The following is a 114,318-nucleotide window of genomic DNA, read 5'->3' as shown; positions in this document are numbered from 1 at the left end:
ATATTTTGTGTAGATATCTTAAGTACAGTAGCTATGAAGTTTTGTTGTTATTGTATATATTATTTTGTTTTACAATAAAAACATAAATACAAAAAAAAAATTAGGGCAATCATCCCCTGACAACTACTTCAAGGAAAATATGATCCCCATATTTTTACCGCCGGGAACTGTTACCCCCGGAAATTTACCCTCCAGACAATAACCCCGGGAATTACCCTTAGTACGGAGTCTTTGAAATGCCATCGACGTGACGAAATGGCGAGATACTTTATCTTGCCATGTATAATTAATAAGCTTATTATTTCGACATGGCGATATATTCTATCTTGTCAAGTCGGTATGTCGACGTGGCGAGATATGAAGTGTACAAGTCCTGGTGAGAATTCCGATATATCGCCATGTTGACATATAACTTGTTAGAATTCGACTTGGCAAGATAAAATATATCACCATGCATGTTGACGTATAACTTTTTATATGTGGACTTGGCAGGATAACGCATCTCGCCTTGCGGACATAATAAGCTTATTTAGTCGACATGGCAAGATAAAGCATCTCGCCATGTCGTCAAGTCAATGGCATTTGAAAGGCTCCGTACAAGGGGTAATTGGCGTCTAGAGGGTAAATTTCCGGGGGGGGGGGGTAACAGTCCCCTACGATAAAAATATATGGGGATAATATTTTCCTTGAAGTAGTTGTCAGGGGGCGATTGTCCTTTGGGTCATCGTTATAGAACCCCATGGACTCGTATCATTGACCTTTTGACCTCTTGATGACATTGGATCTCAGTATTACCCTGATCATAATTTTACACACATCGCGGACTATCGGACCCGCGGTCTATCGGACCCGCGGTCTATCGGACCCGCGGACTATCGGACCCGCGGTCTATCGGACCCGCGGACTATCGGACCCGCTGTCTATCGGACGCGCGGTCTATCGGGCTGTAACCCTTTATTCAGTGCAATGCTCAAATAATATGTCACCCAATCCCTCTAAGTGTTTTACCTTACACATTACTTTTATGAAAAACCCATCACTCCTGAGGTTCTTGCCATTAATAACTCTGCCTTAATATGTAATGTAGAAAGTATCAAAATTCTCAGAGTTATTATACAATCTGATTTGAAATGGAATTTACATGTCAATGACTTGGTCAAAAGCGGGGTCAAAAGGTGCAATAAAAATTGTGTAGGCCTATGTTAAGGAAACTGAAAAAGTTCAATTTGCCTTTGAAGAATTTAGTGACAATATATATGGGTTATATACGACCAATTTTAGAATATTGTGCTCCAGTTTTCCATAGCAGTCTTACAGCAAAATAAAATAATACTATTGAAATAATACAACGGAGTACTATGTAAAATTATCTTAGGACATAATTACATCAAATACACAAATGCATGTCAGGTATGTAATTTACCAAGGAGAGAATACTGACACTGAGTAAAAATAAATTGCAAAATCACTTTCAACCCATCCTTTGTGTAAGACATGGCTACCTCAGAAAAAACATCTCTTCGTCGTACAAATAACTATCAACAATTTCCAATTAGAACAACAAGATTTAAAAACAGTCCATTGCCTTTTTTGGTTGACATACTCAACAAAAGATGAGTGTGTCGACTAGGATAGGCAATGCAAAATGGTCATCCCCACCCCACCATACAATTATTTTTGTCATTTAAATAAGTGTCAGTCTCCTCTCCTTCAAGTCTGCCATTATCATTGATTGCCTTTTATGCTTATTTAAATTGTATTAACTTTTGAATGTAAAGCCTTTTTAAATGTAATTTACTATGGTTTTTACTATGTGCCAACACCAACTTGTAAACATGATTTTTCCAGCTCTTGCTGTTTTTTCATGTATGATTATTAACATGTTTGATTATCAATAAAGACCATTTTTTAATTGAAAATTGAAATTGAATTGAAATAATTGTCTGCTCACGCTTCACGATCCCATTATAAATGATACCCAATTAACTATATCCTATTCATGATTTACAAAATATGAATAGTGTCCCGCTTTTAGGTCTAAAATCTCAATTTTCTTCCTCTCGCATCAATTCTTTAGTTACATGCCTATGAGCCTATCCCATTTATTAATACAAAAAGTGATCAGAATGACAGTTTTTTTTAGGTCGGAATGTATAAAAAAAAATGCTCGCGCTTCGCGCTCGCATTAACCATCTAGTTACATACGAATCTTGTTCAGGATCACAGATAACATTGCCCAGAATATTAAATTTTAAGGACAAAATACATGAAAGTAAAAAAAAAAATGTTAGCGCTTCGCGCTCGCACTTTTATAAGGCTTATGAGATTATTTCATTTACATGTTGTTTTATAAGAATAAAACTAAGAAGCGACTGATCAGGGAAAATATAGGTGAAGATAATTTCGGGCTCCGTCCCCTATTGGCGAAAGTCGGATCCGCCCTTGTGACACATACACACACACCGGAAAAAATTGTGCCCCCCTAAAAAGGCAAGGACCCCCAGTGCCCACCCCCAGGAAAAATCCTAGCTACGCCACTGGCGAGAGAGAGATTGCAATAGAGAGAGGGGAAGAGAGAAATCGAAACTTCAGAAAGCGGGGAGATTGGGATGGAGACCATTCATCTATAATATTATATGTACAAGAGTGTGCTCGTGTCCATTTAGTCTAGGAGATAGGGGGCTTTATTCAGAATTTTTGGTGGGGAAGGTTTGACACGCTTATCCGGGGTAAAATTGTGCGCTGATTTAAAAAATGTCACACATTTCATTGATTTCCACAAAGAAGCTTTCAAACTTTCCCCATTTAACATCCTCACCATGTTCGATATAACCTTAATTAGCATACACAATGAGCAGGGCTGGCCGGGGGTCAAGGTGGTCAAAATGACCAAGGTAGTCTTCTTTGGAGGTGCTCAATTTTAAGGATTCATTCACCAGTGTTAGTGTCACAGCACACCCTTGTTACGATTCTGGTAACATTCGAAGTATTTTTGAATAAATTTAGCTGAATTTATTGACCATTTTAAGGGCCATAAGTGGCCAAAATGACCTTAAGCTGTTAAATGGGGTCATTAAGACTGACATATTTGGAATTAGCATCGCATTTTACATAAGATGGATTTTTGAATGCATTTCCATTTTATATGGGAAGAAGATAAAACACACTAAAGACCTCAAATTCCTGTCTATGTGCAGTTTATTACATGTATATGCAAAACTGCGTAAATGGTCTGTTATGTCTAAAAAACGCCAAATGACCCTCTTAGGTCAAAACTGATGGAATAAATTGCATGAAGTCTAAATACTTTTGAAATGTTCAATTTAAAGGATTAATACACCAATGTTAGGTGTCACAGTATGGCCTTGTATCGATTCTGGTAACATTCAAAGTATTTTTGGATAAATTGAACTGATGGCATTGGTCATTTTAAGGGCCATAAGTGGCCAAAATGATCTTGAGCTGTTAAATAGAGTCATTAAGACTGATATATTTGGAATCAGCATAAAATTCTACCCAAGAAAGACATTTGAATGTATTCTTATTTTATAAGGGAAGAAGATAAAACATGCTGAATACCTCAATTTCCTGCCTATTTGAACAGTTAATAATGCAAACTGCGCGAATGGTCAGTTATGTCTAAAATACCCAAAATGACCCTCATAGGTCAAAACTGACGAAATAAATTACATGAGGTTGATGTTTATGATCCAGCGCACATTTTGAAAATATGTGGATTTCTAAAAACATCCAGTCGTAGCTCTATTTGTAAAACATTTCGGACAAAAAAATCATGAAAATTGTAATTTTTGGCAAAATCATGGCCAAAATGACCACTGCTATTGTGATTTGGCAAATGAAACTACTTTATCTGGAATCTGGGTGCATTTTTACTTAAGATAGACCCTTTTAATTGGATGTGGCTACAAAAGCAGTCTGTTAAGGGACCATTTTCCAAAGATTTAGATTTATTTATTTCCGTTCAACAATTTTTCAAAATACAATCAGTAACAATGCATATTCAATATAATAGATATTGTAGGCAAAGCAATGACATTTCGTAACAAATGTTGAATATAAATTAATCAAAACTACAATTTGTTGCAGTAATTTTATCAATGAAAAGAAACAAGAAATGAACGGAGGGACTTGCCAAGAAAAGCAAAAACTTGTAAAGAAGGCAAGCCCCTAAACTTAATTTCAATGCTAATTATAAACAAACTACATGTATATATACAACTATATACAAAAATCGAGACGGACGCAGAAGACAAACTTAAAACAAGTTATCCACAAAATGTAAAAATAAAACGAATAAGCGACAAAAAATAAGAGAAAGTAGTTCAAATAATAATAATTACAGTGGTAACACACACGCAAAAATTACTTATAAAATTATAACAGGGAGGGTAAAGTGGCAAAGAAAAGAAAGGGGGAAATAAGAGAGGTGCAAATAAAAAGTGCAAATGAAGAGAGGAAACATGGCAGGTGCACAGGTCGTAATGTATTGTATCATATTGTAGTGTTATTTATTATAAGTAATGTTTGACAAATGTATTGGTAGTTAAAGATTAAGTTATTATGTAGTTTTAGGTTATGTGTTAGCTTGACTTGTTGGTGTGGAGTATTGACAAATGAGCATTTTTTTAAGTTTGCGTTTGAAAATATTAAGGTTTGTAGATTCTTTAAAGTCGTTGGGCAGTGAATTCCAACACACAGGTCCAAAAAAGATAAAAGAGTTTTTCGCTAATATAGTACGGGTAGGGGGTAGGTGATAACAGTTACGTTGTCTCGTTGGGTAATCGTGTATAGAGGAGTTTTTACAGAACATATTTGAAAAAATTGTTGGGAGATCATCATTGTTTAGTTTATACATAAATTGGGCGAGTTGGAAAATATATAAATCGCTCACTTTAAGAATATTATTTTGGAAGAATAGTATGTCTGTGTGTGATCTGAATTGGGTTTGAAAAATTATTCTAAGAGCCTTCTTCTGCAGCAACAGTATTCTTTGTAATTGTGTTTGGGTCGCACAACCCCATGCCAAAATGCCATAATTAATGTATGGTAATATTAATGTATGATACAGTGTAATAAAGTGTGAGATGGGAGAAAATATTTTAGTTTGTTGATAATTCCGATGTTTCTTGAATAGAGTGGTCAAAATGGTCATTTTTGGTCAAATTGGCCAAAATGGCGTGAGTACGGTCAGTAAGAGTGACATTTTTGGAATCAGCGCACAATTTTACCCCGGATAAGCTTGTCAAACCTTCCCCACCAAAAATTCTGAATAAAGCCCCCTATCTCCTAGACTAAATCCATATCTCCATGCGCCTGCGCACTTCATATTTTTAGCTCAATTATGAATAATTCATGATCATAGCGTTTCCATGTACGGAAAAAATATTCGCGGCCGGCCCGGCCCGCTGATCTGACGTGACGCAATTAGCGCCTGGCCGGCCGGGGCGGGGCCCGTGGATATTAGAACGATCGAAGAGGACATCGGTGTGTGTTTTCGAAGCACATTCAGGTAAATTCTGACAATTTTTCCCCATGGTTTTACCATGTTTACTCTTCGAATTAACTGTTCTCCCAGAACTTATGGATTTCTTGTTTAATAATTTGATATGGAAGGTCGTGTAACGTTATTGTTAATTCTGTTCATCTCATCTCAATTTATAGATTAAGGATTAAAATTGCAAGCAGTGCTGTTATGTTATTAATGCTAAACTTCGCGACTATAGGCCTAGTACTGTAAGGGTTTACAGACATACACAGTATTGTTTGCACTAGAAGCTTTCAATACTGAGGACTGCTTGATACATGTAATGGAGGGGAGTGCGACTTAGCAAAAGCTATGGTCTTGGTTATGAGTTATCTGTAGAATAAAGCCTTTTTTAATGTTATTGTGTGACTCTAAAAGTAAAGGCAGTGTATACAGCCACACGCGTGTGTCTTTACCATCCAGCCACACGCGTGTGGTTATATCCAGAACACCTATCTGTGGATACCGCCACACGCCGCAAGTAATAACAGTAAAACACGTATGTAGGTCTGACCGTCTATATCACGATCAAAATAACCTCATTTCTTCATTAAATTCTTACATTCTAAACCCCTTTGATATCCTTAGATCATTTCATTCTCACCGTCTTCTCTCCTTGCTTTTCTTGTCTTGTTACAAACGGTCGTCTGTTTAACAGCAAATTCTCTTTTTCTACTTGTGTCGATTCTGGCTTCCTTCGCAGTACGGTGGCAGACCCATACAGGGTTAGCGCAGCGCAGTAGACATACACAGTTTGGGTTACGTTTACGTTTGGTACGAATAATTTTCATACCAAGCGTTAAGCATGCACGAATCCCGAGTTTCGTACGTACGCACGTACACGCACATAGCCTAGAGTCAGTAGAGAATCGACACAAGTAGAAAAAGTGTGGAAATTTGCTATTTAACAGGCGGCCTTTTGTAACAAGACAAGAAAAGCAAGGAAAGAAGACGGTGAGAATGAAATTGAAACGATTTAAAGAAATCAGAGTGGTTTAGAATGTAAGAATTTAATGAAGAAATGAGGTTATTTTGATCGTGATATAGACGGTCAGACCTACATACGCGTTTTACTGTTATTACTGGCGGCGTGTGGCGGTATCCACAGATAGGTGTTCTGGATATAACCACACGCGTGTGGCTGGATGGTAAAGACACACGCGTGTGGCTGTATACACTGCCAAAAGTAAAACTATCCAGTATCCTGTCTGAAGTCTGGTTCTTGTTCAGGTATTCTACCCCTTTCATTTGGCGTTGTCAGCAGGATTGGATGTTACTGGACAAGGAAGATTTTTATGGATTGTTTGGGCCCGACGCTCTAAGCAATAATTATACATTGTCCCACATGCGCTTATCTGTGTTGGGGATCTTCGGTGTAAACATTTTTCAGCGTAGAATTCAAGATTTCACAAAGTTCAGTTATTGTAACTGTACCAGATCTAGATCCTCGGTGATATACTGACAATTAAGCCTTGTTTTACAGACTTTCTCATGAAATCAGTGTTTACTGCAACTACTGGAATTTCTCTTTAAATTGTAATTAATGAAATAATTCACCAATTTTTTAATGTAATGTAGTTAGAACAACATAGAATCCAATCAATTTTGATAGCAACTGAAAACTCACAGAGTTTGAGCAATATGTTTTCTCAATTACGCATGTCCATTTTGCGTCGCTCCGTAATCATGATTATGAATATTCATATCTCATTAATTCAGTGGATCAAAATAATGAATTTTGTTATTTTGAAAAGTGGGTTGCATCAACTACTGTCAGGTACCATTTCTTTGCAAATAATTATTCAAATATGGGTGATATCTTTGTTTGAATGCAAAAAAGTTGTTTCTGAATGTCACTCCGTAACCATGGAACTGCCCCAATAAGGACCCACTTGACTGAATCATATAGTATTAAACAAAGCTCATTCCACATGTTCAGGGAGGAATTAATTGTTGTATCACTTGACAAGGAGGAGAAAATTAGAATATTTCATATTTCATATGAAACACAAAAGAAATACCGGTAGTGAGTAGATGACGTCATAGTCTCCTCATTTGCATACCAGCCAGGATGTGCGTATAACTGTTTTGTGAAATTAAGCAAAACTTTAAAATGTCATAACTTTCTTATTTTACATCCGATTTTGATGAAATTTTCAGTGTTATGCTTGTTGGATTTTTCTCTTTTTATTCAAATCAACTTTTTGTTGGGGTGGACTTGTCCTTGGTGGGGTAAGAAAGCCTAAATGTTGAATTTTAAAATTTCATTAAGAAAAAATTGATATGCATATTTATGCTAATTTGGGGCACCTAGTATGTATAATTGGTAAAATGGGTGTTACGTATAGGACAATTATAAAAAACTCATAAAAAATATAAAAAAGCTTGTGAGATTTAATTATAGGTGGGACATGGACCCCCTAACATCTTATATACGTGTATGGGGAAAAAGTGGTGTCATCTAATTATATATATGCAAATAAGGTCTTCTCCAAGGACGGAATGTCCCATACGTAACATTTTTAGGATGTTTTTGTCTCACCTGCATAGCAGAGTGAGACTATAGGTGCCGCTTTTCCGGTGGTGGCGGCGGCGGCGTCAACATCAAATCTTAACCTGAGGTTAAGTTTTTGAAATGACATCATAACTTAGAAAGTATATGGACCTAGTTCATGAAACTTGGCCATAAGGTTAATCAAGTATCACTGAACATCCTGCATGAGTTTCATGTCACATGACCAAGGTCAAAGGTCATTTAGGGTCAATGAACTTTGGCAGAATTGGGGGTATCTGTTGAATTCCCATCATAACTTTGAAAGTTTATGGATCTGATTCATGAAACTTAGATATAATAGTAATCAAGCATCACTGAACATTTTGTGCAAGTTTCAGGTCTCATGATTAAGGTAAAAGGTCATTTAGGGTCAATGAACTTTGGCCAAATCGGGGGTATCTGTTGAATTACCATCATAACTTTGAAAGTTTATTGGTCTAGTTCGTTAAACTTGGACATTAGAGTAATCAATTATCACTGAACATCCTGTGCACATTTCAGGTCAAATGACCAAGGTCAAAGGTCAATGAACTTTGGCCGAATTAGGTGTATTTGTTGAATTACCATCATAACTTTGAAAGTTTATGGATCTGATTCATGAAACTTGTACATTTATAAGAGTAATCAAGTACCACTGAACATCCTGTGCGAGTTTCAGGTCACATGATCAAGGTCAAAGGTCATGTAAGGTCAATGAACTTTGGCCATGTTGGGGTTTTTTGTTGAATAACCATCATATCTCTGTAAGTTTATTGGTCTAGTTCATAAAAAGTGGACATAAGAGTAACCATGTATCACTGAACATCTTGTGCGAGTTAGAGTAGTTTTCAAAGTCAGCACTGCTGCTATATTGAACTGCGCAATGCAGGTGAGAGGGCCAGAGGCATTCCACTTGTTTAAGTTATTTTTCACAATACTATACTTGTATTTTTGCATCTCTGGGAAGTTCTCTATTAAGTTTGAAAAATATAGTTTACTTTTTAGTTAAAAGTTAATTAAAAAGTTGTTACGTACATGTATGGGACATTTACACACAATGTCAATGGGGAGATTTGTGTACAAAGTGAATGGAGAAAAACAAATTTCCAGAGTTCTCTAAACACCTTTTCTTTAGTTTTAAAGCCTGATTTGTCACAAATTCTGATTAATGAAAACTATCGAAGCAGAAATATTGTGAAAATTGAACAATTTTTAAAATATAAAAAAACACTAGAATACATAAGAATTAATGAAACCATGAAAAAACAAGAAAAAATTGTTGTAATGGCTACATGTAATTTCCTTTTCAGTCTTATGAAATATGTCTCAATAGAACATTTTAAAGGAAAAAAAAACTTTTTGTTATTTCCATATTTTAAATTATTTCAATTTTTGAAGTTATGGGGAAAATTGTGTACGTTCTCTATGGAGACAAAATGTCCCATACGTAACATGTCATTAATTTGTTTAATTAGAGTGTTTTGGTTTGTGACATGTAGATATACTAGAGTATATTGCGACTTCTATCACACTTAGTTACAAGTTGTCAAATCAGGCCTACACGTTTATAATTTCATGGAGCTCAATAAATCGCTCTCTTTATTTTTTTTGAGTACATGTAATTGAGCTCCTCAGAATCGCTCTCCGTGAGGAGCTCAAATCAATTCATTACAATACATGTATGATAAATTGTAGATTTTTCTTAACATTGTATATATGCAATAGCTGTGTTAGCTATTAATTAATCTGTGGTGAAACTAGGCCTGGGTCACGTCAATACGTTTACAAGAAGTCGTACGCACTCCTGCTAAAAAAAAATAAATTAAATAAAATGAAAAAAATGAAGAAAAAAAATGGAAAAAAAATTGCTAAAATTTCACATTTTACATCTTTAAATCCATGAAATGGCCTTCTTTTTTCCATAATTCCTTGAAATTACTTTTATATAGTTGAAAACAATCAGAAAAATGAAGAATATTCACCTCTTCCCCGACTCTGATTTGAACTTACGTCGGTAAATATTGTAGTCCCACATGTAGACTTCCATGGTGTTGCCATGAAAATCTACATATGGGACTACATGGGACTGCAATATTTACCAAGTTTGAATTAAAATCTGAGTCGGGAAAGAGATGAATATTCTTCATTTTTCTGATAGTTTTCAACTAAATCAAAGTAATTTCAAGGAATTATGGAAAAAAGAAGGCCATTTCATGGATTTAAAGATGTAAAATTTGAAATTTTTTCAATTTTTTTTTTAGGAGCGCGATTTTTTGCTCTCCTTTTTTTTTTTAGGAGCGCAGTAGGAGCGCCGGCACAATCGCGCTCCTCAAAAATGAAGGCCTGCAAATGATATACTTTCAGAGAATTCTCAACTTGAAAAAAATGTTTTAAAAATTGTCTCTCTTCTGTGTCCCATATGTAACAGCACATCCTTTCTCTCTAAAAGGTCAAGGTCATATGTCACCACTTTTTGCATGATTATTCTTCTCCTAGATGTCTACATGTACCATCATGAGGGTATTCAATCTAATCAAAGTCATTTAACAATATTTTTCAGGTCATTAAAGCCTATGAAATGTCCCATACGTAACACGTGCAAATTCTTGTACTTGCCTGTCTTTAATGTAAAGTCAATGGAATACAAAACCGATTTTTGTGACCATTTTGTGACCATTTTGAACCCCTTAAGTCTTCAACAGGCTTTAACTTCTTTGTTTTTGAGCCCTTTGAAGTAATTTAGGTATCAATGGAAAGGTGAATGAAAGCTCAATTGATGTGTAATCATGTCACTTTGTAATTTTTCTTCTTAATATATATGTAAAATAATTTCTTCTATTGAATTTTGATTAATTATGCAAATTGCCCAAAATAACAATTACTCGCATCTTTTTTGGCAAATGAAGGTGATCGTGATAGATAATTTATATAATTTAGTTGGCATCAAAACAGCACCATGTAGATAATTTCCTCAATGAATTTGTTTAAAGTATTGTTTTTGTCTCACGTGCATAGCAGAGTGAGACTATAGGCGCCGCTTTTCCGACGGCGGCGTCAACATCAAATCTTAACCTAAGGTTAAGTTTTTGAAATGACATCATAACTTAGAAAGTATATGGACCTAGTTCATGAAACATGGCCATAAGGTTAATCAAGTATTACTGAACATCCTATTAGAGTTGCATGTCACATGACAAAGGTCAAAGGTCATTTAGGGTCAATGAACTTAGACCATGTTGGGGGAATCAACATCAAAATCTTAACCTGAGGTTAAGTTTTGAAAAGTCATCATAACTAAGAAAATATATGGACCTAGTTCATTAAACTTGGACATAAGGTTAATCAAGTATCACCAAACATCCTGCACAAGTTTCACGTCACATGACCAAGGTCAAAGGTCATTTAGGGTCAATGAACTTTGGCCGATTGGGGGGTATTTGTTGAATTACCATCATAACTTTGAAAGTATGTTGGTCTAGTTCATAAAACTTGGACATAAGAGTAATCAAGTATCACTGAACATCCTGTGCGCATTTTAGGTCACATGACCAAGGTCAAAAGTCAATGAACTTTGGCCATAATGGGGGTATCTGTTGAATTACCATCATAACTTTGCAATTTCATTGTTCTGACTTTTGAAACTTGGACATAAGAGTAATCAAGTATCACTGAATATCCTGTGTGAGTTTCAGGTCACATGATCAAGGTCAAAGGTCATGTGAGGTCAATGAACTTTGGCCACATTAGGGGTATTTGTTGAATTCCCATCCTATTTCTGTAAGTGTATTGGTCTAGTTCATAAAACGTGGAAATAAGAGTAACCAAGTATCACTGAACATCTTGTGCGAGTTATAGTAGTTTTCAAAGTCAGCACTGCTGCTATGGTGAATCGCGTGATGCAGGTGAGACGGCCAGAGGCATTCCACTTGTTGTATAAATTTGAATGTATTTCTTTGTTTTTCTGAAATAAATTACAAGCTCTTTTTATACGCCCGTCTCGATGAGATGTATTATGGTATCACGCTCAGTGTCCTTCCGTCTGTCTGTCCGTCCGTCCTTCTGTCTGTTAACTTTTCTTTGTAAACGCGATAACTTCAGTTTGTCTTAACCTAGGCTCACATAATTTGATGTGTATGATACTAGCATAGATCCCAGGAAGCCTTTTGATTTTGGGGTCAAAAAGTCAAAGGTCAAGATCACAGTGACATATTTTAATCTTTCCATTATGCAGTACTTGTAAATGCAATAACTTAAATTTAACGTAACCTAGGCTCCTATAATTTGGTGTGTATGATACTAGCATGGATCCCAGGAAGCCTATAGATTTTGAGGTCAAAAGGTCAAAGGTCAAGGTCACAGTGACATATTTTCATCTTACCATTCTGCAGTACTTGTAAATGCGATAACTTCAGTTTAACTTAATCTAGGCTCCTATAATTGAATGTGTATGATACTAGCATGGATCCTAAGAAGCCTAGATATTTTGAGGTCAAAAGTTTCCGACGGCGGCGGTGTCAGCACCAAATCTTAACCGAAGGTTAAGTTTTTTAGACGACAGCATAACTTAGAAAGTATATGGACCTAGATGTTGTTTTAAGGTTTGCATGGTGGCATGTACAATTGCTGATGTGGTTTACGGTACACCATGTGGAGTGTTGTAGAAACAGTGGATAGAAGAAGAGAAGAAATGGGCGAGAAAGTGGAGATTTGAGAGTAGAGTATTCTTTAAAGTAGTCCTGAAAAGGACTGTAAACCAGAAGGAATGTTGAGTGAGAACAGCTTGAGTAGTCGAGCTACATGTAGTAGATGCTGGCTTGCGTCGGCGAGTAGAGATGATGAGTAGTAGAGAGACTCGACGTTTCGGACAGGTTGACTGTTCGTCTTCAGGAGTGAGTGTTAGCTCGGCGTGCATGCGGATGTGGGGGAAAGCGCTAGGCCGGCAGTCACGGCGGGCTGACGTCCTAGGTGGCGCTCTGTGCGTGGGTCGGCGGGAAATGAGTGGGCGTGGTATGCGGACGTGGTGAGTAGACGGCGGGGTGAGTTACGGCGGCGTGTGTGCGTCGGCGGCATGGTAGGTACATCAGTGGTGGCGTACTGTGCGTGTTGGTTGGCGGACTCGTCGGGTAGGCTTCGGCGGGAGTGAGTTGGTGGCTTGGTGTACAGATGAAGTGTTGGGTCGTCGGCGGAGGTTGTAGCGAGGTGGCGGTGTGTGCATCGGCGAAGTCGCTGGTTAAGTTGGTGATGCAATCAGACTGCTGTGTTGGGTAGGAGGGCTTGGTGGGGTTACGGTGGACGGCGGGTTGCTTGGGATTGGTTGGAAGTTGGGTGGTGACGTAGGATTGAGTGCCAGATGCTGTTGATGTGAAGGCCAGGGTCTTGAGGCACGGTGTTGTGTTGATGTATCTCAATGGCTTCCCTGACCCTTCTGGTATTCCAGTGCCGGTATTCCAGAGCCACCTAATCACCAATATGTTTCTACAACACTCCACATGGTGGACCGTAAACCACATCAGCAATTATATGGACCTAGTTCATGAAACTTGGCCATAAGGTTAATCAAGTATCACTGAACATCCTGCATGAGTTTCACGTCACATGACCAAGGTCAAAGGTCATTAGGGTCAATGAACTTTGGCCGAATTGAGGGTATTTGTTGAATTACCATCATATCTCGGAAATTTTATGGATCTGATTCATAAAACTTGGACATAAGAGTAATTAGGTATCACTGAACTTTCTGTGTGAGTTTCAGGTCACATGATCAAGGTCAAAGGTCATGTGAGGTCAATGAACTTTGGCCACGTTGGGGGGTAGTGGTTGAATTGCCATCATACATACCTCTGTAAGTGTATTGGTCTAGTTCATAAAACGTGGAAATAAGAGTAACCAAGTATCACTGAACATCTTGTGCGAGTCATAGTAGTTTTCAAAGTCAGCACTGCTGCTATATTGAATCGCGTGATGCAGGTGAGACCGCCAGAGGCATTCCACTTGTCTTGCTTGACCAATAGCTCCATGTTCCACGTTACAGGTGAGCGTATTACATGTATGTGCTTGCCTTAGCGACACTCTTGTCTTAATTATAGCTTAATAAATAAGTCACTGAAGATGGTATTTTAGTACAAGTCCCTTTATGTATATATGGAAATACCCATATGTGAGATTTTAATCTCATCTGAATGTCTTAAGTGTTTCGTTGGGAGCTTATGTTGCAGGAACAAATGTCATAGAATCAAGGTCCTTTTATATTGTATCCTAACTTTGGCTACAAAGTTTCTTTACATGTACTTCTAAAGACAGAATTGTTAACTATGTCACTATGTTGAGTTGAATCTGTGATTTCAGATATTAAATGGGAAGTTCATTGTAAAAATTGCACAAAAATGATAAACAATATTGGTGCAGCTTTGAGGAAAATTAATTAAAGATGAAGAAAGTTATGATACTGTAATTCTAAATCTTGGATTTTTGACTTCATAAACGGGCAGCCACCCCATATTTTATGTAATATTTGTCAAGTAAACGCTCACGCTCACATATCACTCCCATCTTGCACCGGCTCCCTATCAAAAACCGGATTATCTTTAAGATTTTGTTACTTGCCTTTCATAATATTTCTTGGATCTGCACCACAATACAGTCTTTCATTTACATGTACCAATCACTACAGACCAGACAGATCTTTGCGCACATCCACCTCTGGCTTCCTTGTCATTCCAAAAGTTTCAAAAACTTGGGGGGGGGAGATCATTTGCTTTTGCATGCCCCACTTTGCGGAATAGCCTTCCTGAAGACATAAAAAAATGTACCTCTGTCGAAACTTTCAAAAATCTTCTAAAAACTTTATTTAACTCTTAGCTCTTTATGCGCCTTGAGCACTCTACAGAGTGGATTTGGTGCTCTACAAGTATCATTATTATTATTATTATTATTATTAAAGTGCTAAAATTTCCATTTTTCAATGGTTCGTGATGTTTTCTTTTTAGGGATGGGTAAGAAATGATTTGTCTATTGATATATTGAAGGTACTTTAAAACATTGTCAAATTTCAGAGAAAATAATATTTCATTGATTTATAACATACAATTTGTTGGAAAATTTCTTGCATACAGTATGACATCAAATTATAATAACTTTTTTATTTGTTGATGGAATTTTTAAAATTAACTTTTTGTCAGGGTGAACTTTCCCTTTAACAATGTATAACGATCACTTCCTTTCTTTCTTATCTATAGCAATCAAGCCCTTGGTGTTTCAATCTACTCAGGAGTTGCCAATTTGCATAGCAAACAACCATGGGGTGTGCTTGCCTTGGATCACCTACAGATGTGAGTCACATGTATACTCATCAATCATACTCAACAGCCAACTTTCCAAGTGGAAAATATGAGAATTTAAAGGACAAGTCCACCCCAACAAAAAAGTTGCTTTGAAGAAAAAGAGAAAAATCCAACAAGCATAACACTGAAAATTATATCAAAATTGGATGTAAAATTTAAAGGTCAAAGGTCATTTTGAGGTCATTGTTAAAGTTTACGTGCAAGACTCATATGACATATATATTGTAATACTGCAAGAGTAAGTCACTTTTCACCCAAATTGGGTTGTAGAGGTACTGAAGAGACCTGCATGTTATGCTGCAGTCTGAGGTCAAGGTCACATAGTAAGGTCAGTGGTCATTTTGAGGTCAATAATAAGATTACGTGCAAGACTATCTTATGGCAAATAACTCTGCAACCTTAAATCACTTTAAAACCAAATGTGGGTTGTAGATGTACATGTACTTTTGAGACCTGCATGTCATGGTGCAGTCGGAGGTCCCATGGTAAGGTCAAAAGTCATTTTGATGTCAAATGTTAAGGTTTACATGCAAGACTCTCTTATGACACCTAACTCCGCAACCTCAAGTCACTTTTCACCAAAACTTGGATTGTCTATGTAGTTTTGAGACCTGCATGTCATGCTTCAGTCGGAGGTCACATGATAAGGTCAAAGGTCATTTTCAGGTCTACGTTAAAGTTTACCCACAAGACTCTCTTATGACTCATAACTCTTCAACCGGAAGTCACTTTTAAACCAAACATGGGTTGTAGAGGTTCTCAGAAAACCTGCATGTTATGTTGCAGTCAGAGGTCACATGGTATGGTCAAAGGCCATTTTCAGGTCAAAGTAAAAGTTTACGTGCAAGACTCTCTTATGACTCATAACTCCACAACCGTAAGCACTTTTAAAGCAAACTTGGGTTGTAAAGGTACTTAAGAGGCCTGAATATTATAGTGCACTCAGAGGTCACATGGTAAGGTTAAAGGTCATTTTCAGGTCAATGTTAAAGGTTACCCATAAGACTCTCTTATGAATTATAATCTCTGCAACTGTAGGTCACTTTTAAACCAAACTTGGTTTGTAGATGTACTTAGCAGACATGCATATTATGCTGCAGTTGGGGGTCACATGTTGAGGTCAAAGGTCATTTTGAGGTCAACATTAAAGTTTGTGTGCAAGACTCTTTTATGACAAATGTTCCATCCCAGTTCTTTCACATTGAACTTTTGATAAAATTCTGTTGTGTGCCATCGCAAATCACAATATTTCTGGCTTTTTTTCACAAGTAAGCAAGACATCGCTTTATGTCTTTTCTTAGTGTTTAGTCATGAAGGCAATGCAATGTTTCCTTTATGAGGTTGATCAAGTGTGTATGATTGTTTTCAAAGTTGATTTTCATTACATTTTTGTTCTCATGATGGAAGTTTATTGTGGGCACCCACAACTGAATTCCAGGCACTCAAAATTATAAGATCTGGGTCCATGGAGGGACCCCCTTTAGAAAGCTAATGACAAGCCCTGCATATAGAGTAATATGCACATTAATCTTACTTGATATATTTGTGTTGTTATTATGTAAAGGAGCCGGATTCAGGGCGTCTGAACCCGAAGAAGGAGAGACACTGCACAGACATTCTATGTACGCTCCTCTTCATTTGTTTCTGGATTGGCATGGTATGTTTTAGAGTATTTTTCATCTTGTGTTCCAAGAATAGAAGAGGGAAAATATAATAACATAACAAATTCTAAAGTGGAACTTAACAATATACATGTACACGGTGACAGCCCATGAGACTGCCTTTTTCCCTTCATTGGGTGCCTTGGTCTGGTGGTTTAAGGCGCCTTGTTGCAGCAGCGTAACAGGTGCCTGTTATCAGAGGGGGCAGAGAGAAATATTTCCCAGTAATTTCGTCAAGAATTAGTAGCATAACTAGGATTTCAGTTGAGGAAGCAGTAGTGAGCATGGGAAGATCGTTCCGGGTGAGGGGGGAGAGAAGTGCGGAAGGTCCGATTTTCCTCTGAATTGCTCCTTTTCTGCTTTCGCTCATCTTAAGCTAAATGAAAGTAGTTGCAGTAAAACACTGATTTCGTGAGAAAGTCTGTAAAACCAAGGTTAAGTATTACTATATCATCGTGGATCTAGATTTGGTATAGTTACATAAACTGAACTTTGTGAAATCATAAAATCTAAGCTGAAAAACGATCACACTGAAGATCGCCAACACAGATAGGCACACGTGGGACAGTATACTATTATTGCTGGAATAAAGACCCGACGGAAGTGACCGAATCTGCTCTTATTTTGCTTATTTCTCAGCAATTACACAATTTCTTTCAGAATCCTTTGGCACATATTTTTTATTCATACAAACAGACACTTAGGTGGTCATTATATTAAATTCTGTAAAAAGTCATTTTGAGATCGTTACCACAACTGGCATTTATCTTTAATACATCCTCTGCCTGTTATAAGAGGGTGGGGGGAAGAGCAAAAAATTCCCGGTAACTAAGTCCAAGGTCAGTGGCTTTGCTAGGATTCCTTTTTAGAGGGCGGTAGAGAGCACACGAAGTGTGCGAAACACTTAATAATGAGCATGCGAAAGGCGCTCCACATTATAAGGGGAGTTTTCCCCCTCCCGTTGGAAGCTCCAACGTTTTCTTTAAATCGTTCCTTGCCTGCTCCTGCTATTCTTACGTTATCTGCCTTTTAATGGAGAGGGGAGGGGGGGAGAGAGAGAAAAATTTTGAATTGTGGAAGCTCCAATGTTTCTTGTCTGCATCCGCTCTTACGTTTTCTGCCTGATATGGGGAGGGGCACAGCAAAAAATTTCCCGTTAACTATTAAGTCTAAATTAGTGGCGAACCTAGGATTTAATTCATGGGGGGTGGTACTCAGCACGCGAAGCATGTGAAAAACTTACTGAGTGCGCAAAATGCGTTCCGAGGGAGGGAGAAGCTGTGATGATCCCTTGAACTATTCCTTGTCTGCTCTTGCTTGTCTTACATTCTCCTATTTTTTTTATTTTCTCGCTCACGTTTCCCCCTTGCTACGAGGGTGTAATCAGTTAATAAATATAATTTTTCATTTATTTATTTTTCATTTATTTTTTTATTCATTCATTCATTCAACTATCCATTGATAGATTCCTTTTTTAATATATTTTGGCTCTACCCCCCCCAAAAAAAACGGGCAGAGGACGTATTAAGATGAGCTCCCACTACCTGCACCTAGTGCTGTAGCTCGGTTCCTTCAACTCGGTCCGAACCCGGCTTGTAAATCTTATCAGAATCATAGCTCGACCCGGAGAGGCCCGGTAACCCGGTCCGGCTAAAATTGATTTATGTCCATGCAAACGTACAAAGTTTTGACCTACTTGACTCTTATCTGTGACCGACATCACCTTCTGACCTTGTTCTCAAAACACCATACAAACCCCCAAAATATTTAATTCACTGTTTATATCATCCAGTAGTAATGTAGAGAGGGGATGGAGACGATACAAGGCCAACTCGCAATTCCTCACATGCTTATCACCAGTGCAGCGGTCAACAGCACAGTCTGTGCACCGCTAGTGATTTACCATGAAACATGTGCTTTGAGATAATTTTTTTTTGTGTGTGTGTGTTTGTTAAATCAAGAGGCAGATTACAAACCACATTGTTTATTATGTTATCATTCTGGTGACCCAATTTTCAAACAGGCTCTCACAGAGATTGTTTCTGTCTATCATAGGGCAGATTTTTTTCGGAGGGGTGGAGGTGGCAGAAAGAGTTAATTTCTGAGAGTATTTCATTCTTCATATTTGCTTTGAAGCAATAGAATATTTTACTCAAACTATTTTTTGTGTATGATTTATTTTTATCTGTCTTATTCTAGCCTTCAGCTACCGGTATTAATATTTTTAATAAAAAAATGAATTAAAATACATTTTTATTTCATATTATACTTTGACAATTGGTCCAATATCATCCATTTAGTCATCTCTCACGTTTTTTGTTTTTGTTTTTTGCTCTTGTACACATACCCCCCCTTCTCTCTCTCTCTCCCGGTAACAGCACCCTCCTCTTCTCATCCGTCTAGTCCACCCTCTTTAATGTATCCTTTAAATGGGAATTAAATTGTTTTGCACCCACTCCCAGCTAAGCTATTATATATCGGATCACGGACTTTGTGGAAAATGTCAACACAACAGGGTTTTTTGGGGGAGGGCTTTTATGGTTAGCAGAAAAAACTGGTATAAAAGATATCTCAATAAACCGGACAGATTGTTTTACCAAAAAAGAGAGAAATATTCTGCATGTCATCAGTCATAATATCAAAAGGAAAACTTCTTGAGTTATGACCATGCCTAATGGACCAACTGGCCTTTACTTGTAATCAAATTGGACATTCTCACCCAGTGAAACCATTACTCTCAGCCAATCACATGACCAGTCAGATGATATCACATGGCAGGTACTGTGTGCATGTGCGCCGTTAGCCGACTAGCTATATCATCTCGATCCCTCACACACAAGGCCATAACTCAGACAGGAGGTCCGATCATGATGGGGAAAAATGAAAATAAGGTAGGGATGGTTGGCCTTTGACCCGTCCCCTCGACCATCACACTAGGTGGATAGATTGCTTGTTAAAAATAGTTTCACAACTTTTATTGCGGTGACAAATGACACCTCAAATATTATCAAACAATCCGGGTTTATTTTCCGGGTTCAAGGGATTCAAAGTGAAACCCGTCCGGTAAAGCTCCGAGCCGGTCATTGCCAACTCGGCAGGATTCAGCCCGGTAAACAATCCGAGCTACAGCACTACCTGCACCCCCCAAGGGAGCGTGCTCACTACTGCCCCTAAACTGAAATCCTAGCTATGTCACGTAGATGGAGTTACCAGGAAGGTATTTGGCTCTGGCCCCCCCCCTCTGATAACAGGCATACGCCGCTGCAACAAGGCACCTTACACTATTCGGCACCTGATGAAGGAAAATAAAATTGAAAAAAATGTTGGTCTAGTGGGCCTTCGGTCAGGTGGTCGGACCACCATTTACACAATAAAATAAACAGCATCCAACGCCCGAGGATGACCTAAAAGAAATTTTTTTTTTTTGTAAAGGTTATCATTGGATGTTATAAAATTCAATACAAACAAAATAGACAGCTCATACATGATAACAGTAAGAGGAAAGAAGCAATATGGAAAGACATGCTTATTGCATTTGTCAGGAAACCATTATATTATAACTTAAGGTATGATATTATGCCAATGGTAGTCTTTACTTGACAGGAAAAAGAAGAATAATTTTCAATATGCTTTTATAATTGGAGGTCCATGAATGTCACAGAAAATATTATGTGACTTCAGCACTTTGAAAAGGCCAAACCAATACAACAAGACAAAAGTAAGAAGTGCAAGTGTATCCATAATATACAAGCATGTAAACTTTTAAACAATAGGTTCTTGCAAATTCATGAGAAAAAGAGAAGAAAAGAATAGAGAGTTAGAGACAATGTAACTCTTTTTATCAAAAATCATTCTATTGTATAGAGATGACAAGTCTAAAATAACTACGTTCATGATACAAAAGAGAATTCACTCATTTTAAAACTAAAAAAATGAGTGTTTTTGTACCACTCCTATTGATTGAATATGAACAAAAATGTATTCCAAAATAGGATGTTGAAGTGAACAATATAATTTCTTTAGGATTACTGGGTTTCTAGAGCCTACATGTAAATACTGATAAATAAAGACATAAAATTCTTCCTCACAATTGAGAAAGAAAATTTAGTTTTACCTTCTGAAATGTCCATGTCAGTATTATTTTCAAAAAGATAAATAAATACGAAATGATAAAATGAGGTTATGAATAGAGTTCTCAAGAAGAGAAAAGATTACTTCATTATAGCAATGCAATGCAACAACCCTAGACCTCCTCCTTTATCTTCTGTTTCTCCTTCTGTTCCTTTTTGGCTAGCCATAATGTAGAAGTTCTCCACAAGGTCGCCCCTTTGGCAAAGGAAAAGGAAATTTTCTGTCTTGTGAAAGAAAAAAAATTAAAAGACTTAAAAATAAGTGTTCGGTTGACAAGGAAAAAATAAGTTTAAAAGTTGTTAAATCTCCATTATGCATAGAAAAAAATAGAATAACTAATACAAGAAAACGTTAAAGCAAAAAAAAAGAGTTTTGAATTCTCCAATGTTTGATTTAACCTATTTCGTGCGTCAATACTATTGATAAATGACTTATTTGCCTGTCCTAGACGGGACATACATGTATTATGGTATCACGCTCAGTGTCCGTCCGTCTAGCTGTATGTATGTCCATCAACTTTTCTTTGTAAATGCGATAACTTCAGTTTGACTTAACCTAGGCTTATATAATTTGGTGTTTATGATACTAGCATGGATCTCAGGAAGCCTATTGATTTTGAGGTCAAAATGTTAAAGGTCAAGTTACCACCTTTCTCTTTTCGTGCTTGACCAATAACTCCATTTTCCATGTTACAGGTGGGCGTATTATGTGCTCGCCCTAGCAACACTCTTGTTTAATTTACAAATCAGAAAAAAAGATAAATGTATCTGATGTCTACCCTAGTTAGTTTGGTCAGGACATTATTTTAGGGTTCTTATCATATATGTACTTTGAAAAATTGTATCAAAAAGTTTTCCAATGTTTTTTTTTTCAAATTTTATATTCTACATGTATTTCTTTCTTTTGCAACTTTGTTTTTTATTTATTTTTTTATAGAAACTATTGGTGATACTATTTCAGTCACAATAAACCACAATAACAATTTCTTTTAATCAGTATAAGTAAAAATAATGCTATGAAATAATGCTGTGAATTTTCAGTACATACATGTACATTGTCACGCCTTATGCACCAGCTAGAAGCCTGAGATCATCACACCAGCAACTTCTTAAGACTCCCAAGACACGTGTAGCATATATGGTGTACGAGCTTTCTCTGCCTCAGCACCTTCTCTCTGGAATAATTTGCCATTAAATTTAAGAATTATACAATCACTGGAGACCTTTAAATCCAAACTGAAATCTTATCTTTTCTAACAGTATTAGTTATTGGCACTTTGACACTCATCCAAACTTTCTCATTCTTTCTTTTCTTGTGAGCCTCGGAATAGAATATATTTCTAGATAGATGGCGCTATATAAATGCCTATTATTATTATTATTATTATTATTATTACATTAGACCATTTATTGAGTTTGTATGTATGAAGTCTTATTTTTGAGTCATTTTTAATTTGATATGCACTTAGGAAATTTTGCATTTCTTTGGAATTGTGAACCTGGGTGTTTAATATAATATGCTACTGCCAGATATGTCTTTGAAATAATAAAAAAAATGTCATTACCTTTTTCATTTCATTTTTCTTTTACAGTTCTTGATAGCTGGTTATGCTGTTGTATTTGGTAATGTACTAAGGGTTGTTTTTGGCTATGATAGCTATGGCAATGTTTGTGGGCAGATGAACAAACCGATAGAGAATGTAAGCTTGTCTGGAATGGACATGACAGACCGACCGTAAGTTATCATTCTCCCCACTACACATTTTTTTTTTGGTGTGCCATCACAGTTGTCACTTTCATTATGATTTCCTGTTATTGTACAAGCAAAAAATCATTCAGAAGTTTTATAGCACTTGTATGTTTCATTGACAGGAAGTCTGTTTGAGGTTATTTCCTTTAGAACAGGAAAGGAATCATTGCATTCATGTCAACCATAGCCTAATTAGACAAGAACCGTCCCTGTTTTTTTTTTTTGGGGGGGGAGGTGGCGCAGGATGGGGCATTTTTAAATAAATAATAATAAATTTGAGAAGTAAAAAAAATTGATAAAAAATTATCAACCCAAATGTAAGGTCAAAATTGAGAAGCAAAAAAACAAAAAAAGAGTTATCAAAAAACATGTTTTATTTCGATTTTGAATGTTGTATTTCTTTCCATCAGAAAATAACAGAAATAGTGGGAGGGACATTTGAAATTATGTCACCCCTACTATTTTGAGTAGGGGGGATGCGTCCCCCGGATTTCCGCCCATGCTTATTATGATGATGGCGTTTTAATGATAGTATATTGGTATTAATCATCATAAGTAATATTTATAATAGTCTCACTTGAAAGGGACCACTTTATTGATGAGGTTGTATTGTTGGAATTTTTGTTTAACTCTTTGTGTAATGACCCATAAACCCTCTGTGTGTTACATTATTTAGCAGTGAACCCTTCTACTCAATTATTTAGACAGCTATAACTTTTATCTGAACCTTGAGAAAGTAAATGTTGTGTAATAAACTTGTAATTTTGATGGGATTTCTTGTCATCTGTGAATCTATTACATCACTGTAATAAAGCATTGCAAATCATTTTTTTGTCTCACCTGCATAGCAGAGTGAGACTATAGGTGCTACCATGCCTGCCAACCTACATTAATGACAAGATTGATGTGTTTTTGTCCCTTAGATTTGTCTTCTTCATGGATGTACGATATCCCAAGGACTCCCTTGAGGTCTGTGTAAGCCAGTGTCCTAACAGGGTGCTAAACTCAACCACTGACTACAAGACTTTTGCAGAGGAAACTGATTCAAAAATCTGCAATTACCCTGTTGATTTAGCAGACTATGAAACTGCAGGAGTTGGCATCAATGGACCATGCCCCAATGTTGTCTTTGCCAGGTTTGTGTTTCTTGAAAAATTGATGTTTATTGGATAGTTTCAATCCAGATACCTGGTATAATGGACAAGTATTTTTGAGAAAAAGCTTGTTTAGTCTTAACTCTGTAAATGGGTTGGCACATCTGGGGCTCGTTGCAGGAAGAGTTGCTATTGATCGCAACTCTAACTAACCGTGCGCAACTTGATTTTCAACCAATCAACAGCGCCTATTTGGGACTTGCGATTGACTTGCGCTTAAAGGCAACTCTTTCTGCAACGGACCCCAGATGTGTGTATGGCCAACTGTTTTAATATCCATGTGAAAAAAACTTACATTCTTGAATGAAGAATTGATATCTAGAGAGTCATTTGTGTTTAACAAATAATGGTAATTCTTGGTATCGAGAATTGAATTTCAGATATCAAGAAAAAGGATATTATGATAAATGTCTACCTACATGTAGATATACATCAACGTATGCTTGACATAAAGGTCATATGTGATAGTCCTCTTTGTTTTAGAGCAGTTAAGAGGTCAGTAGAAAAGTAAGTGATACATACATGTAGATCCTTTAATGGGAATGTCTTGCTCAGAAATGAAAGCTTCCAGAATAATTGTGTTATCTTGGCTTAGAAGAAATTTGTTATTTTTTCACAATGATCCTATGTTTTTTTTCGCAATGATCTTGGAAGTATTCCTTTCTATTTATTTCATTTTATTTTGTTTTAGTTGTTATTTATTTAAATTACATTTTTAGGTGATCTGTCAGCATGACAGATCACGTCTTAAAGAGATGCTCCGGACTGAAGATATTTTATACCTCAATAAATAGAGTTTAATTCACAGAGCAAAGTGCTGAAAATTTGATCAAAATCGGATAACAAATAACAAAGTTGAATTTTAAAAATTTGCATTATTCCGGTGAAACAGTTCTAGGCATGTCTTCATGAATATTCATCAGGTGGGCTAATGATGTCATATCCCCACTTGTACTTTTATATTTCATTACATGAAATTAGGTTTATTAAATAAAGATTTACCAAGAACAATTGGATTGACAACTGATTTGCTGCAACCTATTTCATCATACTGGAGACACATTGTTATCCATGTATGAAAAAAGTGAAACAATTATGATTTCATAATTGAAATTCAATATTTTTTCTTTGTTACCCGATTTTAATGAAATTTTCTGCATTTTGCTCTGTGAATTTTCCTCTATCTAGATATAAATATTTTCAGCCTGGAGCATCCCTTTAATTTCTTGCAGATTTTCTTTTTTGTCTCGCCCCCCAGAGGTGAAGGCGAGACTTAGGGATCCAAATGTCGTCCGTCCGTCATCCGTCTGTCGTCCATCCGTCACAAACCTTGACCCCCGCCGTTGGGAGTTCGGCTTTACGCGCGATTCGTGGACTCCTTTTTTCCATTTTCAAATGTTGGCAGGTCTTCGTCTGTCGTCCATCCGTCACGAACCTTATGACACATAACTCCGCAACTGTAAGTTACTATTCAACCAAACTTGGATTGTAGATGAACTTGGGGGACCTGCATGTTATGTTGCAGTTGGAGGTCACATGGTAAGGTCAAAGGTCATTTTCAGGTCAACGTTAAAGTTAACATGCAAGACTCTATTTCTCCGCATCCATAAGTCACTTTTCAACCACACTTGTATGGTAGATGGACTTGGGGAACCTGCATGCTAGGGTCATTGTCGCCATGATAATTGTATTTTTTTGTAATATTTTTGTGTGAGCTCTATGTATCGCAATGACGGATGACACGATGAGTTCGGGGGATACGTGTGCTCGGCTGTGCGACCCGCCGAGCATCTCTAGTTTTTATCATGACTTCATCAAAATCCATTTTCGTATTATGACGTTTTCATAACTTTGCAAATATAAGTCCATAAATATTGGACATTTTTCGCCCAGTTTTCGATATACAGTAGCAGAGGTTATACTTTTTCTGATTTGTCTCTTTCCTTCTCATTTTGAGAAATATATCATCATGAAAAATAGTAGTGTATATAGACATATTATTATGCCAGTCTTACACTTGCAAACTTAAATTTGAGATCATTTTTGTCTCACCTGCATGGCAGAGTGAGACTATACAGTAGTTGCTGCTTTTCCTACGGCAGCGGCGTTAACATCAAATGTTAACCGAAGCTTAAGTTTTTGAATGACAGCTTAACTTAGAAAGTATATGGTCCTAGCTCATGAAACTGGGACATAAGGTTAATCAAGTATTGCTGAATAACCTGCTTGAGTTTCAGGTCACATGACCAAGGTCAAAGGTCATTTAGGGTCAATAAACTTAGACCATGTTGGGGGAATCATCAAAATTGTAACCTAAGGTTAATTTTTTTGAAATTTTGTCATAACTTCAAAAGTATATGGACCTAGTTCATGAAACTTTTGGCCATAAGGGTTATCAAGTATTACTGAACATTCTGCCTGAGTTTCAAGTCACATGACCAATGTCAAAGGTCATTTAGGGTCAATGAACTTTGACCAAGTCGGGGGGGGGGTGGATTTGTTGAATTACAATCATAACTTTGAAAGTTTATGGATCTGATTCATATAACTTAGAGATAAGAGTAATCAAGTATCACTGAACATCCTGTGTGAGTTTCAGGTCACATGGCTAAGGTCAATGAACTTTAGCCAAGTTGAGGGTATTTGTTGAATTACCATCATAACTTTAATAGTTTATGGATCTGAATCATAAAACTGGGACATAAGAGTAATCAAGTATCACTGAACATCCTTTTCGTGTTTTAGGTCACATGACAAAGGTCATTTAAGGTCAACAAACTTTGACCATGTTTGGGGTATTTGTTTGATAACAATGTTAGCTCTGAAAGTGTATGGATCTACATTATTTCATAAAACTTGGACATAAGGGTAATCACGTATCACTGAACATCTCGTGCAAGTTTCAGGTACCATGACCACAGTTAAAGGTCATTTAAGGTCAATGGAGTCAGGCCATGTTGGAGGTAATTATTAAATTGCTTTCATAACTTCAAAGGTTTATGGATATACATGTAGTTTATGAAATGTGGACATAAGGGTAATCAAGTATCATTGAAAAGTTTTAAGTCACATGATCAAGGTCAAATATCATTTAGGGTTTATGAACTTAGTATTGTATAATTATATGATTTTTTGTGTGAATAATTATTTTATAGTAGTTTTCAAAGTCAGCACTTCTGCTACATGTATATTGAATCGTGTAATGCAGGTGAGACTGCCAGAAGCACTCCACTTTTTCATTCTATACATTATGAGTCTATGAGAAATATTTTGGTAAAAAATATGGATAGTGCATCTGCCTTGTAAAGCAAGGGTCCTTGGTTTGAAACTCACTTGGACTTTTTTTTTCATTTTGTTAAAAAAAATTTGTGCTCACTTTGCATGTAATTTCTATTGATGCTGATATTTTCTCAAAACTGGATTCTACATTCATATATTTTGTAGGCATTATCGTCACCATATACCAAATTGGATTTAACATTCGAAAATCAAACAATACCTTTTTACAGAATTTTCTTTCAGTACTAGTCCACTTATCATGATGATCATATTGATCAGCATGGTGATCATGATCAATGGAATCACAGACAGATCACCTTATTCATCCCCTTGATGACTTTAATTTCCAGTTTATTTCAATATTCTTTATATCTTGTTTTCTTTTTTGGAGGGGGAATTCCTTTACTCTAACCATGATCCACTAGTATTGAAGATATGTCTCAAGACAGATTTATTTTGTTATGTATTGTGTTTCTATGCTTCTCTAGGGACATTCGTCTTTACTTGTTATGTTCAATCTACTTTATATACTTTTTTCTGTGGAAGCTTAACATAGGAAATCTATTTGGGAATCAGCGTTTAATCCTCAATCAGTGCATTCCTTGGAACAAACAAGCTGTCTGAGGGGTGTTAGGCGAAGGTATAAGTGATATTTTACATAGTAAATAATTCATCACCACATTAATCAGATCATGCTCATTTGACTTGGTCTACTACATTTGCATGTTGGCATGTAAGTCTGATTACACCCTTACCATCTGCCTAATTTCCATTCATTCTTTTTTAGTAAGCCCATCATCAATCGATGTGTTCCTCAGGATCTTTTTGTCATTGCCAAGGAATACATTGAGAATATCATCTCATTCTTGAATGCCTCTGAGCTCCTATCCAAGGCATTAGTTGACCTCTACATGGCTAGATGGATCATCCTTGCTCTCTGTGCTGTATCACTTGGTAAGTAATAACATCTGTCTATAAACACCACAAGATATCTTTCTCTTGAATACATGAATAACCTTTTCCATTGGAACATGAATATGTCCATAAATGCTACTTTTCTTGTCTACTTCTGGTGGTCCTTATGTACAGGCTTCACTTTATATTTTATGTGCTGTCATACTAGATCATCAGTCAGTGTTAGTTTGTATTGATAAATGATATTTGGACTGTTAACTTTTGTCTCGCTTGCATAGCAGAGCAAGACATAAGTATCACTATTTCCGGCGGCGTCGTCAACAATTGTGTTGTACACCCAATAAATTTCTATAGCTTCGAGGTGGGATCACCAAATTCATACCAGAGGTCCATCTCCTGAAGTAGTAGACTTGTTAAGAGGTTGAACGCTGCATTTTGAGTACAAATGTCCCACTTGGCACAAATGTTCCTTGAGTCAAAAGAAAAAGATGCATCCAAAGAGACACGCTGTATCTATGCAAATAAGCAAGTAATTTGCATAAATTTGCATATTATGTCGATATAGTAAAAACAAGTAAGGGAGCCCATCCATATTGCATTGGCAGCGTGCACCCCGCGAGCGTACGTTTGCACACTATAAGACGGGATAATAGCGTCGGCCAGCGGCAGCTAGCTGCGATAATTAAAACACAATAGAACTCACATCCGCTCTCGCAGCTCCCCCTGTGCCTGCTGCCGCTCGCTGCCATACTTTATGTTACATTTGATTATAGATTTAATCCTCAGCTCGCTGCATCTAGCGGCAGCTAGCGGCCGCTAGCTGCGCTGTCGCTACCCCCCATTTCTATCAAAATTCGCAAAGGCAATCTCACCCCGCGGAGGCCACGGCTAGCCTTCAATTCCGCGACTCGCTCTGGAATGAAGACCCGGAATGAAGAATAAATATGTACGTCGTGGTGCCTGTGCTAGTTCCACTTGTCGTGCTACTCGACTTCAAATTATTATATTTAAAAGCATGATAATGAAAGGCGTTCCTCTTTTATGTCCGTATCGAAGCATTTCATGCAATCACGCTCTATTGGAAATGACTATATACAGCTAGCTAGCGATAGAATATGCTCGGCCGCATCGTGTCGCATGGCGACCGAGTACTACAGATCAACACGTGCGCATAATTATGAATATGACAAAAATTCTCGATCTCGATAAGTCGATGGTTCTCAATAGTTTCCGTTGTCAACGAACTGAACTGAAAATTAACGCCATCAATAGAAATACTGTCGATTTCGAAAATGTTGCAGCTTTCGAATTGAGATTGACACGGAAGATTCACACATGAAAAATAAGTTGAATTAATGACTTTTTTTAACGTATGATTTTGGGACCGGATACAGATGGATTACACGCCTATTTTATCCCGTTTTATCCGAACGTCAACGTTGCTTCTTGGCACTGACAAAAATATTAATTCCCGAGCATGAAAATCAAGAAGCGCAAGACAAACCGTTCGTTTAAAAAGAATATTAATGATCGAGCAGTTGCACGAATGGTACCCATGAATATTTTTTTTACCTCTATTAAGGCCATAGTTTGAGACATCTTGGTATGAATAGGCCTATATCATCCAACTCGCCGGATAATGTCCGCCAAGAGTGTATAACTAGAGGGGTAGGCCTATTCATCTTTGCCACGGGAAGATTAATATTTTTAGAACATTTATTTTTTCTGACAGAGGCCAGATAAAATGACACAATATGAATATGATGCCCGAATGTAACTAAATTAGTGCGAACATTGATATCAACGGCAAACTAAATTTTGGAGAATGATAATGACGCCATATCATTAAACACGCTAAATCGCAAATCAACAAAATGTCTACTTCTTTTTCTTTTGTTAGACATACTGCCTTACTTTTTATGTTGGTTTGAAATACTTCCTTTTATGACATTTTTGTTTTGATTTTTTGACATTTCAATTTTGTTTCTGACATCGTATAAATTGTTTGGGTATATTTATGTTGGGTTTTTTGTTTAACTTATGCCGAATTTTTGATATTGTAGGCACTCTGGATTCTAGAAATTTTTTGGGAACACAATCTGCTTCTGTTGGACTTTTTTTGGAAAAATACGCGAATTGTATTTCTTCCAGGAGAATAAAGTTTACATTGGAAGGTTTTAATTGATTTCATGATATATAATTTCCACTTCAAAACAATTTCAAAAATACGTCTCGAACGATCGTGCATTAATCTAGGACTAAGATGTTGAGTACTTTTATTCCAACGTATTTCCCTTTTATTGGAAAGATAAGCGAATAATATTTATTTCAGGAAAAAGAGCTTATGGTATCTGAAACAAATTCTATATAATTTCCACCTCAAAACAATTTTGAAATACGTTCTGATCGATCATGAGCTGTGATCTGAGAGTTGAGACCATTTATCTAATGTATTTAGGACTTATATTTCTGACTTATTTGAAAAGATACGTGAATTGTACTTCTTTTTAGGAGAGAGTTTATTCTCAAAGGAAATTAAATCATTTCGATATAATTTCCCAATCAAAACAATTTTGAAATAATTTCTGTCTCGAACGATTTTCAATTAATCTGAGACGTTTAAAATTTTTATTCCAACCCTTTACCTCTTACCGGACCTAATAAACCGGCCAAAGTCAACGATCAGCACCATTAGCGTACCAAATAAGGGGGGGCCGGGGGCAGACTGCCCCCCTGACGAGTCACAACACATGCAAGTGACGTATCCCTGCCCCCCCCCCCTGACGAGTCCAAAGTGATCCCTGACGAGCCATAAGTGACCCCTCTCCTATGTGAAGACTTTTTTTTGCTTGTCAATTTTTTTTTACCATTTATACCTCGGTCACATTTGCTCTATGGCGGCTGTACGGCGAGTCGGAAACAGCCGTTTTAACATTTTTGAACCAGCTGCATATAGGTGGTTTGTATATAAAACAAATGAATAAACGGCTGTTTTAATTCGCCTTACGGCTGCCGTAGATCAAATGTGACCGAGGTTTAAGTCTCGGTATAAAAATCAGTGCTTTTCAGTATCAAGGATCTTCAATACTGTCTTTCTAGGCACGGGATTAAATCCGACCAGCCTTTCATCCACCAGTTTTCTATAGTGCGTTAACAATTCCCTAGTGACGCTAAAGACCACACGCAAAGGGGGGGGGGATTGCGGGGGCGTTAAGGGTCGAATGCAAATTACAAACGCCGTCTTTTGATCGCTCTATATCATTTCGAGCAGGAACAATAATAAAAAAACCCGGATGTGCGGTTTAGTAGTCCATAGTTTTTTTCTTATTAAAAAAAACATCGAATGAAGAAAAAGAAAACGCTTGGGATCCAGATGACATCCCCATACAAAACATCTAACTTAAAAAAAAGTGAAACTGTATGATACTCATTGTAATTTCCATACTGCAGTATTTGATAAATCCAATCATTTGAGGCCAATTTTTTTTATAGTTTAGCAACATTTTGTGAATAAATAGGCTATAGGGCCATTACACACATAATGGGAAATGATACATGTGACAATCCTTTTTTTAGTGCCGCATGTTGTTATTCAAATGAGGAAACTCTTCACCCTCTATATTTTACTATGAACATGATGAATGGGTGCTACTGCGTATTTCGCGAACCGATTCCATTGTTGGATGCATGGAATATCTCTGTCGTTCTTTGATTTTCGCCATCATTTCCGATTGATCATGTGTTGATGTAAGAGCGATTGTTTTGAGGTGCAAACAATTTAAGATAAATTTCATATATCTTTAGGACTGAATTCATGTTCTCTGAGAACATAAATGACACTTTCCCGGCAGTATCGGAAAGGCAAATGAAATGGAGTTACAAACATCTTAAATTAATGCAGGATCGATCACGCATAATTTTAAATTTAATGCGAGTGTAAACGATTTAAATAACTGATATTTCCGTATATGGACGAACCCATGTTCTGTCAGAAAAAAATGAGATGACTAATTTTCCCGACAAAGTCGAAAAGGCAATATTTTAATGGAATAAAAGTCGCAAAATTTCTTATTCTTGATCCAATCCGATATGAGATGCAAGTATTTCAGTATGGAATAAAGAGTTAAAAGATATCCTCTGTCAATAAAAACATATTTTAAGACTTTCGATGTGGAAATAATTGATTTTTGTTGGGCTATGAATACCTATATCTTTCAACAACATACGATTGTTGTTCTTGGTCCGACCCGTTATAAAATGATGGTCGACTTTAAGAAAATCATAGATATACCTATAAACAGAGTTTCGATCTAGCTGATACTTCTAAAAGGTTTCGAATCGGAAAGAGATCCGACCCGACATAAAATGGCGATATAAAATTGACAAATATGGAGTTCATAAAGTTCTTGAATTATTAAAAATATACTTCTGAAGAGTTTTGGAACGGAAAGAATATGATTCGCACTACGCTATAATATCTACATCTTCTAACAAGATGCAATCATTGCTTGTTCTTGATCCGACCCGATATGAAATTAAGTATACAAAAAAAGTTACTCCTCCCCGTAATCAAAATTACCCTGCCGCCGCCCATCCTCCTACCCCGGATGGCGGGCAAGGGGATTTAAAAAAACAGTAATACATATATAATGATACTATGACAAAATATATTTTGCGTTCAGAATTTTATGTTGCTCTATATACACAGCACATGGCGGTAAATGAACGTGGACTGAAAAAGGGACGACATGTTCTATTTCCACTCCATGCAGAATCATTGCCACTTTCGTGCCATTTCTAGTTAATTGATGCATACGCAATTGTTGATGATTATTTTACATCTCGTCTTTTTCTAACGATTTTGTCCAATAGGCGTCACTTTTCTTCTGTGTCTAATTTGTCAACAAGGTTAGAGCTGCAAAATATGTTGCAAATGTGCTTTTATCCTCTCAACGATAAAATGCGAAGGAACAATAGATTTAATTCCTTATAGAATTAGAGCTATTGTGACAAGTTCGGGCAACTGGCACTTCGTCATTTCACAAAGGAGTGATTAGTGCCCATGATCGAATTCATTGACCCTGAGCTTCATTGAAAACATTTACGTTAGCATCTCGTTTTTTTTGTCAGGACGACCTTTGTGCTTTTCTTGGCAAAAATAACAATTACAAGAATTCTTTGAACAGGAGTGAAAGCAGGAAGCCTGACCAGGTTGACGTTATTCCAAATGGTGCAAAAATAACCCCAACATGAAACTACAATATGCACGCAATAAACAGACGAACATTATATTTCAAAAGTGGTTCGGGTTATTATAATTTGTAAATGTAATTTGAAAAATCGCGAGAGCAAAAGAAAGTTTAAAAACAGAGAAAAGAATGCAAATACAATGAATTGAAAGATGTGAAAAAAAACAAGTATGAAAAGTAGATCATGAAAATTTAAAGAACGGGATTTTAAAAATAGCGACCAAGCCGACCATTATATGTTTTGGGTAGTTAGACATCAAACATGTCGGGGGGGGGGGAGAACACGTCCTTCCAAAAGTCAGTTAAGCGTAGGGGACACAAAATGTCATACACCCCACCCTCTCCCTGGCTCCCCCAACAAATGGAAGCTTTAATTCATTTGATTATTTACGAACGTTCTCTAAATGTCAAAACTATCAAAATTGTTGAAGATATGCCTTATAGAAAATTCAAGCGCGCTTCGTGTCGTGTTTTCGTGCTTGCACCATTTACAAAGGCCAAATGAAATCTGATCTTAGTTTTATAGCAATATAATGAGGCATATCTTTTAAAGTAGCTGAAAGGGCAGCTAGGCATTGTGGCCGCGGGTAAATCTATTAGTGCCCTCACTAGTATGGACTTGGTTGTATACCCCCCCCCCGATTTTTAAGTTTATCTTTCTTTTAATTATGTTAACAATTTGCAAAGATTTTGTATCCCCACGCCGATACAAAAGGTAAGTTATAATCAAAGTTCTAATAATCCCGCCTTCTAACAAGGTATTCCTTTTAGATGCCTATTGACATTACCGCCCTAAAATATATATGTACATAATTATACCAAAGGGCTATACATACTTTGTTGATGTCAACGTGCCCAGGATTTTATAGGTCTAATAATTTTCGACACCCAGCCCCCCCCCCCCCCCCCCCCCCCCCCCGTTTACATGAAATCGCCGAACAATTTTTCAAAAGATTCTAGTGTTGGATGATTTTTAAAAGCATTAAAATATTATAAGAGGGCAAAAAAGTAGACTCCACAGGATGTTCTTTCCCCGGGGGGGGGGGGGCACTCGACCAAAAAAGTGGTGGGGGTGTGCCGCGGGCGAGACAAAAAACGGGGGCCTTGGAGCGGGCTTATTGTAAAAAGGAGGGTCCTTGGAACGGGCTTCGGAACGACAAATGTTTGTGAAAACGGGGGTCCTTGGAACGGATCGCCAGCGTGTGAGCGCGTATGCATCCCTACGGAACGGTCATGCGTGCATGATGCAGCTAGCGCGGCCTCCGCCGGGGAGCTCTGCGGCCGCTTTTCACCAAAATTGCAGCTCATTCAACGCGATCGGAGCGGCATAACGAAAAATACGAAGCTTTGGAGCGGATTTCTCTCTTCTTTTTTCTCGATAAGAAGAAAATGCTATGCCTTGGAGCGGCTTTCTTTGTTCTTTTTCTCAACAAGGCAAAAATGCTGTGCCTTGGAACGGAAATTTGAGTGTAAAAATGGGGGTCCCCTCCGCGGCACATACCCACTATGCGTTATATACTGAGTGCCCCCCCCCCGGGGGTTCTTTCTTATCCTCTTTTAAGATTAACTGATTAAATACCTAACAATGGTGCTGCATGTTTAAGTCATTAAAGATCAAAGCGGCCATTTGCTTTCACAATATAATGCGCGGCAAGTTCTTTTCAGAAAAAGTATCCGACGTAGATTATATTGATTAATTATATCATTGAAGGGTCATGGGCGGAGCGGACATAACTATTCTGCGAAAGATCCTGCTCTTTTCATTGCGCTTGAGCGTTTTTCAGACTACTCGTTACAATGGGCTTCTAAATTGATTAATTGTGTATACATTGCACGAGTATGGAAACATAATGAATTGCGAAGAAGCACCATTACACTCACATGCTGCGACAAAATAATCCAATGATTATGTAAAATGAAATGAAATTACTTGAATACTTTTGCATCAAATATTATGGCATAAAATCACAAATTTTGTAATTTGAACCATCAAATTAATGGCAAGGCGAATTATATCATTCTAAAACAGGAACAAGCGATTATCGTGCATTGGTGGAAGAAATAGTTAATTTTTAAACAGGGTTTATTAGATATATATGAATTCTTCCACCTTGAAACGTACTAGAAGTATTTATAAAATCATTTATTAGACAGTTTTTGGCTCAATATTTCGTACATTTATGCCTTTATTTCGTGTCGGAGCAGAAATAAACACACAAGCGATAATCGTACATTGTTCGAAGAAAAGAAAAGTTATTTTATTTCCGCCTTAAAACTATTTTCGAATAATCTAGGACACATGTTATCTGTCAATGTTCCATATATTTTGTTTTCTGGTCGAATTCAAGAACAAGCGATTATCGTACATTGTTCAAAGAAATACGTAATTATTTCGCAAGTTTTATTATATGAACACGAATCTTTCCACCTAGAAACGTACCACAAATATTTTCAAAACTTTTAAGACACTTTTTAGCCCAATATGTCATTTTTTATACCTTCATTTCTCGGTTCATTTCGTGCCAGAGCGGAAACAAACACGCAAGCGATAATCGTACATTGTTGGAAAATGCCGTAGATTACAACGAAAGGTAATTGGATTCTTTCCGCCTTGTTAAAACTATTTAAAAGTATATTTCGAATAATCTACGACCCATATCTATTAATATTCCATATATTTTGTTTTATTAAATGTCTGGTCGAATTCAAGAACAAGCGATCGTCGGACATCGTTCAAAGAAATGCATAATTGTTTCGCAAGTTTAATTATATGAACACGAATCTTTCCACCTTGAAACGTACCAGAAATATTTTTTAACACCATTAAAAACACTTTTTAGCTCAATATTTCATTCTTTTATACCTTCATTTCGTGCCAGAGTGGAAACAAACACACAAGCGATAATCGTACATTGTTGGAAAATATCGTAGATTATTACGAAAGGTAATTAGATTCTTTCCGCCTTAAAACCATTTTAAAAGTATATTTCGAATAATCTAGGATCTGTGTAATCTATTCATATTTCATACATTTTGTTTTATTACATATCTGTTCGAATTGCGACGATTATCGTACATTGTTCAAAGAAATACATAATTATTTCGTAAAGTTTAGATACATGAATACAAATCTTTCCACATTGAAACGTACCAGAAATATTTTTAAAACCTCTTAAGACACCTTTTAGCTCAATATTTCATTCTTTTATACTTTTATTTCGTGCCGGAACGAACCTAAAACTATTTAAAAGTAGGCCTATATTTTGAATAATCTACGACCCATTTATATTCCATATATTTTGTTTTATTAAATGTCTGGTCGAATTCAAGAACAAGCGATCGTCGGACATCGTTCAAAGAAATGCATAATTGTTTCGCAAGTTTAATTATATGAACACGAATCTTTCCACCTTGAAACGTACCAGAAATATTTTATTAACACCATTAAAAACACTTTTTAGCTCAATATTTCATTCTTTTATACCTTCATTTCGTGCCGGAGCGGAAACAAACAGGCAAGCGATAATCATACATTTGGGAAAATACCGTAGATTACTATACGAATGGTAATTAGATTCATTCCGCCTTTAAACTATTTAAAAGTATTTACGACCCATTTATCTATTAATATTCCATATCTTGTATTATTGATTGTCTGGTCGAATTCAAGAACGAGCGATTATCGTACATTGTTCTAAGAAATACATAATTATTTCGTAAAGTTTAGTTACATGAATACAAATCTTTCCACATTGAAACGTACCAGAAATATTTTTAAAACCTCTTAAGACACTTTTTAGCTCAATATTTCATTCTTTTATACTTTCATTTCGTGCCGGAACGGACCTAAACAAACACGCAAGCGATGATCTTAAGTTACTATGTCCTATTTCATGTCGGGGTCGGATTAAGAATAAGTGATGATCGTACTTTGTTGGAAGAAATAGATCATTATTACGCAACGGAAATAATATAAAACTAATATCAATATGAATCTTTCCACCTCGAAATGTATAAGAATTATTTTGCTAAAAATCTAAGACACTTTTTAGCTCAATATTTCATACTTTAATACCTTCATTTCGTGTCGGGCAGACAAGAAAATCGCCGCATCGGTCGCGCACATTTCACCAACGGGTTTAGAAAGCACATCATTTTGAGTACGAGTATTCGGATGCAAGTTGGCCGCGTGCAAGCTGCGAGAAGCGGCGAGAAGCTGCAATGATAAAATCTAGGATTAATGATTCCTGTTAATCTGCTTTAATCTGAGCAGCGCGCCGCCGCTAGCTGCGTCTAGCGGAGAGATACATCCTGTTCACTAATTACCGCAGCGGGGGTGTGCTCGCGGGGTGCACGCTGCCAATACAATATGGATGCGGTCCCTAATTCAGAATATATATTTCACCAGAACTGCCCTAAAATTGGAAATAAAGACTTAGGGTAAGACAGGGAAGAAAATTGTCATGAAATTATTGGGATATCCTTGTTTATTTTTACCTAATTTACATAAATTATGCAAATTATAATTTAAAACAGAATATTTTTTCATGAATCCTGAACAGCAACTAATACACAATGTCAACATTCTACATGAAAGAGAATATATTAGCGAAAACATCGATATGCTTCATGACAGTATTAGTGTCTTAATTTGCTTAGAAAGAGGGCAAATATGTCAAAATGTATGACGTGATATTGCGCTAAAACGAGACCAAAAACAACCTCTATGTCACAGTCACACTCACGTATCGGACAATAAAGCGATCAATGGTATGTCATTCGAGATAACACAATCTCAACACAATAGCTTCCATCGGCTTCTCGTATCGCTTTTGTTGGTGTGTCTGCCACACCGTAGTCTACGCTATATACGGGCAAAATGCATTTCGGCATCGTTAAAACACTATTAATTTTGTTGTATTTGTTTCTAATTTGTTTCTCTCGGGAAATTTACAGGAGACATTGCTTTGCAGGTTACTGCTTTAATGAAGCTCTGGCACATGAATCATGACAAATTTACCCCACCTCAATCCATATATTAACTTCGTTAAAATATATATCTTTTTGAGACCCCTAAGTGGCAAAACTGCATCTCCTCGGCATTCCTGCTACTTTACAAAACCAGATTGACTTGTATTATCAACTTGGAAAACACAGATGTATGAGACATCAGACAACATGATTCCTGAAAAAAAGTTTTTAATTTTTGTTTATTTAAGCCCACTGGAGCCCTCCGAATTTACCCCATCCCCTCTCCGTATTTCGACTTTAAATAAAAAAATATCGTGTTTTAAAGCCATCGGCAAGGCAAATTGCGTTTTTTGGTATAATAAAGCAACTTTTATATCAATCTTTATATTTACATTCATCATTATTGATATTATAAATATTACTATTATTATTATTATTGTTCTGCCGTTTGTAATAGTGATCTAGCACAGCTAAGGCTATAACCCAGCAGGAGCATGCCTAGGATCAGTGTGACCAGATTTCAGAAAATGAAACACGGGACAATCGACAAAAAAATCAATAAAGAATGCTATATACAGTGTTAGACTTGTGAAAAAATATAAAGAATCAGAAGGGAGGGTGAACGAAAGAATGAAGGAGAGAAAGAAAAGAGATGAATTGAGAAGAAAGAAAGAAAAAAACTGAAAAGGAAAATGAAGGGGAAAAGGTAAAATAGAATAAAAGAAGGATGAAAGAAAGAATAAAAGAGAGAAAAAAGGTTTCCGTCATTCTTTAAATTTAAAATTAAAGACAAAATAAAGGAGAGAAAATCAGTAAGAAAAAAGAAGGAAGAAAGAAAAAAATGAAGGAAAGTCATGTTTCCTTTATTCTTTGAAAGAAAGAAGAAAAACAGGAAGGGAGGGGGAAACAGAAACAAAGAATAAGCGAAATTATGAAATAAAGAATGAAAGAAAGGTGGAAAGAATGAAGGGAGGAGAGAATGAAAAAAAATAATAATGGAGGGAGAGAAAGAACGATAAGAAGAGGAAAGGAGAAGGAAGCAAAGAAAAGTTTAAGGAAAAAGGAATGAAGGAAATAAATAAAAAAGAACTTTAATAAAGAAGGCAAGTAAGAGAAAGAAGGAAAGAAAAATGAACAAAGATAGGAAATAAAGATAGATGGGACAAAACAGAGCAAGCAGGAAGGATAGAAACGAAAGAGGAAAAAGTTCAAACTTCAAGCAAACAAAAACAATCCAATCATCTAACAAAAATCATGATATACGGTGTTTTTTTTTAATGAATTAAAAAAAAATGTTTTAGAAATTACTAAAATTTCAAAGTGAGACCTTGGCAACTTAAAGATTAGATGAAATATAGCTGCATCATACACATTAAGACTCAAAACAAAAGCTGAAACAACTAGATCTAGTTAATCCTCCGATTACATCTCCAAATCAGTAAACTAAGAAATATAATTGTACAAATTTTCCTCCGATTTTGTGATTATTTTGGTGGAAAAATTGGTTATCATGTCATTGTTTGCACCATTGAGAATCTACTCCGATCCTAATTGCCTATAGTACCTGTCACACACAGGCAGGAGGCCAGCTCGTTTGCAATGTATTGGGTTAGCAAGAAAATCACCGCAGAACTTGCAAAGATTTACAATCGTTTAGTTATTGAATTTATTGTTGTCTCTGCTTCGTCATCTGTTGGTTATTTGATGAAAATTTGTCACTTTTAAATGTATGAACTACATTTTGTTCAATATTCTGAAATACGGGACAAATGGGCTTCTGGGAAGGGTTTGTCAGGACGCCGGGATAAAGCAGCAAAATACGAGACGTCTGGTCACCCTGCCTAGGATACCCTTTCCTTTTTTGGTAAAAATAGTTTATTGTCTTTAGAACTCTTAAAAAGATTACTTTATTTTTATTAATAACTTGGAATAGATTGAGGAGAAAATACTCTTCAACTGACATGTAGAGGAGCTGTGGTAAATGAAGAACAGCCACACGGCCATTTATTGATTCCACTCTATGGTAAATTTAAATATTTTGAGAGCCATTCCTATTACACACAGTAAAGCCTCTTTGCGTTCTCCTCTTGAAAAAAAACCAAACAATTATAGAAGGCATTGTTTTATACCTCATAAAATAAGTTCGTGTAAGTGACAGTGGCCTGAAACCGTTTATTTTGTTTTGACAATATATATTTAGAATATCGTCTAAATGAAGCCTTCATCTGGAAAAGGGTACTTATTAAAGGCAGCATCTACATTATATAGAGGAGGCCTTGGTACTGGGAAGAGGGGGCTGAAGCTTGTTTAATATATTGGGACCAAAATTTTACAGTGAACCTTTTTGATTTTCAAATTTACATCAAGAAATTTTACAATCAAATAAACACTAGGGGGTGCTATATATAGAGAATACCGTAAGTAACGGTGTATTAACCGCACCCGTGTATTAACCGCACCCCCAACTTTGGACTAAAAAAAAAAAAAAAAAAAAAAATCTCACATTTACATGCATATTTGAGGTACGAAGAAACAAAATCTAAGTTTTTCAGATTTCCAAAGTATCCAAAGAGATTACCGGTATGCAGAAATATGCTGTTCTTGATCAATTCATCTACAAATGTTAGAAAGAAAGAACGGTCCCGACAATATTGGCAACTTACACACTCGCTCACCTCACAGTAAGTACACACACAGCACTGCCATGACATTGCAAACTACGATACAGTACAAGTCATGCCAGTACATCTTATCAAATTATGATCTGTGTCTTTCCCAGCGTAGGAGGAAGAAACATTCACATTTCTTGCATCACAATCTCACAATAACTTTCAGAAATTTGATGTCTTAGCATGAATTTTGGATACAGGATTATAGGAAGGTTCAAGAAACAAAGAAATTTGCATTTTTTACAGTTGTTTTTTACGGCTTCATGCCGTCTCTCTCGTGCGTGGTTTACATGGTATCTTATGAAAAGCAAACAGGAAGGAAAAAAAAACAAGCTGGCGCGAAACGGGACTTTGAATAGCGCCAGCTTAAGTCGCACTACAACCACATTACAACGCAATCTCTAAGCTCACTCAACTCTCGCTCAGCGGTGACAAAATATTACCGAGTATGCTTGGCGTCTCTTTTAAATTAGCCAGGGAACTTCACTACTTTGAATCGAGAATAAAGTCAAAATTAGTGTCATGAAGGTGGGTGCGTTTGTTATGGACAACATTTAATGAATATTGCAACAATCGCTTCCCATTACCCGCGGCTCATACCCCTCTAAATGACATTGCCTGGGCGGCTACGCCGGGCCACTCGATGTGTTGTGAACTGGCAGACATCATACATGTACGGGAGGGGTTACGGCGGGCTGGCTCAGACCCGTCACCGTGTATAAACCGCACCCCCAACTTTTGCTTCTACCCCGCCGAGAAAAAGGTGCGGTTAATACACCGTTACTTACGGTAATACACGCAGCACACCCCCCCTCTTCCAGAAAATATTGCGGGTGCTTCAGACCCCGCTTCCAAGAAACAGGGCCTCCTCTATATAATGTAGATGCTGCCTTTAATAAGTGCCCTTTTCCAGATGAGGGCTTCAGTTAGACGATATTCTAAATATATATTGTCAAACTAAAATAAACGGTTGGGCAACTTCGACAGGCCACCGTCATGTACATGTACATGAACTTATTTTATGCGATATAAAACAATGCCTTCTATGTTTTTTTTCAAGAGGAGAAAGTAAAGAGGCTTTACTGTGTTTTCTTCTAAATGGGCTCTGAAAATATTTAAATTTAACATAGAGTGGAAGCAATAAAGGGGTTTGAGTGTGGCTTTGTTTTCAATGTATTACAGCTCTTCTACATGTCAATTGTAGAGTATTTTCTCCTCAATCTATTCCAAGATAATAAAGAAATTTCATCTTTTAAGAGTTCTAAAGACAATAAACTATTTTTAATACATAAAACCAAAAGGGAAAGGTATCCTAGGCATGCTCCTGTTGGGTTATAGCATTTACTGTGCTGGAGCATTAATACAAACTGCAGAACAATAATATTAATAACATTAATAATAATATAGATAAATATGAAATATAGATATAAAAGTTGCTTTATCATACATAAACGCAATTTGGCTTTTAAACACGATATTTTTTTTATTTAGTGTCGAAATACAGAGAAGGGATGGAGTAAATTCAGAGGGCTCCCGTGGACGTAGGCTTAAATAAAAAAAACTATCTTCAGGAAACATGTTAACTGGTGTCTAATACATCTGTCTTTTCCAAGTCGATAATGCAAGTCAAACTGGTTTTGTAATGTAGCGGGAATGCCGCGGGGGAATGCAGTTTTGCCACTTCGGGGTCTCCAAAAGACATATTTTAACAAAGTCAAAATATGGATTGAGGTGGGGTACATTCGTCATGATTCATGTGCCAGAGCTTCATTTAAGCAGTAACCTGAAAAGCAATGTCTCCTGTAAATTTTCCGAGAGAAACAAATTAGAAACATATAAAACAAAATTAATAGTGTTTTACCGATACCGAAATGTATTTTGCCCGTATATAGCATAGACTACGGTGTGGCAGACACACCAACAAAAGCGATACGAGAAGCTGATGGAAGCTATTGTGTTGAGATTATGTTATCTTGAATGACATACCATTGATCGCTTTATTGTTCGATTCGTGAGTGTGACTGTGACATAGAGGTTGTTTTGGTCTCGTTTTAGCGCAATATCACGTCATACATTTTGACATATTTCTAAGCAAATTAAGACACTAATACTGTCATGAAGCATATCAATGTTTTCGCTAATACAGTGTATATTCTCTTTCATGTAGAATGTCGACATTTTCATGTAGAATGTTGACATTTTGTATCAATTGCTGTTATATATAAAACAGTTCAGGATTCTTGAAAAAATATTGTTTTAAATTATAATTTGCATAATTTATGTAAATTAGGTAATAATAAACAAGGATATCCCAATTATTTCATGACAATTTTCTTCCCTGTCTTACCCTAAGTCTTTATTTCCAATTTTAGGGCAGTTCTGGTGAAATATATATTCTGAATTACTTGTTTTTACTATATCGACATAATATGCAAATTTATGCAAATTACTTGCTTATTTGCATAGATACAGCGTGTCTCTTTGGATGAATCTTTTTCTTTTGACTCAAGAAACATTTGTACCAAGTGGGACATTTGTACTCAAAAATGCAGCGTTCACCCCTTTTTTTTGCAGTTAACAAGTCTACTAAAGGCACAGGTCAAATTCGAATCTGAGTCTAATTTGAATAAGCTCAAAGGTCAATGAACTTTCCATGTATGGCACAATTGTATTGTACACCCAATAACTTTCTATAGCTTCGATGTGGGATCACCAAATTCATACCAGAGGTCCATCTCCTGAAGGCACAGGTCAAGTTCGAATATGAGTCGAATTTGAATATGGTCAAAGGTCAATGAACTTTCCATGACTGGCACTGTGCTATGTTGTACACACAAAAACTTTCTTTATCTTCGAGTTGGGATCACCAAATTCATACCAGAGGTCCATCTCCTGAAGGCACAGCTCAAGTTCGAATATGAGTCAAATTTGAATAAGGTCAAAGGTCAATGAACTTTCCATGACTGGCACTGTGCTGTGTTGTTCACCCAATAACTTTCTATAGCTTTGAGGTGAGATCGCCAAATTCATAACAGAGGTCCATCTTTTTAAGGTGCAGGTCACATTCGAATGTGAGTTGAATTTGATTAAGGTCAAAGGTCAATGAACTTTCCATGACTGGCACTGTGCTGTGTTGTACACATAATAACTTTTTATATCTTCGAGGTAGGATTGCCAAGAAGTCCATCTCTTGAAGGTGCAGGTCAAGTTCGAATGTGAGTTGAATTTGATTAAGGTCAAAGGTCAATGAACTTTCCATGACTGGCACTATGCTGTGTTGTACACACAATAAATTTCTTTAGCTTCGAAACAGGTATTAAAGATATCTGACTGGTACTCTATGTTCAGATGCTTTTTGCATCTGTTTGTTCCACTAATGGCATGACCTTATCTGTTTGTTCCACTAATGACATGACCTATAGTTTTGACATGCAGTCACTTCATGACTGCAATATGCAGGCGAGACAACGCTTGGCGTTTGCCTTGTTAGAACAATGGAATTATATTTTTAACTTTAATTTGACACAAGCGATGTACTCTGAGAATTGGATGTACATTTATTTTGTCTTTTTTGTGAGCACTATGATCACACTTTTTGGCCTCAGCTGGTGCTTTACAAAACTTTCTTAGTTTTATTTCATGACTATCATCTCATTCTTGGGAGAACTAAAGAACTGTTCTTCACAAGACTAACTTCAAAATTTGCTCATTGATGAAAGTGTTAATGACAGTATTCTGAATAGATTTTGGGGTCACAAATTTAAAAGTCACAGAGGTCATTACATGTGTATACACTGAAACATCTTGTTCTTAGGATAATCAAAGAACTGTTTGAGAGATCAACTTCAAGCATGGCTCATCTCTGCATATAAGAGTCATGATGATATAATATTAGATTTAGGGGATCACAGAAGTTGTTTGAAAATTTCGAAGTAATTTTTTTTTATTCCTTATATAGCAATGACAAAGGCATAAAAATCAACTGGGAGTAAATGTAGATTAAAATCCATCTGCTAGTGAGTTCCCAAAATGAAAGATTTATTTTATTAAAAGTTACCCATGTGCCTCCATAATGATTTTCTGTTACAAATATGAAACAGGGGGTTGCATTTTAATCTGGTTGTGCTTGTTTTTTCTTGTTATTTCAACAGTCCTGTCCTTTATCATGGTGGTTTTAATCCATCTAGTAGCTCAAGTCATAGTGTGGATCATCTACTTTGTTTCTGTCATCGGTTCTATCGGTAAGTTTAAAGGAAAATAAAACCCTTGAGCAATAATAATGATAGAAGGGATTTGTAATGCGCTAAATCCACTCACCAGAGTGCCCTAGGCACAGTGAAAGAAAGAACTAGAATAGTACAAATATAATAATAATAGATTCAGGAACAATAAAGAGTAGGAAGCATTGAATAGACGCATCTTACGAAGCCCGTACCCCCCCATGTCTTTACAGATTTGGGAACAACTTGGAACCATATTTGGATGAATGTACTTGTAGGGACCTGACAGAAGTGTATTTGTTAATTAGCAGAACCATTAATTTCTTGGAATACTTTAACCAATGTAGAGATTTCAGAATGGATGTGATATGAACATGTTTTTTAGCTCATCGGGACCGAAGGGCAAGATGAGCTTATGCTGTGGCGTGGCATCCGTCATCTGTCGTCCGTCCACAATTTCAAAATGCTACTTCTTCGCCAATTCAAGTCTGATTTCAATTCTGTTTGCTTTATATGATAGCACTAGGTGGGGGATTCAAAACTTCTATACAGATTTTGAAATTCATTAAATATGGTAATTTATGCGCATTTTTCAAAATTCACAAAAAATGCTTCTTTATTTGTTGACCGATTTTGAATTTTTTGCTTCCATCTGGAAGATCTTCATGAGGTTCACCAAACTTCTACACAGAATTTTGAAATTTTGACCAGAACAATTTTTATGCTAATTTATGCGAAATTAATTTATGCAAATTTTGAAAAATTCACATAAAATGCTTCTTCTTGTTGATTTGTTGACCGAATTTGATTTTTTTTCTTCCGTCTGGTAGAGCTTCATGAGGTTCACCAATCTTCTACACAGAATTTTGAAAATTTGACTAGAACAATTTTTATGTTAATTTATGCGAAATTAATTCATGCATGTTTTGAAAAATTCACATAGAATGCTTCTTTTTCTTTATTTGTGGAACAATTTTTTTTTCTGCAACCTGTAGAGCTTCATGAGGTTCACCAATCTTCTACACAGAATTTTGAAATTTTGATTAGAACAATTTTTATGCTAATTTATGCATATTTTTAAAAATTCACATAAACTGCTTTTTCTTCTTTAATTGTTGACCGATTTTGATTTTTTTTCTTCCATCTGGAAGAGCTTCATGAGGTTCACAATCTTGAAATTTTGATTAGAACAATTTTTATGCTAATTTATGCGAAATTAATTTATGCATATTTTTAAAAATTCACATAAACTGCTTTTTCTTCTTTAATTGTTGACCGATTTTTACTTTTTATCTTCTTCCATTTTGTAGAACTTTATGAGGTTCACCAAACTTCTACACAGAATGACAAAGAAATGTTTTTTCTTCATTTGTTCATCAGTTTTAATTTTGTTTGCTGTATATAATAGCTCGAGGTGGTGATACAAAATTTCAACATAGAATTTTGAAACTCATTAAATATGCTAATTTATTCATATATTTTCAAAACTCACAAAAATTACCTATTTATTTGTTGATTGACTTTGGTTGTTTTTGTTCCATCTGAGAGCTACATTAGGTTCACCAAGGTTCTACACAGAGTTAAGAAACTTTGACTAGATAATTATTAATACTTAATTCATATGAAATTTATTCATAGATCACAAAAAATGCTTCGATGTCATTTCTTCATCAATTTCAATTCTATATCCTCAATTTATGTCACCAATATAATTCACTACAGTGTCAACTCGGCTGAAATTAAAATTGTGTTAAATTTTGTTGTGAGATGCCGGATGAGCTCCACATCATTGATGTGCTAGTTGTTCCATCTGAGAGCTGCATTAGGTTCACCAAGGTTCTACACAGAGTTTAGAAATTTTGACTAGAAAGTTATTTATGCTTAATTTATATGAAATTTATTCATAGATCACAAAAAATGCTATGTCATTTCTTCATCAATTTCAATTCTTTAACCTCAATTTATGTCACCAATATAATTCACTACAGTGTCAACTGGGCTGAAATTAAAATTGTGTTAAATTTCGTTGTGAGATGCCGGACGAGCTCCACATCATCGATGTGCTAGTTTTTTATATACATGTAGGTGCTGCAGTGTACTAGAGCTTTTGGAATTTAGAGAACTGGGTCTTGGGTAAATTGTAAAGCAAGGAATTCCCGAAATCAAGTCATGAAGAAATCATTTGGCTATTTGACTTCGGTTCTCAGACTTCAGAATTCTCTTTCTGAACTTTGGTTTGGTTTGGGGTTTGGCAGTGTATGACTTAATAAATTACAAAAACACAGAAAAAAGAAAGATCAATAGCCCTGAACCACATTCTGACACATTCTTGAAACTAAAAAGAATGGACTTAAAAATTGTTGCATTATTTTTTTTTTCTTTAAAAAATAGTAAAATTCCTATCTATAATCATTTCAAATTAAATAAAATTACCAAAGAATAAAAAAGAAAATGAGAGAATGAGGATAGAAAGAACAGAATATTTTTTAGATGATTATTTCATGTACATTGTGATCGATTACAATGTCATAACAAACACAGCTACCCCGATCAGAGACTGTGATCGATTACGATGTCATAACAATCACAGCTACCCCGATCGGAGAGTGTGATCGATTACGATGTCATAACAAACACAGCTACCCCGATCAGAGAGTGTGATCGAGACGATTACAATGTCATAACAAACACAGCTACCCCGATCGGAGAGTGTGATCGATTACAATGTCATAACAAACACAGCTACCCCGATCATAGAGTGTGATCGAGACGATTACAATGTCATAATAAACACAGCTACCCCGATCAGAGAGTGTGATCGATTACAATGTCATAGCAAACACAGCTACCCCGATCGGAGAGTGTGATCGATTACAATGTCATAACAAACACAGCTACCCCGATCGGAGAGTGTGATCGATTACAATGTCATAACAAACACAGCTACCCCGATCGGAGAGTGTGATCGATTACAATGTCATGGCAAACACAGCTACCCCGATCGGAGAGTGTGATCGATTACAATGTCATAACAAACACAGCTACCCCGATCGGAGAGTGTGATCGATTACAATGTCATAACAAACACAGCTACCCCGATCATAGAGTGTGATCGAGACGATTACAATGTCATAATAAACACAGCTACCCCGATCAGAGAGTGTGATCGATTACAATGTCATAGCAAACACAGCTACCCCGATCGGAGAGTGTGATCGATTACAATGTCATAACAAACACAGCTACCCCGATCGGAGAGTGTGATCGATTACAATGTCATAACAAACACAGCTACCCCGATCGGAGAGTGTGATCGATTACAATGTCATGGCAAACACAGCTACCCCGATCGGAGAGTGTGATCGATTACAATGTCATAACAAACACAGCTACCCCGATCGGAGAGTGTGATCGAGACGATTACAATGTCATAATAAACACAGCTACCCCGATCAGAGTGTGTGATCGATTACAATGTCATAGCAAACACAGCTACCCCGATCGGAGAGTGTGATCGATTACAATGTCATAACAAACACAGCTACCCCGATCGGAGAGTGTGATCTATTACAATGTCATAACAAACACAGCTACCCCGATCGGAGAGTGTGATCGATTACGATGTCATAACAAACACAGCTACCCCGATCAGAGAGTGTGATCGAGACGATTACAATGTCATAACAAACACAGCTACCCCGATCAGAGAGTGTGATCGAGACGATTACAATGTCATAATAAACACAGCTACCGCAATCAGAGACTTTGATCGATTACAATGTCATAACAAACACAGCTACCCCGATCGGAGAGTGTGATCGAGACGATTACAATGTCATAATAAACACAGCTACCGCAATCAGAGACTTTGATCGATTACAATGTCATAACAAACACAGCTACCCCGATCGGAGAGTGTGATCGAGACGATTACAATGTCATAACAAACACAGCTACCCCGATCAGAGAGTGTGATCGATTACAATGTCATAGCAAACACAGCTACCCCGATCGGAGAGTGTGATCGAGACGATTACAATGTCATAATAAACACAACTACCCCGATCAGAGAGTGTGATCGATTACAATGTCATAGCAAACACAGCTACCCCGATCGGAGAGTGTGATCGATTACAATGTCATAACAAACACAGCTACCCCGATCGGAGAGTGTGATTGATTACAATGTCATAGCAAACACAGCTACCCCGATCGGAGATTGTGATCGAGATGATTACAATGTCAAAACAAACACAGCTACCCCGATCAGAGAGTGTGATCGATTACAATGTCATCACAAACACAGCTACCCCGATCGGAGAGTGTGATCGATTACAATGTCATAACAAACACAGCTTCCCCGATCGGAGATTGTGATCGAGACGATTACAATGTCATAACAAACACAGCTACCCCGATCAGAGAGTGTGATCGATTACAATGTCATAACAAACACAGCTACCTCGATCGGAGATTGTGATCGATTACAATGTCATAACAAACACAACTCAACCGCTATTATACTGGTAAAATTCATATTCCCCAAAATATGAAATGTTTTCCAAAGTCTATATTTTTTTAAAGTGGTTCAATCTGGTCAATTAATTCCTCTAAATTAATTATCAGTCCATTCTTGGTCCTGAAAGAATGATGCTTAGTGACTTCAAACACATTTCCAACACAAAATGATTACATTGGACTGTACTTCGTATTTTAGTGTTGTAAAAGCACCTGGCAACGATCATTCAAGACCGAACTCATAAATTTTCGTTTTATTTTCAGTAATTGATGAGATTAAACCACTTTTTACATGCCCATCCTACGTAACGTATTATGGTATCACGCTCACTGTCCGTTCTTCTGTCTGTCCGTTAACTTTTCCTTGTAAACGCGATAAATTCAGTTTAGCTTTATATACTAAGCTTAATAAATTTGGTGTGTATGATACTAGCATGGCTCCCAGGAAGCCTATTGATTTTGAGGTGAAAAGGTCAAGGTCACAGTGACATGCATTAATCTTACCCTTCTGCAGTCTTTGTGAACGTGATAACTTCAGTTTTACTTAATCTAAGCTCATATAATTTGGTGTGTATGATACTACATTTGTAGCATGGATCCCAGGAAGCCTATTGATTTTGAGGTAAAAAGGTCACAGTGACGTGTTTTCATCTTACCCTTCTTCAGTCCTTGTAAATGCAATAACTTCAGTTTAACTTAACCTACATGTAGGGCCTTATTATTTGGTGTGGATGATACTAGCATGGATCCCAGGAAGCCTATAGATTTTCAGGTCAAAGGTCAAGTCGCCCCCTTTCACTTTTCTTCCTTGACCAATAACTCCATTTTCCATGTAACAGACGGGCGTGTTATGTGCTCGCCCTAGCGACACTAATGCTTAAGCCTTTTTGAGCAATTTTGGGTCTATCATGCGCTAACAAAATTTTGCATAATATTGGAACCCTGTACTTCGGTGTCACAAATTTGGTCTCAAGAGATGCACAAGACTTGAAAGAAAAAAGTCACCACTTGGCACGGTGAAAAATACATGAAAAAAGAGAAGTGACAAAATTTTTTGAATGTTCAATTAAAAAAAATTCAGCATTTATTTCCAAAAATAAAAGCATTGATACATTTTCAAAAATTTGAACAATACTTTGGAGGTAAGCAGAGCTTGTGATGAGTGTACCGTGACGTACACTAGTAGACTTTAAAGACATTATACATGAGAAAAATTATCCATACAAAGTACATTACATAACAAACATAACAAATAAAATTTAAAAAGGGTCAAGCGGTCAGGGTTAAAGAGACGATGAATCAATAAGTTTGAATAATATGAAATAGATTTGTCTAGTTCGGAAAGGGCACACAATAAAAGACAACAGAGGTGCAAAGCTGGCACCTCCTTATTAAATAATGGCCAGCCATGATCAATAAGAATATTCAGAGATGTCATTCCAGCAAGGCCATGTCCTTCCCATTTTGGGCTTTTTCAGGTTTTATATTGTACAGCTCAAATGGGGCATTAATGCTCTAATTTTATTGTCTCACCTGCGAAGCAAAGTGAGACTATAGGCGCCGCTTTTCCGACGGCGGCGGCGGCGGCGTCAACATCAAATCTTAACCTGAGGTTAAGTTTTTGAAATGACATCATAACTTAGAAAATATATGGACCTAGTTAATAAAACTTGGCCATAAGGTTAATCAAGTATTACTGAATATCCTAATAGAGTTTCATGTCACATGACCAAGGTCAAAGGTCATTTAGGGTCAATGAACTTAGACCATGTTGGAGGATTCAACATCGAAATCTTAACCTGAGGTTAAGTTTTTAAAATGTCATCATAACTTAGAAAATATATGGACCTAGTTCATGAAACTTGGATATAAGGTTAATCAAGTATCACTGAACATCCTGCCTGAGTTTCACGTCACATGACCAAGGTCAAAGGTCATTTAGGGTCAATGAACTTTGGCCGAATTGGGGATATCTGTTGAATTCCCATCATTACTTTGAAAGTTTATGGATCTGATTCATGAAACTTAGACATAATAGTAATCAAGCATCACTGAAAATTTTGTGCAAGTTTCAGGTCTCATGATTAAGGTCAAAGGTCATTTAGGGTCAATGAACTTTGGCCGAATCAGGGGTATCTGTTGAATTACCATCATAACTTTGAAAGTTTATTGGTCTAGTTCGTTAAACTTGGACATTAGAGTAATCAAGTATCACTGAACATCCTGTGTGCGTTTCAGGTCACATGACCAAGGTCAAAGGTCAATGAACTTCGGCCGAATTGGGTGTATCTGTTGAATAACCATCATTTATTGGTCTAGTTCATAAAAAGTGGACATAAGAGTAACCATGTATCACTGAACATCTTGTGCGAGTTAGAGTAGTATTCAAAGTCAGCACTGCTGCTATATTGACCTGCGTGATGCAGGTGAGACGGCCAGAGGCATTCCACTTGTTTTTTGTCCCAGTGAATATGACTAACTGGCATCCTTGATTATCATTTTGAATATCATTGACTTTCATATTATCCTTTTGAATTTGTTTATTTCACTGTTTCCATAGCTGGTACTGCTGTTCTGTGGTGGACTTATGTAATGAAGAAGAAAGCTTTGGATGCAGTAGAGCCTGCAATGCAGCTTGATGCAGATGTGCGAAATGTGAAGGCTTTTCTTGGTTTCTCTATTGCTGCTACTGTATTCACTGTAAGTTACATGACATACTCTCATCTAATCATATCATACCAGTTCCATGGTTTCCTGGGATAGTCATACATGACCCCCAGCCCCAAAGTGAAATTTCAAATTTTTATTACATTAAGTTTGAAAAGCAGATCCTTAACCTAAGATTGATGTATAGTGTGAGCAACAATAAACCACATAAGTCCTTGATTGAATGCAGAAGAAATTCAGTAAGATATATCCAGTGGATTAGTCTTCTGACTTTGAAACAGAGGGTCGTGGGTTCGAATCCCAGCCATGGCGTAATTTCCTTCAGCAAGAAATTCATCCACATTGTGCTGCACTCTACCCAGGTGAGATGAATGGGAACCTGTCAGGAATTTATTCCTTGGATTGAAATGCCACTGCGCTGTAAAAGTCTGCGGGGCTAAAGCCAGGGTAATAATATCCAAGTCCTTTGGAAGCGCATAGTGACGTTATGACATAATGTGAAATGCGCTATACAAGAACTGCGTTATTATTATTATTATTAAGAATAAGGTGACAACAATATAAGGATTATGGGGTTCAATCAAGCATTTGATGAGCAAACTGAGCAATCACAGATATTAATTATGGGGTTCACTCAAGCATTAGATGAGCAAACTGAGCAATCTCAGATATTAATTATGGGGTTCACTCAAGCATTAGATGAGCAAACTGAGCAATCTCAGATATTAATTATGGGGTTCACTCAAGCATTAGATGAGCAAACTGAGCAATCTCAGATATTAATTATGGGGTTCACTCAAGCATTAGATGAGTAAACTGAGCAATCTCAGATATTGATTATGGGGTTCACTCAAGCATTAGATGAGCAAACTGAGCAATCTCAGATATTAATTATGGGGTTTACTCAAGCATTAAATGAGCAAACTGAGCAATCTCAGATATTGATTATGGGGTTCACTCAAGCATGAGATGAGCAAACTGAGCAATCTCAGATATTGATTATGGGGTTCACTCAAGCATTAGATGAGCAAACTGAGCAATCTCAGATATTAATTATGGGGTTCACTCAAGCATGAGATGAGCAAACTGAGCAATCTCAGATATTGATTATGGGGTTCACTCAAGCATTAGATGAGCAAACTGAGCAATCTCAGATATTGATTATGGGGTTCACTCAAGCATGAGATGAGCAAACTGAGCAATCTCAGATATTGATTATGGGGTTCACTCAAGCATTAGATGAGCAAACTGAGCAATCTCAGATATTAATTATGGGGTTCACTCAAGCATGAGATGAGCAAACTGAGCAATCTCAGATATTGATTATGGGGTTCACTCAAGCATTAGATGAGCAAACTGAGCAATCACAGATATTTATTATGGGGTTCACTCAAGCATTAGATGAGCAAACTGAGCAATCTCAGATATTAATTATGGGGTTCACTCAAGCATTAGATGAGCAAACTGAGCAATCACAGATATTTATTATGGGGTTCACTCAAGCATGAGATGAGCAAACTGAGCAATCTCAGATATTAATTATGGGGTTCACTCAAGCATTAGATGAGCAAACTGAGCAATCTCAGATATTTATTATGGGGTTCACTCAAGCATTAGTTGAGCAAACTGGGTAATCTCAGATATTAATTATGGGGTTCACTCAAGCATTAGATGAGCAAACTGAGCAATCTCAGATATTAATTATGGGGTTTACTCAAGCATTAGATGAGCAAACTGAGCAATCTCAGATATTAATTATGGGGTTCACTCAAGCATTAGATGAGCAAACTGAGCAATCACAGATATTTATTATGGGGTTCACTCAAGCATGAGATGAGCAAACTGAGCAATCTCAGATATTAATTATGGGGTTCACTCAAGCATTAGATGAGCAAACTGAGCAATCTCAGATATTAATTATGGGGTTCACTCAAGCATTAGATGAGCAAACTGAGCAATCTCAGATATTGATTATGGGGTTCACTCAAGCATTAGATGAGCAAACTGAGCAATCTCAGATATTAATTATGGGGTTCACTCAAGCATTAGATGAGCAAACTGAGCAATCACAGATATTTATTATGGGGTTCACTCAAGCATTAGATGAGCAAACTGAGCAATCTCAGATATTGATTATGGGTTCACTCAAGCATTAGTTGAGCAAACTGGGAAATCTCAGATATTGATTATGTGTTCACTCAAGCATTAGATGAGCAAACTGAGCAATCTCAGATATTAATTATGGGGTTCACTCAAGCATTAGATGAGCAAACTGAGCAATCTCAGATATTGATTATGGGGTTCACTCAAGCATTAGATGAGCAAACTGAGCAATCTCAGATATTGATTATGGGGTTCACTCAAGCATTAGTTGAGCAAACTGAGCAATCTCAGATATTAATTATGGGGTTCACTCAAGCATTAGATGAGCAAACTGAGCAATCACAGATATTAATTATGGGGTTCACTCAAGCATTAGTTGAGCAAACTGAGCAATCTCAGATATTAATTATGGGGTTCACTCAAGCATTAGATGAGCAAACTGAGCAATCTCAGATATTAATTATGGGGTTCACTCAAGCATTAGATGAGCAAACTGAGCAATCTCAGATATTGATTATGGGGTTCACTCAAGCATTAGATGAGCAAACTGGGTAATCTCAGATTTGGATTATGGGGTTATCTCAAGCATTAGAAGTGCAAACTGAGCAATCTTGGTCCATGCAAATCTGGAGAAAATGATGTCAAAGAAACTCTTGTATATTGTGTTTTATTTATCAGTGTAGAAGCCTCATGGTGCATCATGTATTTTTCTATGGGCATATGTTTGTCTTTGCCATCTTAAGGAGGAATGTTAGGTATTACATGAAGCCTATGCACTGACTCATTCTTCGCGTTAGGATCCTACAAATTATTTATTTAATTTTTCAACTTTATTTTAAACTTTTTGAACAATATGAAGGTGAAAATCTTTCAAATAAACTAAGGAAGATGGCCATAGCCATACAGGAGTGGTACGGATGATACAAGAACATCTTTGCTTTTAATATAAAGGGATACTCTGGGCTGAAATAATATGGTGTGAACAGATAAAGAAAAATCAGATTAACAAAACACTGAAAATTTGATCAAGTTCCTACAAGGAATGACAAAGTTATTATAACTTACTTCAGTGAAACAGTTCTATACATGTCTTCATGAATGTTCAATGAGTATATTGATGGTGTCATATCCCCTCTTGTATGTATTTTATTATATGATATTATGTTTATCAAATTTTGCCCTCCAAGAATTGAAAATAATTGGGTATGTGATACATGTACATCTATGAAATCAATCTTATGATTAATTGCAAAGCTTAGAATTTATAGTAATTCTTGTGAATCCAAAGACAGAAAAATTTGGAACGGAAATGTGCAAACCCAAGAAATAAGAGAAGTTGACTTCGAGTGCTGATTATGACAATATTTATTACTTGAAGCCATTCAAAAAATTGATCAATTAGGTATGACCCTTTTTTATTTGCCTCTCAATCAAATGATTTTTCTCCTGCAATTATTGATATCCTTTTAGAATTCATATCAACCAAACAACTTTCCTCACTGAAGTATGCACTTCATTGACATGTTTATTTTTTAATGTTCTGAAATGGGATGCAATTTTGGGTGTCATATATTTTGTGTATTTTGTTTGTTTTTGTATTTGTTTTGTATTTTTAAAATCATTTTAGATCTTTTGGGGCACTGGTATATGTATACACTCTCCCTGTCATTCATTGCATGTAATAATATACATTTTGTCTATTAAAAGCTTTGTGTAAATGGGGCCCTTTAAAGGGCAAGTCCACCCCAACATAAAAATTACGGTATTTGAATAAAAAGAGAAAATAAAATGAGCATAAAACTGACGATATCATCAAAATCGAATATAAATAAAGAAAGTGAGGATGTTTTAAAGTTTTGCTTAATTTCACAAAATAGTTTGATGTTGTTTGAAGGTTTGCATGGTGGCATGTACAATTGCTGATGTGGTTTACGGTACACCATGTGGAGTGTTATAGAAACAGTGGATAGAAGAAGAGAAGAAGTGGATAGGCGAGAAAGTGGAGATTTGAGAATAGAGTATTCTTTCTTGAAAATAGTCCTGAAAAGGACTGTAAACCAGAAGGAATGTTGAGTGAGAACAGCTTGAGTAGTAGAGCTGATGAGGAGATGATGGCTTGAGTCGGAAAGTAGAGATGATGAGTAGTAGAGAGACTCGACGTTTCGGACAGGTTGACCGTCCGTCTTCAGGAGTGAGTGTTCGCTCGGCGTGCGGCGGTACTTGTGGCGTGCGTGCGGACGTGGGGGAAAGCTCAAGGCCGGCAGTCACGGCGGGCTGATGTCGTAGGTGGCGCTCTGTGCTTGGGTCGGCGGTTTTGGCGGGAAACGAGTGGGCGTCGTATGCGGACGCGGTGAGTAGACGGCGGCGTGTGTGTGTGTTGGCGGTGTGTACATCAATGGTGGCGTTCTGTGCGTGTTGGTCGGCGGACTCGTCGGGTAAGCTTCGGCGGGAGTGAATGGGTGGCCTGGTGTACGGACTGCCGACCCACGCACAGAGCGCCACCTACGACGTCAGCCCGCCGTGACCGCCTGCCTAGAGCTTTCCCCCACGTCCGCACGCACGCCACAAGTACCGCCGCACGCCGAGCGAACACTCACTCCTGAAGACGGACGGTCAACCTGTCCGAAACGTCGAGTCTCTCTACTACTCATCATCTCTACTTTCCGACTCAAGCCATCATCTCCTCATCAGCTCTACTACTCAAGCTGTTCTCACTCAACATTCCTTCTGGTTTACAGTCCTTTTCAGGACTATTTTCAAGAAAGAATACTCTATTCTCAAATCTCCACTTTCTCGCCTATCCACTTCTTCTCTTCTTCTATCCACTGTTTCTATAACACTCCACATGGTGTACCGTAAACCACATCAGCAAAACAAAATAGTTTATATTCATCCTGGTTGGTTTGCAAATGAGAAAAGTTGTGATGTCACCCATTTACTATTTTTGTTTTTTGTGAATGAAAAATTAAATATCTTGATTTGAGTTTAATATCATTGACTCTCATATTCATATAGCACTGTGTTGTACTATACTATTTTGTGAAAAAAAGCAAACTTTAAAGTTATAGTGCATGATTTGTTAATTTCAGACAAGGGCAGTGAATCAATTTTAAAGATATTATATTCATTAAGTATCATTATCAATGCTCTACTTAATCACTCAATAGAAATTTGTATTATAACTCTTTGGTTTTCATGATATTTAGGGGTGAAATATATATTCTTTATTGGCGTTCCGAGAAAATGTTTCATGCTCCCTCTAGAAAATAAATTCATATACATGTAAGAACGCTGTTCGATTCATGCATATTCATTATGACATTGTGGATATTCATGAATATGTCATAGCGAAGATGCAGTGTCAACTAATCCCGTTTCAACAAAGTGCTACCCGTAAGATCCGAGAGTAGAGTGATGCGCCGATGGTTGCCGGCTTGCTTGCAATAGCTTGCTGCTGATACCACATGGTTGCTGTACATTACATTTACTACTGTACATGTAATTTCATATACGATAATTATTGTATTCATTTAGGACATTAGCTCTTACAGTGCATTGTCCTCCATATATAAATATAATAGCCTTGCGAAATTGTCGCGGGTCGGTCGGGGAGCTGAGGCCTATACTGAACTATAAACGGCCCCCTCAATTCATGTCGTTATCCATACAATACCCCCCCTCCCCCTTTTCGGCGGTCACTAAAGGGAGGGGGGGAGGAGAAATAACAAAGTCCTGATATTGTTTCATTTTTCAGATTATTTTCAGGGAGAGTTCTGCTACTATAACTCTGTTGCTCCACTCGCCAATTACAGAGTGGAATTTTTTTTTAAGTATTAAAAATAAAATTAGAATTCCTGCAAACAGACGGCCGCCATCTCGCTAGAGCTGAGTATGACGGAAGGTAAAAAGTCAAAGGGCGAAGAGAAAAATTATTTTCAGGGAGGTCTTGTTGAATATAATAAAACAAAAAAGGAAGAGGAAAGTTGATAGGACACAAAGTATGGGGATGAAAGTAGGTGTACTTATACTAGAACCGAACGCAAGTTGATTATTTTTCAATCTCGGAAGATGACGAGTCCATAAGCTCGTGAAGCCCCCCAAGGTTGGGGGGGGGGGCAGCCGGCCCTTGCTGAATCCGTCAGTGCGCATCTTGTTAATGATAATCCATGTACATATTGCTCAGAATGTTCAATTTCAGTACAAAATACAGAATTTGCGAAAAAAATTTAGCTCGTGCTCATATCATTAGGGTTTATAAGATACAAAGCTTAGAAGTAACTGATACGACTATAGATACCAACAAAAATTAGGTTTTAGCTGCCGATCGGGGAATATGTGGATGAAAATATTTTCTGGATCCGCCCCTGAATATTGTAAAAAAAAAAACCAGGCCACGCGGTATTTGTCCTATTGTTATTAATACATAAAATGAGGCAGTAAATATTGACAAATTGAAAGAGGAAAAACATCTTTACAGGACACACAAAGCAATATAATGAAACATGGTGGCCAAGCTACTTCTATGCAAAAATTTTTTTTTCCTTTTGAAAAATGTAACATAGGCCTATTTTATTTAAACAATTAAGAAATTACAGCACATATTACAACTTGAGATAATAATGAACAAATCAAAATACAGAACCTGAAGGAAATGATAATAATTCAGTGAATTGGAAACAAAACAAATATATCTGTACATAAAATAAAACATAGGCCTTGAAGGTCTTGCTCAGATATCCCTGATGTACATGTAGGACCTATTCTCGGCGATTTGAAAAATAATGTGCATGAATAACATCACAATTGTTATGATGGTCATTTCAAGAAGCTCCTTGGTTGTTTTCAATTTTTTTGTACATGGTCACTAGAACAAGTATTTGCATTTTGAGACCTCCAATACCTCCCTCGTTATGTACACGCTTTCTAATAAATACCAGAAAAAAAGTAAACCCAGAAAGAATCCCATGCTGGCTGCATGTACATAGGCAATTTATACAGACCGCGCCGTTCAAACCGTACCGCACGTGTTGCAGATCTATCTGGTCAATTGGCACTCAGAGGCGATAGATATGAATATTCCTGAGCTGGCATTGATATCATTTAGTCTCAAGGTTGCGCTTTTCATTTGTGATCTCTGCTGCAAGAAAATGCATCCAAATAAAGCTCACTTTGTAAGAGTTCCCATCTATATATATTTTTGGAGAAACAGTTCGTTCTAGCCAATGCATTGTATGGACTCAGAACTTGTTTATCAATATTGTGGAAAGCAAAGAGTGAAATTTCAATATAAAAAAAAAGTTTCGAAATAAATCAATGTCACAATGTGAAATGTTTCCTGTTTAGCTGTATGGTAGTTTAGTTTTTCTCATTTTATTCCTATCCACCTTCTGTTAAGGTGGACTTGTCCTTTAAGGTACAATCTAGGTTTGTTCAGATATCAGTTTGGTATCCGCAAATCCTATGACAGACTTGTCACAGTGTATTTACATTCTACTCAACCTTTTTACCATTCCCCCCAAAAAAGGATTGTATGGATAAAAAATTTGATATTTCATTAATACAATATTTTAGAATTTGATGAGAAGTAAGGAAGAAGCGAAGAAAAAAGATTTAAAAACTTTTTTTTATAAAGTTTTTACCAATGACTGTACATGTAGAATGTCATGTTTCTACATGTACATGTATCTAGAACTTTTGATTTCTTAATGCATGTTCGTGAACAAATTTGGGTATTTGCTGTGTCCGCAGTTAGCACTAGGGTTTTTCACATCATATGTAATGGGCAATTAAAACACCATGCATCTTGTTCCATCCATCCTGCTTCCATTCACATTAGGTCATATTGTTTCTCATCATCTTGGTGATGTGGAAACGGGTAGCTTTTACAGTGGAACTGTTTGGGCAGGCTGGCAAGGCCATCAGAGCCATGCCTTTCCTGCTGATCCAACCTTTCTGGACGTTCATCATTCTCATCATATTCTTTGTTTATGTCACCATCGTCTTCATTGCAATCTCGGCAACAGGTTAGGTTATTCATCTCATGAACATGCTTTTTTGATAGAGCTTGATGATGATGATGTAGGTGATGATAGTTATAATGATGGTGATGATGATGATGATGATGATGATAATAATGGTGATGATAATTATAATGATGGTAATGATGATGATGATGATGATGATGGTGATGATGATGATGGTGATTATAATGATGGTGATGATCACTGATGATGATGATGATGACTGATGATCACTGATGATGATGATGGTGATGATGATCACTGATGATGATGATGGTGATGATGATGATGGTGATTATAATGATGGTGATGATCACTGATGATGATGATGGTGATGATGATGATGATGATCACTGATGATGATGATGATGGCCACTTAAGATGATGGTGATGATGATCACTGATGATGATGATGATGATGGTGATGATGATCACTGATGATGATGATGATGGAGATAAAGACCAGTTCGTAGTTACTTCATGGGCAATTTTGGTCAAATGGCCTGTCATTCCTTTCATTATGATAGGCAGATTTCAAAGAAAGATATGTAAGCCTGCCTTACATAGCATAAATGAAGAAATTGAATAGATCAAGTGACTAGAATATCACACCAATTAACAATCTAAGAAGGTGTTTGTTGCATTTTTACTTCGAATGAATTAGCATGTTATAATTACAACAGTGGACACATTGAAATTCAAAATATTAAAAGAATAATCAAGACATCAAAATTGGTGCTTATATCATTACATATTAAACCAGCATGTCACTTTAGTATTAATGACCTTCCTCTGACACGAATCTTCTGATCATGTGCAGAATGGAACTAGCTTATTGGCAGAAATGATATATAGCATAAACTATCTCCACTTTTCTATCAATTACTTCCACAGGCTATCCTCTAGTGACTGAACCTCATGGCTATGTGACCTACAACCCTCCACAGCCTGTACGCTATATGTGGTGGTACCATGCTATAGGGTTTATCTGGACAGCTGAATTCATTCTTGCCTGCCATCAGTTTGTCATTGCTGCATGCGTTGTTGACTGGTATTTCACAAGGTAAAACTTCTTTCACAATTTGTGCTTTTCATAATACCTGCATTCAACTTGCATCCTTCTTGTGATGTAACTTCTTATTAATTCTGAGAGATTGGTTGACAACCAACACTATGCATTAATCAACATGTTGATATTTCAAATTGATACAAACTTCATTTAAACAATACAGTTTTCATGGAATTTAATACTAATTCTATTTTTCTTCCCTGCACTGTGGATTCATTGTTAAGATTGAGTAACTTTACAAAAGCTTCATGAAACACCCACCTGGCGAGGTAGCTATCGATAATAGGGTTTCAGACACTCGGAAGCTTGTGTCGCCCTCCGTCCCTATTGAGAGAAGGTTTGATTGCGTGGATGTAAATCGCTTCTTTTGCACCTCTCTCAAAGTACTGCGGCCCCCTGTTCAGCTCTTGTACCTTGTTGATGTCCAGGTGATTCGATGTGAATGTGCTGCGATACTTCAGAAGAAATGGAGCTAGAGCGTTGATGTTCAAGGAATGTTCTGTGTCTACAATTCAAGATTCCTGACACAAACCCTTAGTTGTCTGTCCTTGACAAGGAATAAAAGAAATAGGACCAGGATATCCTTCTCCATTTTGTCCATGGGAATGACTAAGTACTGTCCTTGATCTTATGAAAATCTCAAGGAAAAAAAAAATCAATGGTCATCATGGTACGCGTGTATACAACTAGTGATCATCATTTTCTACTCCCTCATTAACATCATGATCGTACTTGCCATATAATTAATTATACTCCATTGTAAATTACTGGGGAATGATAACGTAGGCTTCCCCATCTGAAATATCCTCATCACCCTCAACACACTGGATTATAAGTTCTGTAATACCCAAACAATACTCTGACCCGAATCCATGTCAAAGGAGGTTAAAGTTCACTCAAATAATGACATGTCCTTTTATGTCATTCATTTAGCTCAAGAATAATTCGCACTTCACAGTGTTCATTTTTGTCTCGCCCACCAGAGGTGAAGGCGAGACTTCGGGATCCAAATGTTTTCCGTCCGTCGTCTGTCACAAACAAAATAACACATACATGTAACACCACATCTGTAAGTCGCTTTTCAACCAAACTTGGATGGTAGATTGACTTGGGGGACCTGCATGTTATGCTGCAGTTGGAGGTCACATGGTAAGGTCAAAGGTCATTTCGGGTCAACATTAAGGTTTACATGCAAGGCTCTTCTGCCAATTGTTTTTCCATCCCAGTCATTTCACAATGAAGTTTCGATACAATTATGTTGAGTGCCCTCGCAAATCACGATATTTCTGGTTATTTTCATAAGTGGGCGAGACACAAAATCGCTTTTGCCTTGTTTTTACACCGGATTTTGATGATTTTTTTTACTAATGTGCTTGTTTAATTCTTCTCTATTGATTCAAATCAACATTTTGGGGTGGACTTAACCTTTAAAGAGGGATATATAACAAATAATAGCAGATATTTTCTTCGAAAGCATATTAGGAATTATCAATCCTCGTTTGGACAGGCAATTACTATTTTTGCCCCTAGGGAAAAATAGTAATTGCTAGACCAGCCTTGGATAAATAATTCCCACCATACTACTTCCGTAATGCCTGATATATCTGTGTAATATACATTTGGGTAATTATATTCTGTATCCACCATGTATTACTTAAGGCCTGGTCACACCACCCAAGCATTGTTGGAGCGGTCGTGGAGCGGTAGGGAGAGAGGGTCGAATTTTGCTCACAAAATTGGGGGGAAAATCGAAAAAAAAAAAAAATCGAAAATGGTGAATGGTAGCGAGTGGTGATGATTTTTTTCTCTCCGCTCCACGACTGCTCGGGCGGTGTGACCAGGCCTTAAGCTACTGATTTCAGTGCTTCATCATTCTGAGTAATTCCTTCCTACCAGTACCCTTTGACCTTGTCTGGGTCTAGTTAAACATAAGCAGAATCTAGTTGATCTTTGTAGGTTTGCATAGTGGAGTTTATAATGTGGAGAAGGTGTAAATCTGGTTTACAGTCCTTTTCAGGACTTCACTCACTTTTAAGAAAAGAATACCTCTAAAGTCTAATTTCCTCTTTCATCCTTTCTCGTCCTTCTATTTCAATTTTTTGTCTGCATTTCCTTTCCCTTCATATTACACATGGTTAACCATAAATCTTTTTCACGTTAAAGCAGAATCTAGTTATTACTTATAAACTCAAATTTCACCACCCCCCACCCACCAATCCGTACAATGTACCTCCTTGCCACTTTCTTACCTTTACACCTTTATCTCTCTACTTGTCTTCTATATTGCAGAGACAAGAAAAGTTTTAGTTCTCCTATCCTACGCTCTACCGGTCGATTGATCAGGTATCACATTGGTTCCATGGTGTTTGGATCCTTCATAATTTTACTTGTCAAGGTACCCCGGGCAATCCTCATGTACATCCAATACAAGTAAGTCTATATTGTACATTTCATTATACATGTTGACCCCAATTAAGTTCTGATGTCACTTGTACTTTTTGATGATGAAACATTGGTCGACTGCAGTGTATTCAACACAGTGCATAATGCTCTGTGTTTCTCTTTCAAAGTGATTGCAAACCTAAATGCCTTCAGTTGTGATCATCATTCAGATGAATATTTCATACTTGCAGCCCATTCTGTTTTGTACGTCATTGAGTGGTAAACCCACAAGCCCATCATGATAAGGAACATTGATGCTGCATTCATTATGAGCCACACTAATTGGTTCCAATGGCATATAAACAAAACAATATGGATCTCAATGACATCAGACAATATTATACCATAGTCCTACCTTGAAAAGAATGGCAAGTAACCTTAAAAAAAAGGAACTCCTGAAAATTCAGTCAGATAACATACTTTCTACCTAAACTCTAAATTTACCAAAGATTTAAAAGTAAAAATAAAATATAAAATTTACCAAAATTTGTTCAAAGATATTTGTCTCTCCTGCATAGTAAAGTGAGACTATAGGTGCCCCTTTTCTGACGGCAGTGGAGGTGTCGTTAACATTGAAATCTTAACCATGGTTATTGAAAAGTATTTGAACCTAGTTCATGAAACTTGGACATAAGGCTAATCAAGTAATACAGAACATTCTGCTTGAGTTTCAGGCCACATGACCTAGGCCAAAGGTTATTTATGGTCAATGAACTTAGGCCATGTTGGGGGTATTTGTTGAATTTGCCATCACAACTTGGATCTAGTTCATGAAATATGGACATAAGGGTAATTAAGTATCACTGATGGAAGGTTATGTATGGTTAATGAGCATAGTACATGTATGTTATATGAATTGTGTTTTTTGGGACATTTTTGTAAGCATGAACAGGATAAATACCGTACAATAATTGATGCGAGCGCGATCCAAAATTTTGTGATTTTCGAACTGAAAATGTATAATGTTTTACTATAAAAAAGGTTTTTTTTAAAGGCCATTTTTCACTTGGAAAAAATGGCATTTTCGATTTTAGAAAGGAGCTTTTTTCCTAAAGGGAATTTTCCCGGGGGGGGGGGGGCAGAGAGCAAAAAGCGCAAGTTGAAATTTTCAAATCCTGACCTGAAAAAGAGTCATTTTTAGGACTCTTGTCGGTTTTTGTTTTTTTTCTGCTTACAACCACTTTTAAATTTCAATTCTCATTTTGTCTCACCTGCATAGCAGAGTGAGACTATACATGTAGGCGCCGCTTTTCCGACTGCAGCAGGGGTGATGGTGGCATCAACAACAAATCTTGACCAAAGGTTAAGTTTTTTAAATGAGAGCATAAAATTTATGGACGTAGTTCATGAAACTTGGCCATCAGGTCAATCAAGTATTACTGAAATCCTGCCTGGGGTTCAGGTCTTATGACCAAGGTCAAAGGTCATTTAGGGTTGTTAGAGGAATCAACATCAAAACTTAATGTCATCATAACTTAAAAAAATATGAAGTATTACGGAACATCCTGTGCAAGTTTCAAGTCACATGACCAAGGTCAAAGGTCATTTAAGGTCAATGAACTTTGGTCAAGTTGGGGGTATTTGTTGAATAACCATCTTAACTTTGAACATTTATTGGTCTAGTTCACAAAACTTGGATATAAGAGTAATCAAGTATCACTGAACATCCTGTGCGAGTTTCAGGTCACATGACCAAGGTCAAAGGTCATTTAGGGTCAATGAACTTTGTCCAAGTTGGGGGTATTTGTTGAATAACCATCTTAACTTTGAACATTTATCGGTCTAGTTCACAAAACTTGGATATAAGAGTAATCAAGTATCACTGAACATCCTGTGCGAGTTTCAGGTCACATGACCAAGGTCAAAGGTCATTTAGGGTCAATGAACTTTGTCCAAGTTGGGGATATCTGTTGAATTACCATCATAGCTTTGAAAGTTTATGGATCTGATTCATGAAACACCCCCATCTTTATTACACCCTCACATGTTTCTCCCCCTTCTCTCTCTCTCTCTTCCCATTCTTCTATCTTGTCTGTTTAGAAAATATCAGACCCCCCCCCAAAAAAAAAATAAGAGAAGAAAGTTCCACCACCAAAAAACGAAAAAAAATAAAGGAAAAGGAGTAAATGTGATATTATTGTCTAAACACATTGTCACAATCTTTCACAAAATTAGCTTTTTTTATAGTAAGAGGAAAATTTTTTTGCTCGCTCGCTTCAATCGCTTTCAACTTTTTGGCAGAAATTTTGCTCTACATGTATATGGCATTTGGATATGACAAAATTACCAAATCTTTTCAGAATATCGTTGAGACTTAAAACATTCTTGTTGGCCAAAGAAAATAATACAAGGAAAGTCCTAGTGGATTAGAAATCAACGTTGTTATCATTCTTTAGAGTTAGCTATTTTTAAAGTATGAAAATTTTCAAAATTGCAGTAAGATCTGTCAGAATTATTCCTGTCATCAAATCATTATTACTGTTATCATTATCATTATTATTAGTATTATCAGTATCATCATTAGTCATGATTACAACACATTACCAATAAGTAATATTATCTTTCATCACTGCTGTTTTCTTTGTTACATATGTGATGATAATTCTTGATAATGGTGACAATTACAATTGACACTGCTAGTAAACTTACTAGTGCTACTGATAGCTGGTAGTATTGACCATTTGTGTCATTAGAATATACAGAACAATTAAAACATGTATAATTACTTACAAATGAAAATTCAAAATACAAAATGCCTTGAAAAAGCCCTGAATATGCCTTAAAATTTCAAGGCTAAAAATCCTCAAGGCTTTGAATAAGGCCAAGGCCAAGCATCAATACTGGTTGACACACAACATTCAGGTTTTTGTCTCACCTGCGAAGCAAAGTGAGACTATAGGCGCCGCTTTTCCGACGGCGGCGGCGGCGGCGTCAACATCAAATCTTAACCTGAGGTTAAGTTTTTGAAATGACATCATAACTTAGAAAATATATGGACCTAGTTAATAAAACTTGGCCATAAGGTTAATCAAGTATTACTGAACATCCTATTAGAGTTTCACGTCACATGACCAAGGTCAAAGGTCATTTAGGGTCAATGAACTTAGACCATGTTGGAGGATTCAACATCGAAATCTTAACCTGAGGTTAAGTTTTTGAAATGTCATCATAACTTAGAAAATATATGGACCTAGTTCATTAAACTTGGACATAAGGTTAATCAAGTATCACTGAACATCCTGCCTGAGTTTCACGTCACATGACCAAGGTCAAAGGTCATTTAGGGTCAATGAACTTTGGCCGAATTGGGGATATCTGTTGAATTCCCATCATTACTTTGAAAGTTTATGGATCTGATTCATGAAACTTAGACATAATAGTAATCAAGCATCACTGAAAATTTTGTGCAAGTTTCAGGTCTCATGATTAAGGTCAAAGGTCATTTAGGGTCAATGAACTTTGGCCGAATCAGGGGTATCTGTTGAATTACCATCATAACTTTGAAAGTTTATTGGTATAGTTCGGTAAACTTGGACATTAGAGTAATCAAGTATCACTGAACATCCTGTGCGCGTTTCAGGTCACATGACCAAGGTCAAAGGTCAATGAACTTTGGCCGAATTGGGTGTATCTGTTGAATTACTACCATCATACCTATGAAAGTTTATGGATCTGATTCATGAAACTTGTACATAAGAGTAATCAAGTATCACTGAACATCCTGTTTGAGTTTCAGGTCACATGATCAAGGTCAAAGGTCATTTAGGGTCAATGAACTTTGGCCGAATCAGGGGTATCTGTTGAATTACCATCATAACTTTGAAAGTTTATTGGTCTAGTTCGTTAAACTTGGACATTAGAGTAATCAAGTATCACTGAACATCCTGTGCGCGTTTCAGGTCACATGACCAAGGTCAAAGGTCAATGAACTTCGGCCGAATTGGGTGTATCTGTTGAATAACCATCATTTATTGGTCTAGTTCATAAAAAGTGGACATAAGAGTAACCATGTATCACTGAACATCTTGTGCGAGTTAGAGTAGTATTCAAAGTCAGCACTGCTGCTATATTGACCTGCGTGATGCAGGTGAGACGGCCAGAGGCATTCCACTTGTTTTGTTAATGTATTGTTTTATTTCAATAAATGTGTTTTCTTTTCTAGATTGAAAGACAGTCAGAACCCTATAGCTCAATGCATTCTCAAGTGCCTCATATGCTGTCTATGGTGTCTAGAGAAGTTTCTCAAGTTCTTGAACGAACATGCCTACATCATTATTGGTGAGCAATTGAATAAAACAGCAATCAGAATTATATTCATTTTGGTGTAAGCTAGCCCAACTGATATATGCAGAGGGTGCCGTTCACAGACAAGGTACACTTTTGACTTTTTATATGCCCGTCTCGACGGGACGTATCATGGTACCATTCTCAGTGTCTGTCCTTCCGTTCGTTGCAAACGCGATAAGTTCAGTTTAACTTAAGCTAGGCTTATATAATTTGCTGTGTATGATATTAGCATGGATCCCAATAAGCCCTTGATTTTGAGGTCAAAAAGTTTAAGGTCAAGATCACAGTGACATGTTTTCATCTTACACTTTTGAAGTCCTTGTAAACTTCAGTTAGACTTAATCTACACTCATATAATTTGATGTGTATGATAATATGAATCCCATAGTAGACTTGTTAAGAGGTTGAACGCTGCATTTTTGAGTACAAATGTCCCACTTGGCACAAATGTTCCTTGAGTCAAAGGAAAAAGATTCATCCAAAGAGACACGCTGTATCTTTGCAAATAAGCAAGTAATTTGCATAAATTTGCATATTATGTCGATATAGGAAAAACAAGTAATTCAGAATAAATATTTCACCAGAACTGCCCTAAAATTGGAAATAAAGACTTAGGGTAAGACACGGAAGAAAACTGTCATAAAATAATTGGGCTATCCTTGTTTATTATTACCTCATTTACATAAATTATGCAAATTATAATTTTAAAAATAGTATTTTTTCAAGAATCCTGAACTGTTTTATAAATAACGGCAATTAATACGAAATGTCAACATTCTACATGAAAGAGAATATATTAGCGAAAACATCGATATGTTTCATGACAGTATTAGTGTCTTAATTTGCTTAGAAAGAGGGCAAATATGTCAAAATGTATGACGTGATATTGCGCTAAAACAAGACCAAAACAACCTCTATGTCACAGTCACACTCACGAATCGGACAATAAAGCGATCAATGGTATGTCATTCGAGATAACACAATCTCAACACAATAGCTTCCATCGGCTTCTCGTATCGCTTTTGTTGGTGTGTCTGCCACATCGTAATCTGTGATACATACGGGCAAAATGCATTTCGGTATCGGTAAAACACTATTAATTTTGTTTCTAATTGGTTTCTCTTGGAAAATTTACAGGAGACATTGCTTTGCAGGTTACTGCTTAAATGAAGCTCTGGCACATGAATCATGACGAATGTACCCTACCTCAATCCATATTTGAACTTTGTTAAAATATATATCTTTTGGAGACCCCAAAGTGGCAAAACTGCATCTCCCCGGCATTCCCGCTACTTTACAAAACCAGTTTGACTTGTATTATCTACTTGGAAAACACAGATGTATGAGACATCAGACAACATGATTCCTGAAAAAAAATATTTTTGTTTATTTAAGCCAACGGGAGCCTTTCAAATTTACCCCATCCCCTCTTCGTATTTCGACTTTAAATACAAAAAATATCTTGTTTTAAAGCCATCGGCAAGGCAAATAGCGTTTTTTTTTGTTATAATAAAGCAACTTTTATATCTATATCTTTATATTTACATTCATCATTATTGATATTATTATGATTATCATTAATATTGTTATTATAATTATCATTAATATTATTATTATTATTACTATTATTGTTCGGCCGTTTGTAATAGTGCTCTAGCACAGTAAAGGCTATAACCCAACAGGAACATGCATAGGATACCCTTTCCCTTTTTGGTTTTATGCATTAAAAAATAGTTTGTCTTTAGAACTCTTAAAAGATTACTTTTGTTTGTATTGATATTTAGACCTAAAAAGGGACATTATAAGCAATTTTTTTTTGTAATCATGATATGTACCTGCCTCGCTATACAATGCGAAGCGCGAGCTGAAATTTTTGTATATATTGACCCAAATTGGGAATATATTTTAGAAATCCATTAAGATTATACATATCTCAGCAAAGTCATCTAATGCTAGTACCAATCTTTGCTGATTTTGTTAGAATTACATATAAACACATTAAGCATTTTTTGAAGACATGGTAATCATGATTATCATACGCATTTCACTAATCAAATACTGCGAGCGAAGCGCGAGCTGAAAATTTCGGAAATTCAGACCTAAAGAGGGGCATTCTAAGTCATGTTTGTTTGCAGGAATTCACTAAGACTGTACGTATTTCATTAACCAAATGATGCAAGCGAAGCGCGAGCTGAAAATTTTTTATATTGAGATCAGAAAACTAGACATTTTAAGGACTGATTTTAGAAATTCATTGAAGAGTAGACATCTCACCAAACAACTAATGCGAACGTTAGCACGGACAGGAAATGTTTTATATTAGACCTTAAATAGGGCAATCAATTTAAGTAGTCATAAAAAGAGCAAATGTCACTACATGAAAAAATTATGACTCGAATTGCGAGGTAATGTAATTGGTGTACAGTATTGATTTGAAAACAGGAGGTTTAGTACATCAGGATTATCTCTTTAAACGGTCTATGCGAGCACCAGGAACAATAGAGTCATAGGCCCTGTGAGCAAATGTTTCATAAAGTTTGAAAAAAATGCTTTTTCATGTAATATAACATAATTATAATATAATATAACATTTATAATGAGCATAATTTCTTCTTTCCCCACTACGTTTCTCTTTCTTCCGCTTTTTCTCCCTTTCCCCCTTTTTTTTTTGGCCAGCCGATTGGGGGGCACGTGCCCCCCCATGCCCCCCCCCCCCCCGTAGTTACGCCACTGTTTCTACTACACACAGTAAAGCCTCTTTGCGTTCTCCTCTTGAAAAAAAAACCAACATAGAAGGCATTGTTTTATTTCTCATAATATAAGTTCGTGTACGTGACGGTGGCCTGTCGAAGTTGCCAAAAACCGTTTATTTTGTTTTGACAATATATATTTACAATATCGTCTAAATGAAGCCTTCATCTGGAAAAGGGCACTTATTAAAGGCAGCATCTACATTATATAGAGGAGGCCTTGGCACTTGGAAGAGGGGGCTGAAGCTTGTTTGATTTCTTGGAACCAAAATTTTACATTGAACCTTTTTCGTTTTTCAAATTTACATCAATAAATTTTACAGGAAATAAGCAAAAAGGATTGCATTACAAAATGATTTTTTTTTGGGTAACGTTTCTTTTTTTTTCGTTTTGTCACATCTGCCGGAATTCCAGGGGGTGCTATCTATCGAGAATAACACCCGCAGTACCCCCCCCCCTCGTCCGGAAAATCTTGCGTTGTGCTTCAGCCCACGCTTCCAAGTACCAGGACCTCCTCTATGTAATGTAGATGCTGCCTTTAATAAGTGCCCTTTTCCAGATGAGGGCTTCATTTAGACGATATTCTATATATATATTGTTAAAACAAAATAAAGGGTTGGGCAACTTTGACAGGCCACCGTCATGTACACGAACTTATTTTATGAGATATAAAACAATGCCTTCTATGTTTGTTTTTTTCAAGAGGAGAAAGTAAAGAGGCTTTACTGTGTGTAGTAGAAATGTATCTTTCTCCCTAATGGGCTCTGAACATAGAGTGGAAGCAATAAAGGGGTTTGAGTATTTTAGAGCTTACGTGTGGCTTTTTTTTCAATGTACTACAGCTCTTCTACATGTCAATTGTAGAGTATTTTCTCCTCAATCTATTCCAAGATATCAATACAAACCATGGGCGGAAATCCCAGGGGGGACGTGGCCCCCTACTCAAAATAGTAGGGGGGACACAATATCAAATGTCCCCCTACTTTTTTGGGTCTTTGGTGATGCTAAGAAATATATCACTCAAAATGGGAATAAAACGTACGTTTTGGGACGAGATGACCTTTTTTTTATTAATTTTTTTTTTGCTTGTCAAATATATTTTCGTCAAAATGACCTTTAATTTTAGGTAATAGCGTTTTATTTTTTTGCTTGTCAAATTTTCCAGACCCTTGTCCCCCCTACCTTTTGGGAGAAATTTCCGCCCCTGATACAAACAAAAGTAATCTTTTAAGAGTTCTAAAGACAAACTATTTTTTAATACATAAAACCAAAAGGGAAAAGGGTATCCTAGGCATGCTCCTGTTCGATTATAGCCTTTACTGTGCTAGAACATTATTACAAACTGCAGAACAATAATAATAATAATAATAACATTAATAATATTATTAATATAGATAAATATGAAATATAGATATAAAAGTTGCTTTATTATACCAAAAACGCAACTTGCCTTGCCGGTGGTTTTTAAACACGATATTTTTTTATTTAGTGTCGAAATACAGAGAGAGGATGGAGTAAATTCGAAAGGGCTCCCGTGGACGTATAGGCTTAAATAATAAAACAAAAACTAACTTCAGGAAACATGTTCACTGATGTCTCATACATCTGTCTTTTCCAAGTCGATAATACAAGTCAAACTGGTTTTGTAAAGTAGCGAGAATGCCGCGGGGAAATGCAGTTTTGCCACTTCGGGGTCTCCAAAAGACATATATTTTAACAAAGTTAAAATATGGATTGATGTGGGGTACATTCGTCATGATTCATGTGCCAGAGCTTCATTTAAGCAGTAACCAGCAAAGCAATGTCTCCTGTAAATTTTCCAAGAGAAACCAATTAGAAACAAATAAAACAAAATTAATAGTGTTTTACCGATACCAAAATGCATTTTGCCCGTATGTATCACAGATTACGGTGTGGCAGACACACCAACAAAAGCGATACAAGAAGCCGATGGAAGCTATTGTGTTGAGATTGTGTTATCTCGAATGACATACCATTGATCGCTTTATTGTCCAATTCGTGAGTGTGACTGTGACATAGAGGTTGTTTTGGTCTCGTTTTAGCGCAATATCACGTCATACATTTTGACATATTTGCCCTCTTTCTAAGCAAATTAAGACACTAATACTGTCATGAAGCATATCGATGTTTTCGCTAATATATTCTCTTTCATGTAGAATGTTGACATTTTATATTAATTGCTGTTATTTATATACACAGTTCAGGATTCTTGAAAGAATACTCTGTTTTAAATTATAATTTGCATAATTTATGTAAATTAGGTAATAATAAACAAGGATATCCCAATTATTTTATAACAGTTTTCTTCCCTGTCTTACCCTAAGTCTTTATTTCCAATTTTAGGGCAGTTCTGTTGAAATATTTATTCTGAATTACTTGTTTTTACTATTTCGACATAATATGCAAATTTATGCAAATTACTTGCTTATTTTCATAGATACAGCGTGTCTCTTTGGATGAATCTTTTTCTTTTGACTCAAGGAACATTTGTGCCAAGTGGGACGTTTGTACTAAAAAATGCAGCCGTAAGCCCTTTTTTTGCAGTTAACAAGTCTACTACCAGGAAGCCTATCAATTTTGAGGTCCAAAAGTCAAGGTCAAAGTGACATGTTTTCATCTTACTCTTCTGAAGTCCTTGTAAATGCGATAACTTAAGTTTAACTTAACCTAGGCTCATATAATTTGTGTTTATGTTACTAGCATGCTCCTAGGATTCCAGGAAGCCTATTGATTTTTAGGTCAAAAGGTTAAAGGTCAAGTTCCCACCTTTTATTTTTCTTGCTTGACCAATAACTTCATTTTCTGCGTTACAGGAGGGTGTATTATTTGCTCGCCCTAGCGACACTCTTGTTAGGTCATCGGGTCATAGTGGTCATGAGACTTGACAGATCACCTAATTTGTTGTCAGATGATTTGAATTTATTGTTGTTTAAAGTTTTATACCATTAATAAAGTTCTTTCATGTGATATTGTTTGTCAATGCAGTTCTTGTTTTGTTCTGATTTGTTTTCTTCAGCTATTGAAGGAGATGGTTTCTGTAGTTCTGCTGCAAAGGTATGATTTTATTTCCTATGTTTATCTTCCTATTTTTCGTCATTTTGTTGACTGGAATATGAGCCAGTTTATCATGATGTTGCATTGATTTATCAAAACTAAGACTTTATAGTCTGCACTTTCCTTTAATTAGTGAATTTGTTCCTATGATGTTGTTGACTGGGGAGTTGTGAAAGCTTTTTTCCCAATGACTTCCATTGTGTACAACATTTCAACATACAGTAGATACAGTAACAAGAGATTTCAAGTCAATAATTACAATTTAGTGTTGTCCATTGACATACACAATCAGGTTCTAGAAAGTGGATACAGTGTGGAGAATAAACAATACATGTATTTATCTTTGATTTTGAAATACAGGCCTTCACAGTTCTGTTGTCGAATGCCCTGCGTGTAGCGGCTATCAATTGCGTAGGTGACTTTGTCCTCTTCTTGGGCAAGCTGATGGTTGTTGCTATCACAGCAGCAATTGGTGTTGCCATCATGGGGGTGAGTACAGTCCTCTCAGAGTGTTGGGTGTTTACCAAAGTGTTATGTTCCAAGTATAACTAGAAGTGTGTCTTTTTTTAGGTTTGGCAAGTATTACACTGGAGAGTGCTTGCAAGTTGTATGGGTTTTTAAACGTCCATCCTAGACGGGACGTATACTGTATTATGGTATCACGCTTGGTTTCCGTCTGTCCGTTAACTTTTCCTAGTAAATGCGATGTTTAAGTTTAGCTTAACTTAGGCTCATATAATTTGATGAGTATGATACCATCATAGATTCCAGGAAGCGTATCGATTTTTAGGTCAAAAGGTGAAAGGTCAAGTTCACAGTGACATGTTTTTCTCATTCACTTCTGAAGTCCTTGTAAACACGATAACTTCAGTTTAACTTAAGCTAGGCTCATATAATTTGGTGTCTATGATACTAGCATGGATTTCAGGAAGCCTCTTGATTTTAAGTTTAAAAGGTCAAAGTCACAATGACATGTTTTCATCTCACCCTTCTGAAGTCCTTGTTAGTGCGGTTACTTCAGTCTAACTTAAGCTAGGCTCATATAATTTGTTGTGTATGATACTACCATAGATCCCAGGAAGCCTCTTAATTTTGAGGTTTATAGGTCAAAGGTCAAGGTCACAATGATATGTTTTCATCTTACCCTTCTGAAGTCCTTGTTAAAACAATAACTTCAGTTTACAGGTACATGTAACTTAACTTAGGCTCATATAATTTGCTGTGTATGATACTAGCATGGATCCCAGGGAGTCTATTGAACTTAAGGTCAAAGGTCTAGGTCACAGTGACATCCTTTCATCTTAACCTTTTGAAGTCTTTGGTTAAACGCGATAACTTTAGTTTAACGTAACCTAGGCTCATATAATTTGCTGTGTATGATACTAGCATGGATCCCAGGATGCCTATTGATTTTTAGGTCAAAAGGTCAAGGTCACGGTGACTTATTTACATCTTACCTTTCTGAAGTCCTTGTAAACGTGTTAACTTTAGTTTAACTTAACCTGGCTCATATAATTTTGTTGATACTAGCATGGATCCCAGGAAGCCTATTGAATTTTAGGTTAAAAGGTCAAAGGTCAAGTCGCATGGTAACATTGTCAAGTACTAGAAAGGTGTATAGCATGTGAGGCTGGATGTGGTCGAGTGTTGCAGGGTTTTAACCCTAACTAGGCTGGCTTTTTTGGCTGTTCTGTGGCCGGGGGGGGGGGGGGGGTTGATTCAACCCCCCCCCCCGAGATCTCGGCCGCTGATCAGAGGACTGAGAGAGGACTGCATTGATAATGAGTACATAGAGAGACTTAGTTGGGGGAAAAGTTTCCTGAATATTGTGCCCCCTTATGAATTGACTCCATTTTAGAGTTCATTTGTATTTGATTTATATGTTGAAAACTGCATTGATTGATTCATGACACTACATGTATTATTTACAGTTTGATTCATAACACTATTATTTACAGTTGATATTCTTATATAGATTTGTGCTTTAGTTATTGATATTTGTCTATATTTGCTTTTGTGTTGGCTATGTTTTGTGGGAAGTGGATACAATTTTGTTTGTTATTTTCAAAGAAAAAATATGTATAGATTGCTGTATTCACATCATTTTTGCACAATTATCAAAGTTTGTTTTGAGCCATTTGAAAATTCAGCTTTAAATGTGTGCAATGATTTTCATCATTAAGAGTTCCAATATGAAAATAATCCTTTAAACAAAAGCAAAGATTGATCTTTTTTTATCATTTTAACTCTATTATGGGATGGAAGAAAGAGACGCAATAATTTTTTTTTTATGTATTTCTTTAAGGAATTCAGAATTATCAATAATTTTCCTTCCCATGATGCATAGCAACATATCTAGTTTATTTTTATGCAATACGTATATTACTGTTTCTCAAATGTTAAAAAACAATGTTAACCTTTTTTTTTGCATGCTTTAGGTTTGTTTTTGCTGTACAGTATTTTAAGACCCAGATCAGACCCAAAATCAGTTGAAAGCTTGTAAACTACTTAATACAGAAATGCAAGCTTTATTATAGTCAGATTCACCATGTTCAAATTTTTTACTAATATTTTTTTTCAAGATAGGGCACGTTACGTATGTAACATAATAAGGGTGTCAAAAACACTAAAATAATGAAAAAAGGGTATCTATTTTTTGCTAAGAAGGCTTCGTGTTTAGGGTCAAATTTGCAAGGGTATAAAAAATTAAGACCAAAATGTTTTATAAAGGATGTACTTTTTGAACCCAAGAGTCAACACTACATGCTTACGATTTTCACGAGGTGGGGCTGTACTTAACCCAATGATGTAGGTAAATGTAAAGCCGATGTCTGTGACATACATGTAGAATTGAAACATCGCTGTACTTGTTTAGGGGTTCATTTCAGGGAATACATAGTATTGTTTTGTTACTTGTTAATGGTAGGTTTCACATGCCAATAATTGTTAAGGGGTGCATTTTCAGAATATGGAAAATACGTGTTTAGGGTGCTTTTTGAGACCTCATGGTTGCGCATGATATCCACTCTTCAATGGAAGTGGCCCCTCCAGGGATTGTCAATTTCACTTTTTGGTCTGGTCTGGGTCTTAAGATTAATTTGCTTTTGCATGAAAATTAAATTTGTTTCTCTAAAATGATTTTGAATATCAATTTCCTTATTTGTTAGATTGCATGTTGCATGAAGCTTTCTAATATTAATTTTACTTTTTAAAACAATGGAAGCAACTTTGCACTATGACTGAAGAAAACATGTGAATTTAATTAAATAATTTAACTCTTTAGAAAGGCTGCTTTACAAACTTTAAAGCTTTTGTGTGTTGCTACACTTGCAAGTCATACATTGACATTTTCAATTGCTTATTATCTTATCAAATAATTGTCAGTGTACATAAATGTTATTTTTAGATTTAGGTGGATTATAAAAGTATTTAAATAAACCTGTTGGAAAAGGTTTGAAGAAAAAAAAGTCAGTCTCTTCTTGATTTCAAAACTTTAAAATATTTCATTCTGCTACATACATACATGTATATCTTAAAATATCAAGCTAGTTTCACCTTTGTAGGTAACTATGAAGATGGCAATTCTTCTAAAGTTGAAAAAAATCAAAATTGCTATTAAAGAAGTAAATTTGTTACTTCACAGACTAGTTCCATTTTAAAATTGAAAATCAGCAAAAGCTAAATCATGACTTGTATACTTTATTGTCTATTCCTTATTATTAACATCTCATTAAAATTATTGTGAATATGATATTTCTACCATGCACTGCTCAAAATAAATGAAAGTTCTATGAATGTATGGATCTTTTTGATGCTCAATGTACATTTGTCAAAAAAGGAAATACATTGAAAGTTTGTTTGATCATAAATAAAAATTTCAAAACAATTTTATAATTTTCAATTGGATTGAAAACAAGAGATTTATACGGGGGGGGGGGGCACTCACATACATCAGTGGTACGGGAATGTGCCGCTTTAGTGACCCCCTTTGTCAGACCTTGATTGATCTGTATACTCTGAATGACAGTTCAGAAACCACCCGCCCTCCTGCTCACAAGACCCCTGTTACAAAATACATGTAGCATGGTAAAGCTAGCGGCACATACAGATCCCTTTACTCTGGATCACATGCAGCTAGCGCCATGCATGGCTAGTGCCCATGTATATGCACAGCGCTAGTGTATAGCATGCACCTTACATACAGTAGGCTATAGTACAGTAATGTGATCCTGTTCTGTAGACCCTGTTTTTTTTACTGCCCCATATTTTCCCCTTGTAGTCATTTACTTAGACCCCTATTTCTGCATTTCATAAGGCAGACCCCCATCAAAATATAATTTGAGTGCCCCCCCCCTTGGAATCGGTGTGCCCCGGATGTATGTAGACTGGAATGGACATTGCAATTTAATGCTTATGTTTATATGAGGTATTTTTGACAAGTGTCCCATTCTATGTTTTAATTCTAGGCTAATCATTTTGTTAACTGTTTCGCAGTTTGGTTTCAATAGTCTAAATAGATATCTTGTTTTTCTATCTATCTGTCATCTTTAAAAAAAATGCATCTTTCATCTGTCTTGCACGCTGCATCTTCACTCCATGTTGGGTTGAAAGCAGACCATGCAACAGCTCATGTTCTATGCTGTACCTGTGGTAGTAACCTGTATCTTTGCCTACATCATTGCTGGCTCTATGTTGAGTGTGTATGAGGTAAAACACAAACAAGTGTAATGACTGCTCACACTCTCTGTCTCTCAGCCTCTTCTAAACAGATAATACAACTAGTCAAACAGCAGCTTGAAATATTTAACTCTGAAGGAATTTTGTTCGAAAGTCTAAAAAAAAAAGACTAGAAAAATATGTAAAAAGAATCATTGTCATAATCGATTTCATATTTTTAAGGATTGATTTAAAATGGAAGGTAAAATATTAATTGTGAACATATTCTGAAAAAAGTGACTGCACAAGTTTACAAAATATGTTGTATTTCTATTTTGAGGATTGAATGATATAAGTAAGAAATACTGGTTCTAAATATTTTCACATCTCTGCGAATGCACATAAACTGTAGGTTGAATTTGATTCATCCCCTTTTTATGTTTATTCTTTTTATCTTTTTGGATGTGGTCAGAGACAGGGAAGTGTGTGTAGCTCTGTCATACTATAGGTGATCATTATGCAGCATGGGTGAATGGCATCCTGTCAATTAGAACATTATCTGACAGATATTACTTTTGACTTCAGATATGGGATGCCTTTTTATCCAAATTGCATAAAGTCATACCATCTTACAAGAACTTCCTCAAGCATGTTGTCTCCTTGGCATTATGCCTGCGCATGCACAAAAAGACCACAAATGACTATTTCATTGATTTTTGATCAAATTTTATTCTGCTCCCCCTTCCTCCCCCAATGTATCATAGACGAACGAGAGTCTGCTCTTCTATGCCATTGCGGCATTGATAGTTGGAATATTTTCATACTTTATAGCAAGCAGCTTTTTTCTTGTTTATGAGGTGAGTAGATTGGTCTTTTCAAACGATGCTGAAGACTGAAGTAAGAATACTCAGAAGTTTCTGAGATGGAGTTTTAAAAATATTCAAAAATAAATTCTGTCAGATGATATCTATGATATAGTAGCACAAGCAGAGAAAGTGACTGTTCTATTGTAATATTTCTAAAAGGAATTAAGCTGGTTCTACATGTAAGTATGAGGAAAAGGAATAATAGATGATAGGATAACCAGTCAGGACTGAAGTTACATGTATATCATACTGTACTCATGAATAGTTATTGTAATTCTCACTATCACATATTGCTGTCTGAATCTGGCAGTCTGTGGCACTTTAATTCTTTTACCCCTACATGTATTTCTTTGGAGGTAAACTTCCTGTTCTGCACTCTCATTACTCACTTCTTACGCCAAAGACATCACTTACTCTGTACATTCTCCCAAATAATGAAGGTATTTTAAAATTTAACATTTCATCTCATAAAATGGGATTCTTTGTCGAATACATACAGGTAAACTATGGGAATATCCCTGAATTAGGATAATTACTTGGGTGAAATTTCAAGTGGAATAATTTAGCTGTACAAATTTGAATAGGATTTTTGGTCATAAGAGAAAAGCTCTCAGTTAAGTAATGTACAGTCTTTTGATAAATATGCTCTACAAAAGACTTGATACATAGCAGTCTTTCAATAATGTGGAGTGAATTGTGATGCGATACAGGAAGATCATTCCTTGTTCAGTTAAAATATATTTGTAATATTGCTTGTTATGAAATGAGAAAATCCGCCTCTATTTCAAAACAAATTTGTATACTTTCAAAACTTCACTTAATTTCTCTAGCATTGAGAAATTTAATGGCAGTTGTAAAGAAATTTTTTACATTTTCAAAGTTTAGTATTTAATGTGGATCTTTTATTGAATATGAGTGGGAGACAATAAAGAAGAATAGGGAGTAGAGTTGAGGAGGAATAAAAAAAATGAAAGTGCATGTGGTAAAGTAATTATTTTGTTTATCCTTTAGATGGCTGTGGATACCCTATTGCTCTGTTTTTGTGAGGATGCTCGCATCAATGATGGCTCCCCTGACAAACCATACTTTATGGATAGAGATCTTATGGTGAGAAAAAATTCTCTGAGCAAAACACTCAAGATTTCAACAAAATTGGACAACAAAGCAAAGAAAAATAACAAAGTTATTTAATTTTGATCTTTAGCAATATTTTGTGAAAACAGTAATGTCCATATCATCATGTATATTTAATTGGTGGGCTTATGATGTCATGTCCCCATTTTCCATTTTCTTATGAATTATTTCATGTTTTCATACATGTATGCATGATATGTTTCCCTAGTAACAAATTAAGTTGAAGCAATGAATATCGCAGATAATGCACATTTATAAATCAGGTGTCAATCCATTTTTTTTTTATTCTTGGTGGACAAAATGAAATACAAAAGAATAAGTGTGGATAAGACATCATGATCCAGTAGAACACATCAACTTTTCAGTATACACTGTAGACGTGAAGTAAGGCAATTCTCTTTCTGGAAATGATACTTGAAGGCACTAATTCAGAATCGGGTTGATGCCATTTTAGCATCCTTCAGCATTTTTTTTTAAATTAACACTTTAAGCCATGCCGGCTTTTCAAGCTGATACTTACATAGAGTAATGCAATTTTCGTGTATACATTTCATCCATTTTATTAGCATCAAACCGAAGCTACTTGAAATTGTATATAAAAGGTTAAATATGAACAATCTGAAAACAATTGTAAGATCTTTCGATCATACAGGGTCAACTTCAAGGCTATTATAAGGTGCCCAATAACTGAAAAGCAATAAAGTAAAACATGTAATTGTTATGACCCTGGTCTAGTAAGTAGTCCAGATGTCATTGGTTCAAATCCCATCTGGTCTATCTGGGTTTTTTTTACAGCAGCCAAGCACTACTTCACACAGCACCCTTGGGATATCATTGAAGACAGAATGAATATCTTATTCTTGTAGACTTATCACTCAACAAATTAATTATTCCAAAGAAAAACATATCATGTTTGGTATCAAATAAAAGCATACATAATGATGAAATCAGAAAGCATTTGCAATATGTATTTCTAGGAATTCATGTTCATAGTAATGTTTGAAAAACTTAGGTCAGTAGCTTACATATAGAGGAAAGTTTGGATTACAGGTGTATCAGATACATTTAGTTAATTTTAAGTTAGATATTGATTCATATAAATAAGCACCACAAAGTTATCATGCTTTGAAAAAAAATGCATAAAAGTGGCTGCTGTTACCTACTCGTGAAACCATACAATAACTTTGACCCTTCAAACCATAGTGTAGACACCAAAATTATTTCTTACAGGTGGATAATTTACTATCAATAACTGGGATATACTCATTTGATTCATTACGATTAACTTGCACACCGAATAAAAGTACACAATTTTTCCTGCGCGCGCGCAGCATCTCCCTACGCACGCACTATCCCAAGATCATCACGCAAATAGGCGTCCATTTCCTCTTTTACTTACGCCTGCCGCCGTGATCAGACGTAGCTAAGTACACTCCCACTTGCCCCTTTTAAAGTGTCCGTTGTTGACATATTTATCTATATTTTTACTACCTATTTCAATCCTTTGCCCTTCGGCTTCTGATTGATTTCATTTTTATCTACTCTGCGTGGAGCTTTCGTGTTATTTATTCACGTTTTTCTTTCATTAAATTGTGTGAGGTCCGAACAGTCAGTTTCGTTTTCACACAGACGGTATGCTCCGCTTCCTTTTCCCATAGCTCCGCGCTCTACTGCGTGCCGCGGGCATTAATGCGACGCTTCACTTTTCTGTTTAATTCCTTGTAATTTTAATTCTTGACTTGCTCCTTTGCCTCGTCTTGAATTGAATTGATTTTATTTCCCTCTCCACAGCTTAGGCTATGCTGGACAGGTAGGAGCGTCGCCCTTTATTTGTTTCTTAAAATTGTTTTCAACTTGTTGTTCTTGTTTTGAGTCGGTTGATTTTTCTCTTATGTTTCAATCAATCTTTTATTCTTAATTGATTAATTGATCAATTGATCGACTCATCTCTTGATGACTCCACCCTGCCGCTGAGAGAGAACCAGACATGGTATTGTCCCTGTGATCAGCGGCGGTGAGTATGTGGGCAATAGAGCGAGACCCTTTGTGTTGGGCTCTATATAGGGTGGAACCGTGGTTTGCGTCCACGTGCCCTGGAAAAAGAAGGGTGGAACCGTGGAGTCACGTCCACGTGCCCAAGAGGGTGGAACCGCGTCCACGTGCCCGAGCGTTTCAGAGTGGAACCGTGGCGCGATGGCCACGTGCCTGAAGGGTGATAGCCAAGGCTCCCTTGACGGGACCTGAACTTATTTGGGGAGTGTTGTACTAGTATAGAAAACCTCACTCCAGGGCTGCTTGACTCACCGGCTATCGGGTCCGACAAGTCCGGGTTAAGAGGGTGGGACTCTTTTCCTGGCACAGACTAGGCTCGATGCTTTGTCAGTCTCTGTCAGGGAGCATTAGCAAAGGGCTACCAGCCCCAAGTCGCTAGAGACACGTGAGCTCGACCCCGTCAATCTCACAATTAACTGATCAGGGTGGAACCGTGGAATCGCGTCCACGTGCCCTTTAAAGGTGGAACCATGAAATTGCGTTCATGTGCCTGAACGGCTTGATCAGATTGGGTGACTTTTCTCATGCGAGATATCACGTCCCCCTCCCTGTCTCTTGTGCCCTCTTCTGTCCCCCGGGCGGGGGCCGCACAGAAGAGGAAGAAGAAGAAGAAATTCTAGGTCGCTAATCCCGCTTTGCGGGCATACCTTTCTTTCTGATTCTTGTGTTGATGGCCAGGCGTCGTAACTTCATGTTACAACAGAACGCCCTCGAGTATCACGGATCTTTATCCTCATGCTCCCTGTCAGCTAAAACCGCCGTGTCGAGCACCGGGCAGGTCAAGCAGACATTCGCCATCTCGCACCTCGGAGAGTCACCGGCAATATCATGATTCGCCGGCTCACGCACCTGCAAGGGAAATCCCCGCTAATACACAGGTGTTATCGAAATACGGGCGTTGCCCTCCATTATGTCACCAGACTTCCGATAATTGTGGGTCAGGCGTCGCTACTCTCATGTTGCTTCACACACCCATGAGCAGTGCGGGTAATTCCCCCACGCTTCATATCAGCTTCAGCCGCCTTGCTAAGCACTGTGCGGTTCAAGCAGTCACCTTCCCTCTCACACCGGGCATTTATTGAAACGCTGTTCACCTACACGTTGACCCCCATTTATATGCAGGTACTCCCGAATTCGCCCTCTACGTCAAGTTTCACGTACGGCGACGGCTCTTTCAGCGGTAACTCTCTCCATTCTACCCCCTAAGCGGGCCTGTAGATTGGAGGTAAGAATTTCTTACATACTGCATGCCGTCCTCTCGTGAGAATGTTTGGCTGCTTTTGAGAGGGCAACCTATCACGCCCGCGGACCGTCCGCCCAGGCGACGGGACCGTCAGCTTTTGGCCTGAACCTCACTTTCTATTCGAAAGTAAGGGTGCCCTGTCTTTACTTTTAACTCCTACTCTTGTAAGGTTAGAGTCAGGGCTAGTGCAGACACCCGTCCTCGTCCCCCCGGACACCGTCGGCAGCACCCGCACCGAACACCTGGAGGGAATCGGCTATTTATATGCTAGATATCCCTCCTGTTGACATTCACAGCTTGTTCCCCCGAGTCTTTCCCGGTCGGGTAAGCATCATCTCGGAGGAAAGAAACAGCCGTATATCTCATTAGATTGTTGGCTGTGTACGTGCATTCAGGCTTGTTTAAAGCCCCAGGCTTTTCTGTCGGCATTTCTATGCCTACTTCCTGGGCGCATTCACTGTGCCGGGTCAGCGAGTTTACACCAAACTGTACGCCGCCAGGCCATCGGTTGAGCTCTAACAGTCTATCTTATAGACTGCCCTCTATGTGGGTCAAGCTTGGATAGATGTATGCTTATGCCTGTCTAACCATGATCACCACGACCACCACGACCCGCTTTCTCTCGGGCCGACTGTGGATGAGTCACTCCATGAAAGTGATTTACTTCACTGGTGTTCTTCCTTTAGAAACTTAGATTCTCATCCCCCGCTGCTTAGGGCGTCATTTTTGCCGCCCCCCCCCCCCCCCGCAGCTTTCCGGAACTCCTTATCTTACCGATCTTATCGGACTGTTCCACGCTGTCGCAACCGGCGCCGGCGGTGCTTGCTCTTACGATCACCAGAGAAACCAGGCCTTGTGGCTGTTTTCATAAACAACTGGTTCTCACCGCAGACTGAGGGAAATGTTGGTGATTAGTTTCCTCAAGTCGCCTTACTCCTCCGCTTGATAGGACAGGGTCGTTGTTACCTCACTCGATTCCGTCGGAAACGTAACTGTTGAGGTATCATTTCTGGCGATGTCTGTTGGTTCAGAGCATTTTCTTGACCAGCATCTCTTTGTCGTTTACACGTAAGATCATGACAGAGACATTGTTCGCCAGCTCACCTCTGGCGTACACTTGCTGCTGCTAGGGATTTCTCCGCTCAGCGGACATCCATCGCAGCCTAGCCTTACGGGCCCTCTCGGCGATGGTGGCTTCAGCCAAGCCACCTCTTCCACCGCGGGTGCTTTATCTAGTACGGGAGAAAGGGGATCCGGGATTCTCTCTCAATCGCTCGGTCTATCACACTTGTTATGTCGTGATGCGTGCCGCGTTTTTTCTCCGACACGCCCAGTTGAGCTGTTTTGACCAGACTGTTCTATTGTACATAGACAGCAGGTCCGTGGCATTTTCTTTTTAACAGGATGGCACTCAGTCGCTTTTCTCGACACATTGACTGCCTTACGAGTGGTTTTCTTCAACCTTACTCTCTGTCGTTCCAGGTCCTTATCGGACCGCTGGAAACGTTCTGCCACAGCTCTCTATCAGAATTCTGCAGATGTTCTGCCCTCACGCATTTGAGACAGATATCGCATTCTGGGCGCCTTCTCCCACGCGGGGGCTTCTGAGATATCTCGCATTCCTTACGTTTGCATGGTTTGCGTCTTGGCTTAAATTATTAAGCCGGTGACTCGACCGTGGCTTTTATTAGCCCCGCTGTTGCCTTCTCAGATTGATTGATTGATCACTTACTGAACCGTACAAGTTTCAGTCTTCCGATCATGATTCTTGTTGAAATTTTCAACAAAATCCGAATCTTACAAACTCTTGAGTTCTTCTCAAATGTTGAGCTTATGGCTTAGTCCGTCATGGCACCTGTCGGTCGTTCTTGACGCTTGACTAACTCCCTCTTGGGTCGGTATTCAGGGTATCTTTGGCTGTCTATCAGTCGAGTTCCCTCCTCTATCTGTTTATATGTAACCTTTTACAGTACAAAGCTTTGCATTCTTATGCATCGCTCCCGGACCATTGCCGGGATTGGCTTAGATCAGGTGTGACTTCTAACCCTGGTCTTTGTTTGCCATTCATCAGACAATTCCCAACTCTGTGCAGTTGGTTGTTTTGTTGCGCGAGCCGTTTGCGGCTTCTTGAGACATCTTTTCACTCTGGATTGTTGAAAGGATCAAGTCAGTTGGTGATGATGTTCTTCTTCTGACACTAGGCCAAGGGCCCATGATACTATAGTATCATTCTTCTTGGGCTCCTTCTATGGAATCGTCGTTTACGACTTCTTGAGGACCGCCTATTTGACGCTCTTCTATTCCTTCACTTCCTTGCTCTTAAGGACTTTATTTTGCATGAGGCCTTATTTGCCTCCTCTGTCCTTAAGGTAGCCTTCGTGTCTTCATCTTCCTATTTTACGCACTTCTTAGTCTAGACATGCCTCCCTTCACGTTGAATCCGTGTTGGTCTAGCAAATCAAATGAGTATATCCCAGTTATTGATAGTAAATTATGAAAATACTTACCATGATTTTCTTATTTACGAGATAACTGGATATACTCATTTGAACCCTCCCACCGACCCCTCGCCTTGCGTGGCAACATGTCTTGCATTCAGGCTCATAAGAGGAAATGGACGCCTATTTGCGTGATGATCTTGGGATAGTGCGTGTGTAGGGAGATGCTGCGCGTGAGCAGGAAAAATTGTGTACTTTTATTCGGTGTGCAAGTTAATCGTAATGAACTAGCAGCAAATCAATGAGTATATCCAGTTATCTCGTAAATAACAAAATCATGGTAAGTATCTTCATATTTTATGAAATATTACAATTTTTAAGTGATAGAAGTCATTTTAGATGCCATTTTGGAACTTAAGACATCATTGATTTTTAGGAAAAATATACAACTGCATATCGTTGAAACCATACCCAAACTTGACCCTTGAAACCACTGTGTAGACACCATATCTCTCAGATGGATTTTTGTCTCGCCTGCATAACATAGAGAGACACTGGGTGCTGCTTGTCTGACAGCGGCTGTGGCATCATCAACATTGAAATCTTAACCAAGGTTAAGTTTTTGAAATGTCACCAAAACTAAGAAAGTGTAGGAACTTGTTCAGGAAACTTGGACATAAAGGGTAATCAAGTATTATTGAACATCCTAGTTTAACTTAATCTAGGTTCATATAATTGGTTTGTATGATACGAGCATGGACCCCAGGAAGCCTATTGTATTGCATGAAACTTGGACATGTAAGGGTAATCATTCTGCACAAGTTTCAGGTCACATGATCAATGTCAAAGGTTGTTCAGGGTCAATGAACTTAGTATTTTATTATCATATGAAAAGTGTTTTCTGTGAATAGTTTATTCAACTTAGTTGTTTTTCAAAGTCAGCACTGCTGCTTCATGTATCTTGAATCATGTAATGCAGGCGAGACTGCCTGAGGCATTCCATTTGTTTATGATTCTATTTTATGCAATTTGTTTTCATTATCTAGGAATTTGTGAGTAACAGTACTGATACTATCGATGGCTTGGAGAACAAAAAACGAGTAAGGGTGCCTACTGAAGATCAACCAGAAACACACTCTAAACCCCCACCGGTAAGTCCTAATTCAGGTCTGAACTGGTTTAAACAAGAATAGTCAAACACCATTCCTCTTTCAGTTCACTCAAACTTGTACTGTTGCTGTGAAACTAATATATAGATAACTGTCGTCACCTGTTAATTCCAAGAAAATTTTTAACAAGTTTATTAAGACTGTATCGTATGAATATTCAACTTTATATCAGGTGAACACTTGGTACATGTATCTGTGACAAACACCAAAAGTTTACTTTTTTTTGCTTTCAGTAACTTAATGACCAATGCCAAAGTTCATTTAGGGTCAATGAACTTTGGCCATATTGGGGTATTTATTGAATTGCCATCATAACTATGAAAGTTTATGGATCTAGTTCATGAAACTTTGACATAAGAATAATCAAGGATCACTGAACATCCCTTGTGAGTTTCAGGTCACATGATTACAGTCAGAGGTCATTTAAGGTCAATGAATGTTGGGGGTAATTATTGAATTGCCTAACTTTAAAAGTTTATGGATATAGTTCATGAAAGAATGTGGACATAGAGGTAATCAGGTTATCACTGATCATCTTGCACAAATGTCATTTAGGATAAATGAACGCAGTATTAGATTGTTTAATGAATGGTGTTTTTTGTGAATAATTATTTCATTGTCAGCACTGGTGCTATATTGTTACGCCTAATGCAGGCGATACTGCCAGAGGCGCCCCACTTGTTCTGATTAGGAGAAACGTAATAAAGAGGATTCATTTTATAACTATGTTGTACAGTTGTCAGTCATTGTCATATCTCACAGTGACTTAAAGGGGAAGTTCACCCTGGTAAAAACTTTTTATAAAAGAAGAAAAATAGAGAAATATATTTGTGAAGGTTTGATGAAAATCCTTCCAAGAATAACCGAGTTATGAATGTTTTTATTTTATGCTGTCTTAGATGAGCTGCTCCTCCATGTGTGGTGTGATAAAACTTTCCCAAAATGACATAACTTTCTTAGTCTTTGATGGATCTTCATCATATCTTCAAAAGTATTTTTCTTAACTTTTTATATGCCCGTCCTACGGGATGTATCATGGTTTCCGTCTGTCTGTCTGTTCGTCCATTAATTTTACATTGTAAATGTGATAACTTCAGTTTAACTTAACCTCGGCTCATATAATTTGGTGTGTGTAATACTTACATGGATCCCAGGAAGCCTAATGATTTTGAGGTCAAAAGGTCAAAGGTCAAGGTTACACTGACATGCTTTCATCTTATCCTTCTGCAGTCCTTGTAAACGCGATAACTTTGACCACTTACTTTACATAATAAGTAATTGGATGTTAGAAAGCAGATTATATCCTGAAATTTTCAGCCCATCCCATGCTTGAAAAGGTTATATAAACAAAATAAATCTATGCAGAGAATCCAGCAGATGTATTTAGTTCATATGCTTCACACCATAGCAAGTTTGGGGCACATAGATTAATATAATCTAGTAGTGAAATTGAATAGTTCTCTGTTGCATCCACTTTGGGAAATGTACCCTTATTTAAAGCACAAAATTTTATTAAATTGATTTCCTAGTTAGATTAATTGTTCGTGTAATTGTTAGTCATTAAAGAAGTGTCATTTGGCCATCCTGTTTTTGTATGAATATTTGATTATAGTCTGTTCCTTCTGATGCTGAAGATCAACCTGATTCTGCTCAACCAGCTGTAAGTCTTCTTTTATCTATCCCTTTCCTCTCTTCCTGACTATTGGGGTGTTGCAAGAAACTTGCGATCTATTGCAAGTCTATTTTTGGTCCCTAAATCAATCATATGTCTTGAAGTTAATTGAAAATTAGTGATTGATTACTAATCTGCTCATTGAAACAAGAAGTTTAATCTGATGTGCTATAACAAATGTTGATCTATCAGTTGTAAAATTGGAACTGAATATTTGCAATTGATCGCAAATATTTTCTTGCAAGACCCCCTTAATCTGTTTGTGTCTGTACCTTGCACTCACCTTTCTCCCTCTCTTGTTCTTTCTGTCTCAATCGCTCTCTCTGTATCTCTCTCCCTCCCTTTCTTTTTGTCTCGCCCACCAGAGGTGAAGGCGAGACTTAGGGATCCAAATGTCGTCCGTCCGTTGTCCGTCTGTCACAAACCTGTAATGACACATAACTCCCAAACCGTACGTCGCTTTTCAACCAAACTTGGTTGGTAGATGGACTTGGGGAACCAGCATGTTATGCTGCAGTCTGAGGTCACATGGTAAGGTCAAAGGTCATTTTCAGGTCAATGTTAAAGTTTACATGCAAGACTCTCTTATGACACCTAACTCCACAACCGTAAGTCGCTTTTCACCCAAACTTGGATGGTAGATGGACTTGGGGAACCTGCATGTTATGCTGCAGTCGGAAATCACATGGTAAGGTCAAAGGTCATTTTCAGGTCAACGTTAAAGTTTACATGCAAGACTCTCTTATGACACTAACTCCACAACCGTATGTTGCTTTTCACCCAAACTTGGATGGTAGATGGACTTGGGGGACCTGTATGTTATGCTGCAGTCGGAGGTCACATGGTAAGGTCAAAGGTCATTTTGAGGTCAACGTTAAAGTTTACATGCAAGACTCTCTTATGACACCTAACTCCGCAACCGTAAGTTACTTTTCAACAAAACTTGGATGGTAGATGAACCTAGGCGACCTGCATTTTATGCTGCAGTTGGAGGTCACATGGTAAGGTCAAAGGTCATTTTCAGGTCAACATTAAAACTTACGTGCAAAGCTCTTGTGACAAGTGTTCTTCCATCCCAGTCATTTCACAATGAAGTTTCGATATAATTCACTTGCGTGCCCTCGCAAATCACGATATTTCTGCTTATTTTCATAAGTGGGCGAGACACAAAATTGCTTTTGCCTTGTTGGCTCCTATCTTTCATTTATGCTTCTCCATTTTTATACGCCCGTCGTATGGTATCACGCATGGTGTCCGTCCATTTGTTATCTTTTCCTTGTAAATGCTATAACTTCAGTTTGACTTAACCTAGGCTTATATAATTTGGTGTGTATGATACTAGCACGATTCCCAGGAAGCCTATTGATTTTGAGGTAAAAAGTTAAAGGTGAAGGTCACAGTAAAGGCCACTGCACACCTACGACCCGACTACCATGCTGTCTGCGATTCACGCATGCGCTTTTTGCCATAGCAACTGAAAATATGCGCTTACTACTGCATACGCGCATTGTTTATCAAATACGCATCGTGCAACTCTTCTGTCTGATTGGCTGGAAATTGGATTGAGCTTGCGATCCAGTCATAATGTCAAATCCTTACGATTTTCCTTGCGACTTGTCTCTGACCATTCTGCGACTCTCAAGCTGACAAGAGCTGTGACGTCACATCTCCCCTCACTCAGTCGCAAGCCAGTGGGAGACCAGTCGCGTCGTAGGCTGTGCGGTGGCCTTAACATGTTTTCATCTTACCCTTCTGCAGTCCTTGTAAATGTAACTTCAGTTTGGTGTGTTTGATACGAGCATTGGTCCCTAGAAGCCTATCGATTTTGAAGAAGAAAAGTCAAAGGTCAAGTGACATGTTTTCATTTTACCCTTCTGAAGTCCTTGTAAATGCGATAACTTTAATTTAACCTATCCTTGGCTCATATAATTTCGCATACATTGGTAATTCCGAAGGTTCGCTATTCTGAAGCTTTGTTATTCCGAAGGTATGTTATTTCGAAGGTTCGTAATTCTAAGGTTCGTTATTCTAAGGTTCGTTAGCCCAAAAACGAAATGAGGTTCGTAATTCCGAAGGTTCGTTAGTCCGAAAACGAAATGATTAACAAATCTTATTTTGTTTTCGGACTAACGAACCTCGGAACAACGAACCTTATTTCGTTTTTGGATGAACGAACCTTCGGAACAACGAACCTTATTTCGTTTTCGGATTAACGAACCTTCGGAATAACGCCACAAATGTTAGGATTAACAAACCCTTTTACGAGCATCGAGGTATAGGCAATTTACGTGCTTCGGAATTACGAACCTTCGGAATAAAGAACCTTCGGAATTACGAAGTGTAACCTATAATTTGGTGTGTATGATACTAGCATGGACCTCAGGAAGCCTATTGATTTTGAGGTCAAAGGTCAAGGTCACAGTGATGTGTTTTGATATTTCCCTTCAGTAGTCCTTGTAAATTGATAACTTTGGTTTAACTTTTCCTAGGCTCATATTATTTGGTGTGTATGATACTAGCATGGATCCCAGGAAACCTTTTGATTTTGAGGTCATAGGTCAAGGTCACAGTGATGTGTTTTCATCTTTCCCTTCTGAAGTCCCTGTAAACTTGAGATCGGTTGCTTAAGTTTAACTTAACCTAGGTTTATATTATTTGGTGAGTATGATACTAGCATGGATCCCAGGAAGCCTATTGATTTTGAGGTCCAAAGGTAAAGGTTATGGTGAGATGTTTTCATCTTACCCTTCTGAAGTCCTTCTATCACCCTTCCACTCCCCTTCTAATCCCATCTAATCATTCTTCTATCACCCTTCCTCCTCCTCTAATCCCATCTCATCATTCTTCTATCACCCTTCCTCCTCTAATCCCATCTCATCATTCTTCTATCACACTTCCTCCTCCCCATCTAATCCCATCTCATCATTCTTCTATCACCCTTCCTCCCCCCTCTAATCCCATCTCATCATTCTTCTATCACCCTTCCCCCCCCCCTCTAATCCCATCTCATTATACCTCTATCACCCTCCCCCCTCTAATCCCATCTCATCATTCTATCACCCTTCCCCCTGTTCTAATCCCATCTCATTCTTCAATCACCCATCCTCCTCCCCCTCTAATCCCATCTCATCATTCTTCTATCACCCTTCCTCCCCCTCTAATCCCATCTCATCATTCTTCTATCACCCTTCCTCCTCTTCTAATCCCATCTCATCATTCTTCTATCACCCTTCCTCCTCCTCCTCTAATCCCATCTCATTCTTCTATCACCCTTCCTCCTGCTCTTCTAATCCCATCTCATCATTCTTCTATCACCCTTCCTCCCCCTTTAATCCCATTTCATCATTCTTCTATCACCCTTCTTCCTCTTCTAATCCTATCTCATCATTCTTCTATCTCCCTTCCTCCCCCTTTAATCCCATCTCATCATTCTTATATCACCCTTCCTCCTTCCCTTTAATAATCCCATCTCATCATTCTTCTATTACCCTACCCTCCCCCCTTTAATCCCATCTCATCATTCTTCTATCACCCTTCCTCCCCCTTTAATCCCATCTCATCATTCTTCTATCACCCTTCCTCCCCCTTTAATCCCATCTCATCATTCTACTATCACCCTTCCTCCCCCCTCTAATCCCATCTCATCATTCTTCTATCACCCTTCCTCCTTCCCTTTAATAATCCATCTCATCATTCTTCTTTCACCCTTCCCCCCCCCCCTCTAATCCCACCTCATTCTTCTATCACCCTTCCTCCTTCTCCTCTAATCCCATCTCATCATTCTTCTATCACCCTTCCTCCTCCTCTAATCCCATCTCATCATTCTTCTATCACCCTTCCTCCTCCCCCTCTAATCCCATCTCATCATTCTTCTATCACCCTTCCTCCTTCTCTAATCCCACCTCATCATTCTTCTATCACCCTTCCTCCTCTAATCCCATCTCATCATTCTTCTATCACCCTTCCTCCCCCCCTCTAATCCCATCTCATCATTCTTCTATCACCCTTCCCCCATTTAATCCCATCTCATTCTTCTATCACCCTTCCTCCTCTCTTCTAATCCCATCTCATCATCCTCTTACCCTTCCTCCTTCTCTAATCTCATCTGATACCTCCTCTGTCCCCCTTTTCTCTCCTTTGTAAAATGTGCATGGATTATGCAAGATCAATATTAACTTTTACTTTTTTTCATTTGATGATCACGCTTCTATAATAAGTTTTTTTTTATGGTGATGGTAATTCTCATGCTTGAGTAGATTACTATTTTTACTATTTTTTATATGGTGACCATTGATTTACTTGATATATTCATTTACTCTTTGATTTCAGTATTGTGCTCACTAATCTGTTATTCAAAATCATTTGTATAAAATTTGCCTTAAATTTAATCAAGTATTACTGAACATTCTGCTTGATTTTCCAGTCACGCGACCAAGGTCAAAGGTCATTTAGGGTCAATGAACTTACCACTCTCTATGTCACTGGTTGTTCTATTCAAGAAGTACGGGTAGAATATAAATTACAACTTGAATTTAATTCTATATGCAAATGGATTTCAGATAACAGATTATATCTGAATACAGAAAAAACAAAAGTCATGGTCTTAGGGAGTAAACAAAAACTTCATAGATATAGAAATCATTGTATTTACATAAACCATAATGGTGACGAGATAAGTCAATGCTCTAGTATCAAATGTCTAGTTGTTATAATTGATAGACATTTTGTGGCATGATCAAGTAGATTCTGTTTGTAAAAAAAATATTTGCTAGACTTGCTATGTTTTGTAGAAAGTGATACCCTGAAATCATTATATATGTGCCTTATTGAATCACAAATGAATTATTGTTGTGAGATATGGGGAAATCATTTTCAGTTTCATTTTTGATCGAATTACCAAGCTCCAAAAAAAGAGCAGCTCGTTTGATCCTTAGATGTCACATATATACCCCATCTAAAGAAATGTTTTCAAATCTAGATTGGACGGCCTTCAAGTACAGAATCATTTATTTTCGATATATATTTGTTTATAAATGTGTTCATGGACTCACACCAGAATACTACTCAAATTATTTTCAGGATCTAAACAAAACCCATACGAAAAATACGAGGCTGTCTGTCGGACACGATCTTGTTATTCCAAGGTGTCGATCTGATTATTGCAAACATTCTTTATTTTACGCCTGTCCAAAACTGTGGAATAGCTTGCCGGTCATCATACATGAATCGTCATCTTTAAATTCATTTAAATATAATCTTAAAAAGCGTTTCAATTTGATTGACTATTAAGGTTTACGCTGGCACCTGCTACTTTGTAAAATTTATGTATTTGAATGTTTGAATACCATTGAAATAATCTCTCTAATTTTGCAATGTTTATTATTGATGTCTTTGCAATTCAGCTTGTATTGCATTTTTTTGCATATGTTATGTTGTTTTGAATGTTTTTATCTGTAAATATTTTCTGTTTTTACATTCTTGTGTATAGGGGCCCCATGGGAGATCAACTGATGTTGAATGGGCTACCCCTTATGGAATAAACAATAAAATGTAGACAACTTCCATGGGAGAATCAACATCGAAATCTTTACTTAAGGTTAAGCTTTTAAAATGTCATCATAACTTAGAAAGTATATGGACCTGGTTTATGAAACTTTAACATAAGTTTAATCAAGTATTACTGAATATTCTGCCTGAGTTCAGATCACATGACCATGGTCAAAGTTCATTTAGGGTCAACGAACATTCACCATGTTGGTGGTATTTTTTGAATGCCATAATAACTTTAGTTTGTGGAGCTAAGTTAGGTCATGAGAATGTAACATAAGAGTAATCAAGTATCCTGTGTGAGTTCAGGTTACATGACCTATGTCAAAGGTCATAGTGTATGAAACTTGGACATAAGATTTATCAAGCATTAGTGAACATCCTGCATCTGTTTCAGTTCATTACATGTACCAAAGTCAATGAACTTTGGCCATGTTTGGGGTATCTGTGGAATTGCTATCATAATTTTAAAAGTTTATGGATAAAGTTCATGAAATGTGGACATAGGGTAATTACGTGTCTGATCATATGATCTGATCATCTTGCACAAGTCTTAGGTCACATGATCAAGGTAAAAATTAATGTCATTTAGGGTCAATTTACATACTGTAGTATTGTATAATATGAATGGTGGTTTTTGTGAATACATGTACATGAAATCTTGTTTTCAAAGCTGTAATCTCGTTTTCAAAGCTATATTGAAATACACCCCAATTATTCAAGTGATAATGTAGGCGTGACTGCCAGAGGTGTTCCACTTGCTATAGTTTGAATGTATGAGAGCAGCACTGTTTCCTCCTTTACTGAACAATGACTTTTAATTACATGTATTATATTTTTTCCATTCTAACCAATGACTTTCTTGGTATGTGCTCTGTTATTTGCTTGGAAATAATCATTGTAAGCCTTCACCTACACATGTTTTGTTTTCATTTAACTAAACTAACTCATCTTTTCATACATGGCATATATAAACCAGACTGAATCACTTACATCATCGGAGCCTGCACAGCCCACCCAATCAGATAATATTGAAATTGAGGTGTAAGTCTTTCTTATTTGTGCAGTTGTTGATCTGTTTTGCATGAATTAAAGTTAGACCATGAAATTAATTTACAGCTATTCTCAGCATTTTGAATTAGATTGGGATATTTGTGAATATATTTTGTGGTATTTTTTCCCTATGAATCACCTACAGTGAAGTGCTGTATATCAACTCACAAACGTAAACAAGCATATCTGTTTGTACATGTACTGCATTGTATGTTATATAAAAGCAATTTTTTTCTGCACATTACTTTCATTATCTCATTAACAATTTTAGTTTGCCTTTCTGCCTATCAGAAAATAAGAAAAATGATTGATGCACACATTTATTTTTTTAGATAGTTTTGTGGTTTCTACTCTTTTATAAAATCTTAATTGTTTTAATTTCTTTTTTTTTAAAGTAGACACCCAAAGAATTAAAAGTATTTTATGATGATTATTGAATTTCATCATTGTAAAGGGAATAGTACACAGCTCCTCGTCATAATATTAAAGGTTACCAAAAATTTTCTGTAGAATCTGATTTTTTGTGCTATTTCCCCTATTTTGAGGGTGCTGAACATGAATCTGCTTGTTGCCAAATTTATAAACGCCGTCTTTGACCGTTGCCATGGCAACGGATTAATTTCTCAAAAATAGCACGTGTACCCCTGTAAATGGTAGATAAACATGATAAAAATTGGCAAATAGATTGAAATCAAGGTTCCGATTAAATACAAATGAAATTCAGAAGTATTTAAGATCATCAAAATAGTTCAAACTGGCCCGTTGCCATGGTAACGGCTCATTTTTCCAGAAAAGTAAAAAATTTGATTTATAGTTGTAGAATCTTTTTTTTCTTGTTTCATTTTCCATGCGTTTACGGTGTTAAACATAGGAGTGATTTTTTGCTAAATGTTTAAATACACTCTCATTACATTGCCATGGCAACCAAATAATAACTTATTTGGTAAAAAAGGGAATAACCTGGTAAAAAAGATAATGGTGAGAAATACAATAAAAGCGACCTAATCTACGTGCGTTTGGTTTTTCCCAATCATTTTTATAGAACAAAAACTACAGTAAGTATTCTGCAGGAGTTTATTGGAATGATAGGAATTGATGTTGCCTTGACAATGTTTGAATTTAAAGATAAAGAGGAATATTGCAAATTGGCCGTTGCCATGGTAACAATTTATTTTTCTCAGAAAAGTATCCATTTGATAGCAAATATTACAGAATCTGAATTTTCTTTCATTTCCTCTAATTACAAGATGCCATATCTATATATGCTTGATGCTAAATGTATAAATACCATCTTAAGCCATTGCCATGGCAACCGAATAACATGGGGGAGATAATAACATGAATAATGGAAAATACCATAAAATCACAATCTACTTGCGTAAATTTTGAACCATTCGTTTAATATTGAACAAAACATACGGTAAGTGGTCTGCATGAGTTCATTTGAAAGAAAATAATTATTGTTGCCTTGGTAAAACTTGCATTTAATATAAATCTAAATATGAATGTTGCAACCCCCCCCCCCATTGCCATGGTAACTTTACTTAGGTTTATTAATTTTCAAGTTAATTATATATCATGTCACAAGGTGAAGGTTAAGGGTCTTTTGAGGTAAAAAGAAAAAAAAACCTCAGGATTCTATTATTAAATGAATCGGTTTTTCATGAAAGTCCCACATTGAGTCTACATTAAAACATGGAAGAATTTTACCTTGTATCCTCAAAAGGTCAGTTGTATCTAATAGAAGGCCAGGATTATGTCAATTTGCCAAATAAACTTTAGAGTTATAATTATTATCTTTAACAGCTTTCTATTAAAGGTCAAGTCTAACCCCGATAAATGCTGATTTGAATATAAATAAAGAAAAATCATACTAGCATAACGCTGAAAATTTCATGTAAAAGAAGAAAGTTGTGGCATTTCAAATTTTGCTTATTTTTCACATAACAGTGATATGCACAACTCAGTAATATGCAAATGAGACAGTCGATGATGTCCCTCACTATTTCTTTTGTTTTTTATTGTTTTAATATACAATATTTCATTTTATGCATGTTTGACAATAAGGGCAAACTTGACTGAACCATATAGTATTAAACAATGCTAATTACATGTGTTCATGGAGGAATAAAACTTTGTATTAGACATGAGAATGAGGAGAAAATAGGAAAAATTCATATTTCACATAATAAAATGCAAAAGACATAGTGAGTGGATGACATCATCAGTCTTCTCATTTGCATACCGACCAGAAAATGCCAGTATCTGTTTTTGTGAAATTCAGCGAAAATATAAAATATAACTTTCATGCCGATTTTGATGAAATTTTCAGTGTTGTGTTTGTTGGATTTTTTCTCTTTTTATTAAACTTAATTTTGTGTTGGGGTGGACTTGTCCTTTAAAACAAATACATACATTTTAACATTTATAGCAAGTTCGTCATGTAAATATGCTCAAAGCACTTTCCAATATAGCTTAACATTGTGGGGGCGTCGTGGTCTAGTGGTTAAGCCTCTTTCTTTCAATCTGAGGGACATGGGTTCGATTCCCAGCCGGGGTGTGTTTTCCTTTTAAAAGCAAGAAAATTATCCATATTGTACTGCAACCCAGGTGAGGTAAATGGATACTTGAAGTTGTGAGCACCGGATGCGGTAGACTAGCTTAGCCAGGGTAATATAGGAGCACTATACAAATCCTAGGCTATATTATTTCATTTATTATTATAAAATGAATAATTCTACTCTTCAAGTGCTTACAATATATAAAGTGGGTGTTATACATAAAATTCAAAAAATAATTGTACAGAAGGACATGAATACTGGGACCAGTGAAACTTTTGCACTGTTTACCCAAGTTGGGGATAGAAAAGGGTATGGAAAAAACCCAGCATGAAATGTATTGTGGTGTCAAGTTATTAATCGACAAGTAAACAAAGCAATTTTTCTATGATTCTGTTTTTGACCAGTAGCAAGTGAAGCTCTTTGAACAAAAGAAAACATGATCAAACTTTCTGGCTGTTGTAATGGTACCGAATGCTCGATTCTGAATGCGCTGTTTTGACTATATCTAGGCGCCTGAACCCCAGTGATTGAACAGCATGATGGCAAGCATCATCCGTCAATATCTTTCCGGCCATTATATTGTATCATGGTAGCTCCATGTTTGTATAAATGGGAGTTTTGGGTTTTACAAAGCGAATTTACTTGCTTACTCGTTAATGACGAATTAAGTTCAACACCTAGAATTCTAACAGATTCAGCAGGTTCAGAATTACCAATTGACAAATGAACATGGGCGGGTAAATAGTGTCTATGGGACTTTTTGTTCATTCAAGAGTAGGCTTAACTTTATTTCTTATCATTGATACATTAATTTCCTGAATACAATAGCATTCAAAGAAATCAAATTCAACATTATTCTGCCTCAAAGTGTCCCCAAGTGGTAATAAATACAGAGAAAAAAAGTATAGGTCCCAGTACAAAACCCTGAGGAACGCCATATTCAAACCCATCACCCATTTTTAATTACTACCGACCGCCATTCGTTTTAAAGGCAAGGTCAGTGTGTCAAATGTAAATGGGCCCTGTTGTACGATTGATCCGATCAATCGTAACTCTATGGAAATTCATCAGTGTCATAATTTTTTCTATGAAAAATTTGCACAATGTCCTTTGTAAACAAAGGAAATCACACAAAATTGTTAAGAAATTAATGACTTTACAGATATACATTCATATCTAGAAATCTTTTTGAACAAACATGCATTTCATATGCTGATTTTGCTGGCTTTCCATAGTTGCGATTGATCGGATCAATCGCAACTCTTTGTACAACAGGGCCCCAATTTTGATTTCTTGACTCTAAAACCCCCAAATAAATATTTTGAACAACTCTCTATCAAAATGGAATCATTTGTGACCCTTAAATTGGCAGCCACCTTGGAGTTAGAAGTGGGGGTAATTCAATTCAGCAAATAGTTGTCGCATGTCAAGTTCTTAAAAACTTTACCCCTAAATCATTATTTCTGTCAGATTTCTAGGCCAAATTGCCCAAAATATTCTCAAAATTGTCTCTAGCTGAATTCTCCCAAATTTCACAAACCCTTAGAAAAATTGGCATACTGGCTATTTTTTTCGTTATAAAATTTATTAGAGCACAAATGGTCAAAAAAAAATCTTTACACTACACATTCCTCACTTGATTCTGGGAAGCGATTCGCTAGGTCCATTGGAGAGATCGAGAGTTGACCATAGACTGTAGGTGGTTGGACAATAGGGTGACCCTTTGATTATGAGCAGAGCCATCAAGGGATTCAGTCAAGTGAAGGAAGCTACATCTTCATTTCAGTCCGTTTTGGGCAGGTTCATACTTAAAAGAGTGGATGAAGATGGTTATCTTCTTGCTTGTTCTTTTCCACCTGTGCTGAAACCTCTCTTCTGATGTGTGGATGGGCAATACCACACTGTAGCTAGAGATCATCTGCTCTTGTTTTGTCGCAGCCAGTAATTGCTCTGCAAGCAGCATTCAGGGCTGTATCAATCGTGGCAGCATGAAATGACCTAAAACGGATGAGGACTGCATACTCAGCAGTCAAGTAGCAAAGAGCAGGAGCTGTCGCACGGATGGTTTTGCACCTGTTCCCATTTTGTGTTGGAAAGCTTCTTCAGGATGCTGTTCCTTGCTCCAACTTTAGCCTTTGTCTTGGCAACATGTTCTTTGTAGGTAAGGGAACTGTCTAGGGTGACGTCAAGGTAGATTGGCTTACTGGTGTGTTCCAACCATTTTCTATACCATCTGACCCTTTGTTACTAGTCTGCATCTCTGTTTTTTAGGTGGAAAGCACTGAGTTGGGTTTTCTCTGGATTTGCCCAGAGATGATTTGCAGCGTAGTAAGGAGTCAGGCCTACCAGAGCATCGCTGAGTGCTTTTTCATCTCTTCAAAGGACTGTTTGTGTGAAGCAATGCAAATGTCATCAGCGGACAGGTAGCTCTCATTATTTGGTGGATTGGTTGGTCATTTGTGTAGATGATAAAGAGCAAGACGATGATGCTTTTTTGTGGGAGACCTTTCGTGTGTCAGCCATCTGCTACTGGAACCACTGAGATTCACAAAACCGTTGATTTGAGAGCATGTTTTGAATCGTCTGTGTCAGGCTAAGGTCCTTTGTCATCTCAAAGACTTCCCTTGTGAGTATTCAATGATTGTGTCATAAGCTTCAATGAGGTCAACAAAGGCTGCTCTTTTCATCAACCCTTCCTCGAAGCAATCTTCAATGTACTGTGTCAGATTCAGCAGTTAACTACTAGTACAAGACTTTCCAGGCCTAAATCCTGCTTGTTCTGGAATGAGGAGCTCATCCACCAAGGGAGCAATGTGGTGGAGTAGGAGCCTTTCAAAGATCTTGTATGACAAAGCAGAGATATTGGCCTGTAGCTCTTTGGGCTGGCTGGTGTTTTGCCTGGCTTGAGTAAGGCAACTACCCTTGATTTCCTCCATAAGTTTAGCATTGTGCTTTCACTCAGGACAGTAGTTTAGCGTGTCAAGCCGCCGTTGGAGTGCAACAGGTCCAAGATTTTCATCTGTTCACAGATCGAGGACATCGTCCAATCCAGCTGCCTTGCTGATCTTCATTGCTTTGATAGCATTGCACAAGTCGTTCATGCTGAAAGTTCTTGTGAATTCAGATGACTCTTGGCAGGCTATTCCCAAACTTTGAGGTTGGAACTTCGCGGGTTACCTTGGCTGTTCACTAGAAGCTGGCTGGCCACTTGGCCGGCGGAACTTGGGACCTACATGTAGATTGGGACTTTGTAGAGTCATTCCCAAGGATCCGAATCTGGTGTTTCTGCTGGCCTTGAGTATAGCTTGTATGGCATCCCTGTGGAATATTCTTCCTTGATGATTTCTTCAGCAGCTCTAAAAATGTGTCGTAATGAGTAGGGAGTGCAGGGAGGTTCTGAAGATATGTATCCAGATCTATGGAAAACTGCTCACAGTTTACTTTCTTCAGGTTGAAAAGTCTGCAGGAGGGAACTTTGCAAGGAGTGATGTTTACCACGACATCAGGCAATTTGCAACATTGGTATTTATCATATGAAATTAAATTGATTAACCACTATCAAAGCAACAGCAACAAGCATATCAATGTCTAGGAACCTACATGTACATGTATACTTTGGCGGAAATGAAAGAATAATCGGACATATTTTTATTAAAATTTGTTATTTTCTGGTGTAAATGGAGCCGTTACCATGACAATAGGCCATTTGCATCATTGATATTTATTAATAAAATCAAGCGTTGCCAAGGAAATATCCATTTTATCATTCTAATTAATTAATGCAAAATACTCACCGGAATTTTGCTTTAAAAATTAAATTAATGGGTCAAGCCTTTCGCATGTAGATTAGTTCGTTTTTACTGTACATCCACCATTAACTTTTTCAACAGTTTATTTTTTACCAAATAAGTTGGTATTTGGTTGCCATGGCAATGGTCTGAGATGGTACTTACACAATTACCAACAAGCATATTAATTTTTAGCAACCTAAACTTAGTGGAGATGAAAGGATAAAAACGTGACTCTACATGATTTTATCAAAATTTGTACTTTTCTGAGAAAAATAAGATGTTACCATGGCAACGGGCCATTTGCAACATTGATATAAATTTTTAAATTCAAGCATTGTCAAGGCAACATCAGTTCCTATCATTCCAATAATCTCATGCATAACACTTATGTAGTTTTTGTTCTAAATGAGTGGGAAAAACCCTACACATGTAGATTAAGTAGCTTTTATCGTCTTTCCTGCCATTATCTTTTTTCCATGTTATCTTTTTTTACCAAATTAGGTATTATTTGGTTGCCATGGCAACGTAATGAGAGTGTATTTATACATTTAGCAAAATAACTCCTTATGTTTAACACCCTAATCGCAGGGAAAATGAAACAAAAAACAGATTATACAAACTTAAATAATTTTTTTTACTTTTCTGGAGGAAAAATGAGCCGTTACCATGGCAACGGGCTAATTGGAACTATTTTGATGATCTTAAATATTTCTGAATTTTATTGTTATTTAATCGGAACCTTGAATTCAATCTCTTGGCTAATTTATATCATGTTTATCTACCATTTACATGGGAATACATGTTATTTTTGAGAAATTAATCGGTTGCCATGGCAACGGTCGAAGACGGCATTTATAAATTTGGCAACAAGCAGATTCGTATTCAGCACCCTAAAAATAGGAGAAATAGCACAAAAAATCAGATTCTACAGAAAATTTTTGGAATTCTTACTACTTGCCGCCTACTAGAAGTATTACTGATCACATATATAACTTTCCTTTTTGTCTCACCTGCGAAGCAGAGTGAGACTATAGGCGCCGCTTTTCCGACGGCGGCGGCGGCGTCAACATCAAATCTTAACCTGAGGTTAAGTTTTTGAAATGACATCATAACTGAGAAAGTATATGGACCTAGTTCATGAAACTTGGCCATAAGGTTAATCAAGTATTACTGAACATCCTATTAAAGTTTCATGTCACATGACCAAGGTCAAAGGTCATTTAGGGTCAATGAACTTAGACCATGTTGGAGGAATGAACATCGAAATCTTAACCTGAGGTTAAGTTTTTGAAATGTCATCATAACATAGAAAATATATGGACCTAGTTCATGAAACTTGGACATAAGGTTAATCAAGTATCACTGAACATCCTGTATGAGCTTCACGTCACATGACCAAGGTCAAAGGTCATTTAGGGTCAATGAACTTTGGCCGAATTGGGGATATCTGTTGAATTCCCATCATAACTTTGAAAGTTTATGGATATGATTCATGAAACTTGGACATAATAGTAATCAAGCATCACTGAATATTTTGTGCAAGTTTCAGGTCTCATGATTAAGGTCAAAGGTCATTTAGGGTCAATGAACTTTGGCCGAATCGGGGGTATCTGTTGAATTACTATCATAACTTTGAAAGTTTATTAGTCTAGTTCATTAAACTTGGACATATGAGTAATCAAATATCACTAAACATCCTGTGCGCGTTTCAGGTCACATGACCAAGGTCAAAGGTCAATGAACTTTGGCCGAATTGGGTTTATCTGTTGAATTACCATCAAAACTTTGAAAGTTTATGGATCTGATTCATGAAACTTGTACATAAGAGTAATCAAGTATCACTGAACATCCTGTGCGAGTTTCAGGTCACATGATCAAGGTCAAAGGTCATGTAAGGTCAATGAACTTTGGCCATGTTGGGTTTTTTTTGCTGAATAACCATCATATCTCTGTAAGTTTATTGGTCTCGTTCATAAAAAGCGGACATAAGAGTAAACATGTATCACTGAACATCTTGTGCGAGTTAGAGTAGTATTCAAAGTCAGCACTGCTGCTATATTGAACCGCGTGATGCAGGTGAGACGGCCAGAGGCATTCCACTTGTTATAATAGTGAATGAGGCTGTGTCATCTCAGAATATCAATTTCATTTTAAGAGATAAAATAAAATATTTTAAAGATAAAATGACCTCAGAATACCGCCCCAGGGCCTGAACCTCTGCATCAATTTGTAACTTCCCCACATAGCTTGGATTACAGGCGCACGCCACAACGCCCAGTGCTGAGAAGGGTCTCTTATTGCATTTCTTGCTTTCCCTTTACGTCTATAAAAATACTTTTTTAATAGTTACCCATTTTCTAGACAAGGCCTTTCCATCCATATAAAACTTGTCTACAATTATCTCTTATGAATTTTCTTCGGGTGGCTACTTTAAAAGAAAAGGTGAATAATATGGAGCTACATATATCTTGCAGTCATTTTGGTCATACAGATTTCTTTTTTTTTTCTTTTAAGTTACAGATTAAGGCTTTAATATTTTTTTTTTAGATATACATGTAATCTCCAGAATATTCTTCAATATTTTGGATTCAATCTTCTACAATTAAGTTACATATTTGACTTTGTACAAAAAGTAAATCTAGCCAGCCTGTAATGTTTATTTCACTATATAATCCAAGGGAAAATACTTTTTTTTTTTAAATAGTACAAAAACATTTCTTATGACGTATGTTGGGAAAAATCAGTGGATGAGTAAGGATGAAGAGCAAATGATTTGAATTTTGATACATTTATATGCAGGGTTGTCACCAGGTTTTAGTGGAAGCAACCTTGGCTTACACCGTCGATTTAGGGCCGAGATGGGGCAGTCAAATATATTGCTGGACACAAGTGTGACCAAAAAACGTGTTTAAAGGGGTGTATTTTCAGTTTTGGACGAGGGCCCCGCGTGCACTCGTTAAGGGTATCAAAAGACAGATTTTCAAGAAAAAGGGTGGTTTTGAATAACTAGTCAATGGTAAATCATGGGGTCATACGTTCTTAGGGTATTTTTTTGCAAAGCTTTTTTTAAAAACTAGCCAAACATGCTTAGGGTATGTTTTTCCCCCGGGGTTATATTCTGGCGACAACTTGTTTAGGGGTGAAAATATGTAAATAAAGCCCAGAAAAAAATTGTTTGGGGGGTTATTTTGTACGGTTACACTTCGTAATTCCGAAACACGTAAATTGCCTATACCTCGATGTTCGTTAATCCGAAAACGAATAAGGGTTTGTTATTCCAAACATTTGTGGCGTTATTCCGATGTTTCGTTACTCCGAAGGTATAATAATCCGAAAACGAAATAAGGTTCGTTGTTCTGAAGGTTCGTTAATCCGAAAACGAAATAAGGTTCGTTGTTCCGAAGGTTCGTTAATCCGAAAACGAAATAAGGTTCGTTAATCCGAAAACAAAATAAGGTTCGTTAATCCGAAAAATGAAAACCGGGAAAGCAGAGGCAGAGGCAAGGGGGGGGGGAGCGGGGGACACTGTTGCCGTTCAATTGTTATGAGGATAGAAAGGGAAGGGCGGCCGAACGAATTTTCGTTTGGGGGGTAAAGCAAAAAAATGACACTCATACGTCAAAATGGGCACTTTGGTGATATTTTCACCTTAAGATTATCATCTGCTTGAAGTAATTGTGTGTTTGATAGTGATTAAATAAAGAAAAACTTTTTTGAAGTGACTTCTTGATATGGCAAAATGTATATTTAGGCTTTATTTTTTGGGAGAGAGTATAATGAGCAAGCGGCTTGGTAAAACAAAGTCAGAGGTAAAGTTGTAAAACGTTTTTTGGGGTCAATTATTCTTAAAATGGCATTATTGCGAGGTGTTGCAAGCGTGTATCACAAGCTAAAACTTAAGGGTATTCAAATAAAAAATGAAAATAAGTTTTTAAAAATCTGAACAGATTTCTGCTGTCGTTAAAAAGATGTGCATCTAACTAAAGAATTAACACGAGCGCAATACGCGAGCTTAAACATACTGACCAGAAAAAGAATCTGTTAAAGAAAGCATTTAGTGACCTCTTTAGGATCCATATTTCACCAATCGAATGAGAGTGCAAAGCGCAAGCTGAAAATTTGCAATATTCCAGTCTGAAAACTTAACTTGTATACTTTAAAAAGAGCAGTTTATTTCGAAAAAACATGAAAAACGGCATATTTATTTTTGAAAAAGGAACTTCCCCATTTTGGAAAATATTCATTTCCCTGTTTTTTATTTCATTTTTGGGGTGCAGGTGCCCCCTGCCTCCCTCCCGGCGGATCCAACTTTCGTCAAATAGGGGGGGATTTGTTTTCAGTCATATTTTCCTCAATCGGCAGCTTAAAGTTGATTTTTGTTTGTTTCTTTGAAAGGGTAGTCCTAACAGTCAATAATTAGCTTTATACTCTTAAAATAAAGTAAATATGTAATAATATGATAAACCCTTTTTAAATAATGCGAGCGCGAGCTATATTTTTTTTATATGATGGGCAATATGTTTGTGATCTTCAAAATAAGATGCCTATGTAACTAAATTTATGATACAGTAATAACTGCGAGCAAGAATCGCGAACAGAAATTTTAAATATATAAAGCTCTGGCCTGATCTAAAGGGGACATTTAAAGAACTTTTTGCAGTTAGCCATGAAGACGATGCGTGCTTCAACCAGTGGCGGCGGAACGTATTTTCCTTGGGGGGGCAACGCCAAAAAAGGGGCCAATAGGGGCAATTTGGTGCAAATGGATGTTTTCACCATGAGATTATCATCTGTGTAAAAGGTTCTGTGTTTTGTAGTAATCAAATCGAGCAAAATTTTTTAAGTGATCACTGATTGATAAGTTATATATTTACGTTTCATTTCTGTGAGCAAGCGGTTTGGGGGAAAAAATCAAATCTGAAGATGTAAAATTCGCCTTTTTGTTCAATTACTGATAAAAGGGCATCCTTGTGAGATGTTGCGTGCGAATCACGTGCTCAAACTTTTGGAAATTTCATGTAGGCCTAGAATGATAATGATATAGATATTATTTACCCAGGGAAGCCACTTAAGTTCTGAAAACTGTTCTCCCAGCTATTATTATTTTTTTTCACAAGAATGTTTAGAATATCCAGTTTTCAGGTTGGAAAATCAGAAAAATTTGGCTTACGTTTCTCCCTCGCATCAAGTATTGTTTATTGAGGGACTCATATATATAAAATATCCAGTTTTCAGGTTGGAATATCACAAATTTTAAGCTTGCGGTTCGCGCTCTCATTATTTAGTTCGTGAGATATTTATTCTATTCATGAGTCACTAAATGCAGTCTTTAAAAGGTTACTTTCTGAAGCCTGTTGCAGAGCTGCCAAGTAGTACTTATTTTCCGTATTTAGTACTGAAAATAGAGAAGAATACTGATGGTTTCATGCAAAATACTGATTTCTTAAGTTTCAGTTTATGTGTCGTCCTATGGTATTCCTTTGAAAATACTAATTTCCTCACCAAAATACTGATTTTCAGCCTTGAAGATACTGAAATGTTCTTGTTTAGGTTGGCAGCTCTGCTGTTGCATAAAACTTTGGTAAAAACTGAAAACTAAGGTTAGTCTGACATTCCGCCATTGACTTTAGCACAGGGCAAAAACTCTGGTAAAAACAACCTGAGTTTTCTCAGGTAAAAAAGTTTTATGCAACAGGCCCAGGGTCATTATACAAATTACAGCTCGCCCTCACGTTAATTCTTTAGAAAGATACACATCTTTCTAACGATTACAATAAATGCTCAGAATGTTTAAGTTCACGTCTTGTTACATGAAATGTCTTCTAGTTTGAGCTTGCGATTCGCGCTTTCAACATCTCACAAGGATCATTATCAGAATAATTTTATTACCAGCAGAAGCTGTTATTAAAAATGACATCCCCTCCAATTCAAATCCTATTATCTAGAGGTTACTCGCACGAGACCAACACACTTGATCTCATGCATCTTAAAAACCATTTGCTTAGGCAGCAATTGCTCAGATAAAATTGAAATTAGCCTATGCTTGATCAGGGTGCCTATTCTTAATGAAAAAAATGCTTTTGGCCACAACACACGCATGTATCATCGATCGTTATTACTATCATTGCATAATAACGTCTAATCTTGTAATGACAACACCGTTTTTGTTACCAAAATGAATTATTTTCATTTTCGGAAATCCGAACCTTATTTCGTTTTCGGATTGATGAACCTTCGGAATTACGAACCTCATTTTGTTTTCGGATTGACGAACCTTCGGAATTACGAACCTCATTTTGTTTTCGGATTAACAAACCTTCGGAATTACGAACCTTATTTCGTTTTCGGATTAACGAACCTTCGGAATTACGAACCTTATTTCGTTTTCGGATTGACGAACTTTCGCAATTATGAACCTTCGGAAATACGAACCTTCGGAATAACCGAACCTTCGGAATTACGAATGTACATCGACCGAGATTCAGGGCATCTACACCGAGTTTGTGCGACTCATGCGAAAGAGTAGACGACTGCGTAGGCTGAGCGCTGTATGCGTTTTTGTACACAGAGTAAAAACTTCAGGATTGAACATTGAAAATATCATTTTCATATCATATTTATTAATTGTCACTAGTTTGGAGATTAGTACAGGACAGATGGGTGTGATATTGCATTGATTGTAGGTTAGCAATGTCGAATTGATGGAAGACAGATTATCACTAATTATATTAATTTTCCTCTTTTGTTTTCTGTGTAGTCCTGAGGGAGACAGAGGAGGAACCTCTCCAGCTGTGGTGTAATGACTGTCTATTGCAAACTGCCTTCAACAAGCAGCTCAACTTTCTTGTTTTCATCACCCATGTTTCCTTATCTTCTGTTTCTTTGTATGGATTTGATTTTATGATTTTTTGTCTTTGATTTTAAAACTATATTTTGAAATACTGTAATGTCTTGAGAGTCAGGGGGTGATTCACGGACAGTTAAAATCAATGTTTGCAAGATGAAGACCAACCAGATATTAGATTTTATCTCATTTCAAAGTTGATTCAGTTTGTTGGTGAATTAGCCCCAGTTATACATTTTCAGTGAACCAATAATTACAGTGTGCCCCCCCCCCCCCCAATATAACGAAACTGTGATTGATCGATGATTTATCATTACTTAATAATAATTTCAATAGACAAATGACCTATCATTGTAGAGTCTCCTATTTCAGCTGGTATAACACAGAAGATTTATCATTGAAAGAGCAATTGATTGAATACATTGAAGAGAGGATACCAAAAAGTCACTTCGTGGGCAGTATGTGTGTTTAATAAAAAAAATCACATTTTGAAAAGTTCAATATTTGCTCTTTAATTTGATACCTCAATCACAGAAAGTGGTCCAGAAATTACACTTCTGTTTTTTAAATAAGACGTGAAGTCTGAAATATAACATGAAGAGGTTTTACAGGTAAGTTGGACAGACTATCTTGACACTCTGTTTTGTTGATGATCAGCCATGCATGAAGCCATCATAACTGTGTGTTCGATTTGATGGGAAAATGGAAAAAAAACTTTTGTTAAATGACATTATGACAATACAAGCATTGTTTCAAAGAAACAGAACTTTGTTATTTCTTAACCATTTTGTAATTGAGGTATCAAATCAAAGAGCATATATTTTATTATACTTTTCAGACGTGATTTCCTTTTTGAACCTCAGATACCACCTGCCAAGTATTCTGTTTGGTATCCTTTCTTCAAATTGTTTTGCTCACTCGTACGTGAATGAGAAATCTTCTGTTATACCAACTGAAAGAGGAGACAATAATAGGTGATTTGCCTATTGTATTTGTGATTAAGTAATGATAAATCATCAATAAATATTGTATTTGTTTTCTATAGGATGCACTTAATTATTTAAGACAAAGAATTGAATTACTATTGTACATGTAGATGTTAATATGAATTTAAAACTAAACTTTAATATGAATACTTTACAATGAAGGCAGCTGGGTGATATATGTGAACCATAATGAATTTGAAATTCTCTTAACTACTAGTACATGTATAATATTGATTTGTTAATTTTTTTTCCATGTCATGTGCTGGCAAATATGGTGGAATTAATATTGTAATCAGCATCAGTTGAGACTGTTGCATGTTTTCCTCCAAAATAATGATTCACATGTGTGTCTACCTATTTCTATTGCTATGGCTGTAATAACTATTTTGAACTACATAACTGTAATACTATGCCTCTTCACAAATACATATGGCCACTTAAACTCCCCTTTTGAATTTTTTTTATTCATCACTATTTATGTAATTCTCCCCAATTCTATTTGTAGGCCTACATGCTGAATGCTGATATACATGTAGATCATGAGTGAGTGAACTGAATCTGTGTTCATATATTTCCTCTATGCAGTGTAAGAAATGATAAAGAGATTTAAGTAGTTTCTTTCATTGGTAGTTTACAGGGATGTTGTAATCATTGTGTACATACACTGTATACAATTCCAGAATTCGAATGATTTTATCCAACGCATGAATTGGATTTTCTGGAGCTTACAAGTTTTGCTGTCTTCGAAAGTGGAGATGATTACAAGTGATGACATGTATGTAAAATTCAGTTTTTGTATCTTAAAACAGTATTCGTTATTGTTGATGATACTAAAAATATAGAAGCTTATATTATTCTAATAATTTCTATGATATTAAAGATGCATAGAAATAAAAGAATGCACTGATAACTCAAAAACACAACAATGAGTTGCTAAAATTAGACTAGATACTGGATCTCTGAAAGTTTACTTCTACAAGACCAGGGCACCATTTCATAAAAAGTTGCTTCTAAAGCAACTCTTGCTGGAATGTCGACTTCCATTGGAAGAGTCAATCAGGGGAGCGTTTCATCAATATTTTCATCCAACAAGTTGTCAGATCTGACATCTTTCAATGATTTTGATTGGCTGATAGGCACTGTTCCTATGGTAACTGTCGGATAAAACGTCTGACAAGTCCTTTCATGAAACGCCCCCCAGGAAGTATTCCTCTTTTTTGTTTTTTTTTTGTTTTTTGTTGTTGTTTTTTGGCACATGGAACTTTCTAAGAAAAACAAATGTCTACTGATCAAAATGGCTGCCTGTTGTCAGCCGATGCATGAATGTAGGCTCACTGATTTCGCGCATGCGTAGCTCCTCGCAGAATCCGGTAACGAGAATTTATGAGATAAAATGATTATTTCACATTATTACAGCAATTTATATTTATGATGATAAAAGTTGTTATTCTTTGTGTGTAAACTGCCTACCGTATTTTGTTGTATTTTGAAGAAGAAAAAATCATATTCAGAAACTAAAAGACAAAGCTTGTATACAAAGTATTCATTATTTTTATTTCTTTAATAAAAAGAAGCGTATTTATCAGCGCAATGTTTGTTTGTAGACCATAGAGGCTTGATAGATTAAACTTCATGGCATGTATTTTATCCCATTAAACTACATGTATTTAAAAATAAAACTGCTAATGTCATGTTTAACTTCTTGATGTACATATTGTATCCATGTTACTTGAATAGCCATTCATTTGTCTAATTATGCAATTGACCCAGACTCAGAAATGGAAATTAGAGGGAAAATGTATGCCTCTTGTACAAGAGTAGACCAGTTCCATGCTTCACATATGTAACATGTATGATATCAGTCTTGCCTAGAGGGGATCATCACTCTGACATTTAAAACGAGATTTTAAAAACCTCAAACTCCCAATGTTGAATGTCCACCTAAACAATGTTACCTGTAAACAACAATACTATTTTAGCTGAATAATAGAGAAGATTGAATCAAGTCATGAAAGTCTACCTTATTTTGAGTTGCTGATGTCTCTGTCTGATTTTGTATAACACATTTCATATTATGATTGTTGTAATTACTTCATATGAAATTATCTCCAAGTAATATATTTGTGTATAGATATTTTGCCTGATGCTACATGTATTTGGTTGGTATATTGTTCTATCAATGTTATTTACCGTATTGCAAATTTTGTTTACAGTAGCTTTTGCATAGAGTCACTTGTACTGCATACAAATGATTCACAATGAAACCCAAGAAAGCCAAACAGAGTGATGATTATCAATGATATAACCTAATCAAACATACAATAGACAAATGCAGAGTGGCCAACTATATTGTACTGATTTTAAGTATTTAGTACTGAAAAATGAGAACAATATTGATGGTTTCATGCAAAATACTGATTTCTAAAGTTGTTGGTTTTATGTGTTGTCCTATGGTATTTCCTAATATAAATAATGATTTTATATTACTGACATGTTCTTATTAAGGTTGGCAGCTTTACCTATCATTATATAGCACCTCCTTCATCAGGTATAACTTACATGACTCACCTTTCATGTGTGAGTGAGCAAAAGCATTTTGATCATGAACAGATTGATATCAAAGGGACTCTTCAAGATCATGTGATAAAGAAATCTGCATATTTTTTTGTCTCTTTGTAAGTTCAGCAAAAATAAAAGCTCTTTGATTGTTTCAAAGAATTGAAACAGAATTTGTATTAAAAAAAAAATATATATATATATATATCATTTGTACATGTACTTTCATGGAGGTGATTTAAATCCACCAACCCTGATTGGAGTTCAAGCATTGTAAACTTCACAATTTTCTATGATCAAGGTATCAAATTAAAGACCATATTTTGTTTTTTTTTAATTCAGACACACTTTGCCAAAGTGCTTTTTGGAATTATTCAAATTGGTTTTTACTCGTGCATAAATGATGAATTTTCTGAATTATACCATGCAGGTGAAAGAAGAGACTGTAACCTTTAAAATTTTAGGGTATTTGTCTATTGCAATTATGATTAATTTATATATCATCAATGGATAATTATCGCTTTTGTTTTCCTTGGGATGCACTGTGTAATGTAAAAATATATATATTTGAAGAGTATGGTGTATTTGTGACAACTTACTGTAGGAACAAAAATTTGATGTAGCAGTAGCAATTCAATAGAGCATGTAAATATTTGGTGAATGGAAGTAAAAAAAAAAAGAAGTGAATTCTATGATATGAAAGATAAGAAAATTAGTTTAATGTTTATTACTTTTAAAGTAAAATTAAATGCTTTATCTATCATTTTTTCTCTCAAGGGGATGTTTACCCTAATAAAAAGTTTATTGCAAAAGTAGCAAAAAATGATTAAGAAATATTAGTAAAAGTTTGAAGAAATTCCACCAAAGATTTTAAAGTTACTAGAATTTTATTTTTTGTCTCACAGAGCAGAGCGAGACTATGTAGGCACTGCTTTGCTGACGGCGGCAGCATATGGACCTACTTCATGAATCCTGGACATTAGAGTAATCAAGTATTATTGAACATCCTGCTTGAGTTTCAGGTCACATGACCAAGGTCAAAGGTCATCTAAGGATGAACTGTGATCATCAGTGTTGTTAGGGAATCGAAATCTTTAATCAAGGTTCAGTTTTTGAAATGTCACAACTTTAAAAGAATATGGATCTAGTTTATGAACTTTGGCTATGTTGGGGTGTTTGTTGAATTGCTCTCATAAAATGTATGGATTTAGTTAATGAAACTTGGACATGAGATTAGTCAAGTATCAATAAATATCCTGTGCAAGTTTCTGGTCATATGACGAAGGTTAATCAGGGCCATGTTGGGCAATCAACAGTGAAGTTTTAAACCAAGGATAAGTTTTTGAAATATCATAGGTTGTGGATCTAGTTCATGAAATGTGGACATATGGGTAATTACGGGT

At 36.8% G+C, this 114,318-nt stretch overlaps 1 protein-coding gene across 7 annotated transcripts; it reads left to right on the top strand.

The window, feature by feature from the left end:
* The first annotated feature begins 5,420 nt into the window (after positions 1-5,420).
* Positions 5,421-113,095, top strand: LOC121423904 (choline transporter-like protein 1). 7 transcript variants are annotated; one of them, XM_041619440.1, is made up of 20 exons: positions 5,421-5,530; positions 15,314-15,406; positions 16,983-17,075; positions 22,802-22,944; positions 23,883-24,095; positions 28,180-28,346; positions 45,348-45,437; positions 52,495-52,634; positions 60,541-60,727; positions 61,619-61,787; positions 64,083-64,223; positions 68,398-68,513; positions 74,310-74,347; positions 74,708-74,836; positions 79,768-79,860; positions 80,881-80,976; positions 87,783-87,887; positions 89,518-89,565; positions 96,104-96,168; positions 109,287-113,095. In XM_041619440.1, the coding sequence occupies exons 2-20, from the start codon at positions 15,374-15,376 to the stop codon at positions 109,327-109,329; spliced, it is 2,109 nt and encodes a 702-aa protein (XP_041475374.1). In that variant the 5' UTR covers positions 5,421-5,530; positions 15,314-15,373; the 3' UTR covers positions 109,330-113,095. The 7 variants fall into 7 exon arrangements, with proteins under 7 accessions (XP_041475374.1, XP_041475372.1, XP_041475377.1 ...); XM_041619438.1 differs by lacking the exon at positions 79,768-79,860 and adding an exon at positions 78,962-79,054; XM_041619441.1 differs by lacking the exons at positions 5,421-5,530; positions 79,768-79,860 and adding exons at positions 6,751-6,775; positions 78,962-79,054.
* The last annotated feature ends 1,223 nt before the right edge of the window (positions 113,096-114,318 follow it).

The sequence above is a fragment of the Lytechinus variegatus genome, chromosome 11 (genome assembly GCF_018143015.1).
Source record: "Lytechinus variegatus isolate NC3 chromosome 11, Lvar_3.0, whole genome shotgun sequence".
NCBI lineage: Eukaryota > Metazoa > Echinodermata > Echinoidea > Temnopleuroida > Toxopneustidae > Lytechinus > Lytechinus variegatus.
Note: the sequence above shows the minus strand (reverse complement) of the source record. Positions and strands in the feature narration are given on the sequence as shown.

Excerpts from the sequence above, each read along its gene's own strand:
- LOC121423904 (XM_041619440.1), top strand. The coding sequence starts at position 15,374 with ATGGGGTGTGCTTGCCTTGGATCACCTACAGAT. Across the intron at positions 22,945-23,882 it reads ATGGACATGACAGACCGACC|ATTTGTCTTCTTCATGGATG; the intron begins GTAAGTTATCAT and ends TTTGTCCCTTAG. Across the intron at positions 64,224-68,397 it reads CTCATGTACATCCAATACAA|ATTGAAAGACAGTCAGAACC; the intron begins GTAAGTCTATAT and ends TTTCTTTTCTAG.